This window comes from Lacerta agilis, chromosome W (genome assembly GCF_009819535.1).
Source record: "Lacerta agilis isolate rLacAgi1 chromosome W, rLacAgi1.pri, whole genome shotgun sequence".
NCBI lineage: Eukaryota > Metazoa > Chordata > Lepidosauria > Squamata > Lacertidae > Lacerta > Lacerta agilis.
In genome coordinates, this window is record NC_046330.1 from 216,763 (window position 1) to 360,941 (window position 144,179).

Consider the following 144,179-nt stretch of genomic DNA (forward strand, 5'->3'; position numbering starts at 1 on the left):
TTTGTTGGTGTTAGACATTCCCTTCTATAAGAGAGAGCTATGTCCTATGTTCTCTGTTACCTCTCTCTTAAATTCCTCCAATACAAAAAGGAAAAAAGAAAAAAGAAAAAGAAGAAAGAGGAAAAAGGAAAAGGGGAGAAAGAAGAAAGAGATAAAAATTAAAAGAAAACAAGAGAAAAGGGGAACAAAGAAAAAGAATAAAAGTAAAAGTGAAAAAATAAGACGAATAAAAGAGGAAAAAGGAGGAAAGGAGGGAAAAAAGAGAAAAAAAGGCTAACAAAGAAGAGAAATAACATACAAGATGAAAAGAAAAAAAGAAAAAAAACACAAGCAGGAGGGGGAAAAAAGAAGAGAAATAGGAGAAGAGATAAAGGGAGAAAGGAGCGAATATGTTGTCTATTCCCCCTTTCTCCCCCCTCCCCCTCTTTAAAGATCAGGAGGAAAGTAATAATGTAATTTCCACCCAGTACAGAGAACTGACGGATTCAAATCAGTATCCAATTGTTTGCTCCTTACAATTTGTATCTCTCAATTTTCTCACCAGCCCAGCCTAGTAGCTACAAAGTACATACATATACCTTATACACACTATATGAACATCTACAGGTATGTACTCTCATCCTTAGCCACCAGATGGCAGCACTATGTCTCTTTAGCTTTAACCAGGAAATAAACCCCCGAAGTCTTTCTCGAAGATAAAGGTAGAGTTTGTTACAATGACTTAACACGCCATCTTGTCTTCACTCCCACTCCTTACACCCCCATGTCCGGAGGTTCCAGATATTTGAGATAGTCTTTTTCAGCAGTTCTGGTTGAGTTTCGTATTATGAGGACCCTTTATATTATCAGAACCATTTCAAAGGGCATTCTTTTCGTTACAGTTACTGGTGGCCCATAAGTACTTATCTTCCTTTTCCTTCCTTTTTTCTTCTTTCCCTTAGGGCCATTACAGTCTCGTATTTCAAACTTCAAACCTTACCCTTCACGCAGGGTCTTGGAGCGGAACACGTCTCCTCTTTACAAATCTCGCATTGCTCTTCTAGTTTGCCACAAAATATCACAGTTCAGTTACAGCGATAAATCACCATGATCTTTAAGCGTACAAGGTCATTATCCTGCCAGCAACAACTCCTTTTTTCCAAAAGAACAGCCTCAAACCTCAGGGCAGAAAACGCTGAATACTTTTGGGTTGACCCCCCCTTAACTTACCTTGTTCTTCCTCCAGCCAAAGTTATTCGGCATGCCTTCCAGCTTCCCCACTCCAACCGCCAGGAAGGCACCCACCCTGGGGTGCAGAGAGAGCACTCGCCTCAAAATCTCTAGCCCCACACGGGCTTATTCTTCGTTTCTCCTCCAGCCCCCATGGGGCTGGATACACTATATTTTTTAATATGCTAGTTGCGATAATTTTATGTCCATTAAAATTGTCCATAGTTATATTTTTTGATTGTTGGAAACACTTCAAACCAACCTTAGTACACCTTGGAGCCCGGCACGCTTCCTTCAGCGCACGTACCTCTCCTGTACGTTCTCCTTGCTGCCGTCTCCTGTGCTATTCAGCAGAGTTATCTTCTCTTATCTTCTCTCACGCAGCGGGGTTGTGTATGCCAGCATATTACAGACAACAGAGTCCGGCTTCTTTCTAATCTAGAAGCTTTATTTTACAAGGCATAAATCATTACATTCCGGGAGAGTCGCAAGCCATGTTGGTGGCTTCTCCCTTCTCTCCGTTCTCCGGACACAGAAACAGAAAGTATCACATTACACAGTACAACAGTACACAGAGCATCCGGTGACGCTCTTCCTCCTGTGGGTGGGACAACCTGGTTGAGCTTGTTAACTCTAAAAGCTCCAAACCTCTACAACTTTCAATCTGGAAAAGTAAAAAGAAGTGCTAATGTAGCAAATGTAGCATTTTTTTTTCAATTTTTCCGAAAATTTCTGGAAATTTTACATCTCTAATCCAGTGATCAATGCCTCTTTAAGAGATGGGGTAGTCCCTGCCTGTTTGAAGGAGGCAGTGGTAAAACCACTCCTTATGAAACCTCCCCTGGATTTTGGAAACCTAGAATCATAGAATAGAATCATAGAATCATAGAGTTGGAAGAGACGACAAGGGCCATCCAGTCCAACCCCCTGCCAAGCAGGAAACACCATCAAAGCATTCCTGACAGATGGCTGTCAAGCCTCCGCTTAAAGACCTCCAAAGAAGGAGACTCCACCACATTCCTTGGCAGCAAATTCCACTGTCGGACAGCTCTTACTGTCAGGAAGTTCTTCCTAATGTTTAGGTGGAATCTTCTTTCTTGTAGTTTGAATCCATTGCCCCGTGTCCGCTTCTCTGGAGCAGCAGAAAACAACCTTTCACCCTCCTCTATATGACATCCTTTGATATATTTGAACATGGCTATCATATCACCCCTTAACCTTCTCTTCTCCAGGCTAAACATACCCAGCTCCCTAAGCCGTTCCTCATAAGGCATCGTTTCCAGGCCTTTGACCATTTTGGTTGCCCTCCTCTGGACACATTCCAGCTTGTCAGTATCCTTCTTGAACTGTGGTGCCCAGAACTGGACACAGTATTCCAGGTGAGGTCTGACCAGAGCGGAATACAGTGGTACTATTACTTCCCTTGATCTAGATGCTATACTCCTATTGATGCAGCCCAGAATTGCATTGGCTTTTTTAGCTGCTGCATCACACTGTTGACTCATGTCAAGTTTATGGTCTACCAAGACTCCTAGATCCTTTTCACATGTACTGCTCTCAAGCTAGGTGTCACCCATCCTGTATTTGTGCCTTTCATTTTTTTTTTTTTTTGCCCAAGTGTAGTACTTTACATTTATCCCTGTTAAAATTCATCTTGTTTGCTTTGGCCCAGTTCTCTAATCTGTTAAGGTCATTTTGAATTGTGATCCTGTCCTCAGGGGCATTAGCCACCCCTCCCAATTTGGTGTCATCTGCAAACTTGATCAGGATGCTCTCAAGCCCATCATCCAAGTCATTGATAAAGATGTTGACCTAACTAACTACCAGCCACTTGCTAATCTCCCTGTCCTGGGCAAGGTTCTGGAGTGAGTGGTCGCAGACCAGATCCAGATGCTTTTGGAAGAAACTGATTTTCTGGATCCATTTCTTTCTTTTTTTATCAGAATAATTTTTATTCGGTTTTACAAATTTAAAATTACAGTGGTACCTCGGAAGTCAAATGGAATCTGTTCTGGAAGTCTGTTTGACTTTCAAAACATTCAGAAACCAAGGTGCAGCTTCCGATTCTCTGCAGGAAGCTCCTGCAGACAATTGGAAGCCGCGGAAGCCCAGTCGGACGTTCAGGTTCCAAAGAACGTTTGCAAACCAGAACAGTCACTTCTGGGTTTGCGGTGTTCGGGAGCCAAAGTGTTTGACTTGCGGTTCAGGATCCAAGATACGACTGTATAATCATACCACATCAAATCCACAGTTACAGTAAGAGATTCCTCCGAATCTCTTGACTTCTCGCCTTCCTGTCCATGGGTTCTGTTGTTACCCTTTTTCTGCTGCATATTTTTCTTATAAACCAAGTTTTTTTAATAACTCTTTTATATCCATAGTTCTCGTTACATTACAAGTGTTATTACAATCCTGCTAGTGTTTTCAGCTGCTTACAGTGGTCTTCTAGGTAAATTAAAATTTTCCCCCATTCCTTATTAAAGTTCTGGTCTTCCTGGTTTCTGAGCTTCCTGGTCAATTTTGCGATTCTAGCATAGTCCAACAAGTTATTTGCCATTCTTCTCTGGTAGGGACTTTATCTTCATTCCATCTCTGGGCTAACAGTATACGCACAGCTGTCATCGCATACATAAAAAGTATTTTCGGCTCCCTTGGAATTTCAGCACCCAGAATTCCTAATAAAAAAGCCTCTGGTTTTTTTAATAAAAGTTATTTTAAACATTTTTTAATTCATTATATATCATTTCCCATAATTATTATTAGACAAAAGGTGCCTTCTTTTTCTTTGCATTTCCAGCAGATATTTGTACCTGTCTTATACATTTCTGCTAAGTTACAAGGAGTTAAGTACCAACGGTACATCATTTTTATATAATTTTCTTTCAGCGTACAGCATGTAGAAAATTTCAGATCTAACTACCAGCCAGTTGCTAACCTCACTTTCCTAAGCAAGGTTCCGGAGCGAGTGGTTGTAGACCAGATCCAGGTGCTTTTGGAAGAAACTGATTTTCTGGATCCATTTCAATTGGGGTTTAGGCCCGGCTTTGGCACAGAAACTGGTTTGGTCGCCCTGTATGATGACCTCTGTCAAGAGAAAGACAAGGGAAATATGTCCCTGTTAATTCTTCTCAACCTCTCAGCTGCTTTTGATACCATCGACCATGGTATCCTTCTGGAATGACTCTCTGAACTAGGGGTGGGTGGCACTGCTCTGCGGTGGTTCCGGTCCTACTTGGATGGTCATTCCCAGAGGGTGTTGCTTGGGGAGTGCTTCTCAGCCCCTTGGAACCTTCAATGTGGGGTTCCACAGGGCTCAATCCTATCCCCTATGTTGTTTAACATCTACATGAAACCGCTGGGTGGGGTTATATGGAGGTTTGGAATACATTGTCAGCAGTATTGTCAGGAGTCCAGGTTCCCAGCTTGATAACACAGTGTTGTTGTTGTTCAGTCGTTCAGTCGTGTCCGACTCTTCGTGACCCCATGGACCAGAGCACGCCAGGCACCCCTATCCTCCACTGCCTCCCGCAGTTTGGCCAAACTCATGCCAGTCGCTTCGAGAACACTGTCCAACCATCTCATCCTCTGTCGTTTATTGCAAAAACAAACAGATCGCTCCAGACGGCTCTAATGCAGATGACCCTTCTGAAGACTCCTTCCGATGTCTACAGAATAAATTGAACCATTGCCCCTTGCGTCTCTTGTTTTGCTTCCTATCTAGCAGCCCTCCCATTCACCGACTCTTCAGACTTATTGGATTAGCTCCAGCCTCTTCCTGTTCTAACAGACTGTCTCCTTGTCTGCTCGCACCTATTTGATCTTCCGGAGAGCTTTGGCTGTGTTCCAGCCTGCTCTCAGTCATTCCCTTGGCAACTGGGATTCCAATGCCCATGGAAGTTGCGCTGGGCACTGGCCACTGCTCAGCCTGCAGCAGATCTTTCCCCCCCCCCCAAAGAATTTATTGGATTTTAATAACAAAAGTACACAAAACACAAATACATACACTACAAAAACCACATAAAATACACACAAAGAAAACACTTAATTACTCATCCTTATCCTCTTTCCAATCCTAAGATTGGGACTTCCTCACATCCTCTCTTCTGCGTTCATTTCTAATCTTCTTTAGTAACTTTGTAACACTGTAAAATCTACTTTCTTATGTCTAATCTTAATCTTACAATTATAATCCAGATATCTTAAATCCTAAATCTTATTCATATCAAATAAAACATCAAATTCCACATCTCCACTTCTTTTATCCTCTCTCCACTTAACTTTGTTATGCGGTAGTCTATATTTCATCTGATTCCAATTTCAAATATATAAAAATCAACACATATTAACAAATACCTAAGTATTTCTTCCATCTCATAGTCCATTTTTTCCCTCTGGTGTCAGAGTACCGTGGTCAGCCTTTATAAAATCCCCATTGAATCATACTTTACCCCACCCCCCTCCTATCCATCATCACCCTTCCCTTTGCCTTTCCCATCCCCCACCGGTCTCCCTCCCCCACAATCGACCAGTCCAGTTTCTTGTTGCTTCATGTTCAGTTTTACTTCTATTATTTCCTTCAATTGTAGCTTCATCTCCTCCAGAATGTAGCATTCTTCCTGATAAGCAGTTGCAGCAACTTTATCACAAAGTATCTTCCCTCCACTCTCAGCTCCGTATTGCATTCTCCATGATTGTTGTTCTCGAGCCTCTGGGCTGCCACCCCAGGGGTTCTCTATACTGTCCAACCTGTAGGCTCCCCAACTCTCACGCCAGGGAAACCTTTCTTGTTTTCCACCTTTTGTGTCTTCCCCTTCAGAAAAATCCTCTGGATCAGCATTCATTCCATCATTACCATTGAGTGGGTATATAGAACAGTTATGCAAAGTAGCTCCAATCTGAGCAAATTTGTCTAAAACATTCTGTTGGAGTAGTTGCAGTTCAAACAATATTCTTTCCTGGAGTGATGTCATTGTTGAGTCTAAACTTCAAGGAGACCGTGGGATTTGAGTAAACAGGAAGTGGGGTCTCAGTATTTTTCCAGCTGCGCAATCCGGACCAAAACCGCCATTCCTTGCCTGACCCCGCCTCTTCAGCCAGGGGGATTAATGGTATCTTCCCTTTTAGTTTATAGTCCACAAGAAGAAATAAATCAAGCTCTCAGTCTGCCCCCCCCCCCCGAACAGGGGCTTTCTAAGGTTTCCAAAATCAGTTCTCCACTTAAAATAAACAGATCTTTCACAGCTACAGTTTCTAGGTGTTACTTTAAACTTGCCGCTGTCAGAGAGAGATGGACTTCCTTTTTGATCTCTCACTGTAAGCCAAATTTCAATAGAATTTGCAAATCAATCGTTCTCAGTACTTACAGAGTCCTTCTTTTGTAATCCAAATTAAGGAAATGCAAAGCGCTCGTCTCCGTCAGCCTCCGCCGCTTCGTGTCTTCAGGCAATTGGATAGGTCTACAGAGGCGTGCCAGAGCCCCGCTCGCTTAAGGAGACCTTACTAGGTCTCCTCAAGAGCAAGGAAAGCACTTCTGGCTCCCGCTAGACCCCAAGTCCTCAGGACGCTCTTCCTGAGGTTTAAACAGAGCCCACAGTGCGGTTGTGGTCACTCCTGGCCCAAAAACACCGGACCCCCCTCGGAGCTGAGAGAGGACCCAACTGAATCGGAATGGCGCTCCACCGGATTCCAATGCCCATGGAAGTTGCGCTGGGCACTGGCCACTGCTCAGCCTGCAGCAGATCTAACCCTTTCTGTTCTGCAGCTGACTGAGAAGTTCCACTCGGAGCTGGCTCATTCCTGACAAGTATGCTGTTGACACTAAGCTCTATTTCTCCTTTACATCTGCAGGTGAGGCAGTGGAAGTGCAGGACCAGTGTCTTGCCTCAGTAATGGACTAAATGAGAACCAACAAACTGAAACTCAATCCAGATAAGACTGAGGCACTGTTAGTGGGTGGTTCCCTAGACCAGATGAGTGGGAGATCTCCTGCTCTTGATGAGGTTACACTTCCTCTGAAGGAGCAGGTTCATAGCTTGGGGGTACTCCTGGATCCTTTGCTGTTGCTCAAGGCTCGGGTGGCCTCAGTGGCCCGGAGTGCCTTCCATCAGCTTCCACTCAGAAGTGGCGGCAGTTTCACCAGCTATATACCGCTGAGTGAAACCGACATCGTGGTCTGCTCCTCATACTGGTCCTGGGTGATATATCGATATATTGATATATCGCCCAGGCCTAGTGAATACCCCTGTGTGTATCTTTGGCTCTCCATCTGAGAGCAACTAGCTGACTTCGAAACTTAAGGGGACACTCTGATTTGCATCCAAGTTTTTTACATCAGCATGAGGGCTGAGTTCCACATACTCTTCAACCCTTCCAAAGGTTTAAACAGGTTCCTTGGTAATCATATTATTTCTTTGTTTTCACCTGTCACTGTACTTGTACCAATCTCTCCCTGTCCCTTTTACCCAGAAGAAGGTTCAGAAACCATGTGAGACAGTATGCTAATTTTTTGAGTATCACCTGTACATAAGTATGCCCCCCCTTATAACAGATTCATAGAGACTTCCGGCGGCGACGCCATTGCGGGAGGTCGTGGGTTGCCTCGGCTGCGAGGCAACCCAGTCCATCCCGGGGGTTGGAGCCCCGCTACCGCAAAGCGGGGCTCCGGTGGGGTGCGGGAAGAGCGTCCCGCACCCTGGGCTCCCCGGCTGTGCCCATTAGTGCTCCGAACCCTTCCCCCGCTCCCCCTGTAAAGGGGGAGCGGGGGTGAAGGGACGACGGAGCTGGGCTATAGGGGAAATGCCCCAACCGGGATGTAAATGCGGCGGTCGCCCCCGCGACGAGCGTCTAAGTTCTACCTGTCTTTAATGGAGCTAAAGAACCCGGTGGTCGTGAGTATTTGAAATGGATTGACTTTTATATTTTTTTGAACGATCCGGGGGGAAGAGGAAAGGAAGCCTGCCTCCCTCCCTTCGGGGGAAAAGAAAATAACCAGTTTAAGTGACTGCTGCTACAGTATTGGATACAAAGTGCTTGAAATTTTAAAAGTGAGACTGCTGAGATTTCCCTTTGGGGATTGAGTTTGCAGAAAATATCTCCGTTTAAAGTTTTGGTCTTTACACTCTGGCTTCAGAAAAATGGCGATGGAAAATTTGGACTGACGTGGGAAACAATTGAAACAAAGGGAGGAATATAGAGACAGGAACTGAAATTTGACACTCACCCCCTCCCCCAACATGCTGGACTTTGTGTTTGCACTTGTTATGAACTCTGGACTAACGGATGAAGAAAGGCTTACTGTCTTGAGGCTGGAACTGCTGAATCGGAAACTGAAAGTCTTGAGTGGGATAATAAATAAAAAAAATCTACTTTCCACAGAGGAGGCTTTCCAAAAGTTCTACACAATGGAAGGAAACCTGGGCAAAAAGCTAGAAGGGATGTTCGAAGGATGGATTGAGACGACTGGGCGACTCCGGAAAAAAGATCCGTTCTTTGGGGGTGGCAGTCCCGGAACGGTAAAATTTGCAATATCCAGACCCCGAGGTGTGAGCTCGGGGGCAAGGGACAAGGAATTAAGATATTTACAAGAAGAAGAAGAATGGTACAAAGAAGCGGAGGAGCCGAGAAAAGAGGAGTGGATCCTGAAGCTCGATGCAAGGTTTGCTGTGAACTCTGCCTGGATCTGTGGACATTTGGGAAAAGAAGATAATTAGAAGATTGGTTCCGGCGATAGACAGAGAAAGTCAATGGACAGAGGGGGTGTGGGGTGAAACATTAAATGTAAAACTCAAATGGTCTGTTATGGTACCTGAAATCGGAGGGTGAAGGTTGTTAGTTGTAAGTTTATTCTGAATAAGTAAGGAGATATTGAGATTTTATGTTAATAGCAGCATGATAAAGAATAGAAGAAATAAGTTTAGATTGTATGAGAATATTTTGTTAAGATTTATGATAGAATAAGATGATTAAGATATTACTTTTAATTTTTAATTGAAGTTAAATTTTTTAGAGAGAAGTTGTTAAAAAAGTAGATTATGTATTTAAAACCGAAGGTGAAAAAGCAGGGGAAGTCAACCGTCAAGATTCGGAAATAGAAATTTTTCTCTATGTATACAATCAAGAAGAAGAATCCTGGCAATATATGTATTTGTTTTATATTTGTAGGTGTGGGTTTGGGTGTGTGTTTTGTTATGAAAATGCCAATAAATTCTTCATAAAAAAAAAACATAACAGATTCATAGAATTGTAGAGCTGGAAAGGACCTCAAGGGTCATCTATGCAAACATGACTGTCCCGCCAAGGGGCAGGGTTCTTTTGGGATCTGGATCCAATGAACACACCAATGGAAGAAGAACAAATATACTTTTATTTCTAGATACAATCAGCAGCAGACAAATGTAGCATACCTGATAAAAGCCCAAGCACAATCTCCCCTTCTGCTGCTCGGGGCCCCAAAGGAGCGGCGAGAGAGACCCCTCACGCCAGGAAACCCACAGCACCTGGTGCCTGGTCTGTGGCGAAGCCCAATCGGTCCCCTCCATTCCTTCGTTTATATAGTTAACTTAATAGGTTTGATTGATTCCACCTGGCTATCAAGTACCATTCCCGACTGGTCAGGCACCTGGGTGTGGCTTGGCTAAGGTCATTGGCAGCTGAAGGTGTTCACAACTAATTGTATCTTCCTCACCAGCAACTTATTACAGCTGGACATCTTCCTTTCGGCATGTACCATAGATAAGCATTACTTTGCTAATTTCAAGACTGAGGATGGAAAAGGGAGGAGGATATGCCACCTGACTCCTCGTGATTACAAAGATCTTCCGCGAGTTTCCACTACAATGAGCCCTGTAAATATGACCATAAAACTTTCATTCCCCCCCCTTATTTGATTTAACACCATCAAAAATGAAGTAAAAGAAAATGCTCTGAGTGTACTTCATGTTTCAGATTGTTAACGGAAATCCGAGGGCTCACTTGGACAAAGAGATACTTAAGCCAAAGTGTCGGAGCAAAACAGCAACCAGTAGGCCTGGTCTTTATTGAGAAGAACTGCCGCAACAGGACCTCCACCTGCCACAGGGTGAAGCAAGATGGAAGACGCCGAACAGGAAGAGACCCCAACTTTTATTGATTACTAATCCCCCAAGTCCTGGACCATAAAGAAGGCTGATCGCCGAAGAATTGATGCTTTTGAATTATGGTGCTAGAGGAGACTCTTGAGAGTCCCATGGACTGAGTGCTCACTAGAAGGACAGATCCTGAAGTTGAGGCTCCAGTACTTTGGCCACCTCATGAGAAGAGAAGACTCCCTAGAAAAGACCCTGATGTTGGGAAAGATGGAGGGCACAAGGAGAAGGGGACGACAGAGGATGAGATGGTTGGACAGTGTTCTCGAAGCTACTAACATGAGTTTGGTCAAACTGCGAGAGGCAGTGAAGGATAGGCGTGCCTGGCGTGCTCTGGTCCATGGGGTCACGAAGAGTCGGACACGACTGAACGACTGAACAACAACAATCCCCCAAGTCACACCCCTAAACTACATCAGAACTACATCAGAAATTGGGAGGGTCAGAGGAGGTAACCTGAGAATTCTCACACCTGTGCCGCCCCTCCTTGAACCCCTCCCAGACACATATTTCTGCAAAACAAAAGAGTGTTTGTGGTTTCCTGCCCAGCCTGGGTAGGGCTAATGCAGGGCTAATGGCCATCCTTTGTCTTAGCCCGAGTTGAATCCATTTCCAGGTGGTGGGACTATTGTGAGCCAAATGTTTCATCGTCTGGCAGACTTGGGTGGGTACAACACCCTGGCAAGGTTCGCTGTGTACGTGCTGGTATGCTCAGGGGATTATGGCTGCCCGGTGAGCACACCAAGTTTCCCCCTTCAAAAGTCCTTTTAATATGGTGCAGAATAAAAGTGAAACTCTCCAGATCTGACATACGGTTGATTTTACATGTATTTTTAAAGATAAACACATAGGAACACTGAGCAGAAAATCCAATCACAAAGTTGCTACATTCTTGCTACATTTTGATGGGATTAGTCACGGTCAATTGAGTTCAGAAGTCTTTCATTAACACCTATGCAGGTCATTGATAAAGATTGTAGCGAGAGTAACAGCAGCTGTGCAGTACCAGTTTGGTCGCCACAAGGGGCTCTGTTCGCTAATACTGATTGGCCAGAAAGCAAAAGCTTATTTGAATGTGGAGTCTGGTCTGTTCAGCGAAGCACTAGGCGCGGGGGGGGGGGGGGGAGATGGCGGTTTTCAATGCCATTTTTTAATGTCAGGCACCCTTATTTACAGGGCCTTTTTGAGAAACGGTTAGGGGGACATGTGCAATTGTGTGCGTGTGCATGTGTGGTGTTTGTGTGACTTGTATGGGGAAATTCCTGCAACAAGATAAACACCCAATATTGGAACACAATTATTGAACTCATGTCCCTGCTAGTACAACTTATATTAAGTATTCGCACATCTAACTTTAAAATGTTTATGGATACTTTGACTCAGTTATGCTTTGAGTCCCATAAAAGGGGAGTTGGGCTGTCAATTCCAATCTGTTACCTCCAAGGATGTGGAAAGGCTGCTTGGACGAGTGAAACCGACCACCTGTCTCCTTGATCCTTGCCCATCCTGGCTAATAAAAGCAAGCTGGGACGGGCTGGGTGATGGGCTCTGCGGGGTGGTGAATGCTTCCCTCTGCGAGGGAGTCTTCCCAGACCCGCTGAAAGAGGCGGTCATTAAACCGCTTCTTAAAAAAACATCTTTAGACCCGGCCAATATGGCCAAATATTGCCCAGTCTCAAATCTACCATTCTTAGGCAAGGTGATTGAGCGGGTGGTTGTTGAACAACTCCAAGCACGCCTGGAGGATGCGGACCATATGGATCCCTTCCAATCGGGTTTCAGGCCTCATCATGAGACTGAAACTGCTTTGGTTGCGCTGGTCGATGACCTCCGGTGGGCTAGGGACAAAGGTGAGAGCTGTTTCCTAGTTCTGCTGGATCTCTCAGCAGCTTTTGACACCATTGACCATAACATCCTTCTGGACCGTCTACAGCAGGGGTGTCAAACTCAAATTCATCGGGGGCCGCATCAGCAGTTTGGTCACCCTCAAAGGGCCGGTTTTATCTGTAGGACTATGTGTCCACTCCGTGCACTACTTCAATCATTTTAACTCGGGGTGAAAGGAGAGCATGGTGGCACTGGTGTAAATCATGGCCCTTCTGATAGGACTAGCATACACAAACCCATTAATTAGTAAACAAGCACCATGCCTACTGAATAGTCACCATGTGAGAAGACCCAGGCACAAAGCAATCTGTTACATGCAGGAGGGAAGCTGAAGGGCATTTTCATAAGTGATGCTATACAAGCCTTTTAAACCACTTCTGAAACCGAATGTGAGACACAAGCTTTAAATCGGATGTACTTGTGGCTTTCCAAGGTGACACAGGTTTCACACTGCAAAAAATGGTCTCGGTTGAGTGTGAACCAGCAGAATTGGGGGTGCAAGGGAACCCACGTGTGTGTGTGTGTGTCTTATTGGTTTGCTTTATTATGTATGTTGTGCTTTTTCATGTCGTGAACTATCCTGAGATCCAAGGGCAGCAAACAAATTTAACAAATAACAATAACAACCATAACAACCCCAAACTTTTTCCTCAGGGCAAACCCCGTCGACGCCCAGTAAACTCGCTCCCCATGCAACATGCATAGCTGTCAACTCTTCCCTTTTTTAAAGGGAAATTCCCTTATTCCGAATAGGATTCCTCGCAAGAAAAGGGAAAAGTTGACAGCTATGAACATGTGCACCGTGCAGTGGTGTTGGGCGAGGGCAGGGCCGCCAGCAGTCTACCTCCCAAGGTGGTTGTGTTGAAGTTGAAGCAGCAGCAGCAAAAGCGCGCCATGGTGGGTGGACGAAAGAAAGAAGAGAGAGAAAAAAAGAAAGAAGGAAGGAGAGGAGAGGAGAGGAAAGGAAGGAAGGCAGCTTCTTGGATCCATCCGGTCTTCAGCTCCATCTCCCCGGCCCTCACTCACCTCGTCGCCCCACTTGAGCACGTCCTTGTGCCTCTCGCCCACCGCCCGGTAGATGTGCAGGAACTGGAGGATGCCATGTTTGCGCACGTGCTCCGCGTGGCGCTGTGTCTTCTCCCAGCTCAGTGGGAAGCCCTGCGACAGGAGCCCCATGGCCCCCCGAGGGAGCGGCGCAAGGGCGCACGGGGAAAGGGAGGAGAGCCGGCCAGCAACGCCAAGGAGAAAAGCTACCTTCAGGCGGTGGCGGCAGAAAAGAGGAGCAGGAAGGAGAAGGATCCTCCACCGGTGGCGAAACAGGAGGAGGAGATCGGCGCCGGCTGCTACTTCTCTCTTCCTCCCCGCCGCGGCGCCTCTTTCTCTGCAAGGCTCCCGGAGGGGAAACGCCTGTGCCGGCTGCAGACGGAACAAGAGAGGCCAGCTGCGCGGCTGTGTGTGTGTGTAGATGCAGGGAGGGGGTGGTGCTGGTGACCGTCCCGGCAGCAGTGGGGCACGTGATCAGGGGGAAGGAGGTTGCTCTGTGTGCGCGCGCCTGTGCGTTTGTGTTTGTGTGCGTGCAGTGAGCGTGCGCGCGCTCCCTCCCCGGTGCGGACGGGTGGGCGCCGGGAGGGAGGGAGGGAGGGAGGCGCGCGCGGGCCACATGACGATGTCTGGCGGGCCGGATTAGGCCCCCGGGCCTTGTGTTTGACATCCGTGGTCTACAGGGACTGGGAGCTGGGGGCACTGTTATACAGTGGTTCCGCTCCTTTCTCCGGGGCCGTGTCCAGAAAGTGTTGTTGGGGGATGAGTGTTCAGACCCCTGGGCTCTCACTTGTGGGGTGCCTCAGGGTTCCGTCCTCTCCCCCATGCTTTTTAATATCTATATGAAGCAGCTGGGAGAGATCATCAGGGGGTTTGAGCTGTGTGTCCATCTGTATGCGGATGACACCCAGCTCTACCTCTCTTTCAAATCAGAACCAGTGAAGGCAATGAAGGTCCTGTGTGAGTGCCTGGAGGCGGTTGGAGGATGGATGGCGGCTAACAGATTGAGGTTGAATCCTGACAAGACAGAAGTACTGTTTTTTTTGGGGGGGGACAGGGGGTGGGTGGGTGTGGGGGACTCCCTGGTCCTGAATGGGATAACTGTGCCCCTGAAGGACCAGGTGCGCAGTCTGGGTGTAATTGTGGATTCGCAGCTGTCCATGGAGGCGCAGGTTAATTCTGTGTCCAGGGCGGCTGTCTACCAGCTCCATCTGGTACGCAGGCTGAGACCCTCCCTGCCCGCAGACTGTCTCGCCAGAGTGGTGCATGCTCTAGTTATCTCCCGCTTGGACTACTGCAATGTGCTCTATGTGGGACTACCTTTGAAGGTGACCCGGAAACTACAACTAATCCAGAATGCGGCAGCTTGACTGGTGACTGGGAGTGGCCGCCGGGACCACATAACACCAGTCCTGAGAGATCTACATTGGCTCCCAGTACGTTTCCGAGCACAATTCAAAGTGTTGGTGCTGAGCTTTAAAGCCCTAAAAGGCCTTGGTCCTGTATACCTGAAGGAGCGTCTCCACCCCCATCGTTCTGCCCGGACACTGAGATCCAGCTCCAAGGGCCTTCTGGCAGTTCCCTCACTGCGAGAAGCAAAGCTACAGGGAACCAAGCAGAGGGCCTTCTCGGTAGTGGCGCCCGCCCTGTGGAATGCCCTCCCGTCAGAGGTCAAAGAGATAAGCAACTACCTGACATTTAGAAAATACCTGAAGGCAGCCCCGTTTAGGGAAGTTTTTAATCTGTGACATTTTAATGTATTTTAACATTTGTTGGAAGCCGGCCAGGGTGGCTGGGGAAGCCCAGCCAGATGGGCCGGGTACAAATAAATTATTATTATTATTATTATTATTATAGGCACGTCCCTATTTTCTGGTAATACACTTTTCTGGTAACAATACCTGTTAACTTCTCATCTTTAATAAAGGGTTCAGAACTAAAATTCATTTCGTTTCCCTAAAAAAACCACCCATCTTCTTCATGCTTCTGGAGTTTTTTCAAGAGCAGATTCTGCCTTCCTACCTTTGGACTGGCAATGGCGTGATAAAATAACGCAAAATCAAGCACTCAATGCATTTGGTTGTCGGTCTCCTTCCTCTCCCATTTTCCTCCACTGCAGTAAATGCAGGAGCCTTCAGCTTGCTTTTGTTGTGCTCCAGCTCCCTTTCTCTCCCCACTAATGGCACGAAGGCATGGGCATAGCTAACTTCGTTAAGTTTACTACGCGTGCTCAGAGCACTGTCGGGGGGAAGGGGGCGGGGCAAGTGAAAGAAGAGCGGTGCGCACGAGAGGTTGATACTCGCTCCTTTGTGACGTTTGTTCTAGCAAAGACTGGTCGCTAGACTATTGGGGGGAGGGGGGAGAAGAAGGGATAAAGGGCGAGGGGGGGGGAATGTGCGTGTGAGTTTGCGAGTGAGCAGGCCGCTCGCTCTCTCTCGCTCACCTGCAGTTTCCTAAGCTTAGCCTGTGATTAGTGCAGGCCTCGGACCTGGCGAACCCTGGAAAGCGGCAGTCAAGTCCTCTTTTCTCTACTCCTCCAGCTCGAGCAGGAGCCCGCCAAGCGAAGGTGAGGAGTGGGTGGGGGATGCTCAATCGCGGAAAGGGGATTGTTGAAAATTATAATTAATGGTTTTTTAAAGGGCGGATGTGTGGGAGGTGCCAGGCTGCATAGGCCCCAGAACAGGCCCCGACGCCTACCAGCACTCACGTAGCACACCACTTTTTAAATTTACTCCCCCGGCCCGCTTCGCATGTAAACCCGCTCGGGCTTTACAACCAGAGGGGCACGAGTGTGCGTTCGGCTTCTACTTCGCCGCGCGTTTCGACCCGGCGCTGTAGCTGTCCCCTAGAGGCTGCCAGAAAATGGCGGCAAACAAAATGGCGGCTGTCAGAATCAGCGGCAGAGATAACAGAGAAGCACAGCATGCAGAGGCCTTTTTCTTCCTCTACCTTATTCAACTTTTAGAAAACACACACCTCCCCCCGAAGTCTTCTAATAGCCAGTGGTTGTAGCGCCAGACAAACCTCGCTTCTGCGCCTCATAGTACTGTGGGATGTTAAAAACAAAATGGAAAGGGTGCCGGGGAAGAAGGAAGCGCCGGCGGTGCGGCTGTCAGGGGAGATGTCGGCTGAAAACTCCTTCCTCCCCCGACAGCCCCTTTTGCCTCCCACAGCTGATGGGAGCCTTCGTCATCATGTCTTATCTCAGATCGCGCGCGAGGCATCGCTGGCTCTTTGCCTTCCTCGGCCGTGCAACACTAGCTCTGGGAAGGATGGGTACAACCCCCACCCCCTTTTGCTCTACCCGCGCTCTAAAGAACCGCTTTATTGTTTGCCCGTCACGGGCGCTGATTGGAAGCGAGGGGAAGAGCAGCGGTGTGTGTGTATATAGGCATGCGGGTCTCTGCCTCATTCAAGCGCAAGGTTCCCCATCCCCTGTATTGAGTAGCCGCCACCTTGGAAGCCTTTGGAAAAAAGAATTTAGGTTTTGAGCCCCACGACTTGGTTTGGGAGAGCCCTTTCCAGCCAGAAACAGTCTATAATGTGTTGTCTGCTAAAGCAGCAAAGGATTTTGACAAAATATAAAATGAGTTGGTACAATGCATAAAGTACATAAATGTAGTATTATGGTACGTACTGATATGTAATGGATTTTCATAATCTATTAAGTTCTAAACAACCTGCAATTGGAAATGGATATTCAGAAGTGAATCACAGCTATTTCAAAATAATAATATACAAGAAAAGGCTGGAGCAATAATCTACCACCAGGTAACAAAAGACCACCTTGGGTTCTCTGTTCATAAACGTTCTTGTATATTATTATTTTGAAATAGCTGTGAAATGCATCTCTGGGTTATTTGTGGGGCATAGGAATTCGTTCATTCACATGGTCTGAGGGATAGTGGACCAGCCCTCAGCTGAAAAAGGTTGCTGACCCCTGCTCTAGAGGGACAGGGAAGAATGAAAACAGGAGCTTCCAGAATACTTTCGGGGTCAGAATTTAAAAAAGCAAAAAACCCCACAGCAACGCGTGGCCAGGCCAGCTAGTATTACATAAACTTCCATATAATACCGAATATAAGCCACACTTTTTTCCAAATTCCGATTGTGAAAAGTTTAAGTGCGGCTTATATTTGTGACCTTACGGTATCGTTGCTGAAACAGCTGCCCACGAGGGCCGGTGGGGATGTGGGACAATGGCGCCCACCCCATCTGTGTCTCCCAAGCCTCCCCTGAGCCGCTGTAAGGAAAGGGGAAGGGGGGAGGCTGCAGCAAAGTGGCACTGCTTCCCCCCCCCCCCCAGAATCAGCCCGGGAGCTCCCAAGCTTCCCCAGAGCAGCTGTAAGGAAGGGGGAAGAAGCTGCCCGGGAGCGTGGGGCAACGGCGCACAGGCTGCCCACCGCTCCCAAGCCTCCCTTGGGGAGGTAGTGCCACAAGGTGGTAGTGTTGGGAGGTGGGCACACTTAGAGCTCGGAATCAAGCGTCGGCCGCCCCCCGTTCAGGGCGGTAGTGCTAGGAGGCAGACGCGCAGCGCGCTCGGAACCAGGCGCCAGCTTGGGGAGTGGGGTGCCCATCGCCCCCCATCCCCTGTTCAGGGCAGTAATGCCGGGAGGCGGGCCGCACCCGCAAATAAGCTTTGAATTTTAAAGGTACAGCTTATTTGTGGGTGCGTCTTATATTCCGGCCAATACGAAGCTGGATCTGCTTCCCCACTCAGAGGTCTGAGTGGAATCTGCATGCAGAAGCCCTACTGAGTTCAACTAAACTTCTACTTTCCTGGGAGTAAGCCTCATTGAATTCAGTAGGGCTTGCTTGTGAGTAGACACACATTTGCTTGCACTGCCTACAGAAAAACACCCTCCCCATCATTCTCACATAGTACCCAAGGTCCCATTTTAGCATAAGTGTCAGGCTGCCAGGCAAGGCTTACCTTCCCCCTCTCCGTAGATAACAGCACAAAGTGAAAGCAGTCTTTTTTTTTTTATACAGAATTTATTAGCATTTTCATAATATAACACAAACCCAACCCCACACCTACAAATACAAAAACAAATACAAATACACATAATGTCAGGATTCTTCTTCTTATTTGTATATCTTACAAAAAAAAATTTTTTTTTCTACTTCTGAATCTTGACGTTTGACTTCCCCCGCCTTTTCACCTTCGGTTTTAAATCAATATACTATTTCCTTAACAACTTTTCTCTATAAAAAATTTTAACTTTACTTAAAAATAACACAATTATCTTGATCTTTTTATTATAACCTAAATCTTAACCAAATATTCTTATAACTAAACTTATTTCTTCTATCCTTTATCATGCTGCTTTTGACTTAAGATTCAATATCTCCTTACTTATTTAAAATAAACTTATAATTAACAGACTTCACACTCCGATTTCGGATACCATGGCAGACCATTTGGATTATACATTTAATACTTCAACCCACTCCCCCTCTGTCCATTGTCTTTTTCTGTCTTTCACCAGAACCGGATCTCCAATTGTCTTCTTCTGAGTGTCCACAGATCCAGGCATTCACAACAAACCTTGCATCGAGCTTCAGGGTGTTCATCACTTCCTTTCTGGGCTCCTCCGTACCTTTGTACCATACTTCTTCTTCTTGTAGAAATCTTAATTCCATGTCCCCTGCCCCCGAGCTCAAAGTGAAAGCAGTCTTTTGCAGCAATAGAGGGAGAGGGGGGCTTCCACCATTCTTCCACAGAGCAATACCCTTCAGTCTGGTTCCTGACATCACCCCTCCCTCTAAGACTCTCCTCCTCCCACCCCTCTTGTTTGGGTTTTTGGGGGTGTCTCGCATGAAACGTTTTTTTGCAAATCAGGCGCATGCACATGCTCCACATATTCCCACGAGCGCTCGGCTGGTCCATAACCCTTCCACCCAGTCAAGTACTGTAATTTGTTACGTCGCTATCGAGAGTCCAAAATCTGCTTGACTTCATAATCTTCTCCCTCCACTACAACAGGAGGGGGAGGAGTTTCCCTAGATGTCTGATACAGATGCACCAGCACCACTGGGGATAACATTGACCTGTGGAACACAGGGTGAATCTTCATAGATGAAGGTAATTGGAATCTGAAAGTCACAGGATTAATTTGGCCTGTCACCTCAAACGGACCCAACCTCTGATGATCTAATTTCTTACATCTGCCTCTTTGTGGTAGATCACGTGTTGACAACCATACCTGATTCCCAACTTTTATCTCCCTACCCTGTTGGCGGTGAGCATCTGCTGCCTTCTTATAGGCCTCTTTAGCATAGTTCAACCGTTCCTTCAGTAATTCCTGAATGGCTGCCAACTCCTCTAAAAATTCCTTCGCGGCAGGTACTGACAAGGTGTCGGTTGGGGACGGGTGAGGATGGTAACCGTAATTTGCAAAGAATGGGGTTTGTTGAGTTGAAACATGCAGGGCATTATTATATGCGGACTCCGCTAGAGGAAGCTTGGTTACCCAATTGTCCTGCTGGTAATTAACATAGCAACGTAAGTATTGCTGCAACGTTGTGTTCGTTCTCTCTGACTCTCCGTTCGTTTCTGGATGCCTGGCCGAGGAAAGGCTTATTTCCACTTTGAGCAACTGCAGGAGTTTTTTCCAGAACTGTGAGGTAAATTGGGTTCCGCGATCTGAAATCACTTGACGGGGAAATCCGTGCAATTTGAACACATGATCTACAAATAGCTGTGCTGTTTCTGGGGCTGTTGGGAGTCCTTTATGAGGCACGAAGTGGGCCATTTTGGGGTTAAAGTCCACCACCACCCAAATTCCTGTCTGCTGCTGCAACCTTGGTAGATCAGTTATAAAATCCATAGCAATGGTTTCCCAAGGCTTTTGAGGGGTAGGTAGCAGTTGTAGTAAGCCCAGTGGGGCTTCCTTGGGTCTCTTTGCCCATTGACATGTTTTACAAGCTCACACATATTCCTTTACATCTTCTCTTACCCTTGGTCACCAAAACTGTCTTGTCACATGGTATAACGTTTTGTACTGACCTACTGTAGGGTTGTCATGACATTGACACAGAACGGTGGCTCTAAGGTCCCCTGCTGGAACGTAGAGAGCCTCACCCATGTACAAAAGTCCTTTTTCTGAAAAACCCTCAGTATCATTATTATCTTCCTCCAATGCCCTCAATTTGTCTCTGGTGAAAGCATCCTCTCTTGTCTGCCGCTGAAAATCTGTTTCATCTCCCACTAATCCTGCAGCCAACTGCAACTGTTTCATTGTCAAGATATGCCTGTATACCACGACTGATTCTTCCTCCTGATGTTCAGGTTTCCTTGAAAGGGCGTCCACCCCTTGTCTGCTCCCGGCCACATACTTGACTCTGAAGTCGAACCTGTCAAAAAAAACCTGTGCCAACGAATTTGCCTCTGATTCAACTGTTTTACTGCCCGCCAACATTCCAAATTCCAATGGTCCATGTGCACTTCTACCTGGTGCAGAGCTCCCTCCAGGAAATGTCTCCACACTTCAAAGGCTTTCTTGATCGCCAAAAGTTCCTTCTCCCAAATCGTGTAGTTCTTCTCAGAAAGGTTCAGCTTTCTCGAGTGGAACATGCACGGCTGAAGGTTGCCCTCTATGTCCTCTTGTAGCAGCACCGCCGCTACTGCCCTATCTGAAGCGTCCGTCTCCACTATTAGTGGTTGATGAGGGTCTGCATGTGCCAGATACATCTCTGAAGAGAACATGGTTTTTAAATGTTGGAATGTCCATTGTGCATCATTTGTCCACCGGAAGGGGTTTTTTTTGCCCCTGAGGCAATCAGTGAGCGGTGCAGTCAGTCTTGAATAGGCAGGCACAAACTTACAATAATAGTTGGCGAACCCCAAGAATCTTTGTAAGTCCTTTGTCTTGGGTTCCTGCCACAACACCAAGCAGTATATACATCTCTTTTTTTATATAATATATTTATTTAAAAAAATTAAAAACAGAGAAAAAACAAATACACAAATATAACAACAACAAAAACATAAAAATATATCTTATACCTAATATTTATCCCTCACATTGTAGGTAGACTTCCTCCTGTCTCCTCTTCCCACATTCCTTGTCTATCATCTTTAGTAATTTCTAAACATCTTGCCAAATCTTATTTTCTATAAAAATTACCTAAATATTTAATCTTAACTATTTTACTTAACTCATACTCAACTATCTTAAACACTTAACCTTACTCTAAATCTACAGTCTAGCCTTACATTCCTAGTTATATCTAGTTATCAATAATTCAATTTAAAAAAAAATACAATTTAAATTTCTTCCAGTCTTCTTCCATCACGTCGTCCCTCTGGTCACGAAGTTTCCCGGTCATCTCTGCGAGCTCCATATAGTCCATCATTTTCACCTGTCATTCTTCAATCGTTGGTAATTCTTCTGTCTTCCAGTTTTTAGCTATCAAAATTCTAGCTGCTGTTGTGGCATACATAATAGAGTTCTATCACATTTAGGAATTTCTTGGCCTAGGATGCCCAGTAAAAAGGCTTCTGGTTTCTTTTTGAACGTGTTTTTCAAGACTTCATTTCATGATAAATCTTTTCCCAGAAGTCTTTTACCTTTGGGCACAACCACCACATATGGAAGAAAGTTCCTTCTGCTTGTTTACATTTCCAGCACTTATTACTTTGTCCATGATACACAAGCAGTATATACATCTCAAGGGGCTAGACTGATTATAAATAATGAACTGTCAGAACCTTTTGACATTTCTAAAGGGACAAGGCAGGGCTGCTCACTGTCGCCCCTTCTCTTCATAACAGTGTTAGAAACACATTTAAAAGCAATTAGGGAAGACCCAAAAATAGAAGGGATTAAACTCTGAAAAAGATCCTATAAGGTCAAGGCTTTTGCAGATGACCTGATAATTACCGTATTTTTTGCTCCATAAGACGCACTTTTTTCCTCCTAAAAAGTAAGGGGAAATACCTGTGCGTCTTATGGAGTGAATGGTGGTCCCTGGAGCTGAATTGCCCAGGGGCCAAAAGCAGATTGTGCTTTTTATTTTACAAAGAGAAAAGGGAGTGTTGAAAGGACCCGCTCAGCAGCTGATCAGCAGGAGATCGGGAGAGAGATAAGAGTTCCCGGCTCCCTTTCAGCCCCGCCCTCCTTTGTTGAATGTGCTGCAGAGGGAGGTTGTTTGTTTCCCCAGGACATGTGACTGGCTGATTAGATTATCTGTCTGAAAACAGTAGAAATGGCTCCCTTTCCTTAAGATTTTTCAGAAATGTGAGTTAAACCCCATAAAAATGGGGCTTTTCCTCTTTGCTTTTCCCCCTTTGCAAAAGGAGCTTTGCTTTTCCCCCTTTGCAAAAAAGCTGCAAAACCTTTAGCTGATCCACAAAACAAAAACAAAAAAAACCCCTAGGGCTTTTCCCTTTGCAAAAAAAGCTGCAAAACTTTTAGCTGATTCTCAAAAAAGGCCTTTTGCCTTTGCAAAAACAGCAGCAAAACCTTTAGCTGATCCTCCCCCCCAAAAAAAACCCAAACCCCAGGGCTTTTCCCTTTGCAAAAAAAGCTGCAAAACTTTTAGCTGATCCTCAAAAACAAAACAAAAAACAAAACAAAACAGGGCTTTTAGAGGAGGAAAACCAGAAAAATATTTTTTTTTTATTGTTTCCTCCTCTAAAAATGAGGTGCGCCCTATGGTCCGGAGCGTCCTATGGAGCGAAAAATACGGTACAACAAAAAACCCACCAGAAAGTATTTTAAAAATATTGGAGAAAATGAACAAATTTGGCCAATTATCCGGTTTCAAAATCAACAAAGAAAAAACAAAACTTATGGTGAAAAATTTCGACGTGCAAGAAAAAGTAGAGTTGGAAAAAGAGTCAGGATTAAAAGTTACGAACAAAGCCAGATACCTAGGAATTTGGATTACTATGAAAAATATCAAATCTTTATAAGGATAATTATATAAAGGCCTGGAATGGTATATATAAAAAAGAGCTAGAGAGCTGGAATAGATTAAAACTGTCATTATGGGGGAGAATCTCTACAATTAAAATGGTAGTCCTTCTGAAAATATTCCTTTTTCAAACCATTCCAGTTTAATGGACTTAGCTGTTTCAAAGAATGGCACAGGTATTTGGCTAGGTACATTTGGCAAGGTAAGAAACCCAGACTAAAAGTTAAATTATTAACAGATTTAAAAGAAAGAGGTGGCTTGGCTTTGCCAGACCTTAGGTTGTACAGCATGTTTTATATGGTTAAAGCAGGTATGTCCAAAGTCCGTTTCGGGTGGCAATTTATTTCCTGGGGTAAAAATCCTAAAAAATACCTCGACAATTTCCATCCTAAAAAAAGCTCAACAACTTTAACCCTAAAAAAAGTCAACTGGAAAGGATTGGATGATCTTAAAGAATGCTAATTTACTGGAAATAGAGGGATGGGACAATAAAGTAGGATGGAGGTGAGGAAAGAAAGAAGAGCTTTCCAGTTCTTTGTTTATCAGGCTGTGCATAATTAGCTGAGCTCTAAGTGGAAAGATACCAGTGAAGCTGAAAGAGTTTGCTTGTTTGTCTAAGGAGTTAATGTCATTTCTTATTGGTGAGGAGGGAGAGAGGAAACAAAGTTGGAGACACAGTGCCTGCAATATCTGTAAAGTATCTTCAGCTGAGCCCTGGGAAGCTGTTAAGTCTCTACCTTTTGTTCACCAGCATATTGCCTTGTTGAAGCACTTAACCACAATGTTATTTCAATACCGGTATTCAATGATACAGTGATTTATTACACAGCCCTACTACCTGGGTACTTATTTTTTGTGTTCAGTACAGTTGTACCTTAGCTGACGAATGCCTTGGCAGTCGAATGTTTTGGCTCCCAGTGTGAGAGCCAGTGTGGTGTAGTGGTTAAGAGCGGTAGACTCGTTATCTGGGGAACCGGGTTTGCGTCTCCACTCCTCCACATGCAGCTGCTGGGTGACCTTGGGCTAGTCACCCTTCTCTGAAGTCTCTCAGCCCCACTCACCTCACAGAGTGTTTGTTGTGGGGGAGGAAGGGAAAAGGAGAATGTGAGCCGCTTTGAGACTCCTTCCGGTAGTGAAAAGCGGGATATCAAATCCAAACTCTTCTTCTTCTTCTTCTCCCAAATGCTGCAAACCGAGAAGTGAGTGTTCCAGTTTGTGAACGTTCTTTTGGAAGCCGGATGTCCGGCAGGGCTGCTGCAGCTTCCGATTGGCTGCAGGAAGCTCCTGTAGCCAATTGGAAGCTGCACCTTGGAAGTCGAACGGACTTCTGGAATGGATTCCGTTCAGCTTCCATGGTACGACTCTATAAATAGCACTGTGTTAGGCTGCAACCTGAAATAGATTCGCTAAGGCATTTGCCTCCCTGAACACAGTGGGACTTATTTATCAGTAAACATGCTTAGAATACCAATGTAAATTGAAGTGTTACTCATTTATAAATGTTTGGAGGTTGGTTATGCTATTATTTGCAAATCCTGTCATCCAAATAGCAACTGAGTCTACTTTCTTATTCCTCAGCTGGTGTGCTGGTAGGTACATAGGAAGCCACCTTATACTGAGTCAGACCATTGTTCCTTTTAGCCAAATATTGTCTACACTGACTGGTAGCAGCTCTCCAGGATTTCAAACAGGGTTCTCTGCGCTCTACTAGGAGATGCTGGGGATGGATGCTGATATTTGCGCTTGTTGTGAAATCTAGTAATAAGATAATTTTACATGTGCTTGCTAAAGAGGCTTGCATTGAATTCTGTATTAAGTGCTAAAGCAGGCATCCCCAAACTTGGCCCTCCAGCTGTTTTGGAACTACAATTCCCATCATCCCTATTAGCTAGGGATGATGGGAGTTGTAGTCCCAAAACAGCTGGAGGGCCGAGTTTGGGGATGCCTGTGCTAAAGCATCATTCTAAGACATTTATCTTAGCTCAAGTAGTAATTTCTATATACTTTTCTTTTCAGAGTTTGTGAATAAGCATAGATGATTATGGATCCAGGTGGTGGAAGTCTTGGGTTGCAGACAGAGGAATGCAAAATGCCTCACACTATGATTATGCAGGATTTTGGTAAAACAACCTTTCATTTTTAACTCGTGCTTGTTAATCTTTTGCAGTGTATAATGAATAATCAATCTGTGGCATAGGTGCCAAACATGGCACAGGAAGTAGGCGTTTCTGGCACTCCTAAGCAGGAGTCTGAAGACTTGAAGGCCTGGCTGTAGCACAGGGGTTGGCTGGCATTCTTGACAACCTCTTCTGTGTTGCACTGCTGCTAACTTGCTTTAGTAGACCAGAGACATGAGGGACGTGTATGGACTGTAACACACACTAGAGTGGTGCTATCTTTACTAAAAGGCATTTCCGGGTCATTCCATGAAAACGAGGAAAAAACATTAATTTTTTTTTTTAAAAATAATTTTTTTACATATTACGTTTGTGTACACATATCAGATTGTTTTGGCAACAAAACAGATTATTCCCAGAATGCTTCATTCCAAGATGGCCACCACCTGAATGTAGCACATGTTGCAAATGAATTTGTTTTTGAAGTTAGACATACATTAAAGGTAAGATAAAATCTATTCAAACCATGTAAACAATTATTGTAATATGTATACTGAAAGCTTAAAATGTCATCTTTTGATTGCAAATAGTCTATATTGCTCCAATTACATTTTTCATTGGTATTGATTGATTTTAATTATTGATGATGAAGCTGTAACATGAGTTACCAAAACAAGTTATTTTTAGAATATCTTCCTGAATTGGAGCTTCAGAATTAAACTTTTCTGCATTTTCCTTCTAGGCAATAGATGCAATGTAATCATGTAAACATTATAATTTTATGTTAGTTTGTGCCCTACAAACACTGTCAAAATGTGTAACGTGAGTTACCGCAATTATGGTAACTCACGTTACAGTGCTCAAATTTTGCATTCTAATTGCTCTCTTCGGAAAATTACTTTTCGGAAAAATTACACCTGTGTGGCACAGGGTGAAATTCAAAGTGCCCACTGGAAACAAAACCAAGTAAGCTTGTTTACTTGTTCAGTGTGGTATAGTGGGAAGCACCACCCATTGGTTCTTGCTTCTGACAACCTAGATCATTCAAAGGAGACAGTGGTATGTAACATAGATTTCATTTTGCAGCAGATTCCTAAGAAGTTGACATAATTAATGTATGGTCTGATGGACCGAGCTCACAATTTAAGAACAAATATGTTGTGGCTGCAATTGCTGCTCTTGAAGAAAAGCACCACAAGAAAATAAGGTGGAACTACTTTGCTACATCGCATGGCAAAGGCCCAGTTGATGGCATAGGAGGGACCATTAAGCGTCAAGTTTGGAATGCAGTGAGAGCAAGAAAGCAAATAGTTTTCAATGCCACTCAGTTTGTCACCACAGCAACTAAAGTCTCTATGGTGAAAGTAGTGGAGATCACACCAGGCCAAATCGTTAAAAGAAACGCTACGCTGAATACAATGAATATTTTCAAAAGTGCACAGCCAGTGAAGGCCATATCAAAGATACACCATATTAAGATTCTGGAACACAAACCTATTTGCTCCATACTTTCTAAACATAGTGATGCAGTAACTAAGCAGACTTATGAAGTGGGAGTTCTACCTTCATTTAGTTCTAACCTTCCTACTGTTGCAAGTTCCTGCTGATATTAAGCTTGGATCTTGGGTAGACAGTGAGTTATGAAGGAAATGTTTTTCCAGGAACTGTGAAAGACATTAAAATTGTTGAAGAGCAGCAGGAGTACAAAGTTAGTGCTATGAAAAGAACTGGAAATTTCTGGACATGGCCCATGCCTGCTGATGAAATATTTTACATCTGATCTAAAGTCATTGGCGTAATTTCCCCACCTACTATGGTTAATTCAAGAGGCTATTATAGATTCTAAACTGTCTCTAACATTCATGTTTAAATAAATATTTGTCAAAATTTCCTAAGTGACAAGAAAATAATTATTTACCTTCATAAAATTCCAATGCATGAAATTATTATTTGAAAAGTAACGTGAGTTACCATATTATGTAATGTGAGTTACCATGAGAAAAGTTATTCAATTAATAGCCATTGAAATTTGAAATGCCTGACCACTATGCTATGAAAGGCAAGGTTTCTGTAATACTATTACCTAAAAAGTTTTTTTCTAAATTCCTCGTAAGGAAAAAGAAAAAAACGTGGGTACATAAAATTAAGCTGTCCAATTCATGTAACATGAGTTACCACACAAAAATAAATTTTATTTTTAATATTTTGAAATTAATATGAAAAAGGTAATAAGTTTTTATAATAACCAGGTATGTATTATATACACAATTATTTTATTCAAGATTGCTTCTCATTTACTATGTTTCGATATTACTTAATTGTTGTAATCATAAGTCAAATGTAACGCGAGTTACCATGGAATGACCCTTCTGTGCGCTGCTCTCGTTCGCCAGAAGCGGCTTAGTCATGCTGGCCACATGACCTGGAAGCTGTTTGCAGACAAACGACAGCTCCCTCGGCCTATAGAGCGAGTCTGGGGTCACTTTACCTTTATCTTTACCTTTACCTTTACCTTTAGCTTGCCAAAAGGATGCCCAAACCATTACAGTGGTGCCCCGCTAGACGAAAATAATTAGTTCTACGAGTTTTTCCGTAGAGCGAATTTTTCGTCTAGCGAAGCGGCAATGGAGCGCGGAGGTTTTTGCGCCAAAAAAAAAAAATCGTCTTGCAGGGCAGCCTTCCGCTAGATGAATGCCTTCGTCTAGCGAGGCATTCGTCTAGCGGGGCACCACTGTATTATTTATAATACTACTGTATTTAATTTTTGAAATAATGTAAACTTGAGTATTGGATGGCAATTGAGAGTTAAATTTTTGCTTTAATCAATCATATTCGGTATACTAGGAGAGCAATCCTATAGTAAGTTCCACTGGGATGAGCAGGTTAGGATCCAGCTGATTTTCATCTGAGTCAGGAGGTTCCCAACACAGGAAGAGATACAGTGGTACCTCTGGTTATGAACAGGATCCATTCCGGAGCCCCGTGACGTTATTAACTAGAAGCGCCGCGTCTGTGCAATTTGGCGCTTATGCGCGTGACATCACCGCGCGCTTCTGCACATGCGCAACGTGGCAAACACGGAAGTAACCTGTTCCGTTACTTCCGGGTTGCCGCAGTGCGTATCCCAAACATACGCATCCTGAAGCGTTTGTAACTAGAGGTATGACTATGTTATTGTATCTCTCCCAGCTCAGCCAGAACCTAGCTGAGCTGAGCTCAGCGGATCTGAAGATTATTTATTTACAATTAACTTATTTACTTAGTTACCAACCTTCTTCAAAAGATCTCAGGGTGGTTCATAAGATAAAAATACAAGATAAAAGCATAAATAGTTAAAACCAAACAACAAACAACAGCTCCCCTCCCACAAACACATTTAAAACGCTATGCAAAAGGGTATGACGGAAACAGGTATATGCACACTAATCTTCTGGCGTAACACAGCACGAAGAACAAGGCATTGTAGAGCTAATCTACGTATTTATTTCCACACCACATACAGACAAAGGAATCATTGCATCCTCTCTCTCCAACCCCGAGAGAACAGACAGGACAAAAGCAAAAGTACAGTTCTAGTTACAGGTAGGTAGCCGTGCTGGTCTGCCGTAGTCGAAACAAATTTTTTCCCCCTTCCAGTAGCACCTTAGAGACCAACTAAGTTGGTTAATGGTATGAGCTTTCGTGTGCATGCACACTTCTTCAGATATGTGGTATCTGAAGAAGTGTGCATGCATACGAAAGCTCATACCAATAACAAACTTAGTTGGTCTCTAAGGTGCTACTGGAAGGATTTTTTAAAAATTTTGTTTCAAAAGTAGTGTAACAGTACACATAGCGGAAGAGATAAGACTGTCTTCCATTCCCACACTCTTCCCAGACAGGCATGTGAATTACACCAATCACATCTACAGCATCAGAGGCATGAAATACTAACAAGAAATACGTGCCCTACTGTGCTCACTGAAACCTCAGTGCCTGCTGCCACCAAGTCTTGCTGCAGCTCTTTTGCAGTCACTCAAGGGTTTTTGCTCTTACCTTCTTGAGCCATTCTCTTGACTTAGCCATATTTCTAACATGCATCCAAATTTGACACCGCAACCCCCTAGCCAGCTCAGGTATTTCATGTGTTGCAGCTCAAGCACACCTGGTGCAACTAATGAAGCCCTTGATTCGTTGCATCAGGTGTGCTTGAGACAACACCTGTTGTATTTATGCTGTTGTGAGGGATTATATCCAGGGGAGTTGAATAATAGTGAGATTGGAGAAGCCAGTATAAGTTGCAATTTCAGCTGCATTTGGGGAAACCACTTGAAGCATCTGTTGTGTGGAGCTATTTCAATTACTTTTGTTTGATTTGCTCATTTCAAACAGCTGGAAGCCTGTAAATTTTGTTGATAAACCTGAATTGCAACTGTATGTATTCTGCCATCTGCTACCCCACAATTACCTTGGGGTGTTCCAAGTGCCCAGACCACGCTTCCTCAAACTCGACCCTCCAGATGTTTTTGGCCTACAAATCCCATGATCCCTAGCTAGCAGGACCAGTGGTCAGGGATGATGGGAATTGTAATCTCAAAACATCTGAAGGGACGAGTTTGAGGAAGCCTGGCCCAGACCATTTGGGCCTCAAATGTCACATTTCTATCACCGTTACCCTGGGAACTAGGCCTTTGGCAGTGCTGTTGACATTCCTTTCTCTATCTCACTTTCCTTGCCTCTCCTATCTCCCAGAAAGCTTCAAGGATATGTTTGGATTTACACTCCAATGTTAGCTAGAACATCATCCTTAATGACAGTTTGTGCCACTTTCAGGGTTAGATGGGGTTTCTTGTTTTTGGCCTCGAGAGCACAGGGGTTATAAAGCGTTATAAAATGTAGACGCACAGGAGCCATACATAAAAACTATTCAGTGATGTGTTCTATCTTTCTGAACGTTAAATGTCATTAATATTTGAAACATAATTAAATCAAAATATACACCCTGGGTCTCTGATTCTTATGTCATATTCATAGGATGTATTTCTTAGATGCTAATTGTTATGCTACAGCAATGCAACTATTAATGCTTTATCTCATTCACAATTGTTTCATAGTGGCTGGAATGGCTGGTACTGCTCACATTGATGGAGATCATATTGTTGTGTCAGTTCCTGAAGCTGTACTAGTTTCCAATTTTGTCACAGATGGGATCACCCTTGATCATGGCTTAGCCACTGAAGTTGTCCAAGGACCTGATATCATAACCGAAACTGATGTCACAGAAGGGGTGATAGTTCCTGAATCTGTATTGGAAGCTGATGTATCTATTGAAGAAGCACTAGATACCCGTGATCATGTTTTGACTTCAGATATAGTAGCAGAAACTGTTGGCGTTCCTGATCAGGTTTTTGTGGCTGATCTTGTTATGAGTCCTGATGGACATTTGGAACATGTGGTACAAGATTCTGTGTCAGGATCTGACTCTCCCACAATGGTTTCAGAAGAGGTTCTTGTAACCAATTCACATACAGAAACTGTGATTCAAACATCTGGCACTATTCCTGGTTCTACAGTTACTATAAAGACTGAAGATGAGGATGATGGCAAGAGCACATCAGAAGACTACTTAATGATATCTTGTAAGTTAAGTAAAGGTTTATACAACATTTGACTATTCAGACTAGAAGTGATCCAATGATGAGAGGTTATGAAATATAATTGGTTGTGAGTATGATGTATTTTCCCAGTAAAATTTTGGCAGAAATAGTGTTATGCCAGTCAAATAGTCAATACACCTTAAATGTGGTTTGTAGTAAGTTAGTGTACATAAATCCACTCATATCCCCTCACTTATGGAACACAGTTGGATCTAGCACAGGCTTCTATGGCCCAAAATGGAAGGGAAGGGATTTCTGCAAATTTTCCTTTCTCTGACATTCACGCACACTACATACTTCACTATTCCAAAGGGTTCCCCAACTCTCTCCAGCTGATTTTGGAGGGCTTGTAGGAGAGGAAAGAGTTGAGTTAGCTTCCTTCTGTCTCGGGAGACAATGGAGGAGTCGGGGGAAAAATGACACTACCCTACCTTCCACTAAAACACCTGCTAAATCAAAGAGCCTTCTGTCACACGTGGCTCTAATACAACCCATATAATGAGATTTTGTTTTCACAGTTAAAGAGGTCCATGGGAATGATGCATCAGTCTAGAGTATATACATTCTGGGAACCGTGGGAGCAGGACTTAACAATGGAAAATGTTATGAAAGAATCTCAAAAACACATGACATAGATTTTATTATTTCTTGAGCTTTTTAGCACACATTTCCAAATGGAGTACACTATTACACATTTTTAAAGGTTTTTTTCTTTAAATAAATATCTAGATTTTATAATGACCTGTTTCAGGAAATTAATGACAATACATCAATTGAAGCTCAGATACTCAATAAAAACAACAGACTCTTATGGGACCTTAAAGACTATCAAAGTTACTGTGACATGAGCTTTTGTGAAATACCTTTTACTTCATCAGATGTAGGAAGTGTTATCAGCTGCATGGGTCTCTCTCTCTCTCTGTGTGTGTGTGTGTTGGGTGTGGGTGAGAGAGGTATGTGTTATACATACACATATTATCTGGCTGCAACTCAGGATAACACTTCAAACATCTGATGAAGTGGACTGTAGTCCTGAAAAGCTTATACCATAAGAAATTTGTCCTTAAGGTGCTGTTGATTTTGCTGTAAGAGACTTGACACAAATAACATAAAATTCCTTTTGTTTTTGTTTTTCAGGTTTGTGATGTTCAAACACCCACAGTGGATTGCTAGCTCTTGATCCTTATGATGGCACGGCATGTACATTACTGATGATCCTATACTACCCACTACAGAACCAAACTGGAGCTGTCTTTTAGGGGTAAGGTAATATTCCACCACCACCACCACCTTCCAAAATTTATTATTTATTTTGTTTAACAGCATTTCTAACTGCTTAATATTTAAAATTGATAAGCGGTATACAGAAATGCAAACATTAAAATTGTATAATAAAATCAGAAAAATCTAGTAATATCAGGACCCGTTCTCATGCTTATTACAATATAAGCAATATATTGGGCAACTTTTTCTTGGTGCTATTCCATTTCCCCTAGCAAGTCTGCCTTAATTCTAGTAGAATTCCACCACCCCATTGATATCATTGTGACAGTCTTGAAGGGTAGTGGAGTTTGTAACTAGCAATGTGTAGAACATTGTTGCTCCTGCTGCAGATCACATGTTCAGAAATTATTCTGAGAGTCATAATACACCATCCACATCTGGCATGTTGGCCAGAGGTTACCTGGCCTGTAAAATGGCATTGCTTATTTTGCAAAAGTTATGAATTCATTCTTTTATTGTTTCCTATGAGATAGATACTAGGGAAGAGGGGTTCCCCCCCAAAAAAATAGCACAGCTGTAGAACTATGGCACATATCTCAATGGCTTCTAGGATGGGTGTGATATCACCAGCATAGTACATGCTATGACATCACATGAACTGGGAGCTGGCAATCTACAGTGAATCTGAACATCTCACACCTGGAAACAGCTAAGAAAGGTAAGTTGCTTTGTCATTTAGTCGTGTCCGACTCTTCATGACCCCATGGACCAGAGCACGCCAGGCACTCCTGTCTTCCACTGCCTCCCGCAGTTTGGTCAGGCTTATGTTGGTAGCTTCGAGAACACTGTCCAACCATCTCATCCTCTGTCATCCCCTTCTCCTTGTGCCCTCCATCTTTCCCAACATCAGGGAGTCTTCTCTTCTCATGAGGTGGCCAAAGTCTTGGAGCCTCAACTTCAGGATCTGTCCTTCCAGTGAGCACTCGGGGCTGATTTGCTTAAGAATGGATCGGTTTGATCTTCTTGCAGTCCATGGGACTCTCAAGAGTCTTAGCTGTCAACTTTCCCCTTATTTTTAAGGGAAATTCACTTATTCCGAATAGGATTCCTCACAAGAAAAGGGAAAAGTTGACAGCTATGTCAAGAGTCTCCTCCAGCACATTCAAAAGCATCAATTCTTTGGTGATCAGCCTTCTTTATGATCCAGCTCTCACTTCCATACATTACTACTGGGAAAACCATAGCTTTAACTATACGGACCTTTGTTGGCAAGGTGATGTCTCTGCTTTTTAAGATGCCGTCTAGGTTTGTCATTGCTTTTCTCCCAAGAAGCAGGTGTCTTAATTTTGTGACTGCTGTCACCATCTGCAGTGATCATGGAACCCAAGAAAGTAAAATCTCTCACTGCCTCCATTTCTTCCCCTTCTATTTGCCAGGAGGTGATGGGACCAGTGACCATGATCTTAGTTTTTTTGATGTTGAGCTTCAGACCATATTTTGCGCTCTCCTCTTTCACCCTCATTAAAAGGTCCTTTAATTCCTCCTCACTTTCTGCCATCAAGGTTGTGTCATCAGCATGTCTGAGGTTGTTGATATTTCTTCTGGCAATCTTAATTCCGGCTTGGGATTCATCCAGTCCAGCCTTTTGCATGATGAATTCTGCATGTAAGTTAAATAAGCAGGGAGACAATAAACAGCCTTGTCGTACTCCTTTCCCAATTTTGAATCAATCAGTTGTTGCATATCCAGTTCTAACTGTAGATTCTTGTCCCACATAGAGATTTCTCAGGAGACAGATGAGGTGATCAGACACTCCCATTTCTTTAAGAACTTGCCACTGTTTGCTGTGGGCAACACAGTCAAATGCTTTTGCGTAGTCAATGAAGCGGAAGTAGATGTTTTTCTGGAACTCTCTAGCTTTCTCCATAATCCAGCGCATGTTTGCAGTTTGGTAAGTTAGAGGTGGCAAATAGTCTTTCTTGATCTTTGGCAAACAGGCATTTCTGCAGCATTTATCTTCTAAATAATCTCTCCACAATTCATAGAATTGTAGAGTTGGAAAGGACCCTGAGGGTCATCTAGTCCAAACTCCAATGCAGGAATCTCTACTAGATCATACATGACAGATGGCCATCCAACCTCTGCTTTAAAAACTCCAAGGAAGGAGAGTCCACCACCTCACAAGGGAGTCTGTTCCACTGTTGAGCAACTCTTACTGTCAGAAAGTCAGAATCTCCTTTCTTGTAACTTGAATCCATTGGTTTGGGTCCTTGCCTCTGGAGCAGTGGCATCCTCCATGTGACAGCCCTTGAGATATTTGAAGATGGCTATCAGATCTCACCTCTGTCTCCTTTTTGCCAGACTAAATATACCTAACTCCTTCAAGGCTTGGCTTCCAGACACTTTATCATCTTGGTCGCACATTCCAGATGGTCAATACCCTACTTAGATTGTGGTGCCCAGAAATGGACACAGTATTACAGGTGTGGTCTGACCAAGGCAGACTAGAGTGGTACTATTACTTCCCTTGATTGGGATACTATACTACTTTGCGCTGAAAGCAACAATATAATATTGATAATTTGCATTTGCAGTAATTTGTTCAGTTTTTTCTCTGGACTTACTGTGTGGACCAGACCAGAAAGTAATAGGCCCACAACTATCCAAAAATCAGGTAAACTTTCTAGATACAGTGGTATCTCTGGTTAATAACTTAATTGGTTCCGGAGGTCCGTTCTTAACCTGAAACTGTTATTAACATGAGGTACCACTTTAGCCAATGGGGCCTCCCACTGCTGCTGCGCCGTCGCGCCATTTCTGTTCTCATCCTGAAGCAAAGTTCTTAACCCGAGGTTCTATTTCTGGGTTAGCAGAGTCTGTAATCTGAAGTGTCTGTAACCCGAGATACCACTGTACTCTAAATGACTGCCTAGAAGAGTTGGTGTTGGAATGAACTTTGGGGGGGGGGAGCAAATCTGCACTTAATCTTGAATGGTGCCCAGGATGTAAGTATTGAGCCAATTTGGAGCAGTGGCCATAGTGCTACTAAATTAAGTAAGCATGTAAATGGCCAGTTGCAAAAAAATTCCAACATGCTCACATTTGATTTCAAAATAGGATACTTCCATTAAAGGAGGAAACTGGTAAAAAGGAAGCTGAAAGCCAAAGTCAGCAGAGTCAAATCACTCCAAAACGCTTGTGAGTTGTTGAAAAACACAGTATTAGAAACTCAATTGGCGTTTATAGGGCAGTTCAGGCAAGGTACCATGAGGGCCCAGGAGACACCAGCATGGTTAATGAGCAATCAAAGAAGCGATTAGAGGAAAGGCAGCTTCCTTCTTTTGGGTCATTAGTGGAGTTCTGGCATGGAAACCAATGTTAGAAACATATGAAAGCTAGGAACTAAATGGCACCTTAAACCTTAGGTTATGGGTGCAACAACGGAATGTCTAGACATGCTTTTTTATAACGAGAATACAAGGCTGAAAATGAATCACATTGTCTACCCACCCCCCTAATATTCTTAAGAGGGTCTCTTCTCCAGTCTTCAGAAAGTAGCTGGAAGTGGGGAGGCAGAAAAAGTTCCTCCTTTCCTTCCACCTTGCAGATTTAATCTGAAATCTTAGGTGCTGTACTGCACCCAGAGCTCAGAAACTACTCGCTGTAATTAAAATTCCCTCGCGAAATGCGTCTAGAAAAAGGATGTCCAACAGGTAGATTATGATCTACCGGTAGATCACTGGACGTCTGTGGTAGATCACTGATAGATCACTGGCTCCCCTAAAAAAAGCTCGACATTTTTTTTGCCATGCACCCCACCCCCCAAAAACAGGGCTTTCCTCCTCCCTAAAGAAAGCTCAACAACTTGACCTGAACCCCCCTAAACAGTTTTTAACTGTGAGCAGATCACAGTTTCTTGGGAGTTAGCCACCCCCGTCTAGAACAATGGGAGTTTCAAACATTGATGGATACCTTCGTTTAGTACGTGCCCTACTGTGCTCACTGAAACCTCAGTGCCTGCTGCCACCAAGTCTTGCTGCAGCTCTTTTGCAGTCACTCAAGGGTTTTTCCCAGCCTGCCTTCTCAGAAATCTGGTTGCTGCTGCAGTTTGCTTCCTTTTTTTGCCCCATCCAGGTAGTGTAACCACCGTAACTTTGAACTTGGGAACTATGCTTCCAACGGTGTCTCTAGGAACATTCAGTGCCTTTGCTGTGTTCTTGTATCCTGCTCCTTGTTTGTGATGGGTGATGTTCTTTGCTCTTACCTTCTTGAGCCATTCTCTTGACTTAGCCATATTTCTAACATGCATCCAAATTTGACACCGCAACCCCCTAGCCAGCTCAGGTATTTCATGTGTTGCAGCTCAAGCACACCTGGTGCAACTAATGAAGCCCTTGATTCGTTGCATCAGGTGTGCTTGAGACAACACCTGTTGTATTTATGCTGTTGTGAGGGATTATATCCAGGGGAGTTGAATAATAGTGAGATTGGAGAAGCCAGTATAAGTTGCAATTTCAGCTGCATTTGGGGAAACCACTTGAAGCATCTGTTGTGTGGAGCTATTTCAATTGCTTGTGTTTGATTTGCTCATTGCAAACAGCTGGAAGTCTGTGAATTCTGATGATAAGCCTGATTTGCCATGGGGGTTGAATCATTTCAATTGCAGCTGTACATGTTGGCCTTATTGGGTTCTATTTAGGATAAATGAGTCATCTTGGATTAAAATAGTAACAGAATAAAGAAGACTTCAAACCATAATATCAGTTACTTCAGGCATTTCTTCAAAAAGTTATTCAATTAAAGGGTATCTGAAAAGATAGGCTTTTCTTTTAAAAATGTGTTCCAAAACAGTTTCAGCTTGTTTGAACCATCAGTGACTGACTTTGATCTGTATGGACAAGCTTTGGCTTGTTGTCCAGGGCTCAGTGATGAGTTGAGACAGTCTTACTTCAGCTCTGGTGTTGATCAGTTGGCATCGTTGTACTCCCGTTATTTTATTGTCATATTGGTGGGAATACACAAGTTAACTATTTTACTAAATTGTTACTGTGAATCTGACATGTACTAATATATTTTCACTAAAGACTTGCTGCAAAAGAAAAAAAAATGTGTTGCTGTAATTTTTTCAGTAAAATTGGTCACTAGAATCATTTGTTGACCCATCTAGTTGGGATGCATTTAAGATAGGTTAATGTCTTCCAAATGCTCTTGAAAAGCATTTGTTGTAAAGTATAAATAATGGAAGAATAAAAGTTTTAGACCCATTTGATGTGGGTTATTTTTTCAGATTTTTTTAATATGTATTTTGTTGTAATGTTCAAGAAATGAAGTATTAACAGGAATTATTTCAAAGTGTTAATTCCATCATGTAACTGCAAGCTATCACTCCACTTTGGAACACATTTTAAAAGGAAAAGCCTGACTAGAAATAATACATTTCTTTGGAAATGGTTAATATTATTATTTTAATCACTTTCAAAAATTTCAAATTATGTATCTTTAAAATTTAAAGTTAGTCAATCGTGTGCCATATATTAAAGCCTATGGGGTAAGATAAAACATTAAAATTTTAGATTTGAACTTTGTTTTGATCATTCAACAAGTGTACAAAATATTAAGAGAATTGGATGACATGAGGTAAAAAGCCGAATCACTTGATATGGAATGACTCCAATATAAAATGGTACAGTAAAAGTCCCTGGATCACTTGACATGGAATGACCGGAGAGTGTCAACAAGCATATAGATAGAGGTGATCCAGTTGACATAGTGTACTTGGACTTTCAAAAAGCTTTTGACAAAGTACCTCACTAAAGACTCCCGATTCTAGATTCATGTAGGTAGCTGTGTTGGTCTGACGTAGTCGAAATAAATTAAAAAATGAATTGTCCAGTAGCACCTTTGCTGGTCTCTAAGGTGCTACTGGACAATTTTTCATTTTTATTTATTTATAAAGACTCCTGAGTAAGCGTAGCAGTCAGGGAATTAGAGGAAATGTCCTCTTGTGGATCAGGAATTGGTTATGTTTTAGGAAGCAAAGGGTAGGAATAAATGTACAGTTCTCCAACTGTAAAGATGTAGACAGTTGAGTCCTTCAAGGACTGGTATTACAACTTGTGCTTTTTAACTTGTTCTTAAACTATCTAGAGTTAGGGGTGAGCAGGGAAGTGGCCAAGTTTGCTTATGATACAAAATCATTCAGGGCCATTAAAATAGAATGAGAGTGTGTTGAGCTCCCAAGTGAATGGGCAGTAAAATGGTGCATGTTGGGGGAAAAGTATTAATTTTACATATACACTCATGGGGTCTCAACTAGCATTGATGAACTGTAATAGATAGCTGAATGAAGATGTCAACTCAGTGTGTAGCAGCCACGAAAAAGGCAAATTCCATGCTAGGCATTGATAGAAAATAATTATAAACGCCAATATCATAATGTTTTTATATAAATCTATGGTGCAACTGCATTTGGAACAGTGTATATACAGTTCTGTTCACTTCACCTCAAAAAGGATATTGTAGAGTTTGAAAAGGTTCAGAAAAGGGCCACCAAAATGATCAAGGGGATGGAGTGACTCATCTATGAAAAAAATCTGCAGTGTTTGGGACTTTTTAGTTTAAAGAAAAGGCAAGTACGAAGTGACATGATAGAAGTTTATAAAAGTATGTATGGCATGCAGAGAGTGGCTAGAGAAAAGTTTTTCTCCCTTACATAACACTAGAATCTGTGAGCATCCAATCAAGCTAAATGTTACATGATTCATAACAGAGAAAAGAAAGTATGTTCGCACAGTGCATAAAATATGGAACTTGCTCTCCACCCAATCTCAAACCATATGAGGGAAGGGTGCTTTGGTGCTCAAATCCTGCTCCCTGGCTTCCCACAGGCATCTGGTTGGCCACTGTGACAATAGGATGTGGGACTAAATGGGCCATTGGCCTTAATCCAGCAGGCTCTTAGGTTCCTTAATGATAATTTTGGTGATGAGAGTTGTGGGATTAATAATGCATGAAACTGAAATTTCTTTATTTACTTCAAATGTATATAATTCTGATATTTACCATGTTTCCTTGTATTTGCCTGTTATTGGAAGAGTATTACATCTAGTTATATTTTATCCAATGGAAAGTATGGGTTGAATGAAAAATCTGAAGTGTGCAAAGTGTGTACATTGTATGCAACTAATACAAGTAATTAACATAGAAATCAAGCTACAGTGTGTTTCTATAGTGTTGTTTAAATTATTACACACACATAAACACACAAATGTAGCTTCCCTTGAAATATTTTTGCTTTGAAATTACAACAGTTGAAAAAACCCAAACACATTTGTCACATTTTTATTTGACTTTTTATTTCCAATATTTCCAGCATTCTTTCCTATGTATTTTCAGACATGTTCCTGTAAACATAAGGTGTAAAAAAATACTCTGCAGTGATAACTGTTTTGTAAACCACTTTATGAGGTCTACTTAAAAAGCAGTATATAAACACCTTAATAAAATGGAATAACTTGGAACCTCAATAACTACTTCAGAAAGAGTATGTTATTTTCTGATTGGCTGTGATAGCTGCTGAAAAAGAGTTGGGGTTTTTTTTTGCTATGCAACTGATTTCAGTAGAGCTTAACAGGGTAATAGTGACCAAGTCCACTCAGAAGTAAGTTCCACTGCATACATTGGGGCTTACTCCCAGGTAAGCATGTGTAGGTGTGTAGCCTAAATGTCTCCTTTGGTTACATCAGACTAAATCCATGCAAGTATTCCACATTTTAAAGCAGTATATATGGAAAAGAAATTTTAGCACCACTACCTACTGTATGAACTCTAGACAGCAAGTATTGTCTAAACTACACCTTACAGTTACACATTTAAATATTACTAATATAGATTGTATTAGGGCTGGGTGATGTCAGCTTTTCAACATCGCAATGTATCACCAGCCAAAGATTTGCGATACGACTATACATTGCAATGTTGAAAAGGAAGGGATGCAACAGACACACACAGCAAGCTGGGAGAGGGTAAGGACAAGCACTGTTTCCCTGGTTTGCATCCCTCACTAACCTCCCCAGTGCTACAGTCCCTTCCCCTCAGGGCAGCCTATTTCCGGAGGAGCAGATTTCTCCTCTGGGCTCTGGTGTGCTCCCGCTCAAATTCACCGCTCCTTCACCCCCCGCCTGATTCTCTATGTTCCTTCACCCATCAACCCCCCAATTTCAAGCATCCTTCACCCCCTGCCTGATGCTCCATGATCCTCCACCCACCCACCACCACCCCGATTTCAAGCATCCTTCACCTATCCACCCAATCTCAAGCCCAGGCCGGGGGCTCTTGTTCCTCCTGCCAGGCGCTGGGAGCGGAGGGACTCGGGAGCAGTGGTGGTTTTACTCGTGGTATACCGCCTGGTGAAGCCTCCACCGTGCTCTGGCCCTCATTTCGCCCAGGCCTAGATTTGATATTAAACTACATTCTAGATAGAAGGTGCAATTACTATATTCAATTAAAATACCCTATGCATTGCACACATTTTGTCACTGGATTCAAACTTGTCTATTCAAGTTTTAATTTTGTTGTGTGGTATACACCTCTGAATCCTGGATGATGATTTTAGGATACTAGTTCATTATTATATCACTTAATTTAAAATGCTGCCTTTCAGACAAGAGACTGAACAATTTTTAACATGAGTTTTTTATATATATAAAAAAGGTAAGATATACCTCATGCACTTTTATGTGCTACAATAATACTGTTACAAATATTTTACCTGAGGGTACTATTTTTATCTTTCCTGGGGTTCCTCTTTAACATAACATGCAGTTATGTTAAAATAAGCACTACTATGATAGATAGGATAAGTGGGCAAGAAATGGTGGAGAATATAATTACACTTGACCACTGAAATACTTGAGTTACTATCTATGAAGGAATGAGGGCCATAAACTTAATGACCCGTGGAGTTGCGTTGGTTAGAGCTGTAACTAACCAGATTTACGGTCAAGCTTCGCGATTTATGGCGCCCAGCACTCTTCTTCTGTGTGTCTTCGGCCACTTCAGCAGAGTATAGTCACAGCAAGAATTGTGGCAGTCTGTGTGTATTTGTCACAATAAATTGCAGGACACTGCTTCTTCTATTTCTAAGAAGCTTTATTCAAGCAAAACAAAATCTTGACCAGGAGAAGCTAGCTGCATTGCTACTTCTCTTCACACGGTCAAAAGCAAAAATAACTCCACCTCACTCTAACTCAAAACCAACTCCCACTCCCAACAAACGCACAAAGACAGAGAGCTCATAAATAGAGGCGTCACACCCAGCGTAAGAACACATATCCTGTGGATTGTTAACCCTTTGTTAAACAGAATCCCAATACTACCATCAACTTAGTGACTTAACATCTCATCTCATGCAATGCTTGTGCACTGAAGCTTACACAGGCTGGGTGCAGTAGGAGAACAGATACAGGTAGATCTCTTACTTGAGGGTTATGTTCCTGGCTATCACACATCTAAGCAAAATTGTGCAGAACCAGAACAACCCCTGGAATGGCCCTGCACAACCATCTACCTTTCTAAAGACTGTGCTGAGTGGGCATTGTCAAGAAGGAGGGGAGGAGTTGACAGCGGACTGCTTGCAGCTGTCTGGGAGAAATGCAAGCCTCTTCGTTGCTGACTGCATGCTAACTCATGCTGTACTTCTCTACTTTGGGCAGGCGTGTTCATGACATTAGCATTTCTGTTTCTTATCTTAAACAAGATAAATGAAAAGTATAAAAAGCAAATCAAAGCTTGTATGGTACTTCCTGTTAACTTGGTTACATTTCTTTATTAGTGACATACCAAAATGATGTATGAATAGCCTCTGTTATCACTATATAAGAATAAGTTAAGTTTTTGTAATTTTGTTTTTACTTTGTCCTGTGCATTTAGCATTTCTAGAACCTTGAAACACATTCTTTGTCTTATGGTATACATTTATATCTTTATTGTTTGTAAAGATCCTTCTTCTTGCCCTCCCAGAATTGTTTTTGGTGACTAAAATTAAGCCAATGCATGAGAGTTTGCCGAAGTGGGCTGTTATGCATCAAATAGGATTTTTCAACCAGAATCTTGAAAGAAGGAAACAAAAGAAATATTCAGTAGGTCAATGCACTTCTGCTGTATGCCAAGTTGTCATTTGCTTGTCATCTTTTTGTTCTGACAAAATTAGTACACATCTTCTGACTGCTGCATTGAGTAATTGCTTCACTGTTTATGCGTTTAGTAACTGCTATGCTGTTTATGAATAGTCTGAAATTCTTAGATTTTCCATCCACAAGCATTTAAACATTGCTTTTTAGCACTGATACTGTCCATAGACTTGTTGTTACCTTTTTATCCCTCTGCAACGTAGGTAGGCTATAGTTAACATTATGCAGATCTGTGTAATTAAATTTTAAAATAAAAATATATGCTTTACATTTCAAAGAAAAAGGGCTATTACAGAAGAAGAAAACATTATTGTTCTAATCCAGGTTCAGGCTCTCTGCTAAGTGAGTAGTTAAGGTAGGGTTTCCATATGTCCAGATTTTCCCAGACACTACCGCTATTTCAGGGGTAAAATTTCAGTCCGAGGGGATTTTTAGAATTTGCAAAAATGTCTGTGTTTTTTTTAAAAAAAGAAGAGAAAGGCAGCACCCAAATTAAATATGGCAACCATGAAGTTGCCCCTACAAGAGAAAACTCTGGTTCCCTCTTGGGAAGCTTGGCAATGGCTGGCTCCCCTCCAGCAGGGTGCAGGTACTCTAGTGACTCAGTTCCTAAGTACGGCCATGGGCCCCGAGCAAGCAGTCTGCTTCAGGGCCCCTCCAGGAAGCCAGACACTGTGTTTAATGTATCAAATTGTGGCAGGTCACATGAGGCCCTGGAGAAGGGGTTGAGCAGCACCATGGCAGTAGCCACTGAGAGTAGACGAAGCAAGGCAGTGAGAGGCTGGCGGTGGCTGCGTTGGAGACCCAGTGGAGGGAAGGGAAGATGAGCAAGGCTGAGGCAGTGGTTCCCTCCGGATTGGACTCCCAATTTTCCCCCTCCTTCCTTCTTTTCCTCCCCCCCTTTTCCACCCCTATCGCGCAGTTTACACGACCCAGAACCCCTACATTATTCCCTGCTTTCGTTCTGCATGATAGCGTGGCGATAATATACCTCTCCTGATTTTTGTGGTGTCTTTTTCTCTTTGGTTGAAATCATGCGTCTATTCTATTTTTTTTTATTCTCTTGCATGTGGCAAAGGTGAAAGATCATCTGATCCAGTGGTCTGCTAGTTAATTCTTGTTGTTTGTGACTGAGGGAGCATCAGAAAGGTGTGGAAGATAGAGGGGTATGTGTGTGCGTGGATATATATTTGTATATTACACACACACAGAGAGTTTTTAAAATTGCAATTTGTAGTTAAAAGTAGAAGTCAGCAAATGTGTCCTCTTTTTTTGCTCTTCAAAATATGGCAGCCCTAATTAAGGAGTTATTAACTATAATTTTTCTGCAGTGGTGGCACTATCCTTCCTACCTGCATATATTGGAGGGGATCTCTAAAAGGCATAATGTAGCCCAGTGTTTCTCAACCTTTTCCCGACCATGGCCCCCTTCCGACTTTGTTACCTTCCTGTGGGCCCCCTGTCCTACTGGTTGAAAGGTAGCTATTTAAATGTTTTGTTTGTACATAGAACATGTTTTATAATTTATACAAAATACAATTACATAAAAAACGTATTTCTCGATCAATGTGACCCTTGTGCTTGATGACCACAAACAAGCTTTTTTTCATCCGGTTCTATTGCTGTGAGGGATAACTGAAGATCACCTCTGTCCATTATGTTAAGGCGAATCCATGTTAGGCTGAGTAAATAATTCACACAACTGAAACCTCATTCTTCCAACTACAGAGTAGGAAATGACATGAAAAACAATTTTGCTTTATCCCAAAGGTATGCAAACTTTTAAGATATTGTACTCTTTATCCCAAAATGGTGTTTTCTTGACTGAAAGTTACTTTGGCTGCTATGTCACTCTGTGCTTCAACTACCCAGGCCGAAATATCCATGTCCAGTAGATCATGCAAACAAACTTCCTTATCATTATAAAGCTGCTTCAAATGATTCACATACATAATTATTTCATCATCTTTCAATTCATCACTAACTGCTGCCAAAGAGGAAAACTGCAAATTCTCGACATCCAATTGGTGGTATACAGCTTGACTTTTCCAAGAAACCCTGTAATAATCTCCTTGCTTGAAAAAGGTCACAATTCCAGAGACATTTCTACTAAGACCAGAGACATTTCTACTAAGTATAGTAGATAAAGAAATACCAAACAAATTAAGAGAAGTTTTCCTGTATGCAACTGCAGCGGCTCGAATACTAGTGGCAAAAGGCTGGAAAGATCAGGAAGTACCAAAAATTTCAGACTGGCAAAGTAAACTACAAGAATTTGTTGAGATGGCCCTTTTAACTAACAATCTTAGAGGAGATACCAAGCAAAAATTTGTGGGGGAAATGGGATATATATAGGAGATATGTGCAAAAATATAATAATGATTTTGCTACCATGCCAGCTTTTGCGTGATAAAGGAAGGTTAAAGAGTTGGGAAAAATTATGGAGGTATAACATTCTAAGAATGTATTGGAGAGTATATGTACGAAGGTCTACTGTTTTGAAAACATTCAACATTAAGAAAAGTAGATGCAAAGGGATTTGACAGGAAGTCAGATTTGAGAAATAAGCGAAGTTTTTTTTCTTTTTTTCTTATTGTATTTTCTTCACTCCATGCGACACGGGACTAATTAAGAAATGTGAGATCAAAATACAAACAAAACAATATTGTATGTAATTTCATTTTGTAATTTTATTTGTCAATGGTTGGATCAAGATCTTTTTCTTTGTAAAACAAAATTATTTAATAAAAATTTATATGCAAAAGAGAGAGAGAGGTCACAATTCCTGCCCTGTAGTTGTTTGTTCAACAAACTGAGCTTTTTAAAGACATCAAACAGGTAAAATATATCACATTTAACAGAGGTCATATTTTCTTGCCTCTGAAAAATGTCACAACTTAGTCCCACAAAGCAACAAAACGACAGCCAACAGACTTCTGTATGCAATAATAAGCATGTGAAGTCTTTGTCATTTTCCTCACAAAGCTGTCGAAACAGACACTCTGTCATGCAAATATCTAACATAAGTATTGCTGTGTTATCTGGTAAACACGATTCATCAATTTGCAAAGCAAACTTCTGAACTTTTAACTACGAGACTAGTTGGTTTTCAACATCTTCTGCCATTTTGTCAATATGCCTCGACACTGATGTATTGCTCAAAGGGATGGATTTGATTGCCCTATAGTGTGCGGCTGTCAATTTGAATATATCATAAGATGCAATTAAACCTTTTGTCATTTAAAACAGATTTCTGAACAAACATTTTCTTCAATGTAGGTCTAGTTTCAAATTTATCTTTCAACACTCAAAAATATGCTAGCGGTTTATCCTTCTTGTCTTTATGAGAAGTTTCAAAATGCTTCTGCAACTTACATGGACCCATACTTTCATTGAAAAGTGTAGTCATACACATTGTGATGGCCTGGGACTCGGGCTCAGGCTTGGACTCGGAACCGGAAGAAGCTCAGTCCGCACCGGATCCTCTGCCGCGGACATCAGCTGAACCTAGTCTGGGGCCTGATCCTGAAGAGCCTCAGTCTGCTCAGATCCCCTTGCAACAAGCACCAGCTGGGCCGAGTCAGGGGCCTGAGCCTGTCCTGGCTCCAGGTGCTGAGAATACCTCATTGCCGACAGCTGGTCCGCTACCGGCTGGGTCAGGAGAGGCTCAGGCGGCCCCTGGGTCCAGTAACCCTCCGGCGTCTCCCGAGCTGCAGAGACTGGGCTGAGAGGAGGAGAGACCTGAGTACTTGCAGGAGGAGTGCTCGCCTTCAGGCAAGGCAGGGTGGTAAGTCATCGGGGGATTGGGACCGGCTGTTACCTCATCAGAGATCAAAGGTGGTCAGACCCCATCCCAGGTTGCGGGAGCAACATTGCTGCTCGCCAGATCCTGCCTGTGTTCCTGTCCTTGCCTAGCTTCCTGTCCTGCACCCTGCCTCAGCTTCATCAGACTGACCCCTTGTTGATTCCTTGGACTTTGGACTGGACCTGGACCTCACCTCTTGGATTACCCTTGGACCAACACAGTTTGCTCCCACCGCACCCACACTCCCCCATTTCTGGGGTGCGTTCAGCATAAACCAGAAGCCATGGCTGACCAGGTGGCTGCGCTAGTGGCATTGGCTCAGGACAACCAAACCATGGCCAATGCCATCTAGCAGCTAAACGATACTGTCACGTCGCTACAACATCGTTTGGACTCCTTACAGGCTCCTGGTGCCAATGCTCCAACTCCTGGCAAGTACCCGGTGGCCCTGCCAGAGAAATTTGATGGGTGGTCGCCCCTTTTGACAGACTATACCAGGTTTTGCAATCACGTGGAAACAGCGTTTGCCAACCCTCAGAAGTAGTCAAGCCAATCGGGCGATCTGGCGGTTGAGACAGGGCAAGTCCACAGTGGCCACCTGCTCCACGGAGTTCCGGCTGTTGGCTCAGGACCTGTCCTGGAACGACTCCGTGCTTCGGGACCAGTTTCTTGAGGAGCTCTCGGACGAGGTACTGGACCAATTGGCCACGTTAGATCGCCCTGCCACATTGGATACCCTCATTCAACGGAGCCTGCAGATAGACGACCGTTTGGAGGACCATCGCCAGGCCCGTGGCTGTGGGTGCCTCATGTTCCCAGCTCCAGCCTTCCCCTGCGGGTCCCCGGCAGCAGCAGAGTCGACGGAGGAGCTGATGCAGTTTGGGGCAGCGCAGCCTCGCCTCTCCCTTGCAGAAAAGACTGCGTCGGGAGGGGAACCTGTCTCTACTGCGGGGGGAGTGGACACTACACCCAGGCCTGTCCCAAAAAAGCACTCACCGCAGGGAAACCAACGACCCCAGTAGCTGTAGGCCCAAGCTACTGGGGAACGCAAACACTGCCTAGTGGGCCTACACTGGTTGAACTACGCCACCTTATTGTTCCAGTACGTATTCTCTCCCCCGGGCGGATCTTGGATCCTCACCCATGCCTTGGTAGACTCAGGGGCTACCCACTCATACATGGACTCCACCTTTGCCGCCCAACACCAAGTACCACTCCAGCCTAAAGCAGACCTCATGCAGGTGGAGGCAGTCGACGGTCGGCTGCTGCGCTCAGGCGCTGTTACCCAGGAGACCCAGCCCTTGGTCCTGTGCTTCCAGCAGCACCATGAGACTCGAACTCTGGACATTGCCACGATGCCCCGGTTTCCCTTGGTGCTGGGAATGGACTGGCTGGAGCTGTACAATGTACAGATCGACTGGATCCGCCAGATGGTGAGCTTCCCGGACCCATGTCCACATGTTGGGCCTAAAGTGATGGCGGCTGCCCCCATGGGGGAGGCTACCCTGGCACTTCTGACCATCTACCAAGACTACCAGGATATTTTCGAAGAAAAGGGCAGATTGGCTTCCTCCCCATAGGCCCTTCGATTGTGGTATTGACCTGCAGCCCGGGGCTCCTCTACCGGTAAGTCGTCTGTACTCCCTGACAGAACCAGAGTGCGAAGCCCTGCAGGACTTCCTTAGTAAGAACCTGGAGCCCGGGTTCATTCGGTCCTCTGCTTCACCCACCGCTGCGCCAGTGCTGCCCAGTGCAGGGAGCTTTGTCTCCGTCACGATTACCGGGACCTAAATAAGATCCCCATCCCAGACCGGTATCCCTTGCCCCTCATTACGGAGCTGCTGGAACGGGTGCAGGGGGCAAGGATGTTTACCAAGCTGGACCTCCGGGGGGCCTATAACCTGATCTGGATTCGTGCCGGGGACGAATGGAAGACTGCATTCAGGACTAGTTATGGGCAGTTCGAGTATTTGGTCATGCCATTCGGGTTGTGCAACGCACCCGCCGTGTTCCAACGGTACATCAACCACGTGTTCCAGGACTTGCTAGATAAGTATGCGGTGGTGTACCTTGACGACATCCTGATCGACTCTAGCAACCCAGCTCACCACAAGGGACATGTCCGGTCCATGCTGCAGCGCTTGCGGGAGCACCGCCTGTACGCAAAGCTCATCAAGTATGAGTTTCATCAGCAGTCAGTGGACTTCCTCGGACACCGGCACTCCCCCGACAGGGTACAGATGGACCCTGGGAAGGTGCCCACTGTCTGAGAGTGGGTGGCCCCTCGGAATCGCAAGGACCTGCAGCGTTCCTCAGGTTCACAAATTATTACCGGTCATTTATTACAGGCTATGCCCATTGTACTATCCCATTAACCCGCCTGCTGAACCCGAAGACGCCCTTCGCCTGGGACACAGAGGCCGAGGTGGTGTTTCAGGGGTTGAAGGCCTGCTTCCAGAAGGCACTGATTCTGCAGCATCCTGATCCCTCTCGTCCTTTTGTGGTTGAGACCGACGCTTCTAGTAAGGCTCTTGGTGCCATCTTGTCCCAGCAGCACAGTCCTGACGCACCACTGTTACCCTGCACCTTCTATTCTCGCCAGCTCCTACCAGTGGCGCGCAACTACACTGTGTGGGAGCAGGAACTGCTGGCCATTAAGGTGGCTTTCGAGGTTTAGCGTCATCACCTTGAAGGTGCACGACACCTGGTGGAAGTAAGGACCAAACACCGGAACTTGGAGTACCTCCAGACCACCTGTAAGCTGAACCAGTGGCAGATCCGGTGGGCGCTGTTCTTCTCCCGGTTGCAGTTCTGGATCCACTAAATCCCTAGCTCCCAAAATCAGGAGGCGGATACGCTGTTCCGGAAACCAGAGGATGTTGCGGAGATGGTGCAGCAGGTGGCCCCAACAACGATAGTCTCACCAGCAGCATTCCTGGCCATTCAGGAGACTGAGTCGCTGCTGAACGGGGTACGGAAGCAGCAACGGGTTGACACATGGGCTCAGGAACATATTCAGGAATTGGCCAGTGGATTGTGCCCTCAATACCCAGAACTGGTTGTGCACCAGGGTCTGCTGATGCACTGTGGTCGGTTGTACATCCCACCGGGGCCTTTGCGGGCCGAGGTGCTCCGGATGTCACACGCCGCCGCGGCATCTGGCCACTTCGGGAGGTATTGGACCACCCACCTAGTCAGCCGGGAATTCTGGTGGCCCTGCTTGAAAGCCAACATGGCACGGTACATTGGGGGTTGCGACGTCTGCCGGCGAGCCAAGGGATCAACCGGGAGACCTGTGGGGCTGCTACAGCCACTGCCAGTCCAGCCTCATCCGTGACACACGGTTTCCTTGGATTTCATGGTGGACCTACCCCCGTCTCGTCAGTGTACCTGCCTCCTGGTATTCACGGACCACTTCACTAAGATGGTGCACAGCGACCCGTCCCCGTCTGTACCCTCAGCCGAGGAGACTGTGCGACTATACCTGCAACACATCTTCTGCTTACATGGCCTACCGGAACGCTTGGTCTCCGACCATGGTGCCCAGTTCACCTCCCGCTTCTGGCACGCTCTACATCAGGCTCTCGGGACGGAGATCTGTCTTATCTTTGGCCTACCATCCGCAGACCGATGGACAGACGAAACGGGCAAACGTGGTGTTAAAGCAGTATCTCCGGTGCTACTGCAGCTTCCACCAGGACGATTGGGTCGACCACCTGGTGTTGGCCGAGTTGGCGTACAACAACGCAGTGCACGCTTCCATCCACCAGACCTCGTTCCAGGCCCACTATGGGTACCACCCGCAGTTGTTCCCAAGCGTGCTGCCGGCATCCGCAGTTCCCGCAGTGACAGACTGGCTGCAAGAGGTCTAATCCCAGCAGCAGCTTCTGACAGAGTAACTGTGCCAGGCCAAGGACACGTATAAGGCCCAGGCTGACCACCACCATCAGGAGGGGCCAGAACTCCATGTCGGCGATTGGGTGTGGCTCTCCACCCGGCACCTGCACCCCTCACGAAAGCTGAATGCTCGGTTTGCCGGCCCGTTCACCATCACACGCTCAAGGTTCACCGGATGAGTTTCACCCACACCGTCCAAGACCACAGCCGGTGTTGGTGTAGGGGGTGCCAAAATATGAGGTAGAGCATATCCTCTATTCCCGGTACTGCAGGGGGAAGCTTCAGTATCTCATCGACTGCTCTTGGGAACCGGCGGGTAACGTCCATGCACCCAACTGCCTCTGGGCCTTCCACGCTGCTTACCCTGACAAGCCAGGGCCAGACCCTCGGCCGGGGGGGGGCTTGGGAGGGGGGATGGTGTGATGGCCTGGGACTCAGGCTCAGACTTGGACTCGGAACCGGAAGAAGCTCAGTCCGCACCGGATCCTCTGCCACAGACACCAGCTGAACCTAGTCTGGGGCCTGATCCTGAAGAGCCTGTCTGCTCAGGCTCCCCTGCAACAAGCACAGCTGGGCCGAGTCAGGGGGCTGAGCTTGTCCTGGCTCCAGGTGCTGAGTATACCTCATTGCCAACAGCTGGTTCACTACCGGCTGGGTCAGGAGAGGCTGAGGCGGCCCCTGGGTCCAGTGGTCCTCCGGCGTCTCCCGAGCTGCGAGACTCAGGGCTGAGAGGAGGAGAGACCTGAGTACTCTCAGGAGGAGTGCTCGCCTTCAGGCAAGGCAGGGTGGTGAGTCATCGGGGGATTGGGACTGGCCATTACTTTGTCAGAGATAAAAGGTGGTCAGACCCCGCCCCAGGTTGCGGGAGCAACATTGCTGCTTGCGTTCCTGTTCCTGACCTTGCCTAGTTTCCTGTCCTGCACCCTGCCTCAGCTTCATCGGACTGACCCTTCGTTGACTCCTTAGACTTTGGACCGGACCTGGACCTCGCCTCTTGGATTACCCTTGGACCAGCACACATATCAAAAACATAGGTATTGTGTGGTCTTGTGGTGATAGAATAAATCTGTAGCCAAGATACTTGACTGATACAGATGCAGACTAATTTTACCTATGTTCCCAACTACAAAATAAAATCACTTATCAGAAATAAAACAGCGTTAGAACATCTGAACAAAGGCAAATGAAAAATTATGTCTGATCCCAATTGATCTTTACAAGGAGAAGCAACTGAAAACAGCAACTGCGAAAGGAATGGTAAACAGCAGCTAAAAATACCTGAAGATTACATGGAGTACTCTTGTATACATCAAAATACAGTACCTCCTTTCACAGCAATACTTACATGAAGAAACAGCACCCTACACACTAACACTGTTGCAGCCACACATCTTGCCCATGACAAATGAGATGTGTTTGCATTGGTGGAAGTGGGAGGGAGAAGGAAGTGGAAGGGACATTGCCGCAGGTTCCGCGTGGCGATCCATCCACCGGGAAGCAGGGTCACTTCTCTGTTCACTCTACTTCTGTTTTCTTTTATTGACAAAACAAAATAAAATAAAAAATTCTTTCCAGTAGCACCTTAGAGACCAACTAAGTTTGTTCTTGGTATGAGCTTTCGTGTGCATGCACACTTCTTCAGATACACTGAAACGGAAGTCACCAGACCCTTAAATATAGTGAGGGAGTGGGAAGGGGTATTACTCAGAAGCGTGGTGGGAATGGGTGATCAGTTGGTCTGCATGCACACGAAAGCTCATACCAAGAACAAACTTAGTTGGTCTCTAAGGTGCTACTGGAAAGAATTTTTTATTTTATTTTGTTTTGACTATGGCAGACCAACACGGCTACCCACCTGTTTCTTTTATTGGTCACTTTTCTGTTTTCTTTTATTGGTCACTTTTTTCCTTTTGTTTTCTTTTATCAGTCATTTCTGTTTTCTTCACTTCTCACTTCTGTCGCTCCCTAGTCTCATGCTGTGCCCCCCCCATTTATGTGATTTTCACCTGTGGCCCCCTTGGAATATCCTGGGGGGCCCAGGAGGCCATATGGCCCCCAGTTGAGCAACACCAATGTAGCCTTTTCTCTAAATGTTAATCTATTTGATTATTGTACACTTCTGTGAGCTAGCAGAAGAAAAAGGCTCCCATTATGCTTTATGCCAATTTCCCCCAACCTTGGGTCCAGATGTTAGATGCTCAGTAGAGCATGAGGCTCTTAAGCCGATGGGCCTGTCCTTGCCGCTGCTTGTCCACCAGGTTTCTCTTATGCACAGCAACCCAGGCCATCTGGGCGGGGAGGAGGGGTTGCAGTGATTTTTAGGAAGTCATTAGTTTGTACCAGGCGTCCTATTGGGAAGACCCAGTTTTCTGAGTGCATGTTCTGGAAGTTGGGCAATAGGGGCAGTACAGGATTCCTTTTGGTGTACCAACCTCCCCGCTGCATCAAGGATTCCCTGCCCGAGCTGCTTCAGGTCGTGGCGGATATGCTCCTGGAGACACCTAGCTTGGTTGTCGTAGGGGATTTTAACATCCATGCCGACACGACCTTACAAGGGGCCGCTCGGGACTTCGTGGGAAGCATGGCCTCCATGGGGCTGTCCCTGAATAAGTCTGGTCCAACTCGTAGCCGCGGACATGCCTTAGACCTGGTGTTTACCTCTATGGATGTTGGTGATCTGACACTAAGTAAAAGTGAAACAAAAGAAGTGCCATGGTCAGATCACTTCCTGGTGCAACTGGACTTCTCTGCGACCCTTCCCCTCTGCAGGGAGGTGGGACTGATTCAGATGGTCCACCCCCGCTACTTAATGGATCCAATTGGCTTCCAGAGAGTGGTAGGGGATGTATTATCCCATGTTGATGGCCTTTCAGCTGATTCCCTGGTGGCCTGCTGGAATGCGGAGTTAACCAGGACTATTGACTGTCTGGCTCTGAAGCGTCCTCTCCGATTGCATGGAGCCCGGACAGCCCCGTGGTTTTCCCCGGAGCTGAGGGCGATGAAACAGTCGCTGAGACAGCTAGAGTGCTGGTGGTGGAAAACTCATTCTGAATCAGACCGGACACGGGCTAGAGCTCAACTTCGAGCCTACCAAGTGGCAATGGCAACAGCGAAGAGGACCTTCTTCGCTGTTTCTATTGCACCTGCAGAAAACAGTGGCAGGAGACTCTTTCCAGGTGGTTCGCAATCTAGCAGAACCACCTTCGTCACCAGGGTCTGGTAGGGACCCCAAGATCTCCTGCAATGCTTTTGCAAAGTTTTTTGCAGATAAAGTCGCTCAAATTCGGAAGGAGCAGGGCCGGGGCGGGAGAGTGGGAGCAGGGCCGGGGTGGGAGAGTGCTAGAGCCATTTGTATCCCTTCCAATCAGGGTTCAGGCCTCATCATGGGACTGAAACTGGCTTGGTCGCGCTGCTTGATTATCTCTGGCGGGCTAGGGACAAAGGTGAGAGCTGTTTCCTGGTTCTGCTGGATCTCTCTGCGGCCTTTGACACCATCGACCATAACATCCTTCTGGACCGTCTAGAGGGGTTGGGAGCTGGGGGCACTGTTATACAGTGGTTCCGCTCCTTCCTCCTGCATTGGCTCCCAGTACGTTTCCGAGCACAATTCAAAGTGTTGGTGTTGACCTTTAAAGCCCTAAACGGCCTTGGTCCTGTATACCTGAAGGAGCATCTCCACCCCCATCATTCAGCCAGTGCCGAGGGCCTTCTGGCGGTTCCCTCACCCTCCCATCAGGGGTCAGAGAGATAAACAACTACCTGTCATTTAGAAAATACCTGAAGGCAGCCCTGTTTAGGGAAGTTTTTAATTTGTGACTTTGTATTGTATTTGTTGGAGACCCAGCCAGATGGGCGGGGTATAAATAATAATAATAATAATAATAATAATAATAATAATAATAATAATAATAATAATAATAATAATAATAATAAATTATTATTATTATTATCATCATCATCTCATGGTCATGGATGGGTTCATATCCCAGGTTGGGCAAAACATTCCTGCATTGCAGGGGGTTGGACTAGATGGCCCTCATGGTACCTTCTGACTCTACAGTTTTATGATTCTGTCCCTGACCATTGGTTATGGTGGCTGCGGATGATGGATGTTGTAGGCCAACAACTTCTGGGGACCAACAGTTGGGGAAGGCTACTATATGCCATGGGGTTGCCCTTGCACACATGCAGGTTGCATAAGCAGGAGGGATGGATTTTTGTATCTCATATTTTAAAGCACCTTCCAGTCGGTCACAGAAGCTTAATTTTGCAGTGGTTAACAGTAGCAGTACTGATATATAATTATTTAAAATGTGCTTAGCATTTTAAATTCTATATAGTTGTGTTTAGTTCTGTTTTCAGTAGCTCCAGCAGTGTTCTGACTCATTCACAAACTTCTGAAATACAAGTTTCATCAGTGACACAAAATACTGCTACAGTTTTAGCAGGTATTGTTAAATAACATCCAACACAGGCAATATGAGCACACATAAAACAAATATGCATTGATATGTTTAAGTATTATATATTATTAGCATTATATATTAGTACATGTTGAATATAGTTTTCTTTAACTTGAGAAATTATATGTGAAAATTTCCTGGAAGAATTAATTGCTACAAAGGAGTTTGGCCTCTTGCTGACCAATTGCAGAGAGGTATCATCTTGGGCATTTAATTCCAAGTTCCAACAAAGTAAATTATGCTAAATTTTGTTTAATCAAAGCACTTGGACTTGATGATATTGCTGATTGTGTGAAAGGGTTGCTTGTGAGTTAAGAATTAAGCCCAGTATAGAAGTAATATTCTGAATCTCTTAAATAATAATTTTTTTTTGTATACAGTCTCTTACAATACTCAAGGCGGTTTACAAGCAGAAGAAACAAAAAAATGTACATCTTATAACAATCTAATGCAATACAAAAATGTGATAATAAAACAAAATTTAAAATAAGCAATCTACATCAAAAAGTAACATTCAACAATTAGAGTAGTATAAAATATCAACATATAAAAGTTAAACAGAAATCCACTCAACAGTTACAATAAATAATTTCTAAACTAATCAATAAAATAACAGCAAGCCACAGTACATAAAATACAATACAAATTGAGAAGCAAAGACTAGAGGGCAGAGCAAAGCAGGTGGAAGAAGGCCTTGCCTAATGGAGTCTCTCCCCTCATGGTTAAGAGATCAGGATCGGACTAATATCACACTTTCTTCCCTCCCTTCTCCTCCTCTTCCACTGTAAGGCTATCTAAGGTTAGGACTTGTATTGGCACCAACCTTAAGCATAGTTTACATTTAAACAAGATATAGGGTGATAGTGCTAGTCCTAGTTACAGGTGGGTAGCCGTGTTGGTCTGCCATAGTCGAAACAAAATAGAAAATTCTTTCCAGTAGCACTAAAGTGCTACCTTAGTAGGACTAAAGTGCTAGTCCTACTCATAGTAGACCCATTGAAGTGAATTGACATAACTAGCTTTGATTAGGACTTAGTTGAATACAACTCATACCGATCAATTCTCTAGTTAAGAAAAAAAAACTGCAGTCTTAACCATGGTTAAGTCTAGTTTGACATAAACTGTGCTGGCCCTGGGGGTTCATCCGTGAAGCAGGGTCCAGGAGTCCAACAGGGGGTCAGTCTGGCAGAGAGCAAGGCAGGAAGCAGGGCAGGAGCAGGCACGAGGACACAGGCAGGCACATGTTAGCAACTCTGTTGCTCATGCAACTTGGGGCTGGAGCTGGCCGGCCTTTATCTGCCCCAAGGCATAGGGCAGCCCCGATCCTCCGGTGACTCTCCTCTCCTTCTGGCCTGGAGGCGAGCACTCCTCCTGTAGGCACTTAGCTCTCTTCGCCTCTCTGTCCTGAGCCTCCGCAGCTCAGGAGAGGCTGGTGGGTTACTGGACCCAGGGGCAGCCTCAGCTTCCCCTGACCGGGCTGAGAGTGGGGCACCTGCAGGCAATGGGTCCTCCATCCCATCAGGAGCCAGAGCAGACTCAACTGATGCCTGCACCTGAGGATCCAGCACAGGTGAGGACCCTTCAGGCTCAAGCCCTAGCCCCGGCTCAGCTGGTTCTGGAGGTGGGGAATCCTGTGCAGGCTGGGATCCCTCAGGTTCAGCATCCGAGTCTGAATCCCAGGCCATCACATAAACTTAACTATGAGGAGGGGTAAGATGCAGGGATTGAATGTACCATCCTGCTCTCATCTATGAAATTCTAAGTGTTACATCTCTCCTGGTTCTTACAGGGTGACTCACTGACATTTTACACTGTTGTTCTGTTAACCTTTCATCTTTTGGAATGCTATACAGGCATTTCCCTACTTGCGTGTGAACAGCATGTGTGCTCCCGCTGACACACACACCAAAAAGGGGGTGGGCAGGAGAGGAACAGGGGAATCCCCACTCATGCACATCCTGGTGACGTGTGCAGCGGCCCAAAACGGAACCCCCACATAAGTGGGGATTCTCCTGTACCCTTCAAAGAAATTCTTATCTTAGCTGTGTTTGGTATTTTGAAGATCTTGCAAAGATAAATACATACAATTTCTTTTTAAAAAAAATTGGTAACATGAACAAACCTACTGTTTAATACTATATATTTGAAGGGGGAAGGGAAGAGTATCAATACAAAAACAAAATATCTTGACTTATTTAGTTTAATCAGACATTATAATGTAACAGAAATGTTTCTGCACTGCACTTTATCGTTTTTGATGCTGAAATTAACTACATTGATTTATTTTAACAGTAAAACAACAAAAACAAATCTTTTCATATATGAAATTTTCACAAAATAAACAAGAACAAGGTGATTGGTCTGTGCACCAGCTTTATATTACCAGTCATGTTAGCTTTTGGACAAATGAGCTAAGAACAATGGACCAACATTGCTAACACTTCTTGCTTCCTTCTAACTGGTTTTGTTTTGTTTTTATAGTGGATGATGTTGGGGAAAAGCTCGACCATATTGGAAACACACCATTAAAAATCAACAGTGAGGTTTCACATGAAAACCTATCTAAAGATGATGGTTTTGGTTCTGAAGTTATTAAAGTTTACATATTTAAAGCTGAAGCTGAGGATGATGTGGAAATAGGTATGTATCCCAGCTTCTGTTATTGCTAGTTTCTAGTGTTTTCAAAAATTATTTATTAAATTTATATACCACTCTTCATCCAAAGATCACAGGGAGGTTTACAAAGTAAAAGTCCAAAATGAAAACACAAAATATCTATCATCATCATCAGAACAACAAAAATCAATAACTCCTGTGTACAAGCACATGTAAAGGGCCATAGATTGTTTAATCAACCAAAGGCCTGATTATAGAAGAATGTTTTTGCTAGGTGCCTAAAAATAAGTGGTGAAGTAACCAGGCAAGCCTCTCTGGGAAGAGCAGTAATCTAGACCAGGCATAGGCAAACTCTGCCCTCCAGCTGTTTTGGGACTACAACACCCATCATTCCTAGCTAACAGGACCAGTGGTCAGGGATGATGGGAATTGTATTCCCAAAACAGCTGGAGGGCCAAGTTTGCCTATGCCTGATCTAAACCCTATCAAGATTAGGCCACCGCCAACAAACAGTGCCTCAGTCTTACCTGGATGAAGCTTCAGTTTGTTGGCTCTCATCCAGTTCATTCCTGAGGCAAGACAACATTCCAACACATCCATTTCCACACCTGCAGGTGTAAAGTAGAGTCGTGTGTCTTCAGCATATTGCTGACAACATATTCCAAAACTGGATGACCCCACTCAGCAGTTTCATGTACATGTTAAACAGCATGAGGGATAAAATCGAACCCTGAGGAACCCCACATTAAAGGCTTCACAGCTCTCCCCAAGCATCACCCTCTGGAAATGACCATCCAAGTAGGACTGGAAACACCACAAAGCAGGGTTGCCCATCCATCCTGCACACACCCAAACCAATGAGGACAAGTGACTGGAATTTTAGTTCTTTATTAGCAAAGCACTCGGTTACATCAGCTCCTAAGGATATGCACACTATTCCACACTAACTACCTGGCTAGGCAATCTACCTCTGCAGACAGGTGCTCTTGTCTTGGACAGTTTGAGCAACAGTATAGCCACTCCCCTTCCTGCTTTCTTAAACTTACTAGTCTGATGCTGTGCCTGCAAGTACCCAATGGCTTCTCCTGACTGGCAGCTCCAGCTGCTCCCGTTGCTTCAAGTCTCTCCATGAGCGTGGAGACAGTAAATTGGGGGGACAGAGGGGATTCCAAAGGCACAACTGTCTCTGGACCCATCACAGGCTCTTCAGCTTCTGATACTTCCTCCAGCTTCCCCACCTCCTTTCCCTTGGTCTGTGGCCACCTCTAGCTTCACCCTGGCAGCTGCCTCGGGTGGCACAGAATCCCCACAAATCACTGGCCTCTTCACCTGGATTTTCAACCTCACCTGACTCCTCTGCCCACACATTTTCCCAACTCTCATTTTCCTGCCCGTCCATGACACCAACTCAAGACAGCTGCTCCAGAAGGTAATTACTTAGATTTTCTGAATCCAGAGCAGGTTTCTTGAGGCATGGTTCAAGCAGGCAGGGACCACCCATTCTTGCAAGGAGGCATTAGTCACCTTCCTGGCGCAGCCAAATGTCCCTTCCCTGCTAGTTTCTATCAGCCAAGAGAGGCAAGGATCCAGAGCGTAAGTCATCACCCTGACTGATCCAAGCATGCTGTTGACGTCCTCAAACTGAAACTCATGCAACACAACAAGACTAGATAGTGCTCTGGACACCCCTTGAGATTCATTTGCTGTAACAGCAGAGTCAAAGTCCTAGCAGATCAAAGCAACTTCATCCTCAAAATGCTTTGCAAACAACTCACTGTGAGCTACCATTGGTTCTGCTTCCTCCTCTGGGCCATACTATTGAAGGCTGCACACTGCCTGGAAAAGCTCTGCCAGATGGCACAATGAGGATGTAAGGGAGGCAGCAAAGTATGCTTTCTTTGTTGTCTTCACTACCACTAAGTAGGCTTGATGATGAGCCCTCCCCAGTGTTTGATTGCATTCGTTTGGAGTTTTCCTCCACTTGTATTTAAGCCGTCTCCCAGCTTCAGCTCATTGCCCTGAGCTCTGGAGTATACCAGGGAGCCAAATGGGGTCCATGAAGTGGGAGAGCGTGCTCAGAGGCAATCAAGTCAATAGCCTGAGCCATTTGGATATTCCACAAGTCAGCCAGGGCTTCAACAGGGCTTGGCAGGGGGTTGGAATAGATGGCCCTTGTGGTCTCTTCCAACTCTATGATTCTATGACAGGAGTGCCAGTCATATCAGCATGGAAATCCAAGGCTGTCTGGAAGTCAATTGGATCCATCAGTCTCCAAAGGTAGAATGTCCTCATAGGGCCCCTGCCTCTGCAGAGGAGGAAAAGGTGCTGAAAGCCTAAATCTCAAAAGGAAGTGACCATGACAAGGAACTGATGTCAATATCCCCCACTCTTAGATCACTCTATTTTCTGAGGAAACAAGGTCTAGAGTGTGGCATGCCACATGCATTGGGCCGATAACATGTTGTGACAGCCCCATGGTCATCATGACAGCCATGAAGTCCTGAGCCACCCCAGAGTCCATTGCCTTGGCATGGATGTTGAAGTCCCCCAAAACCAGCAATCTGGGAGTCCTCAACACTACCTTTGAGATCAGCTGTGTCAGGGAGACTGCTGGGCAGCAAGGTGTTGTGCTAAACCAGCAGAATCCCTAATCTGTCCTGATTACCCAATGCCAGGAACAACCACTATTGCTCCCCACCCAACTGGACAGAGAGCCAGGAGAGAGAGAGAATTTCTGTAGACCACAGCAATTCCCGCTTCCTGATCCTCAAGTCTGCCCTGACACTACATTGAGTACCCAGGTGGGCACAGCTGGGTGCAACCAACTCCGTCCTGCTCACCCACTCAGGTCTCAATGATACAGACCAGACTCACCTGCCCATCCATAATCAGATCATGCATAAGGCAGATCTTATTCAGAGCCAACCTGGCATTCAACAGCAGCAGCCACAGATTTGAGAGCTGCCCGATAAGAAAACCACAATTTCCCCAGTTTGGAGGAGGGGTTGGCATATGGCACAGTTACTAACTGCCTGTGTCATGTGCCCCTTACCCGGCCTGTGCCACCTCCTACACCATACCTCCCCCTGCCCAGAACTACTATGATTGGGGGGGGGCCTTGCTCTCCCCAAGTCCCCTCCTCGCAGACATGTATTTCTCTTCCTCCTTCCCACACATTAACAGCAACAACAAAACCAAGCAAAACAAATCAAAAAAGTCAAGCATAGAAATAAACATTTTAAAACACAAACACGTGGGGCAAGGCAATGCTAAGGGGGTAGCCCTTACCCGTGCCCTCCACTGAAGTGGAACCCCCCAGGGCTGCTGTCTACATTGTGTAAAATGAATACTTCCTTGAAATGGTCTCCAGTTAAACCTCTTGTATTGTCAAAAACAATTCAATAACATAACTGCGCCTGTAGATTCCAGATAGCCTCAGTCAACCCCTGCTTCTTCCTCAGTTATCTCACTCCACTTTCAGAACTAACTTCTCTCCCCACGCCCTTGTAAAGGCTCCTCTAAGTTAGTTCATGCCGGCCATATGCCCAGGCCATGGCAATTTGTCATGCTACTTACAAAGTATAATACTGTCCCATCAAGCTAATTTTCCCCCTAGTGACTTTTGTTGTCTTCTTATTTCACCAAGCACACAGGAGAGAAATGAAACATCTTGTGGTTTCTGTTAAAATGTTATTAAATGAAAATTAATTATTCTCTTCAAGGTGGAACAGAAATTGTAACAGAGAGTTACAATAATGGGCATTCTGTAGCTGGAGTTCTAGAGCAAGGAGGTGTTGGCAGAGTACAGCGAGAGAAGATGCTTTATATGGCTGTTAAGGATTCCTCTCAGGAGGATGAAGATATTAGTAAGAATTATATTTTTGTGTTGCTAAGAGAGTAATCTTGTCATTTTTCTCTTCCCCCTACAATTACTATGAAAGTGAATGGATTTTATCCATATATTGATAACTGATCATTTTGTACTTCAAACGAGGATAGAGATCCTAACACACCCAATCTCCTCAAGCTATGTGCAAAGCCCATATTTAGAGGTCATAGCAAACTTAGTCATGATTGCCCTATTGTTTGCACTATATTGCCACATCACAGACTTGTGATTCAGTATGTAGATGGACAGTTGCCTAGCTGCTATTGGTAGCACACTTAAATCTGCACAGTGTGTATTGTTATTTATTTTATGTTTAAGTGAATGTCAGTAATGTTATGGCAGCTGGCATTCACATGGGGATGCTGACAATCCCCAGAGGCATTTTGTGAATGTCTGAAAATAACTAGATGTTTCTCCGTTTGTTAGACTTACGCCCATGAATGTAGATCATCAAAGTAGGTGACTGTCAACATTCACTTTTTCTTATTTATTTATGCCTTTTGGACGTTCTGAGGTGATTTTATGAACTACAGCACTATCAGGTTTAATGTCAACACGTTACCGTAACATAAAAATAAGGCATCCTATACATAGAGCACATATACATAAGCCCTTCATTAATTAATTTTACATTTTTTATTCATAGATTAGCAGTGAAATTCTGTACATGTCTACTCAAAAGACAATGTCTCATTGAGTTCAACAGGGTTTACTCCAAGGTAAGCAGGTAAACACTCTTTTAAGGAATAAGCCCCATGGAAGACAGTGAGACTTACATCAGAGTAAACACACACAGGATTGTACTTGTGATACATAAAAGCCAATAATTTCTCACTTGCAAATTGGTATTTTTTCTACAATGTGGTACAATTTTATTAGTGGGCAGAGCAATCCAAGGTGGGATGTAGAGTGATGTGGCAGACAATCTACCTCTTCATGCTGTCCAGGATGGGAAGTTGAAAAGGAGTAGGTTGTCTGAGAAACAAACCTTGCAGATCTTTGGGTTTTTATTAACCCCCCCCCACACACACACCAATTAAAGCCAATGAAGGAATCATTTCACCATTTTCAGCCTAGAATAGTTTCATGGGCCTAATCTTAGGGGCTTTTGAGGCACCCCTACCCCTTCCAAATGCCTCCAGCCAGAACTACAGGTCAGGATTGCACTGCATTGTTATTCAGTATTCAAAATTGGCTTATACATCTTAATAATATAAAGAAACATCACCAAACCCACTCTTTCGTTAGTGTTTGCTTTTTAAAAAAAATCTGTACTTTTTTGAAACAACAAATTAACGTCTAAGCCATGCACCGATGTGTGTTTTGTTCCTGGTTGAAATTTTACTATAGAGACAATGCCTCTAAGTTACTCATGTTCATTACTTTTAATAGGTCTACTCCAAGTATGACTTAGTTGGATAGTATTCATAGGCAAGCCACTCATTCCCTCAATCTGCAAAATTGAAAAAATGATATTACATAGCTGATGTAAAGATTACTTGGTTACGTATTTGAAGTTATTTGATCACTCCAAATGCTATAGAAATAGGTGTTGTTGTTACATTCTTAGAACTCTATGATGCAGCTATATTATGTTGTGAATAAATTCAAAAGAAGGTCATATTTAGGTCAATCTTGTGTGCTGAGGAACCACGATAAACTTGTCACACCTAATAAATAGCTTTGCAATGCAATTCTAAGCATTTTCATTTAGAAGTAGGTGTAGCCCTTGCATCACCAACCTCTGAACTGCAGCTTTCTCATGGTATGCACATTGATGCCACTGATGGGAGGCTAGGTGTGGCTGCGCCCCTCCCCGCTGGCTGCTTCTTAAAAGGAAACCTTTTAAGACAATTTCATGAATCTGGCATTCAGATTTTGGTTTTTCACAATTAGATTTATGTACTCTGGTAGTAGATAACTGTACTGAGTCAAATATGGATTAATTGAGCAAAGATGAAAAGTTGCATGGATAGTGTCATTAATTCCCATACCCTTTAAAACTGAATATAGGTTGTGCTGAAATAGCTGATGAAGTTTACATGGAGGTTATTGTTGGTGAAGAAGAAGCAACATCACTTTCCGACGCACAGCTTGAAGACTCCTGTGTGAATAAAACTTTTGTTCCTGTTGCGTGGGCTGCTGCTTATGGTAGGATGCTAGATTATATCTTAATCTTAGTGAGAGTCACTTCTCCACTCTTGCTTAATTTGCAGTGTTCCCATAGAGTTAATTGCATTAACCGGTCTCCAAATAATGTTTTACTATTTTGTGGACATTTTTGCTATTTTGTGGACATAAGAGAGCAATAAGACATGTTGTACCAAAGAGTATGAATTCATTTTAAAGCAGGGGTCAGCAAACTTTTTCAGCAGGGGGCCGGTCCACTGTCCCTCAGTCCTTGTGGGAGGCCAGACTATTTTTTGGGGGGGGGGGGGGAGAGAATGATTTTCGCCCGCCCACAAAGAGGCCTGAAGATGCTTCGCTTTTCCTGTCCCAGTTGTCATCCCAATAGCTGCAGTTGGGCTTCTCCCATGGCGGGGTAGGAGGATGTGTTGGCCGGCGAAGACAGAAGCAGCAGCCCTGGTGGAGGAGCCGCAGACAGAGGTAGGGGAACCGGGGTGTCGCTGGAGCTTTTACCCACCTGCTGCTGCTGCTGCTGCGTCCTGAGAGGCACAATGGAGAAGACAGAGCTGCCCGCCAACCTGCAAGCCGCGGCCGCGGCCACCGCAACAACCCACCTGAACGCCATGGGAGGAATGAAGGAGGGAGGGAGGCGGCGGCGGCGAAGAAAGTGCACAAGGAAGCGGTGCGGAAAAGGGGCGTGGAGAAGGAAGGAAGGGGGGACTGAGGGAGAGGGAGGAGGAGCAGAAGGAAAATGCAGCCGGCGTCACACGCCCCCTTCACAGCACCACCCTGTTGAGGTGGGCAGGCTGGCGAGCCAACTCCCGCTGTTGACGGCACCTGGTGTGGGACAAGATTGCTCCGTCCCCAAGGAGAAAAGTGCTGCCGGGAGAGGGAGAGGGAGAGGGAGAGGGAGAGGGAAAGAACACGTGCGCTGGCGATGCACGCAGCTATTCCTGGACTGTTTGCGGGCCGGATCTAGAAGGAAATTGGGCCTGATCCGGCCTGTGGATCTTAGTTTGCTGATCCATGTTTTAAAGGCTCCAGAATGCTTTCCATCTTTTCCAGTTCATATATGGGTTGAAGTAATACCTTCAAAATGATGTTTTGTAGTTTAATACTTACTGTTAGTAAGGGAGGTGCAAACTCTTGCTCAAAAAATGTGTTTTCAAGCACATAGTTGTATATTCTGTTTATAATTACATAAAGCTGCCAGCCCACTTACACTTGGACTCCAAGTACTCCTCCTCTGAGGCAACTCCTGTTCCACCTATTCTCTTTCCTCAGAAATAGTTGATCTCACCTGCTGAAATTAGAAAAGCATTTGAAACACATACCTGCAGAATAAAAGAAAAATTATATTTCATTTAAAAGAACCTCTGCTGCTAGATGGCAAATTCAGCTGCTGTTGCAAGTGTGATCAGGTCATATGCTATCTGACCAGTGTATAAAAGCAGGTGTCTACAAATACCATCACCACAGTTGCCATGGCTATTGTAGAAGAAGCTATTGTATTTTGCCCTTTTGTTCTTTTAACTGTTGGCATTTCTCATTTTAAGCAGCCAATATAGGCAGTGGCGGCTGCTGCTGTGTCTTCCATCCTGTCTCATGCCCTCATAAGTGGCTGACCAGAAGCACACAGCCTAATTTTTAAACTTCCTTTCTACTTCCCTCATTCCATTTAGTTCCTGCTTCCATATATACCCTTGTCTGTTCCTTTTCACTGGTATAAAGGCAGGGCTGGCTCAGGATGCTTGGCCACTTGAGGCAAAACTGAAAATGATGCTCTGCTGCCACAGCTCCCCACTGCCTGCTGGAGGTGGCCTGAGAGTAAAAGGAGGCTGGAGAGGGGTGGGCAGCGGCAGGCAGTGCATGATGGTAGGAATGGGTAGCATGTTGTGCTCAGTGGTGGTGGCCAACAAGTGCAGGAGGCGGCGAGCAGCGCACTCCTTGGAGGCCAGATCTACCATCCCTCCCAGCTGTCCGCAACCTACTGTTTGAGGTGATGGCCTCACTGTGGCTCTTGGGCAGGCTGTCCCTGATCAAGTGTTATAGTGCAGGGTAGAGAGATGGTTGGTCAAATAATCTCTCTCTCTCTCTCTCTCTCTCTCTCTCTCTCTCTCACACACACACACACACACATGGGCAATAGCTCAATGGTAGAGCACATACATTGCTTTTAGAAGGTCTCTGGTTCAATCCACAGCATTTCCATTTAGTAAGGTTCTCAGGTAAAGATGCTGAAAAAGACAATTGTCTAAAATCTTGGCAAGCTACTGTCATCAACAGAACTGGAATAAATGGACAAATGGTCAGACTCAGTGTAGGTCCAATCTTATTCATTCATATGAGGCTTGTTGTTGCTGAATGCTATGACAGTACTGTTAATGCTGTGACCTCTGCTTATGTGGCAAGTGTTATTTTTTAAAAATAGTTTCACACAAACATTTAAAGGCTAACCTTTTCCCCTAGGAGATGATAGAAGACTTCCCCGGAGGTATGAAGACTGTCAAACACCAGGTGAGTAGATGAAGACTTGCTTATATATCTAGTATTGCAAAGCAGTCCTTAACTACATTTAGGCTTCATTGGCAATTTAATAAGAATCAGCACATGAATGTTAGAATAGCAGATAAATTAAATGTAAAAGAACATTACAGTATGATATTAATCAGTTATTTGGGTAGGGCTGTCCATAGCTGCAGCCATTGTTACCACAGCTGTGACATTACCAAAATAAACCCTCTTCACCTCTTCTGAACTTGGCACCTCTGCTTCATTTGGGTGAAAGTCTCTATCAAGAAGCTAAAGGAAGTAGGAAGGCAATTGGGAAGGGAAACTACCGTATTTTTCGGTCCATAAGGCGCTCCGGACCACTAGACGCACCTGTTTTTTAAGGGGGAAAAACCAGGGAAAAATATTTTCCTGGTTTTCCTCCTCTAAATGGCAGGGAGGGGGGCACTGGAGGGGGAGCCCCTTCTCCCTTCACAGTGGCTCATCCCCGCTTGCTTTAAGGGGACATGGGGATGCGGCGGGGGATGGGGGGAGGCAGCAGGAAGCGAAGGGGATGTTGCTGGATCGTGCCAGCACCTGGCACGACCCAGCACCTGACATGATCCAGCAACATCCCCGTCGCTTCCTGCTGCCTCCCCCCATCTCCCGCCGCATTCGGCAGGAGGTGGGGGGAGGCAGCGGAGATGTTGCTGGATCGTGCCCAGCACCTCCGTTCGCCGAAAGAAGCTTCTTTTGGCGAACGGAGGTGCTGACACGATCCAGCAACACCCCCTTCGCTTCCTGCTGCCTCCCCCCACCCCCCGCCGTGTTCAGCTGCCTCTCCCACTGAATGCGGCGGGGGATGCCGCGGGAGCGAAGCCTTCACTCCATAAGGCGCACAGGGATTTTCCCTTACTTTTTAGGAGGGAAAAAGTGTGTCTTATGGAGCGTAAAATACGGTAAGTTGGAGCAGAGAGCTGTGCATCAGGTTCTTTGATGGGACAATTTTTGTGCCTTTCTCCCCTAACAGTTCTGGAACCAGTGAATCTTTCATTATAGGAGTACTTTTGGACATGTTTACTTAAGCGTGTTTACTCAAAAATAAGTCCCACTGAGTTCATTGGGGGTTATTTCAAGTAATGTGCATATGGTTGCAGCCTGAATCGGCTCCAGAATGGCTTATGTAAGATGAATAGAAACAAAAGCAAATAATTGCTTTCTATGTGTTATATTAAACAATGTATGTAGCTATTTCCAGAGAGTGCTTCTAGCATCTTATTACGAAGCAGAATCTCATTGTCTCACTCTCAGTGCAAACACAATTGCAGCGGTTGGTTCTTTTGCTAAACAGCTTAACAGTTGGTTCTTTCGCTAAACAGTTCTATGAAAACCTATCCGTGGGGGTGGGGAGCAACCTGGTACGTCTTGTATTAAATGCCAATGTTTCTGGATTATATTTCTGATAGAATGCTACAAGGGAGTATAGTCAAAGGCACAGGTTATAAAATTATCTTCCTTTCTAAGATGTTTCTCAAAAAGCCTATGTCTAGACCTGTTGAGTGCTCTGACTTGTGCTGTTTTTATTACCTCCCGTGGGTATCCTTTAGAGAAAAATTCTGATGCCATGTTTTCACTGTCTGATACAATCATTAAGAGAAGTGGAGTTACGCTTGACCCTTAAAAATTGGCTGTAGGGTAAATTCTTCTTGAGATGTAATGGGTGAAAGGATTTATAGTGGAGATCTGATGGTTTATCAAGTTTCTTAAAGGACCGGACTGCTAATTTATTCATCTTATCACGATACACTATGGTATCTAGAAAAGTTACCTGTTGACTGTGGTAATGAAAGGTATATTTAATGTTAGGATCAATATTATTAATCCAAGTGAAAAAAATTGAATGTTGCCTGCAGTTCTAAAAACAAACAAAAAAAAAGATCATCCACAAACCTCTTAAACAGCAGAATCTCTTCAAAAAGAGGGTTGGCTATACGATTCATAATGAAATCTTCTTCAATCTTACCCATAAAGAGGTTCGCTATGCTGAGGGCGCATGCGCTCCCCATCGCAACTCCCTTAATCTGTAGAAAGAAGTCCTCTTGAAACTTAAAAAATATGCTCAAAAATAAGGTCAATAAGCTCCATAAGGAAAAATGTGGGTGGTTGTTGGTGTTCCCTGGCTAAGAATATGCTTTCAACAATGTAACGGGCTTGTTCTAAAGGTATATTTGTATATAGGGAAGTAACGTCCATTGAAACTAGAATTGCTGATGTTGGGATATACATTCCCTCAACTTTCTCAATAAAGTCACTAGTATCATGCAAATAAGACTGTAATTTAATGACATGGGGATTTAAGAAGGAGTCTATAAATTTCGACAAGGGTTCCAAAAGTGAACCAGAGCCTGGTACTATTGGTCGGCCAGCTGGGGGGGAAACCTGTTTTATGGATCTTAGGCAATATATAGAATAGTGGAACCCGAGGATTCTGATTCAAGAGATAAGTTTTCAAAATTAGCTCCTACTGTACAAGGAAGCTACTTGCAACATTGTGATGCGTATCTGGTCTTTCATATCAGGACCCAACTTGGATGCAAGATTAGAAAGCAAAAATGGTAATGCAACACAATACCTGCAAATCTGTGATAGCATTAGCACAAACAGACTTCTTAAACAGAAAGCCAAAAAAAGAAGGAGAGGGGAAGCAAGGCAGTGGCAAACAGGTAAAATTACTTTCTTGGCTAAAATTTACCTACTTACCTGTAGCTTTTAACATTATTAAATTAGAATAAAAAGAGTAGTTATTGCCACATTCTTACATCATTAGGCAGGTGGTTGTTTTTTTAAGAGAAAACTACAATAAGATTTTGTCCAATTTTCTCTTATTTTATTAGCTGCACTGTCAGAAGAGTATTTCCTGACTTACTTATACTGCAATTTCATGTAGTATTCATGTAGTAGCTAAGTTCTTGTTACATTAACATACTAGGAGGGACATGGGTTGGAAATGGCAAAAAGATAATTTATAAGATACTGTTCTTTGGTGTGTTGCATTGTGGGTTTGTACACATAAAACAGCCAGCAGAAATTGTTATTTGAAATCTTTTATCAATCAGCAAGAGGAAAAGAATCCCCACCCAGGTTCATTTTGTTTGCAGAATTTATATAGAAATAAGACTATGATGTAGTCCTTGTGGGACATTGTCACCTTCACAGCAGCAGAGAATGTTCTCATAATTCAGCCACTTACCATTTACAGTTTTCTGTCTGAAAACAAAAATAAAAAAGTATTGGGGAATAAAAAATTCCAAAGAAAATGGCTGAATTTTGCAGTAGAGGTCCTTTTTTATTCCAGCCAGTGTGAAATACTGGAGTAAAAGTTTTCAAACAAAAACTATCCAGGAAAACTGATATAAATACAGTACACATACCATGTGTGTGTGTTTCCAAACACCAGGGGGCATAAAATATCCCATATTTGGAAGCTTTTTGTTCCTGCTAACTTTAAAGTGTTGGGGTAAAAATGTCCCGTGCCATTTTTCAAACAAAAACTGATTCATGGAAGCCTGACACCATATGTTTTTTTTAACTACCCTGAGGTACATTGGAACTTGGCTTGGGATAGTAAATTGTCTCCCAAAGCAATCTATGTAAAATTGTTGTTTTCTGGTATTGGATGAGGAGTTGTTAGCCAAAATACCAGTGACAAGTGTTTTGAACTTGTCACACTAGAAAGTTGCTAAGTTGCTAAACTGAAAAGACTGTAAAAGGAAGGTCCGACCTTGTATGCCTCTTCTTTGAGGCTGCATAAAGATTTGCAGTGTTAGAGTAGAGATTTTGGAGAGAGTAAAAAGGAGGCATTCCAATAATGTGCTGAAACTGGATCCACAGGATCCAACCCCCTCCCACTGCACTGACATGTCCCCAGAATTGGGGGGAAACTCTACCAACCGTGTAGCTGGCATTGTTTATTTCCCTCCATTTGGAATACAGTGGAACCTTGGTTGTCGAACGCTTCGGAAGTCGAACGTTTAGGCTTTTTAACGCCGACAACCCGGAAGTGAATGCTTCCGTTTTCGAACGCGCCTCGGAAGTCAAACGGTTTCTGAGGTGCGTTTCTCCATTTTTAAAATGGATTTTGCTGACCTCCCATTGTGCCTCGGTTGTCGAACGTTTCGGAAGTCAAACGGTCTTCCAGAACGGATTACGTTCGGCAACCAAGGTTCCACTGTAAATGGGAGGGTAACTTTTTTAAAGAAATAAAAAACGAGAACAGGAAAGGAAAATGTTTAAAAAGGCAAAATGCAGCCCTGCCCCCCTCCACGCTTTTTGCCCTGGTGGCCTGAACCTGGTGGGTGATAGGAAAAGTTGTTAATCTGCCTTTAGCTCACTCCACTCCCACTATTGGATTGCTCTGCTCAATATTTTTTATAATTGTGTTGTGTTTTGACTGATGTCAGAATTATTCTTTTTCTTACAATATATTTCATGATATTTTCTGTTTATTTAAAACAGCTGTTATAATAGGTCCTGATGGACAGCCCTTAACTGTCTACCCTTGTCATATATGTGGAAAAAAATTTAAATCCAGGGGATTCTTGAAAAGGCATATGAAAAACCACCCAGATCACATGATTAAGAAGAAGTACCAATGCACAGATTGTGATTTTACAACTAACAAGAAAGTAAGCTTTCATAATCATTTGGAAAGCCATAAGCTTATCAACAGAGTTGACAAAACACACGAATTCACAGAGTACACCAGGCAATACAGCGAAGCAAGCCCACTGAGTTCGAATAAATTGATCTTAAGAGATAAGGAACCTAAATTGCACAAGTGCAAATATTGTGACTATGAGACTGCAGAGCAAGGACTGCTTAATAGACATCTGCTTGCGGTCCACAGCAAGAACTTCCCTCATGTTTGTGTTGAGTGTGGAAAAGGTTTCCGCCATCCTTCTGAGCTCAAAAAGCATATGAGGACCCACACAGGGGAGAAGCCTTACCAGTGCCAGCATTGTGTCTTCCGTTGTGCTGATCAGTCCAATTTGAAGACACACATCAAAACCAAGCATGGTACTGACCTGCCCTTTAAGTGTGAACATTGTCCACAGATGTTCACAGATGAGAAAGAACTCCAGCAGCACACAGAGTTGTTTCAAGGACATAAGACTCATCTGTGCCCACATTGTGACCACAAGAGCACCAACTCGAGTGACCTGAAACGACACATAATATCTGTTCACACAAAGGACTTTCCTCACAAATGTGAGGTGTGTGAAAAAGGTTTCCACCGTCCATCAGAGCTCAAAAAGCACAGTGAAACACATAAAGGTAAAAAGATACATCAATGTAGGCACTGTAACTTTAAGACTTCAGATCCTTTTGTACTTAGTGGGCATATCCTCTCAGTTCACACTAAGGACCTGCCTTTCAAATGCAAAAGATGCAAGAGAGGATTTAGGCAACACACTGAACTGAAGAAGCATATGAAGACCCACAGTGGAAGAAAAGTCTATCAATGCCACTATTGTGAGTATAGCACTACAGATGCATCAGGCTTCAAGCGGCATGTCATATCAATACACACAAAAGACTATCCGCACAGGTGTGAGTATTGCAAAAAGGGATTCCGTAGACCATCAGAGAAAAAGCAGCATATAATGAGGCATCACAAAGAGGCCCTAATATAATATATGAGCTGTAGAAGAAAGCAGTTTAGAAACTGTGATATTATAATTGGGGAACAAAATTCTCATGAACTGTTTCTCCTCTTTTCAAAGTTTGATATTAAATCATAACTTTACATTATATGTATTATAAGTTTTAAATTATTAGGGTTTGACTGGGGATCTCATAGCTCTATGATAGTTGCTCATCAGAACCTAAAGAACACTGTAAAATTCAGAGAGATGAACGTTTGAAAAGTTGTAGAAAGAGACTGAATGTATTCTGTTTCAAGTACAGTGGTACCTCGGGTTACAGACGCTTCAGGTTACAGACTCCGTTAACCCAGAAATAGTACCTCGGGTTAAGAACTTTGCTTCAGGATGAGAACAGAAATTGTGTAGTGGCGATGCGGCAGCGGGAGGCCCCATTAGCTAAAGTGGTACCTCAGGTTAAGAACAGTTTCAGGTTAATAATAATAATAATAATAATAATAATAATAATAAATTTTTATTTATACCCCGCCCTTCCCAGCCAAAAACCGGGCTCAGGGTGGCTAACACTAATTAAAATCACAGCAAAAACATAAAAACAATCAATTTAAAATGCAGATTATTATTATTATTTTTTTAAACAGAATTTATTAGCATTTTCATAATATAACACAAACCCAACCCCACACCTACAAATACAAAAACAAATACAAATACACATAATGTCAGGATTCTTCTTCTTATTTGTATACCTCACAAAAAAAATTTCTACTTCTGAATCTTGACGTTTGACTTCCCCCGCCTTTTCTCCTTCGGTTTTAAATCAATATACTATTTCCTTAACAACTTTTCTCTATAAAAAAATTTAACTTTACTTAAAAATAACACAATTATCTCGATCTTTCTATTATAACCTAAATCATAACCAAATATTCTTATAACTAAACTTATTTCTTCTATCCTTTATCATGCTGCTTTTGACTTAAGATTCAATATCTCCTTACTTATTTAAAATAAACTTATAATTAACAGACTTCACACTCCGATTTCGGATACCATGACAGACCATTTGGATTATACATTTAATACTTCAACCCACTCCCCCTCTGTCCATTGTCTTTTCCTGTCTTTCACCAGAACCGGATCTCCAATTGTCTTCTTCTGGGTGTCCACAGATCCAGGCAGCATTCACAACAAACCTTGCATCGAGCTTCAGGGTGTTCATCACTTCCTTTCTGGGCTGCTCCGTTTCTTTGTGCCATACTTCTTCTTCTTGTAGAAATCTTAATTCCATGTCCCTTGCCCCCGAGCTGCCACCTCGGAGTCTGGATATTATAAATTTTCCCGTTCCAGGGCTGCCACCCCCAGAAATCGGTTCCTTTTCCCGGAGTTGCCCAGCCATTTCGAACCATCCTTCAAGCACCCCTCCCAGCTCTTTGCCAAGGTTTGTTTTTTTTTTTTTTATATAAGAATTTATTGACATTTTTACTTATAACAACATACAACCTTAACCACACCTACATTTATACACATACAAAACAAATACAATTATACATCTAATACAAAAAATTGCCATGATTTTTCTTCTTAATTAGACATCTCAAAAAAAAAAATTTCTTTTTCCAATCTTGACAGTTGACTTCCCCTGCCTTTTCACCTTCGAGTTTATATCCATAATCTACTTTTTAACCTCTTCATTTAAAAAATTAAACTTAATTATATATATAAAGTAAAACATTCCTCTTAATCTTCATCTTAATCTTAATCGTCTTAATCTATAAACTTAAACCGCTTAAATTGACTTTATTTATACTACATCCTCATAGATCCTCACAGATCATCCTCATCAAATCTATCTCTTCTATCCTTTAAACTGCTGCTAATAACATAAAAACTTGAAATATCTCCTTTCATGTTCAAACAAATCATAAAACAGACTATTGTTGACAGTGTTCACCCTCCGATTTCAAAATACCATAACAGATTGCTTCAGATTTTACTTAGTACTTCACCCCACACCCCCTCTGTCCATTCTTCTTCTCCTGATGGCATCAACACTGAACTTCCATGCAGCTTCCCTCTCCAAACGTCCACAGATCCAGGCACAGTCCAAAACTCTCCTTGCCACGAGCTCCGAGGTATCCATCTCTTCCTCTCTCAGCTTCTCCGGTTCTTTGTAACATTCCTTTTCTTCTTGTAAATACCTTAATTCTCTGTCCCTGGCCCCCGAGCTCACACCCCGGGGACTGGATATAGCAAATCTTGACATCGCCTTGGGGCTGCCACCCCCAAAGAGCGAATTTCTTCTCCGAAGTAGCTCACTCATTTCTTTCCATCTTTCCATCCACCCTCTCAGCTCTTTGGCAAGACTCTCTTCCAAAGTGTCAAAAGTTTTGTAAGCCTCCTCTGTGGGCAGTTGGTTCCATTTCAGACCCCCACACAAGACTTTGACTTTTCTACAAAGTAATTCCACATTCAGGGCAGTGAGCCTTTGTTCATCTGTTAGTCCAGAGTTCAATACCAGTTCAAGGACGAAACCCAACATACTGGCAGAGGAGGAGGAAGTGGGTATCATATTTCTTCTCCTGTCTCTTTGTTCGTCGCCATTTTCCTAAGCTGGAGCGCAAACACCGCAACTTTAAGTGGAGATATTTTCCGCTAGCTAACTTCCCAAGAAAAAAGTTTGCCAGTCTCATGTGTCGATTTTAAATACTTTATAACCAGTTCTGTGGCAGCAATCCCTCAAATTGGTTAATTTCTTAGGCTCGAAGGGAGGGAGGCAGGCTGCCTTTCTCCTTCCCCCCGGATCGTTCCAAAAACGCGATTTCTGCCAAGATTATTTACTCACGACCACCGGGTTCCTTTAGCTCCATTCTTCACAGGTAGAACTTAGACGCTCACCGCGGGCTTTGCCGCCGCATTTGCATCCCGGTTGGGGCATGTCCCCGTAAGCCCGGCTCCGTTGTCCCTTCACCCCCACTCCCCCTTTACAGGGGGGGCAAGGGAAGGGTTCGGAGCCTCCGCGGGCGCAGCCGGGGAGCCCAGGGTGCGGGACGCTCTTCCCGCACCCCAACCGGAGCCGCGCGCTGCGGTAGCGCGGCTCCTAACCCCCGGGATGGACAAGGCGCTTCGGACCCGAAGCAGCCTTCGACCACCCGGCGATGGCGTCGCCGCCGGAAGCCCTTTGCCAAGGTTTGATTCCATTGTATAAAACTTTTGGAAAGCCTCCTCTGTGGAAAGTAGGTCCTTTTTATTTATAATTCCACTCAAAACTTGTAGTTTCCGATTAAGCAGTTCCAGCTTCAAGACAGTGAGCATTTCCTCATCCTTTAAACCAGAGTTCAATACCAGTGCAAACACAAAGTCCAGCATTTTAGAAGGGAGGGTGAGTATCAAGTTTCAGTTCCTGTCTCTTCCTTCCTTTGTTTCAATTTTTTCCCACGACAGTCCAAGTCGTCGCCATTTCTCCGAAGCCGGAGTATAAAGACCAAAACTTCAAATGGAGATATTTTTTCCCCAGTTAACCCCCGAAGGGAAATCTCAGCAGTCTCAGTTTTCAAATTCCAAATACTTTCTATCAATTGTTGTAGCAGCAGTCACTTAAACGGTTAATTTCTTTCATCTCCCGAAGGGAAGGAGGCGGGCTGCCTTTCTTCTTTCCCCCAGATCGTTCCAAGAATACAAAGAGTCAATCAGATACTCACAGCCACTGGGTTCTTATCAGCTCGTTAAAGACAGGTAGAACTTAGACGCTCATCACAGGCTTTGTCGCCGCATTTACATCCCGGTTGGGGCATGTCCCCTATAGCCCGGCTCCGTCGTCCCTTCACCCCCACTCCCCCTTTACAGGGGGAGCGGGGGAAGGGTTCGGAGCCACAACGGGCACAGCCGGGGAGCCCAGGGTGCGGGACGCTCTTCCCGCACCCCAACCGGAGCCCCGCTATGCGGTGGCAGGGCTCCTAACCCCCGGGATGGACTGGGTGCTTCGCAGCCGAAGCAGCCCACGACCACCCGCAATGGCGTTGCCGCCGGAAGTCTAAAATGCAGATTAAAATACAAATTCAAAATTCAAAATTAAAACTGCAGTCTCATTTTCAAATAGCCCACCAATAAAAGAATGAAACATAAGTATCAAACAGAAACCAACCCAAAGGCCAAGTGGAACAGCTCCGTCTTGCAGGCCCTGCGGAAAGATGCCAAATCCCGCAGGGCCCTGGTCTCTTGTGATAGACTGTTCCACCAAGTTGGGGCCAATACTGAGAAGGCCCTGGCCCTAGTTGAGGCCAACCTAGCATCTTTGTTGCTCGGGACCTCCAAAAGATTATTATTTGAGGACCTTAAGGTCCTACACGGGACATACCAGGAGAGGCGGTCCCTTAGGTATGAGGGTCCTAAGCCGCATAGGGCTTTAAAGGTCAAAACCAGCACCTTAAACCTGACCCTGTACTCCACCGGGAGCCAGTGCAGCTGGTAGAGCACTGGATGAATGAATGCGGCAAAGACCTGGTAAGGAGCCTCGCCGTGGCATTCTGCACCCACTGGAGTTTCTGGGTCAGCTTCAGGGGCAGCCCCGCGTAGAGCGAGTTACAATAATCAAGTCTGGAGGTGACCGTCACACTGTGGCCAGATCAGGGCGAGAGAGGTAGAGGGCCAACTGCTTAATATGGCGGAGATGGAAAAATGCCACCTTTGCTGTGGCTGCAACCTGCGCCTCCATGGAAAGAGAGGTGTCGAAGGTAACACCCAAACTCTTGACAGAAGGCGCTGGCAGTAATTGGGCCCCCGCAAGAGATGAGAGTTGGCCTCCCAATCCCATGTTGTCCCGACCCAGCCAGAGGACCTCTGTCTTCGAAGGGTTTAACTTCAACCGGCTCCCACGCATCCATGCAGCCACAGCCTCCAAGCACCTGGTCAGTGTGTCCGGGACCGAGTCAGGGCGGCCGTCCATCAACAGATAAAGCTGGGTGTCATCAGCATATTGATGACAGCCCAGCCCGAAACTCCGGACAATCTGGGCAAGAGGGCGCATAAAGATATTAAAAAGTGTCGGGGAAAGGATTGTGCCCTGCGGAACTCCACACCCCAAGGAGTATCACGGTGACAACTCCCTCCCTAGCGCCACTCTCTGTCCCCGACCTGAGATAAAGGAGCGCAGCCATCGTCGGACTGTGCCCTGAATCCCCACGTCGGCAATGCGGTGGTCCAAAAGATTGTGGTCGACCATATCGAAGGCTGCTGACAAATCTGAAAGAATCAGCAGGCCCGAACCGCCTCAATCCAGCTGTCTACGGAAATCGTCTATTAGCGCAACCAAAGCTGTCTCGGTCCCATAACCAGGGCGGAAGCCGGACTGAAATGGATCCAGAGCCAATGTTTCATCCAGAAATCCACTAAGCTGTTCAGCAACCGCTCTCTCAATTACCTTACCCAGGTACGGAAGATTCGAAACTGGGCGGTAATTGGATAATCTAAAGGATCTAAGGATGTTTTCTTTAAGAGCGGATGCACCACTGCCTCCTTCAGTTCCCGTGGGAAAGTCCCCGTGCCAAGGGACAAGTTGATGATCTCACCCAGGGGGGCCCGTACCTCGTCTGGACATGCTCTAATTAGCCAGGATGGGCATGGGTCAAGGGGGCAAGTGGTGGGCCTTCCAGCTCGGAGGAATCTGTCTACATCGGCAGGGAGTATCCAATCAAAGTGGTCCAATACTGGACCCGAGGACAGTCGAGGGGCCTCCAGTTCTGTTATTGTATCCAAATTGGCAGGGAGGTCACGGCGGAGCAGCAAGACTTTCTCCGCAAAAAAGCTCGCAAATGCCTCACAGCTATGAGTCCAATTCGTATTTAAATTTGGTTGTTCCTCTAGGGTTGTTAGAGACCTAATTATTCTAAAGAGTTGCGCTGGGCGAGAACTAGCAGATGCAATGGAAGCTGAGAAGTAAGACTTCTTTGCCGCTTTCATTGCCATCTCATAGGTTTTCGTAAGCGTCCTATAAGATGTTCTTGAGGCTCCGTCGCGAGCACGCTGCCATACTCGCTCTAGCCGTCTGAGCTCCCACTTCATTTTCCGGAGCTACTCAGTAAACCAAGGGGTCCGGTTTCGGCGGGGTCGCAGAGGGCGCTTAGGTGCAATCTCATCAATTGCCATCAAGAGTCGGTTATTCCAGTCTTCGACAAGGTCATCTAATGAGTCGCGGGGGGGGGGGGGGGGACAGGGTCCCGCAAAGCCTGACAGAATCTATTTGGATCCATCAGCCTTCGCGGGCGAGCCAAAATAGTCTCGCCACCCGAGCAGGGGAGGAGCGGGAAGTCAATCTCGGCTCTCAGAGCATAGTGTTCAGACCATGGCACTTCCACAGAGGGGAGCATGATCACATCTATGCCAGCACCAAAGATCAAATCCAGTGTGTGGCCTGCTTGATGTGTGGGGCCCAAAACAATCTGGGAGAGCCCTAGTGTCGCCATGGAGGTCACTAGGTCCAGAGCCTGTGAGGAGGGAGTGTCATCGGCATGGACGTTGAAGTCTCCCAAGACCAGTAGGTTTGGGAACTCCAAGGCCCAGCCCGCCACCACCACCAGAAGAACGGACCTCCAGAACGAATTAAGTTCTTAACCCGATGTACCACTGTATTATACATAATTAAGCTAAAGAAAATATTTTAAGTCAATTATGTTAGCCCTTTATCAAAAATGCAATTTAAATCCTTAATGAAAATCAGGGATGGAGTTCTTTAAAAATGTTTGTTAAGGCAAATCTACCATTATGCATTTTTTGAACAGTGACACTATATAGAAGTAAGTACTTTGTCATTACATTTTTTAATTGTGCTGGAAAATAGTATTCAGGAATTAAGTAAAATTTTGAGATCTTTTTTCATTTTTAAAGCAAACACACATTTCATCAGGAAACATTGTTTCTGTTATTTATTTAAGTTCAATGAGCAATATTTAAATGTTTTCCCCAGAGCTGCTAGCCCATTTTATTGTAGGATGTGATATTAAAAATACAACATTGTTTTTGAGCTCAAAAGGTATCGTTTGGTGCTAGGGTTAAAGATGTGTATGTATATAATTTCCCTTTTTACGTGAAAAATGCAGTTGAATGTTCATTATGCCACATATAACAAAAAGTACCTTTTGACCAACATAATTATTATAAAATTATTATTATTTTTAAAAAGGAAAACAAATAGACAGATGCAGCTGTTGGTGCTAAGGTTCCACACTTCTTTTTCTTGCTCCCTTATTATATCCCCTAAAAAATAATAAACAAAATGAATATCAATACTGCAGTAGTTAGAAATACCTAGAGAATTTTATGGGGCAATGTTCCTGGCAAGGTAGGACTACTGTGGTGTTTCCTTGCTAATAAAAAAATGTTTCAGTATAGAAATGAAAGTTGCACCTTTTAATCAATTCATATGAAACATATAACATATTATAAACATGCATTTTCAATCTGTAATAAAGTTATATATGCAGTAGTTAACCAGGACATTATGCTACCGCTAGAGTTTGGAGGTGGATCTTCAGTTTACAGTGTATACATTTGAAATATGCATCCCTTTAAACAATGCTTTGTGTTAGCATGGTGCAAATTAAAATGGCACTTAGTATAACAAGCTGGTCTAGGGCAATTTAATAACTAAAAACTTCATAAATGTTATGCATATAATGTGTACTTTAAAAAAACTTTTAAGTTGCTTCATGTTTGCACACATCTGTTCACATGATAAATTGTAACTACTTCATGCTACTATATTATGGCTTTGTGTTTCAGAAAATATTCATACTTCGTTTTTCCATCAAATGAGAATCAGTTCCTTGAAAACCAATTTCTTTTATATTTCTAAACTTCAGAAAGTTAAGTTTGGGAAACCTTAGAAAACTACTTGTGTTTTATGTGGCTGTAAAAAAAATTATGTACACGCTGTAAAATAAGATTGTCACTGTTATGCAAGATTATTATTTTAAAATGTGTTACTCATTGTAATGAGCATACAATAAAATGCATCTCTTGCACTTCAGGCATGCATTGCTCACTCATCATTTATTTCATAATTTAATTATGTGATTGCCTGGTCATTATTTTTGAGAACTTACTGTAAATTGCAATCACAGTAAGTAAAGAGGAGAAATAATTGTGTCTTTAATTTTTCTCAGTTAAATGCGCAGAAACATAACTTCCATTTAGAGAAAAAGGTTTGTAGAATGACTTTTTCCATTTAACTGGTCATGTGTGATTGCCTGGCATTTAAAAATTGTGTTCATATTCAGCATTTACTTCTTCTGTGTTCTATTCAGTGAACCAATATTAGTCATTTGCAGTAGTTCAATGAGAGTTGGAACAGTAACATTTAAAGTAGACAAAAAGTATATGTAGTCTGGTTGAAATTCATTTTAAGGTTCAGGAGATTTAGCATCTACTTTCAGTGTGGGGCACGTATAGTACAGGACCTTAGTTTCCTATTCTGTGGTCCAATCCCCAAGCTGCATATGTGGTGAATGGTGGTGCTTTAATGCTTCTGGGTGAGCAGGTAACAGGGAGTGGTTGAGATGCTGCCCGAATTCCAATGGTGGTGGGCAGGCAAGGGCACAGTGGTAGTGGTCCGGAGGCTGACCAACATTGGGGGCGGAGGCTTAGTTGTTTGATCTCAATTACTTGTTCCAGCCCTTTCGCTCAACCATAAGTTATTGGTAGAACATCTGCTGAGCCCCCTGGTCTGGTGCTGCTGTTGCTGAATGCCACATCAGTCCATACTCATCCACGACTTGATTGTGGGTGAGCAGGTTGATCTGGCTTGCATTTCCGAGACTTCGGTGAGCAGGCTGGGTGGGCCTGACTTTACCCAGCTGTGCCCACCTGGGTTTTCAGTACTGTACCAGGCTAGACAAGGGGTTTGAGGCAGGTGACATAAACTTAGAGCAGGGCTTCCCAAACTTGGGTCTCCAGCTGTTTTTGGACTACAACTCCAATAATAATAATAATAATAATAATAATAATAATAAACTTTTATTTATATCCCACCCTCCCTGGCTGAAGTCAGGCTCAGGGCGGCTAACATCAGATATATAGCATTAGTATAAAATCAAACAATAATTAAATTACCTCCTAAAAACAGGTCAAAATCAAACTAAAGTCTAATTAGATGGCTTTCCGCAGGGTTAGGGTTGGGAACAATAAGTGCTCATTGGCCCAACTGTTTATGCTGATCTTATATGGGCCTGTGAGAATGCTGGGAGGCTTCTTTCATATTAGTTCTTATACAAAAATAAAATGGGAATCAGGCTGAGCCCTGACCAAAGGCCTGGCAGAACAACTCCGTCTTGCAGGCCCTGCGGAAAGATGTCAAATCCCGCAGGGCCCTAATCTCTTGTGGGAGAGCATTCCACCAGGCCGGGGCCAAGGCCGAAAAGGCCCTGGCCCTGGTCGTGGCCAGCCTAATCTTTCTTGAGGCCCGGGATCTCCAAGGTGTTATTATTTGCAGACCGTAAGGTCCTCCGTGTGGCATACCAGGAAAGGCGGTGCTGTAGGTATGAGGGTCCTAGGCCATATAGGGCTTTAAAGGTTAAAGCCAGCACCTTAAACCTGATCCTATACTCCACCGGGAGCCAGTGCAGCTGGTGTAGCACTGGATGAATGTGATCCCACAGCGAAGACCCCGTAAGGAGTCTCGCCACGGCATTCTGCACCCACTGGAGTTTCTGGGTCAATTTCAATGGCAGCCCCAGGTAGAGTGAGTTACAATAATCAAGGCTGGAGGTGACCGTCGCATGGATCACAGTGGTGAGATCAGGGCGAGAGAGGTAAGGGACCAACTGCTTAGCACGGCGGAGATGGAAAAATGCCACCTTTGTTGTAGCTGCAACCTGCGCCTCCCTAGAAAGGGAGGCGTCGAGGATTACACCCAAACTCTTGACAGAAGGTGCTGGCACTAATTGCGCCCCCGCAAGAGATGGGAGTTCGCCCCCCACCCCATATCATCCCGACCCAGCTAGAGGACCTCTGCCTTCGAAGGATTTAGCTTCAACTGGCTTGCACGCAACCATCCAGCCACAGCTTCCAAACATCTGACCAGTGTGTCTGGGGCCGAGTCAGGTTGGCCGTCCATCAGCAGATAGAGTTGGGTGTCATCAGCGTACTGATGGCAGCCCAGACCAAAGCTCCGGACAAGCTGGGTGAGGGGGCGCATAAAGATATTAAAAAGCATCGGGGAGAGAATTGCGCCCTGCAGCACTCCACACACCCAGGAGTGGTGCGACGACAGCTCCTCCCCTAATGCCACCCACTGTCCCTGACCAGAAAGGAAAGAGCGCAGCCATTGTAAGACTGTGCCCTGAATCCCCACGGTGGCAAGGTGGTGGTCCAAAAGTTTGTGATCGACCATGTCGAAGGCTGCTGACAGGTCTAAAAGGATAAGCAGCCCCGACCCGCCTCAACCCAGCTGCCTACGGAGATCATCTGTTAGGATGCCAAAGCCGTCTCAGTCCCATGACCAGAGTGAAAGCCGGACTGGAATGGATCCAAGGCCGATGTTTCATCCAGAAATCCACCAAGCTGTTCAGCAACCACTCTCTCAGTCACCGTACCCAGATAAGGAAGATTCGAAACTGGGCGGTAATTGGATAGATCTAAAGGATCTAATGATGTTTCCAATGGACAAATTAATGATTTCACCCAGGGGGGTCCGCACCTCGTCTGGACATGCTCTAATCATCCAGGACGGGCACAGGTCAAGAGGGCAAGTGGTGGGCTTTCCAGCTTGGAGGAGTCTGTCCACATTGGCTGGGAGTATCCAATCAAAGTGGTCCAATACTGGACCCGAAGACAGTCGAGGGGCCTCCAGTTCTGTTATTGTACAAGTTGGCAGGGAGGTCACGGTGGAGCAACAAGACTTTCTCTGTGAAAAAGCTCGCAAATGTCTCACAACTGTGTGTCAAATTCATATTTAAATTTGGCCATCCCTCTAGGGACGTTAGAGACCCAATTATACTAAAAAGTTGCGCTGGGAGAGAGCTAGTGGATGCAATGGAGACTGAGAAGTAAGTCTTGGTAGCCTTCACTGCCATCTCATAGGCTTTCATAAGCGTCCTATAGGATGTTCTTGATGCTCTGTCGCGGGCACCCCTCCATACTTGCTCTAGCTGTCTGAGGTCCCGCTTCATTTTCCGGAGCTCCTCGGTGAACCAGGGGGTCCAGTTTCTGTGGGGTCACAGAGGGCATCTAGGTGCAATCTCATTGATGGCCGCCAATAGCTGGGTATTCCAACCCTCAACAAGCTTGCCCAATGAGCCGCCAGGAGGAGCAGGGTCCCGCAAGGCCTGACTGAATTTATCAGGGTCCATCATCCCTAGCTAACAGGACCAGTGGTCAGGGATGGTGGGAATTGTAGTCCAAAAACAGCTGGAGACCCAAGTTCGGTAAAGCCTGACTTGGATGGTCTGCATCTGGTGTTGCACCAGAGACAGGTATTGGATGCTGCTAGTCTACCAACCACCCTGCTTCTCAACAGCATCCCTGATCCCTGGTCCAGAGTGTGATTAACTCTTCACTGCTTGAGGTGGTGGTTGCAAATACCCATTTTGGAGGAAAGGTGGTGGAGAGGGCTGTGGTGCAGAGCTGTAAACATTCTTGGAGGACACAGATTATTTAGATCCATTCCAATCTGGGTTCATGCTTCGCTACGGCACTCTGTTGTCCTTGGTCACCCTGATGGATTACATCTTCAGAGGGACAGGGTGAGTGTAACCTTGCTCCTGCTTTTTGATCACTCATCGACTTTTGATACCATCAACCACAGTATCCTCCTGGACTGGCTCTGGGGAATTGATTTGATATAATATTTATATTCCACTTTTCCAACAACAAATGTTGAGTTCAAAGCAACTCACAGTAATTACAATAGCATTAAAATCGACTGTTTCAATCAATGTTCTTCCTCAGCTGATAATAATACCAAATAGAATCAATTACATTCAAATACAATAAATGACATGATATACCTAAACATTTCATAAATGGTTATTACACAATAAGAGATACATTACCAAGTAAAACGTCCAAAAGGGTACACAGGATACATATGGTTCAGCTTTCACTAATCAGTGTAATAGGCTGACACTGTTAGCTAAGACATGGTTGCATTATAAAGACCACCAGCAGGTGAATGAAATAACATAAAATTTAAAGGTACAGCATCCAATATACAGAAATGAGAATACAGACAACAGCCACATTGACATGCAAATTAAAAAAACAATTTAGGTGTAATTCAGTGTTTAATCCCCCCCCCCCCCCCCGGATATAGGGATTTAAATAGGAAAATCAACCTAGCTTCTTGCTGATGTAACAGTTTGACATAATCACTCATACCGTGTTTTTTTTCTGAATGACCCATAGGACTGTATAGAGTAAGTCTATCAGAATGGTTATGCTTCACAAAGTGATCCACCAAAGGTGCCTCCATAACTTTGTTAGTAATATGGGAGCAGTGCTCTCCTATACGGGTACCAACAAGCCGTCCAAGACCATCAGTCAATATGGATCTACGTGGTGTAGATACTCCTCTGCTGCGAACATCTCATTGAGCCTCTCGAATGTGCACTGTGCCTCCTCTGTCCAGGCAAACAGCTTCTTACCCTTCAAGCAGTCCATGAGGGGTGCAGTGAGTTGCGAGTAGCTGGGCACGAACTTCCAGTAATAGTTAGCGAAGCCCAAGAACCTCTGCAGATCCTTCTTTGTCTTGGGCTACTGCCACTCCAACACCGCCTTCACCTTCGCAGGATCCATGTATACTCGGTCAGGCGACACTCTATATCCCAAAAACTCTACTTCTCTCACATGGAACTGGCACTTCTCCAACTTGGCGAAGAGCCTGTGCACCCGCAGTCGTCGCAACACCTCCTTTACATGTTGCACGTGCTCATCAGGGCTCTCCGAGTAGATCAAAATACGTTGAGCTAAGCTAGCACATTACAGTCCAGCAAGTCTGCCAAAACATGGTTGATGAAGGCCTGGAAGGTGGCAGTGCCTGACTGCAGCCCAAACGGCAATATTAGGTACTCAAAAGTCCCATATCTGGTATTGAAGGCCGTCTTCCACTAGTTACCTTTCCTCACACATATCAGATTGTAGGCCCCCCCTCAGGTCCAGTTTGGTGAAAATTTTCGCTGATCTCAAGCTCTAGCAGATCCCCAATACGTGGCAAGGGGTATTGGCTGGGAATCATGAGTTGGTTGGTCTTCCTGTAGTTCACGGCGAGCCTTTTCTCCAGGGTGTCCTTATTTACAAGGAAGATGGGGGCTCCTGCTGGTGCCTTCGTTCGCAAGAACTCCCTCAGCTCGGCTAATTCTGCCTCCAACGTGGCGTAGAGACGACTGGTGGGTATTTGGGCCCCTGGCACCAGGTCTATTTTGCAGTCATACGGTTGGTGTGGAGGTAACCTATCTGCCTCCTCCTCGCAGAACACGTCCCTGAAGGCCCTATACTGCGGGGGTATGGAACTCTCTTCTCCTGTGAGTTTCCCTCCTACCTCTGCCCCTTTCACTCCCACCTTTCTAGGTGTTTTGCACCCCAAACAATTCACTTGGCAATAGGCTGATATAAACGTTAAGGACCTTTGACCCCCAGGCCACTACGGGGTCGTGTTTTGTGAGCCACGTCATGCCCAGGACTAGGGGATAAGTAGCTAGCTTGATGATGTGAAACCTCGTTTCATTGTGCCCTGCCACCTCCACCCCTAACGGCTGTGTGGTTTGGACCACCTCCCCCACTAGGGGCCGACCATCAATCGTCTGGACCTCTACTGGGGAGTCTAACTGCTGGGTCTCGAGGCTGTGTTGCTTCACGAAATCTTTATCTACAAAATCTAGGGAGGCCCCCTGAGTCCACCAACCCCGGCACTTGCACCCTCCAACCATCTGGGAGTTGTAGCGTCACTGGCAGAACTATCCCAGGAATGGCTGGCTCCATTTGAGGCCCCTCTACTGGGTCCCCTCCCAGCCTCTGGCCTCCCTGGAGAGCTGGGATCGGCCGTTTTCCAACTGTGCTGCTTGGGATTTGGGCTTCTCCGAACTGGCCCCTGACAAGGACCCCCCTGTCTTCCTATCGGGACTCTGTCTAGCCAAACGCCCCTGCCTCCCACACACAAAGCAACTACGTGTCTCCCTACGCCGCTGATTTAGGATTCTTGCTCTATGCTTGCAGTCATGGGATTGTTTTATGTCACATGATGGTGTATGTTTTCATTCCACATAGTGGGAAGTGACGGAGACAGGATGTTTTGTCTTACTGTGTTCCATGATGTGGGACTATTGTCCTTTGTTTTTTCTCTTTGCTGTTTGATGAGAAAGAGGAAGGAGCTGAGTCAGAACGCGCTGAGTGTGTTATATGTAAATAAAGTAGTTTAGCCAAAATGCTGAGCTATTGAGTCTGTTATGTGAACTGCCAACACTCTGCAGGTTTCGTAAGCATGCTAATACCTCTTGGTATCAGTTGCTGTGATGTTTGGGCTGGAGAAAGCTTTTGAAGCTTCTGAACGACCGACCAGAAGGGGGAGAACATGCCAGTCAGGCATGTGTCTCTATCGGAGTCCTACACGTGAGTAGGACGATCCTAACATGGTTATGGGCCCAGGGATCAGGGCCACAGACCCAGTGCCAACAGAGGAAGGACCGGGGGCTTTTTTTCTCCTGGTTGGAGCCTCTCGGTACCGGTGTGAAGCAAGCCTTTTCAGAGACGGAAGAGAAAAAGCAACTGCATGGAGACTGTGAGTACAGCGAGAGCCTAAAAATGAAAGTAAAGACAGGCTGGACTGTTTTGTGCCGATGCCAGCAGCTCGCACACAGAAGAAGGCAAGAGTCCTTCGAAGTTCTTGCCAGGCACTAATCGGCTGGCAGAAGCAGCAGACCGCTTGATTTATAGTGGCCGTCTGATAAGGACTGAAAAGGTAGCTCCAGCTTGAACTAAGCTGCGGAATGGACCTTTTTGAAGGGGTAAAAGTCCCAGTCCCTGAGTTACATAGAGGGAATGCAAGCCTTTGCCAAGAATGCAGCCCTTGATTTATGTGCTACAAAGGGAGGACATTTCCCGATGCTTCTGATTCATTCCCTGAGAAGAGAAAGGGGGGTATGGGGAGCGGCAGAAAGTGAAAGCTGGAGTCGTGCCACGGCAAGGCTTTGCCAGGACAATAGCTGTATGTGAAGTATCAGCTATTGGGGAGGGAGTAAGTTCCCCGGTGCTGTGTAGCAGCAGACAAGGCAAAAAGCCTGAGAAGAATGTGGGAGTTGTTTTGCTCCTGAAACTGCAAAAGCAATTTGAGACACAGGCTTTGTCTGATGCCAGACAGTGTGTGTGTTCAGCAGGAATTAAAGCTGCGTCACACCATGGACACTTCAAGATGGCAGGGGGTGCTGAGCAGACTGCCAGAAGTTACACCCCGGGGAAAGCTGATACAGTATCCCAGACGACCGTGCAGGTTTGTGTTCCTGAAATCGAAAGCTCCACAGAAGGGAGGCGCACGAGGGGGGTGTTTCCTGTTCAGGGGGAGAAATCTCCAAAGCAGGAGGAGCAAGGGGAGTTGACTGCCACATCATCCCAACCATCACTGCAACCAGCAGGTGGCACTGCTGTGTTTGAAGCAGTGGAAAGTTTTTCCTGTGAGAAGTTTGGACAGAGTCCAAAAGCCAGCAAGGTTTGCAGCATTTCCCACAGGTAACAGGAAGCAAGGCCAGAGATGCAGGGCTGCAGTGCAGATATGGTGACCGGCTGTTCCAGTGCAGGATGTGTGCATGGGTCTTCCAGATTGCTGATGTCTGACACGAAGATGTGTTCAGGACAAAGCAAAAGGGGAAGGCGATATGGGTATCTCACAGAGGCACCCTATTGGTAATGGAGATTCTGATGTCTGGATTCAGAAGCAACAGAGCGATATGTCATGTGACAAAGACACATGAGAGCAGAAGCAGCAAAGCAGGCTGGGAAGTGCTGGGACTGCACAATCATTCGGGCCTACTATAGTTATTCAGGCCTAACTGCTAACTGTTGAGTCACTCTGACATGTGACTCATTTTCCTTATAAGTAGCAGCCATTTTCTCTCTGTGTTCTCAGTAAGATTTCAGTCAGAGTCAGTCTGCCTCAGTTGTGAGCAGAGTCAGTATGTAATCTCAGTCAAACTGTTTGGAACCATGTTGTTTATGAAGAAGTTTACTTTAAGTCAGTAGAGCTCTTATTCTTTCTCTGAAAAACTCTGCATTATTAATTTACGCTGCGTTACAGGTTATGGTGCCCAGTGTTTTATGGATGGTGAATTGCTAAAGCTGGAGAATCAGGGTGCTGTCGGTGAGGAGCATCTCTTGAAAGCATGAGGCAAGATTTATCGATGGCATATGTAACAACCCGTCTACAAGAGGAATCTGAAAAGCGCATGGAAAAGCTGAGTGAGAAGGCCAACTGGGGGAGTTTGAGTCGCCCTGCTAACCAGAGACCCAGATTCTCAGGAGGAGATGGGACTGAAGAACGCTCCACGGATCATGCCATGTTGGCGAAGAAATGCTTTTGGTATGGCAAGTTCGGACACATGAAGAAAGATTGCTGTGTGAAAATCCCAGGAAGAGCGAGCGATCCAAGTGAGACAGAAAAGCGGATGCATTTCATCTTGGCTGCCACAAGAAAAGAAAAGAATTTTTTTCCAGACAGCTACATTTTGGACTCTGGCTCTGCCAGAATCATAATGAACAGCCCTGACTGCTTTACAACACTCAGCAAATTGCCAAAAGACAAGGACAGCATTTGTCTTGCTGATGGGCAGCATTGCCCAATCTCAGGTATAGGTACGTGTTATTTGCCATGCCTAGATGCAGAATTGAGGGATGTATTGTTTGTTGAAGAACTAGAATTTTCTTTATTGTCAATTTCATGCCTTACAAATGTTGGTTTTGAATTTATTTTTGAGGGTGTTGAGTGTTTTATTAAGAAGCAGGGCAAGGTAATTGCTTCTACAAAAATGGTGGATGGCTTGTACTCTACAACATTCTCCGCCCAGTGATGCGGTCACAGAGAGGCCTAAAGCTGGAAAAAAATGATGTGTTAATAACTGAACAAGATAGGTGGGAACAGGTTCATGCCAATCCTAGTATTTTAATTCCTCTCTCAGTACAGCCACAGGAGCCTCTCAGGCAGCCAGCTGCTGAGGAAAGGCTAGAAAGTGGGGGAAATCCTTAGAGAGTATATATGAGGGAATAGAGGACCCTAAATGGTGGGAAATTATTAAAGCCAAGGGCTACTACATAGTCAATGACATGTATAGAGGAGGTTCCTTAAAGTCACTGCAGGAAGTAACAGAGAATATAGGTAACCAATACTGGCTAAAAATTGGAGGACTATACAACAAAATTTTCAAAGCCCAAGAGAAAGGAAATACGAACTTAGAAGAGCCAATAGAGGAACTATATAAACAAATGGAAAAAAACTAAACAAGGAATGATAGGCAAAATCTATAGGAGAATGATTTCAAATAGGAAACAGACAACCCTACTTGTTCAAACGTTATGGAGCAAGGAAGAACAAATTAGTGAATCAAAGATAGTAAGGATAATGAAGGAAATAAGCGAAATTAAAGTAAACAAATTCAGAGAACTCGAACTAATTTTTTTTCCCAAAAATGGTACAGAACTCCGGCCCAGCTAGCCAATATGGTACCAGGGCTCAACCCAAACTGCTGGCGCTGCGAACGGGCCAGGGGCTGGTTTTCCCATATGTACTGGGATTGCCCAGAGGCAAGGAGATTCTGGAATAAAATTCTTAAGATCATTAATGAAGTTTTTAAAGTGAAGTTATCTATAGACTTTAACCTTATGACAATGGGATTACTTGGAAATATAGCCATAGAGAAAGGGGACCAGTTTACATTCAAAGCCATTGATTCTAGCAGGAAAGGCAAGAATAGCGCTGGGGTGGAAGGATAGAAAAAAATGTACAGAAGAGGTCTGGTCTAACTATCTTTTTGATTTTATCCAATCGGATATCGTTGCAGTCACGACACAGGAAACATCATGGAAGGTCAAGGCTATGATGATCAAGACCAGATGGAAGCTCTAATTTCAATGGATAATAACAACCGGAAAAAAGACATTCCGTGGAAATTAATGACTCTGTGCCCGTGGCTGAGGTCTACTGTTTGAACCCTTGCAATGGACCATGGGTGGGGAGGGGGGTGGGAAGGAAAAAAGGGAAAAACTGTACGGGAAATTCAATACTTGACGGAGATTATACAATGAATGTAAAAATTATTGTACAATAATAATTAAATAATTAAAAAGAAAAAGAAAGTGGGGGGAAATTGCCCTCAGACACTGACACTTTGCAAAGTGCCACAAGCAGTGAATCAGAGGAACAACAAAATGATGAACTGGAGGAGCAACAAGAGAAGGAAAGCACATGGACTACCAAGGGTATTCCCCCTGATAAATTGACTTTTGGTGCAATAAAAGTGTGTCATGTTAATTATACAGAGCCACAGGACTTTGCTCAAGTTCTGAAACTACCTTCTGAGGAACAAACCCAGTGGTTTGATGCCATGAAAGAAGAGTTGGGATCATTCAAATAAAATTAGGTTTACACACTAGCCAAATTGCCACCAGGTGAAAAGTTAATTTCTAGCAGGTGGGTCTTTAAAAGGAAGACTCAGGTGTCTGGTGACACACGTTTTAAAGCTAGACTGGTAGCAAAAGGTTTTGCACAAAAGCCAGGAATTCACTATGATGAGCTTTTTGCGCCCACTGCCAAGGCAGAATCAGTGAGGCTTGTTTTGTCTGTTGCAGCTGGCAAGAAATTGGAAGTGAGTCAATATGATATTGTTGTTGTCGTTCAGTCGTGTCCGACTCTTCGTGACCCCATGGACCAGAGCATGCCAGGCACGCCTATCCTTCACTGCCTCTCGCAGTTTGGCCAAACTCATGTTAGTAGCTTCGAGAACACTGTCCCACCATCTCGTCCTCTGTCGTCCCCTTCTCCTTGTGCCCTCCATCTTTCCCAACATCAGGGTATTTTCTAGGGAGTCTTTTCTTCTCATGAGGTAGCCAAAGTACTGGAGCCTCAACTTCAGGATCTGTCCTTCTAGTGAGCACTCAGGGCTGATTTCTTTGAGAATGGATAGGTTTGATCTTCTTGCAGTCCATGGGACTCTCAAGAGTCTCCTCCAGCACCATAATTCAAAAGCATCAATTCTTCGTCGCTCAGCCTTCTTGATGGTCCAGCTCTCACTTCCGTACATTACTACTGGGAAAACCAAAGCTTTAACTATACGGACCTTTGTTGGCATGGTGATGTCTTTGCTTTTTAAGATGCTGTCTAGGTTTGTCATTGCTTTTCTCCCAAGAAGCAGGTGTCTTCTAATTTCATGACTGCTGTCACCATCTGCAGTGATCATGGAACCCAAGAAAGTGAAATCTCTCACTGCCTACATTTCTTCCCCTTCTATTTGCCAGGAGGTGATGGGACCAGTGGCCATGTTCTTAGTTTTTTTGATGTTGAGCTTCAGTCCATATTTTACGCTCTCCTCTTTCACCCTCATTAAAAGGTTCTTTAATTCCTCCTCACTTTCTGCCATCAAGGTAGTATCATCAGCATATCTGAGGTTGTTGATATTTTTTCCGGCAATCTTAATTCCGGTTTGGGATTCATCCAGTCCAGCCTTTCGCATGATGAATTCTGCATATAAGTTAAATAAGCAGGGAGACAATATACAGCCTTATCGTACTCCTTTCCCAATTTTGAACCAATCAGTTATTCCATATCCAGTTCTAAATGTAGCTTCTTGTCCCACATAGAGATTTCTCAGGAGACAAATGAGGTGATCCGGCACTCCCATTTCTTTAAGAACTTGCCATAGTTTGCTGTGGTCGACATAGTCAAATGCTTTTGCATAGTCAATGAAGCAGAAGTAAATGTTTTTCTGGAACTCTCCAGCTTTCTCCATAATCCAGCGCATGTTTGCAATTTGGTCTCTGGTTCCTCTGCCCCTTCAAAATCCAGCTTGCACTTCTGGGAGTTCTCGGTCCACATACTGCTTAAGCCTGCCTTGTAGAATTTTAAGCATAACCTTGCTAGCGTGTGAAATGAGTGCAATTGTGCGGTAGTTGGAGCATTCTTTGGCACTGGGATGTAGACTGATCTTCTCCAATCCTCTGGCCACTGCTGAGTTTTCCAAACTTGCTGGCATATTGAGTGTAGCACCTTAACAGCATCATCTTTTAGGATTTTAAATAGTTCAGCTGGAATATCATCACTTCCACTGGCCTTGTTGTTAGCAAGGCTTTCTAAGGCCCATTTGACTTCACTCTCCAGGATGTCTGGCTCAAGGTCAGCAACCACATTACCTGGGGCGTATGAGACCTCCATATCTTTCTGGTATAATTCCTCTGTGTATTCTTGCCACCTCTTCTTGATGTCTTCTGCTTCTGTTAGGTCCTTTCCACTTTTGTCCTTAATTGTGGTAATCTTTGTACGAAATGTTCCTTTCATATCTCCAATTTTCTTGAACAAATCTCTGGTTTTTCCCATTCTGTTATTTTCCTCTATTTTTTTGCATTGCTCGTTTAGAAAGGCCCTCTTGTCTCTCCTTGCTATTCTTTGGAAATCTGCATTCAATTTCCTGTATCTTTCACGATCTCCCTCGCATTTTGCTTGTCTTCTCTCCCCCGCTATTTGTAAGGCCTCATTGGACAGCCACTTTGCTTTCTTGCATTTCTTTTTCATTGGGATGGTTTTTGTTGCTGTCTCCTGTTGGGAATGTAATGTAACGTTGGGAAAATGCCCTGGGGTGCCCCTGCAGCCCCCATACTCTGAGCGTCCTCCGGTATGCGCAGCTCTGGAAAAGGCATTCCCCTTCTTCTCCAGTGTGCTTCAACGACATATATCAACTGATAAATGCACACTAATCTCCTGGCGTAACACAGCAAGAAGAGGTGGGTAGCCGTGTTGGTCTGCCATAGTTGAAACAAAATAGAAAATTCTTTCCAGTAGCACCTTAGAGACCAACTGAGTTTGCTCTTGGTATGAGCTTTCATGTGCATGCACACGAAAGCTCATACCAAGAACAAACTCAGTTGGTCTCTAAGGTGCTACTGGAAAGAATTTTCTGTTTTGTTACAGCAAGAAGAACGAGACATTGTAGAGCTAATCTACGTATTTATTTACACACTATGTACAGACAAAGGAATCATTGCGTCCTTTCTCTCCAGCTCTAAGAGAACAGACAGGGCAAAAGCAAAAGTACAGTGTACATTGCGGAAGAGATAAAACTGTCTTCCATTCTTACACTCTTCCCAGACAAGCATGTGAATTACACCAATCACATCTGCAGCAGTGGAGGCATGAAATACTAACATTGACAACCTAAACCTCAACAGGAAGTGATCTGACCATGACAAGAGACTGATGTCAATGTACCCCACCTTCAAATCACACTCTTCCTGCCCACTGGGGAAAACAAGGTCCAGAATGTGGCCTGCTATGTGCATTGGGCCAGTGACGTGTTGGGACAACCCCATGGTTGTCATGGCAGCCATGAAGTCCCAGAGCCAGCTGCTTTGGCATGGATGTTGAAGTCTTCCAGAACCAGCAGTCTGGGAGTCCTCAACATCGCCTCCGAGACCAGCTTTGTCAGCTCAGGCAGGGAGACTGCTGGGCAGTGAGGCAGGAGGTAAACAGCAGAATCCCTAATCTGTTCCGATTGTCCAACGCCAGGAACACACTCTAGATTCCTCCCAACTTGACAGAGAGCCTGGAGATAGAGAATCTCTATACAGTAGACCACAGCAATCCCCCCCCCCAACCTTCAATTCTGCTGCACTGAGTACCCAGGTGGGCACAGGTGGGTGAGACCAACTCCACCCTTTTCACCCACCCAGGTTTCAGTGATACATGCCAGATCAGCCTCCTCATCCATAATCAGATCATGGATGAGGGAGATTCTATTCTGGGCCAACCTGGCATTCAAAACCAGCAGTCACAGACCCGAGGGCTGGCTGATATGACAACCATAATTCTCTAGGTTGGAGGATGGGTTGGTACACAGTACAGTCACTAACTGCCTGTGCTGTGTGTCCCTTACCCGGTCTTAGGTGGTGTCTCCTGATCTCGATGTAATGGTTGTCCATGGAACTGGCACTTAGACATGTGCTTTGCCTCACCACTGAGAGCAGAGGGGAGGAAGAATGATATCATGAGAGCACCTGCACAACCTGGCATTGAGCCCTTTCTTTTTTTTCATATCATTTTTATTAGTTTTACAATAATACTTTCCATTGCAATATCTCCTCTTATATTATACATGTTGGCTTTTTAGGGCCCTGACTTCCTTCAAACCTTCCTTATGCTTTTCTATCTTTCATTCAAATTTCTGCATTTTCACTATTTAACCATTGTTTTAAAATCAAAAATGTTGAAACATCATACATTCTTATTCTTATCTGCAGTGGTTTTTGTACCTTTCCTTACAAAGCTTCTTGCAATCCTACCAACGTATTTGATTGAATACAATTGTCTTTTAAATAATTTACAAATTTGTTTTTTTTTTTATAAGATTTTTATTATTTTCAATTAAAACAAAAGAAAAACATAACATAAACACCAACATTAACACCATAAAAGCACACTACATAAACACAATCAAACAATAACAATAAAAAGAAAAAGAAACTTATACAAACCTTAAGCTAACACTAATCTTCATACTTTCCTTGTTTCTATCTTCTCTATTTAGGGGCTTCCCCCATTCCCTCCACTGTCTTCAAAATCATATATATCTTCTAGGTAGCTTTATATCTTGTTCAATTGACATTTGCCCATTTTAATATTCTTAACTTTACTTAATCAAATACCTAATTGACTATAAATCTTATCCTAGCATCATATCTTAACATATTTTTAGTAAATAAGTCATTCGCACAAAAAATTTCCTCTTAACAGTTTTATCTAACATAAACCTACTAAAGCCGATTCTATTTAATTCTGCTCAAATATTCAATTTAACTGATTTAACTAAATATTCTTTAAATTTTTTCCAATCCTGTGACACCATCTCCTCCCTCTGGTCCCGGATTCTGGCGGTCAGTTCTGCGAGTTCCATATACTCCATCATCTTCATCTGCCATTCTTCCACCGTTGGTATCTCTTCACCTTTCCATGTTCTTGCCAATAAGATTCTGGCTGCTGTTGTGGCATACATAAAAAACACTCTATCCTGACTGGGTATCTCTTCATTGGTTATGCTCAGAAGAAATGCCTCTGGTTTCTTACAAAAGGTAACTTTCATTACCTTCTTAAGCTCGTTATAAATCTTATCCCAGAAAGCATTTACCGCTGGGCACAACCACCACATATGAAAAAAGGTACCTTTCGCATGTTTACATTTCCAACATACATCTGACATTTTGGTATTCATCTTAGCTATCTTAACTGGTGTCAAATACCATCTATAAACCATTTTCATTATGTTTTCTCTTAAACTATGACAAGCAGTAAATTTGATACCTTTCTGCCACAATCTCTCCCAGTCATCCATCATAATATTATGTCCTACATCTTTCGCCCAATCTATCATTGGCGATTTAACCAGTTCATCTTTCGTATGCCACTCTAGCAAAAGATTATACATTTTGGAGAGGTTCTTAAAGTTCGATTCTATCAGTTCTGTTTCCAGTTTTGATTTTTCTACTTGAAAACCAACTTTTTTGTCCATTTTAAATGTTTCATACACCTGGTGATATTGCAGCCAATCGGGGACCTGACTTTTCACTTGGTCATAGCTTTTTAACTTAAATGAGTCCCCTTCCTGCTGCAATATGTCCATATATCTTAGCCAACTTGCAGACATGTTCGGTCTCTTATAGGCCTTGGCCTCCACTGGAGAAATCCATCTAGGAGTCTTTCTCTCCAAAAGGTCTTTATATCTAGTCCAGACCTGATACAAGGATTTTCTAACTATATGAGTCTTAAAAGTTCTGTGAATTTTAACCTTGTCATACCAAAGGTATGCATGCCAACCAAACATATTATCGTGTCCTTCCAAGTCCAACACATCCACATTCTCTAATTTGAACCAGTCCTTTAACCAGCAAAAGGCCGCTGCTTCAAAATAAAGTCTTAAATCCGGCAGGGCAAAGCCTCCTCTCTCTTTAGAGTCTGTTAGGATCTTAAACTTGATTCTAGGCTTTTTGCCCTGCCATATAAACTTCGATAGGTCCTTTTGCCATTTCTTAAAGCAATCCAGTTTATCCAGAATTGGTATGGCTTGGAATAAGAACAGCATCCTTGGTAGGACATTCATTTTAACCACTGCTATTCTTCCCATTAACGACAGTTTAAGTCTTGTCCAAATTTCCATATCTTTTTTTATCTCCGTCCACAGTTTTTCATAGTTGTCCTTGTACAGGTTCAAATTCTTAGTTGTGAGATTGATACCTAGGTATTTTACAGTTTTAACAAAATTGAGGCCTGTGGCTTCTTGTATTCTTTGAGTCTGTTCTGCACTCAAATTTTTACCTAAAACTTTGGTTTTCTGCTTATTTAATTTGAAGCCAGCTACAAGTCCAAATTGTTCAATTAATTCCAAGGCTCTGGGGACACTGCTTTCCTAAATAATTTACAAATTTGGTCCAGTCCTTGATGAACCTTTGGTTTGATGAACCGTCAGTTTACATTTAGACTATTTATTTTAGCACAGTAAATAAAGTTTACACTTGGGAATTCAAATGGCACACTGTACACTGCCATCAAGGTAGGGATGTTATACATAAAAAAGCTAGGTTTTGAACACTGCATTACATAATTATATTTTTCTTGCCCAGACTACTTACAAATTCTAGGTCATTAAGTTTCTAACATCCATAAAAACATAGCTTTCTTACTAAAATGCAAGAATTAAAAAAGTAGTGTCTAAACAAGACAAACAAAACAAACTGGAATGAAAATTTACAAGTCACATCTAAAATCGGGTTTTTTTGTTTGGGCCTTCATATTCTTCTCTCCCTCTCCCATAAGCTGCTGGAGTTCCAGGCCCCATTCCTCTAGGGCCCTCTCCCTCTCCCATAAGCTGCTGGAGTTCCAGGCCCCATTCCTCTAGGGCCCTGGCCACCTACAGGCCCTGCACCTCCCTGCCCAAATTGCTCTGGGCGCATATCGCTTCCCATCATGGAGCCACTCATAGATGCTTGTCCAACTCCAGGACTGGTTTCATGGATGTCAGGGAACTGTCCCCGGCTCAGCACAGGGTGGTGCAAGGGCTTTCAGGATGCTACAGAGAGCCTCAGCAACACCTGAGAAGCAGCACTTCCTCTTCCAGCGGGAGCAGCAGCGATGCCTCAAGTGGGGAAGGGGAGGCGCTTCAGGGAACTGGCAGCCAAGGCTCTGGGGATTTTAGAGAGACCTCACACCCTGCTGGCGCAGAGGGAGGCACGCCACTTCCATCCCCCCAATTGCGCAGAGGGGTGCCACGTAGGGAAAGAAGGAGGGGATTTTGTATCCCTAGACTCTTATGCTGGGGGAGAAACCAGAAAGGAGCAGTCCCGGATTCTGCTGATGGATGAGACAGACGTGATTTGTTAGCTCTGCACTGTAAATAGTTTTGCACAATAAAACCATTAAAAAGAAGCTACGGAGTTCGGCTGGTCACTCATGAGCAATTAACTGAGGTCCTTACAGCAATCCAGGAGTCTATGAAGTTGTTCATGAGGGAATTCCTGTGCTTGGGGAAGCGCCACGATGAGTAAGCCAGGGTCGGAGCAGGGAGCGTCCGGCAGGGGAGCATCGGGTGGTGGCCAACAAGGCGAAGCAGCTCAGCAAATAGCTGCGCTGACACAGAGGGCACAGGAATTGGAAGCTCACGCAGAGATGCTCACCGCAAGGCTGGAAGAACACAGGATGCGTGATCAGGAAGGGCGGACAGCACCCCTCGGAAGAAGGCTAGCTACGCTGGTGACCAAATTTGGCGGGAACCCTTTAGAGTATCTGTGGTTTAAGACTGAGATTAAGTACGCTCTGGACTTACAGAAGTATGACTTTACTCATGATCGGGAGTGTGTAGCCTTTGTGGTAGCTCACCTGGAGGCGGGAGCCAGGGAGTGGGCGCGCCCTTTGATTGCAGCGGGCAACAACGCGCTGCAGGACTTAGCCAAGTTTTTTGAAGCAATGGATGCAATGTTTACGAGCGAGGTGCAAGGGGACATCATGCAACAGGAGCTGCTGAGCCTCAAACAGGGGTCTCTGACGGTGCGCTCTTATTGGTCGCGGTTCACGATGCTGATTCATAAATTGGGATGGGATTTGTTGTCAGAGCCTGTGCAAGCGCTATTCAAAAATGGCTTGAACCCCAAGGTGAAAGACGAGCTGCCGCATGGTCCGAGGATGACCTTGCGAAGGCAGCTTTGGCAATAGGCATTCGACAGGAAGCGCGCTTTCGAGAGAGGAGAGCTTTCAAGGGGGAGCGTTTCCAAGGCAACCGCATTCCAGAGCAAGTAGTTGGCTCAACGCCCAGAATACCAGCACCCGAACCGATGGAAATTAGGGGGGGCACCCGCGCAGGACTTTCAAAATGCGGCAGCTCCCAAGAAAGTGGAGGGAAAAATCTGGAAAAGCACCAAGAACTGTTTCCTGTGCAACCAGCTGGACCATTTCGTCAAGGCTTGTCCACAACACAAGAGCTGGCAAGGCATGACCAGCACAGCCGTCCAGGAAGTGGCGGAGGAGGTCAAGGTGCAGGGAAATGAAGGGGCCTGGCTGCAGAAGGAGGGGGCAAGCAGGCAGGCAGGCCAGTAGAGGTGCCCCGGCCAGCTGCCCCCAAGGCAAATATAGTAGTCACGGTGGTGCTAGAGCTCCCTAATGGTTACCCTGTGGAAGTGCAGGGCTTGGTGGACTCAGGAGCAAGTGCAAACTTTTTCAGTAAGGACTTTGCCTTGGAGCACCAACTGCACTTGATTCCTTTGGACTTTCCCCTGCAAGTGACCATGATCGATGGGAGGAAGTTGCTGGGGGGGGGGGAGATTACGCATCAAACCCCTCCCATGCGCATGAGCATATCGGGACATTCTGAGATGATTGCTTTCAATGTAACCACGCTGGCAGGACCCCCACTCATACTGGGCATGAGTTGGCTGAATCAACATGACCCGGTGGTGTCCTGGCATCAAAGGTCGCTCACTTTCAGATCTGCCCATTGTGTGGAGCACTGTCTGGGGGCAGGGCAGGCTGTAAGACGGGGAGCAACGGCAGCTGGGGTCCATTTGCAGGTCCAGACGCAGGTGCCTGCTGCTTACGCAGATTTCGCAGAGTTGTTCAGTGAAAGGGAGGTGGACAAATTGCCACCGCACTGGCTGTATGACTGTCAGATCAACTTGATACCGGGGGCCAAGTTACCCACGGGCAAGTTGTACTCCGTGTCGGATCAGGAGATGCAGGACCTTAAGGAATTTATTGACAAGAACCTCCAGAGGGGGTTCATACGTGAGTCAAAGGCAGTGGGGGGAAGTCCCCTGTTCCTCGTGGATAAAAAACACAAAACAGCGCCGCCTGGTTGTGGATTATAGAATCGTCAATTCCCTGACGGAACCTATCAGCTTTCCCATGCCACGCATCGACGATTTATTGACGAGGGTGAGGAAGGGCAAAATCTTCACCAAACTGACTTCCGGCTGGCGACGCCATAGCGGGTGGTCGGGGCTGCTTCGGCTGCGAGGCGCCCGATCCATCCCGGGGGTTAGGAGCCGCGCTACCGCAGCGCGCGGCTCCGGTTGGGGTGCGGGAAGAGCGTCCCGCACCCTGGGCTCCCCGGCTGTGCCCGCGGAGGCTCCGAACCCTTCCCCTACCCCCCTGTAAAGGGGGAGTGGGGGTGAAGGGACAACGGAGCCGGGCTTACGGGGATATGCCCCAACCGGGATGCAAATGCGGCGGCAAAGCCCGCGGTGAGCGTCCAAGTTCTACCTGTGAAGAATGGAGCTAAAGGAACCCGGTGGTCGTGAGTAAATAATCTTGGCAGAAATCGTGTTTTTGGAACGATCCGGGGGGAAGGAGAAAGGCAGCCTGCCTCCCTCCCTTCGAGCCTAAGAAATTAACCAACTTGAGGGATTGCTGCCACAGAACTGGTTATAAAGTATCTAAAATCGATACATGAGACTGGCAAACTTTTTTCTTGGGAAGCTAACTAGTGGAAAATATCTCTATTTAAAGTTGCGGTGTTTGCGCTCCAGCTTAGGAAAATGGCGACGAACAAAGAGACAGGAGAAGAAATATGATACCCACTTCCTCCTCCTCTGCCAGTATGCTGGGTTTCGTCCTTGAACTGGTATTGAACTCTGGACTAACAGATGAACAAAGGCTCACTGCCTTGAAGGTGGAACTAATTTACAGAAAAGTTAAAGTCTTGTGTGGGGGTCTGAAATGGAACCAACTGCCCACAGAGGAGGCTAACAAACTTTTGACACTTTGGAAGGAAATCTTGTCAAAGAGCTGAGAGGATGGATGGAAAGATGGGAAGAAATGAATGAGCTACTTCGGAGAAGAAATTCGCTTGTTGGGGGTGGCAGCCCCAAGGCGATGTCAAGATTTGCTATATCCAGTCCCCGAGGTGTGAGCTCGGGGGCCAGGGACAGAGAATTAAGGTATTTACAAGAAGAAAAGGAATGTTACAAAGAACCGGAGAAGCTGAGAGAGGGAGAGTTGGATACCTCGGAGCTCGTGGCAAGGAGAGTGTTGGACTGTGCCTGGATCTGTGGACGTTGGGAGAGGGAAGTTGCATGGAAGTTCAGTGCTGATGCCATCAGGAGAAGAAGAATGGACAGAGGGGGTGTGGGGTGAAGTACTAAGTAAAATCTAAAGCAATCTGTTATGGTATTTTGAAATCGGAGGGTGAACACTGTCAACAATAGTTTGTTTTATTATTTGTTTGAATATGAAAAGAGATATTTCAAGTTTTTATGTTATTAGCAGCAGTTCAAAGGATAGAAGAGATAGATTTGATGAGGATGATTTGTGAGGATCTATGAGGATGTAGTATAAATGAAGTCATTTTAAGTGGTTTAAGTTTACAGATTAAGACGATTAAGACTAAGATGAAGATTAAGATGAATGTGTTACTCTATATATATAATTAAGTTTAATTTTTTTTAAATGAAGAGGTTAAGAGGTTAAGAAGTAGATTATGGATACAAACTCGAAGGTGAAAAGGCAGGGGAAGTCAACTGTCAAGATTGGAAAAAGAAATTTTTTTTTTGCAGATGTTTAATTAAGAAGAAAAATCATGGCAATCTTTGTATAAGATGTGTAATTGTATTTGTTCTGTTTGTGTATAAATGTAGGTGTGGTTAAGGTTGTATGTTGTTATAAGTAAAAATGTCAATAAATTCTTATAAAAAAAAAACAAAATCTTCACCAAACTGGACCTGCGAGGTGCTTACAACCTGATTCGGGTCCGCGAGGGGGACGAGTGAAAGACGACCATGTTCACGCCACTGGGTGCATTCAAATATCTCGTTATGCCTTTCGGATTACAAGCGGGGAGTCCTTGTTTCCAGGCCTTCATGCACCACGTGTTGGGACCCCTACTGTATCGGAACTGCGTCTGCTTCCTGGACGACATATTGATCTATTCTGAGAAGGAGGAGGAGCATGTGAAACACATCAGGGAGGTGCTGGAGAAGCTAAGGGAGCACCAGTTGTATGTCAAGCTGGAGAAATGTCAGTTCCATGCCAAGGAAGTGGACTTCCTTGGGTATAGCTTGACAGATAAGGGGCTCGCCATGGACCAGGAGAAGGTGAAGGTGGTGCTGGAATGGAGGAGCCCCAAGACGAAGAAAGATGTGCAGAGGTTCTTGTGTTTCAGCAATTTCTATCGCAAGTTCATCAAAAACTTCTCGCAGGTAACAGCACCAATAACGGACTGCTTAAGTGGTAAGAAGTTTCAGTGGACACAGGAGGCGCAGGTGGCATTTGAGAACTTGAAGAAGGTTTTTGCATCAGAGGAACAGCTGATACACGTGGACCCGTGCTCCCTGATACGAGTAGAGACGGACGCATCGGACTGAGCCATCGGGGTGGCGTTATTGCAGCAGAACTCCGAAAAGGAATGGAGACCTTGTGCTTTCTTCTCTAGGAAGCTCAACAAGTAAGAAAGAAACTATATGGTGTGGGACAAGGAGCTTCTTGCCATTTACGCAGCCTTCAAACAGTGGAGGCACTTTCTGGTGGGGGGCGCGCCAGCAAATCCAGGTGTGCACCGATCACAAGAACCTGGAATACTGGCGCACTGCGAGGGTTCTCAATCAGAGGCAAATCAGGTGGGCGGAGTTTTTTGTGGGGTTTCATTTTCAGATTCAATACGTTCCAGGTGAGCAGAATATGAGAGCAGATGCGCTATCCCGCAAGCCGGAATATCTGGAGGAGGAGAGGGTGCCCGAGACCAGGCATGTGTTCTCGCAGGACCAGTGGGCTTGCGGAGGGACTATGGCAGTTGGAGCAGACCTGCTCAGACTTACCGGGGAAGATGACTTTGCTTGAGAGAAATTCAAGGACATCCAGGATGGCAAGGGAGGGGAGGCTGGTTTTGTGGGAAAGGGTGGGTTGTTGTTCCACAAGGGGGCGCTCTATATTCCGGGGGAGGAGTTGCGGGCCCAAGTCCTCTGGCAACTGTACGACAATCCCACGGCCGGCCATTTCGGACAACACAAGACCATGCAGCTGGTGACAAGGGACTTTTGGTGGCCCAGGGTTCGAGAAGACGTCAGGAAATATGTACAGGGGTGTGAGATGTGTCAAAGAGCGAAGAGGGATAGGATAGCACCAGTGGGGTTGTTGGAACCTTTGCCCACCCCGGGGAGGCCTTGGGAGGTGGTCTCTATAGATTTCATGACCGATCTGCCGAAGGCGCAAGGGAAAACAGCCGTGTTGGTAGTAGTGGACTTATTTACCAAAATGTGTCATTTCGTGGCTTGTCCATGAGCGGTCTTGGCTGAAGAGACGGCCAAACTATTTCTGGATCATGTGTTCAGGCTGCATGGACTGCCATTGAAGGTTATCTCTGATCGTGGGAGGCAGTTCACCTCACGCTTTTGGCGCAAGCTCATGAGTTTGTTGCAGGTGGAGGTGAGTCTGTCCACGGCCAGACATCTGCAAACCAATGGACAGGCAGAAAGGGCCAATTCGGTTTTGCAGCAGTACTTGCGCTGCTACGTCAACCAGAGGCAAAATGATTGGGTTGACAAATTAGTGCTGGCGGAATTTGCTTACAATAATGCAGAACACGTAACTACCGGGATGAGTCCCTTTAAGGCCAATTACGGGTTGCACCCCAGAACTTTCCCAGGGCGGGAGGAGGAGATACTGAGCATACCCGCGGCAGAGGAAATGGCAGGGAAAATGGCAAGGATACACCAGCAACTCAGGGACACCCTGGAAAGGGCCAAGGAGGTGTATAAGAGGGGAGCAGGTCGAGTTGGGGAGGTCATCAAGGTGGGGGATAAGGTGTGGTTATCATCACAGGGGTTACCACTCAGGGGAAGATGCAACAAATTGGAGCACAGGAAATTGGGACCCTTCGAGGTTTTGCAGCAGGTGAACCCAGTGGTGTTCAAACTCAAGCTGCCGGACACCATGAGAATACACCGAGTGTTTCATAGGTCTCTGTTGTCCATATACAGAGGGGGGAGTCGCTTTCATAGGGAAGAGCAGGAGGAACATCGGCCGCCTAGGGTGGTAGAAGGGGAGTTCCACAATGAGGCAACAGAGATTCTGGATGTCAGGTGGCGTGGAGGGGAACTGGAGTATTTGGTAGCTTGGGAGGGGGAGCCAGCCTCTGAAAATGTGTGGGTGCCAGCAAGCACTATCACTGAGCAGTATTTGGTGGAGGAGTTTCACACACTGTTTCCACACAAGCCCAAACCTCTCAGCAGGGCGTGGGAGGGGTTGTTTGATACCGCCGATGAGGATGAAGCAGATTTTTTGGGTTTCTGGTCCCAGGATGAGTTGGAGGAAGACTCTGAGGAGGAGGTTGACTGGTCGTTTTCTGAACTTTCTCCGGTGCCGGAGGGCCAGGGGGATTGGGAGGCCATGTTTGATTCCACGAACGATGAGGAGAGGGACTTCATGGGCTTCCCACCATCTCCACTTGACCCCAGGGATTGGGAAGAGGGTTTTGATCCCACGCAGGGAGCAGAGGCTTCCTTTAGGTGGAGCACAGCTTACCCGCAAGGCCTGGGTCCTCAGGGGAGGAGGGGGGCTTTGAGGGGGGTGGATGTCAGGGAACTGTCCCCGGCTCGGCGCAGGGTGGTGCAAGGGCTTTCAGGATGCTACAGAGAGCCTCAGCAACACCTGAGAAGCAGCACTTCCTCTTCCAGCGGGAGCAGCAGCAATGCCTCAAGTGGGGAAGGGGAAGAGGTTCAGGGAACTGGCAGCGAAGGCTCTGGGGATTTTAGAGAGACCTCACACTCTGCTGGCGCAGAGGGAGGCACGCCACTTCTGTCCCCCCAATTGCACAGAGGGGTGCCACGTAGGGAAAGAAGGAGGGGGTTTCATATCCCTAGACTCTTATGCTGGGGGAGAAACTGGAAAGAGGCACTCCTGGATTCTGCTGATGGATGAGACAGATGTGATTTGTTAGCTCTGCACTGTAAATAGTTTTGCACAATAAAACCATTAAAAAGAAGCTACGGAGTTCGGCTGGTCACTCATGAGCAATTAACTGAGGACCTTACAATAGCCAAGGCCAGTACCACCTCCTAAAGGTGGGAATTTCTGAGCAGCTGTACCATAAGGATCCCCCATGTTCATTGTGCTGGTACCTCCCATTCTCATGTCCCTGTCCCTAGGGTCCATGTAACCCATTCTACTGTAACTTTCTCCTCTCTGTCTTGTCATTTGTTCTTCCATCTCACGTTGGCGGATCATCATCTCTTCTTCCCGACTATGGCACTCTTCTTCCTGTCTCAGCTGGATTTCTTTGCGTTTTTGCATCTCTTGATCGTGAAGTTCTTCCATACGCCTCAGTTCTTCTTGTCGCCTCATGAGATCTTGGCGCAAAAGATTTGCCTGATGCTCATAGTATGCACCTTCCATTTCACTTTCCAGTTTGTCCTTGGCATCTTTCATGTTTTTCTCCACCTGATCTCTTTGTTGTTTCTCCATTTCATCCAAAGACTCCCATCGCTGAGAGTATTCATATTCGAAACTTCCAGGCTGTGCAAACCGTGGAGGAGTCTCTCCTTTAGATACACTGGATTTTTCTCAGCCAGCTTTTCTGGAAGACCATCTTCATCATCCAACTATTCAAGGGGCTCCACAATAACAGGTCTTGGAGTAGTAGTCAAAAGAAAGACACTTTCAGAGCAACGTTCAAATGCTTTCTGAGCTGCTGGCTTAGATGCAAATTCAACAATGCCCTTTCTTGTTGATCTGCCACGATCATCTACAATCGCAATAGCTCTTTCGATTGGGCCAAACTGAGAAAATGCTTCCTCCAGCAATTTATTGGATACATATGGGCAAAGATTGTGCACAGAAAGAGCAGCAGCGTGGGTGGCAAAACGCACACGAAGCTGCCGTCCTCTCATGGGAGTATCATCAAGTTCAGCCTTTGCAATTTCAGCCAGAGCTCGAGATTCCAGTTTAATAAAGCCAAAGCCTTTTCCTTTGTTGATAAAGACTTCACCAGGTACACCATATATAGAAAATAACCTCTTAAATTCCTCCTCCTTTATATCAGCAGGCAAGTTCCCAACAAAGAGACGACAGCGCTGTGTGTAGGTCTTCTCTCCAGGCCCTCTCAGAAGCGACAAATTGGCTTTAAAGCCCTCAGCATCAGACATTTTCTCCTTGCTGGCCCCCAGCTGTTGCTGCTGCTACTGAGAGTGCTGGTGCTGTTGCTGCAAAGGGTGCTGGTGCTGGTGTTGATGCTGGCCTTGTCCTCCACGCCTCTAGCCACCACCACGGTGCTGTCTGGGCCCTCCGCCCTTGAGGCATCCTCGTTGGGGGCCTCCCAGCCCGTCCTTTAAGCCACTTTGCCCTCCGTTGCCTCCAGAGGACTTTGGCTGGGTAGGCCCCCCTGGACCAGACTTTGGCTGGGTGGCGCCGACTGCTGCTGAGACAGTGGCTGATCCCCACCTCGGCCGCTGCTCTGGAGCCCCGCGAAGGCAGCAGGGGCGGAAGCCAAGTTCGGAGTGGGGGCGGAGGAAGAGACTGGAGGTGCTTGGCCGACCTGGTTCTGGATGGGCCCCACAGAAGGTGACAAGGGTGCTGGGCTGGAGGAAACGGAGATGGATGCCACGGAGGAAGGAGGAGTGGAGGCCGAGCTGGGTGGCTTGGCAGGCTCCGGCTTTGGGGGGCCTCCAAGACCACCACCAATGTGGTGGTGGCCCCCGCGGGATTAGCCCATCCCGCCTGCCATGCTGGGCAGCGGCGAACAGAAGTCATGGTTCCCTGTGAGGCTGCCTCGGCCTCCACCACCCCTGCACTGGTGGAAGCCGCCTCCGGAAACGGTCTCTCAACATGGCAAAAATGGTGGCAGTTGGGGTGGTATCATACAGCAACACGACTCTTTTCTCCTCCTCGGAGTCCAACCAAGATCAAAATGGCGACAGGCGCTGAGGTAAAAACGGCCAGATTCTTTCTGTCATTTTGGCCAGTTCCACATACTCCATTAGCTTCAGTTGCCACTCTTCCTTTGTCAGTAATTCCTCTTGTTTCCACTTCTGTGCTAATAAAATTCTTGCTGCCATTGTTGCGTATAGGAAAAGCTTAATATCTTGTCTGTTAATTTCTGTACCTAAAATTCCCAGTAGAAATGCTTCTGGTTTTTTTAACATATGTATATTTCAACATTTTCTTAATCTCATTATATATCATATCCCAGAAGCCTTTCACTTTCTTACATTCCCACCACATATGATAAAAGGTACCTTCTTTTTCTTTACATTTCCAACATTTGTTATTTACCTTATAAAGTTTGGCTAGTTTCACCGGTGTATTATTGCTAGATTGTGAAAGAGAGTGCTCCACAATCTGTAGTGTTTACCAGGGTCCGGCAGTGTGTCACAGCAGAGCACTTAACTCTGTACTCTCCACAAATATACCATCTATATATCATTTTCATCACATTTTCTCTTAAAGCATTACACGCTGTAAATTTTATTCCATAATTTTTCCCAATCTTCTAACTGTATACTATAACCAAAATCTTTAGCCCAATGAATCATTACCGACTTTACCTCTTCTTCCTTCAAATGCACAAATTATCTTCTCATCTGTCCTCCCAGTTGAACGACATGGCCCAGGGAGAGAGAGAAAAATAGGGGAAGTGAACACCTGGCTTCGCAAATGGTGCCAGGAGGAATGGTTTGGATTCTTAGATCACGGTCTGAAGTTTCTTGAAGATGGACTTCTGGCAAGTGATGGGCTGCACCTCACAAGGGTTGGGAGGAATGTTTTCGCCAACAATCTCAAAAACCTTATCAGGAGGGCTTTAAACTGAGTTATGTGGGGGAGGGAGACAGTGGTCCTGAAGGTAGGAGTCTATCAAGTGCTGAATATGATCATCCAAATGTCAAGGACCAAATGGAGCAAACAGCACGCAGACCTAGTGGTGGGAAGAAAAAATCCTTAAATAAGAGACATGGGGAAATGCTCAATGGTCTTCAGTGTCTGTATACTAATGCACAGAGCATGGGAAATAAACAAGATGAACTTGAGCTCTTGGTACAGCAAACTAAATACGACATAATAGGCATCACTGAAACCTGGTGGGATGAGTCTCATGATTGGAATGTAGTAATAGAGGGATACAATCTATTTAAGAGAAATAGACCAAACAGGAAAGGAGGAGGAGTGGCGTTATATGTAAGGGATGTGTATACCTGTGAAGAGATCCAGGATTTAAAACTTCAAAGCCAAACTAAGAGTATTTGGGTCAAAATTAAGGGAGAGAAAAATAACAGTGATCTCATTGTCGGAGTTTACTACAGATCCCCAAGCCAAACTGAGGACACAGATGATGCTTTCCTGGAACAGATGACCAAGTACTCAAAAGGAAGTGAGATAGTAGTAATGGGGGATTTCAACTATCCTGATATTTGTTGGATGTCAAACTCAGCCAAGAGCACAAGGTCAAACAGATTCCTCACTGGCCTTGCAGACAATTTCATTGTCCAGAAAGTGGGAGAAGCAACAAGAGGATCAGCCATTTTAGATCTGGTCTTAGCCAATAGTGATGACTTGGTAAGTGGGGTAGAAGTGGCAGGATCATTAGGTGGGAGTGATCATGCTCTTCTGGAGTTTATTATACAGCGGAAAGGAGCAACCAAGCATACTAAGACTCAAATTCTAGACTTCAGGAAAGCCGACTTCAGAAAATTTAGGGAAACGCTGGATGTGATCCCATGGTCAGTAATACTAAAAGGGAAGGGAGTCCATGATGGATGGGAGTTTGTTAAAAGGGAGATATTAAAAGCACAACTTCAAGCAGTACCAATGAGACGAAAACATGGAAGGTGCCTAAAGAAGCCAGGGTGGCTATCTAAAGAACTTTTAACTGATTTAACATTTAAAAGGGATATGTACAAAAAATGGGAAAAGGGGGAAAGCACCAGAGAGGAATTCAAACAAATAGCCAGCACGTGTAGAGACAAAGTCAGAAAAGCTAAAGCACAGAATGAACTCAGGCTTGCTAGAGAGGTTAAAAGCAATAAAAAGGGCTTTTATGGGTATGTCTGTAGCAAAAGGAAGAACAAGGAAACAGTGGGGTCACTTAGAGGAGAAGATGGTGAAATGCAAACAGGAGACAGAGAAAGGGCAGAACTCCTCAATGCCTTCTTTGCCTCACTCTTCTCCAAAAAAGAAAACAATGCCCAACCTGAAGAATATGGAGCAGATGATTCAGCAGGGGAAACACAGCCCAGAATAAGTAAGGAGGTAGTACAATAATACTTGGCTAGTTTAGAGATGTATTCAAGTCTCCAGGGCAGAGAACTGGCAGAAATCTTTGAGAATTCCTGGAGAACAGGCGAAGTGCCAGCAGACTGGAGGAGGGCAAATGTTGTCCCTATTTTCAAAAAGGGGGAAAGAGAAGACCCAAACAATTACCGCCCAGTCAGCCTGACATAAATACCAGGAAAGATTCTAGAGCAGATCATTAAGCAAACGGTCTGTGAGCACCTAGAAAGGAATGTTGTGATCACTAAAAGTCATTATGGGTTTCTGAAAAATAAGTCATGTCAGACCAATCTGATCTCATTTTTTGACAGAATTACAAGCCTGGTAGATGAAGGGAACGCTGTGGATGTAGCCTATATTGATTTTAGCAAGGCCTTTGACAAGGTGCCCCATGATATTCTTGTAAAGAAGCTGGTAAAATGCGGACTAGACAATGCTACCATTCAGTGGATTTGTAACTGGCTGGCTGACCGAACCCAAAGGGTGCTCATGAATGGCTCCTCTTCATCCTGGAGAGAAGTGACTAGTGGGGTGCCACAGGGTTCTGTCTTGGGCCCAGTCTTATTCAACATCTTTATCAATGATTTGGATGATGGGCTTGAGGGCATCCTGATCAAGTTTCCAGATGACACCAAATTGGGAGGGGTGGCTAATACCCCAGAGGACAGGATCACACTTCAAAATGACCTTAACAGATTGGAGAACTGGGCCAAAGCAAACAAGATGAATTTTAACATGGATAAATGTAAAGTACTACACTTGGGCAAAAAAAATGAAAGGCACAAATACAGGATGGGTGACACCTGACTTGAGAGCAGTACATGTGAAAAGGATCTAGGAGTCTTGGTTGACCATCAACTTGACATAAATCAACAGTGTGATGCAGCAGCTAAAAAAGCCAATGCAATTCTGGGCTGCATCAATAGGAGTATAGCATCTAGATCAAGGGAAGTAATAGTACCACTGTATTCCGCTCTGGTCAGACCTCACCTGGAATACTGTGTCCAGTTCTGGGCACCACAGTTCAAGAAGGATACTGACAAGCTGGAACGTGTCCAGAGGAGGGCAACCAAAATGGTCAAAGGCCTGGAAACGATGCCTTATGAGGAACGACTTAGGGAGCTGGGTATGTTTAGCCTGGAGAAGCGAAGGTTAAGGGGTGATATGATAGCCATGTTCAAATATATAAAAGGATGTCATATAGAGGAGGGAGAAAGGTTGTTTTCTGCTGCTCCAGAGAAGTGGACACGGAGCAATGGATTCAAACTACAAGAAAGAAGATTTCACCTAAACATTAGGAAGAACTTCCTGACAGTAAGAGCTGTTTGACAGTGGAATTTGCTGCCAAGGAGTGTGGTGGAGTCTCCTTCTTTGGAGGTCTTTAAGCGGAGGCTTGACAGCCATCTGTCAGGAATGCTTTGATGGTGTTTCCTGCTTGGCAGGGGGTTGGACTGGATGGCCCTTGTGGTCTCTTCCAACTCTAGTATTCTATGATTCTATGTCCATTCTAGGAATGTTGTATTTGACTGCTATATGTTTCACATTCCACAGATATGACCCTCTTGTTCCCTTCCAACTCTACAAGAGCCCTTGTGGACTCTTCCAACTCTATGATTCTATGAAATGCCATTCCAACAAGATTTTATACATTTTTGACAATATTTTATACTTATAATTCAATATTTCAATTTCAAATTTTGATTTGATATTTCCAAATCCATTTTTCTTCAGATCATCCTTAAACATCTCATTAATTTGGTAGTAATGCAGCCAATCACTAACAAATCCTTTCACCTCTTCGTATGGTTTTAATTTCCATTTGTTACCATCATTTTTGAGTAACATTTCATATGTTACCCAGTTTTTGCTCATATTTATTTTCTTAACACACATAGCTTCTAAAGGTGATAACCACCAAGGTGTTATCCTTTCTAATAGGTTTTTATACCTATCCCATACTTCATAGAGAGACTTTCGGAATATGTGGTTTCCAAATCCTTAGTGTACCTTCGTTTTATCATACCATAAATACGCGTGCCACCCAAATCTATTAACATGACCTTCTAAATCTAATAAATCTGTTTTTTCCAGTAACATCCATTCCTTTAACCAACAGAGGCAGGCTGCTTCATAATACAACTTCAAGTATGGCAGGGCAAAACCACCTCTTCCTTTACAATCTGTTAACAATTTAAATTTGATTCTCGGTTTCTTCCCCTGCCAGATATATCTTGAAATTATTTTTTGCCAATCTTTGAATATACCTACCCGGTTGATTATTGGAATTGATTGAAACAAAAACAACATCTTTGGTAGCCCATTCATTTTAATTACAGATATCCTTCCCAGGAGTGATAGTTTCATTCTTCCCCACACTTCCAGGTCTCTCCTTATTTTATTCCATACCAATGTATAATTGTCTTGAAACAAGTTTATATTCTTTGAGGTTAATCAAATTCCCAAATATTTAATTGTTTAACCACTTGTATGCTAGTTGGTTGTTGCATCTTATCTACCACTAACATTTTTGTCTTTTTTCTATTTAATTTAAAACCTGCTACTTGTCCAAATTCTTCAATTTCCTCTAATGCTTTCTTAGCACTGACTAACGGTTCTTCTGTTGTTAATACCAAGTCATCGGCAAAGGCTTTAACTTTATGTTCCTTTATTCCGACTGCAATTCCTTTAGCTTCTGTTTTCCTTATCGTCACCAGGAGGACTTCGAGTACCGATATGAATAGTAGTGGAGACAGTGGACACCCTTGTCTTGTACCTTTGCTAATTTCAATATTTTCATTTAAAACATTATTCACTATAAGTTTCGCCTTTTGATCAGAGTATATCGCTTTTATACTTCTTATAAACCATTGTCCTAAGTCCATTAACTCCAATTTTTTATCATAAATTCCCAAAATATGTTATCAAAGGCTTTTTCTGCATCCATAAAAATCAATGCTGCTTGCTTTTCATTCCTGGCCGTCAGATATTCAATAATATTTGCAACATTTCTTATATTGTCCTTCATCTGTCTGCCTGGAAGAAAGCCTGCTTGGTCTTCATGAATTACTTCATTTAGAATATTCTTCAACCTATTTGCAAGGATACTAGCACATATTTTATAATCATTGTTTAATAATGAAATTGGCCTATAATTTTTAACTTGTAGAAGATCTGAGTCTGGTTTAGGTTTTAATGTGATATATGCCTTTTTCCATGTCTCCATGTTCTCCTTTTCTTAATATATTATTCATTACTTCTTTCAAAGGTACAAGTAGGGTGTAACTCAGTTTTTTGTAGTATTTTGCAGTAAATCCATCCGGTCCTGGTGCCTTCCCACTTTTTAAATTTTTAATTGCTTTCAGAATTTCTTCTCCTATTGGTTCATTCAGTTGGTCTTTCTTCTCTGTACCTCTCTCTCTTTTTAAATATTCTTCAGTTTTTCCTGTGTTTTCCTTTCCAGCTTTTTTATACAACTGTCTAAAATTTACAAAACCTTTTCTTATCTCTTTCGGGTTTTCTATTTCTCTTTCTTCAATTTTAATTTTGTTAAAACAAAATAAAAAATAAAAATCCTTTTTAAAAAAATCATATTTATTGATTTTCCAATATATATCTCCAATTACCAATCAAATTAAAATCCAAATTAATTATACAATTCCCAATTAAAACAATTCCAATTATACCATTTTTTAAATAATTTTTGTACTTCCCATGTCTCGGACTCCGGAGCGATTTTAACATCTCTTTCAGTTGCATTCACAGTCCAATACTTTCACAGCCTCTGATATATGCCAGCAAGCAGACACGATTATAATAAATATTGTCTCTGTATGGATAAAGTCACTCTCATTCCAAATGCCACATTGATTTAATATTTCTATTTTTTTCTTCTCTCTCAATTTTCTCTTTATGCTATTCTGTTGTATAAAAAACCTCTCATCACTGCCTTACTCGCATCCCATATTATACTTTTTTTGTTTCTTGATTTCTATTAATTACAAAATAGTCAGAGTCTTCTTGGCTTTCTCTTCTATCTCTTGGGATCATCAAGCAAATTTTCATTTAGTCTCCATCGAAAAGTTTTGTCTTCTATTCCCTTTATTTCACATATTATTCAATTATGATCTGACAATGTCTTTGGTTGAATCTCTATTTTAGTGACTCTGGGTGCTAATTCACTGGAAATCAAAACAGTCGGCATTAAGCCCTTTCAGTGCCTATAAAGACATTGGCCTAAGGAGATGAGTTTAGTCCCAGAAGATGCACTGAAGAGCTGAGGAACCAGAGGGAAAGGAACAGAATAATCGTCTTTTACCACCTGGGTATGTGACCCGCCTACTAGCCTGAAGTGTAGGAGCAGTCTCTTAGCGGTTGGCAGGACATGCCATTGTGGGAGGGCTGGGCAACAGAGCTCCATCCTGCCAGGGAGGAGGAAGAGAAGGAAGAAGAGGAGGTGGGCTTTTAAAATTGTATTATCATTGTCACCATTGTAGTTATTATGATTGTTATTCCATGCCGAGCCCACTCCCTGGCTGCCATCGCGCTCCTCAAAGAAGAAGAAACAGAAGAAGAGGCTGTCTTGTACATGGCGGTGGGAGCAGCTGCTGTTGCTGCAAGACCCTGTGAGTGGGCTGCTCCTCCCGCCCCAAACCCTACCAGATCCACGGGGTGGTCGCCGGTCAGGGTTCCATGCCCGCGCGGCTGTCTGTGGAGACACAGCGCTGCCCACGCGGGTCACACGACTCTCCTGCCAGGCATTCCCGGGCCTTCCGTCCACTCCACGAGGTGGGCCGTCTTCCCCTGATTCTCCTCCTTGGGCCTTGTTCTCTCCAGCGGCAGCGCAGCGATCAGGGGGCGGTTGGGTCGTTCATTCGTTGGATGGTTCGGTCGGGGGTACGTTCGAGAGGGCTCCATCTCGCCTGTTGGTGCGGCCACTGTCCGTCCGACAGCTCCCTCCATCCCCCCACCCCGTTCCATCCAACTGTGACCTTAGATCAGATGTGGCAACCCGCAGAATTTAAGCATATTAGTCAGGGAAGAAAAAGAAACTAACCAGGATTCCCTCAGTAACTGCAAGTGAACAGGGAAGAGTCCAGCGCTGAATCCCCGCCCTGCGGTGGCAGAGGTGCAGCAAGGCGGGTGCGGTGGGTGTGGCCCGCCCCGGTTGCCATCCCTGAGGGGGGTGACATTGCTGCGCTCATGCCTGGTGTCGCACCCCCGGGAGGTTGCAGTGCCTGGCCACGCACCCCTGCACCCCCAGGAGGCTCACGGTGGGCGGCTGCGCACCCCCGCACCCCCAGGAGGCTCGCCTCGCCCCCCATGACATTCGCCCCGCCCCTGGGATGCTAGCCCCACCCCCTGGTGCATGCCACTCTGTCTCTGCATGGTGGGGCACAGGAAATGTGGCATACAGAAGACCCACTCCCCGGAGCCGCTCCGATGGGGGGCACAAGTTCTTCTGATCGAGGCACAGCCTGTGAACAGTGTGAGGCCAGTAGAGGCCACCAGCACACCAGCACACTCGGGTTGCTCGGAAATGCAGCCCAAAGCAGGTGGTAAACTCCATCTAAGGCTAAATACAGGCTCGGGACTGATAGTCAACAAGTACCATAAGGGAAAGTTGGAAATAACTTTGAAGAGAGAGTTCAAGAGGGTGTGAAACCATTGAGAGGTAAATGGGTGGGGTTCGCGCAGTCCGCCCGGAGGATTCAACCTGGCCGGGCCGGCCAGCCAGCTTGGGCCGGCAGATCCCCTCCCTCCCCGAGCCCCCTCTCAGGGAGGGGGGCTCTGGAAGAGTGCTACCTCTCGCCCCTGGCGCACCACATGTTTGTGGGGAACTTGGTGCTAAATCATTCATAGATGACCTGTTTCATATGTAGCAGACCAGCTCCTTTGCTGCGATCTATTGAAAGTCATCCCTCGACACAAGCTTTTGTCTGGCTGGCTGGTGAGCCAGCGGGCACCGGTTGCGTCCATCCCTCCACCCTCCGGTCCTGCGTGTGTGGGCCCTGGGCTGCCAGTGGAGGTGTTCCTTGTGCAAGGATGTCCCTGGCCATCGTTGTCGGGCCTCGGTCCAGGTAGACCAGCAGAGCCAGGGCCTGCGTAAAGGGTGAAAGACAGGCCTCCCGCCTGCAGCCTGCAGCATGCCCTGCCCCTCTATATGGCTAGACTGGGCTGGCCGCCCCCCTTTGGTGTCCATGGGTAGACTGGGAGTCATTCTGGGGTGTGGAATGAGTGAACTCATGGAGTGAGTGAGGTGGGCGGGCTTGGGCTCCCTTCCTGCAGGTAAACTGGGCCGACTCGCGCAACATGGTTCCTTCCCGGCTGGCCAGCAGGTAGACTGGGTGGGCGTTGAGGCCCTTGGTTCCCCGCGATGTTCCTCTGGTTCACACACTCCTAACTGGAGGATGGGTGCCAGGAACGATCTATCGCTGCCCAATTGCATGGGTAGAATGGCACGACTGGGGATTCGTGAAACCTCCTGCCGGAGAGAAATTGCTGCTGGCTGCCGGCAGGGACTTCCAAGATGCTGCTGTACCAGGGCACCGGCTGCCAAGCGACGACACACTGTCACGAGATCAGGTCAGCATGCACACGGAGATTTCTGGTGACAGGGCTTTCAGGATCCTCGGAAGAACAGCAAACGACCCAACCGCACTCCCCGGTGAGTGTGGACCCATGGCGCGTTGCTGGCGCAGTGTCCAACACAGTTCCTTTCGAGAAGTGGCGAGCAGCCTCGTCCGATCCCACCGGCCTTTGGTTCTCTGCCGGGAGAGGAGCAGCGAGGTGGGGGAGCAGCTGGCGGCGGGCTGCAACCCTGGTTCTGGGACCTGAGAACCCTCGAGTCGCCCCTGTGCTCCTGTGGCCGCGGCAGTGTTTCCCAGGGACTCACGGGTGTGAGGGTGGGGACTGCCCTGCGGTGGGACATGTTGGATTTCTATTCCTCTCACTGTGCAGATATGTAGGATTGTCTGTGTTATGCATTCCAGCACCGATTGTTGGAATCACGGGAGCGGATGCTTACTATACTGTTTCCTTTTGTTTTTGCTTTCACTTCTGACTTCTCTCCGAGGAAGACGAGAGAGAGGAGACAAAATAAAATCAAATATCTTGATTACGGTCAAAGAACAGAAAACAGATAATAACAATCCATAATCAGATATAGCATTAAAGGTTGAATTGTATAACAAAAGTACAATCCAATTCATAGAATTGATACTTACTTTTAGACTTAAAATTAAGATTAAATTTTAAAATTTTTAGATTAATGGATCTTTACCACCTATTAACATTCCTTCTAAAGGTAAGGCTCAAGTCTCAGTCACTGTTCTTTGCTGACCTCACTATTCGTCTTACTCTTGTCGCAATATAGCAAAATTTTGCAACAATCCTAGTGGTCTCCAAATCTTTTATCTGCTAGGAGGTGTCTGGTGTAAGCTTCCTCAGAGTGGCCGGGCAATTTCCCCAGCAACAGTTCTATCAGTTCTTTCCTTGAGTCACGATACAATGGGCAGTATAAAAGAACGTGCCCTATGGCTTCTATGAGAGGAGACATGTTTTCTTTTGTTCTGCCTTATGCTTAATAAAGTAGCTTTAGTGCTTAAAACCTCAGCCTAGCTCTGACTGTGTTTATCTCTTCTGGACTCTGAATATGTGCTCAGTGTCTCCAAGACAAGGGTCATTATAAATCGTTGGGGAAGGTGGTTTGGAACTCCCTAGAGCTGCACGCTGCATGATGATGGGAGAGACAGGCTGGAAACGTTCCTGTCATTTGCCTGGGGGTCGTCCTCGCCCCTGGCCGACCCGACAGGATGGATTCCACGTTTTGTCACTTGCCAACTGGCCCCAATGGTCACGTCGGAGAGGGCCCTCCGTGGGCCGGCCTGCCAACTGACGTTCAGGCGGAGCAGATGCCTCCACGTCCCCGCAGCTGTCCAGCATTCCATTGCCCTCCGTAGTAACCCTTTCCAGACGCTATGCCCGCCCCGAGGAGTCGCCACGTCTCGCTCCATCCAGGTGTGGGCGAGCCGTGCTGACAGCTCCCCACGCCTGCCACCACCCGACGTTGGGGTGGGGTTCAGGGGCCTGCTGAGCCAGAGATGATTGCGCAGCTGCTGAGTGCCTGCTGTCCCCTTAGCATCCGCGTCCTCCCGGCGCCTGCTCATCTCCGCAGGTGCATCCTTCTCTTGTTCCCCTGGCTGCGTGCTGCCTCCACAGCAAAGCCAGCCTCCACAGCAGAGGCAGCCTCCCGTCTAGCATGTCACGGGCCTCCATGGCCATTCCCCATGTGGGGAGCCAGGGTGGCTCTGCGCTCGCTCGCGCGCCCATCCGCCTGCAGGGTTGCGGCCCTGGGGCGCAGCCCAGCAACACCGACCATGATGATGACCCACTCATCAGTTGCTTTCAGCTACCTCGTTGATCCTGCCAGTAGCATATGCTTGTCTCAAAGATTAATCCATGCATGTCTAAGTGCACACTGGCGTTACGGTGAAACTGTGAATGGCTCATTAAATTAGTTATGGTTCCTTTGGTCGCTCCTACTGTTCCTTGGATAACTGTGTGGCAAAGAAGAGTCAGTGATGGCTGAACCTAGGGTGGGGTCAAGTTTCCAAGATCATCTCTTCACACTTATGATTTTGATAGATGACACTCAAACTTCAGAGGCGGCTGCAGATGCCAAAGGAACTGTGAGCCTCTGTCAAATGGGATCAAGTGGAAATCAAAAGGAGATGCCCTCTCAGAGCCCCCTTGAACACGCATGGAGAGGGAGAGGAGGCAGTGATGTGCAGGGGAGATATCACTCATGGATATTGATAGGAAGGAGCAGCCAGAGATCAGCTGCAATGGAGGAAGGCGGCAGCATTGGAGAAACAGCAATAGAAAGAAATGCCTTTTTCAGCCTTCTTAGAATCATAGAATTGTAGAGTTGGAAGGGACTCCAAGGGTCATCTAGTCCAACCCCTCCCATAACAGAGGCAAAGTGGGACCTTCCAGACAGGGGCTTCCAATCACAAATTCACAAGTGAGTCATTGGCAAAAGGGCTCTGTAAAACAAGCAAGCAAAAACATCCTGTCAGAATTTCCCCAGAGAATGATTAGAATGTTAAATTTCCCCAGAGAATTGATGAGAATGTTAAAATGGCGGCAGAAATGACTGGGAAGTTAAACGAATTGGTGGTGAAAAATCTTGAAATAGCAAAGTCAGTACAAGAGTTAAAAGGGAAAACAATAAGTTTAGAAGAGGGCGTAAGGAAACTACAGAAGGAGAATAGAGCAAAAAAGGGGAGAAATAGACAAAGTTAAGAAAGCGATAACAGATATGAAAGAGACTCATGAGGCAGTTCTGGATGCAATTTCGATGATCAAAATGCATAGAAGAGAAAAGACATTGAGGTTCCGATCTATCCCGGAGGAAGCAGATGAAACAACAGAGGTGAAAATAGCAAAAGAATTAGCTAAATGGATTGGTATTGAGGAGTCGGAAATGAGAAGTAAGATTGAGAGAGCTTTTAGAGTTAGATCTAGAATAGCTAGAGAGAATAACTGGCCTGGGGATTGCCAGGTTACATTTGTGAACATGGAAATAAGGGATCAAATCTTACAGAAAAAAGAAACTTAGAATACAAGAGACAGATATAATTGTACATAAGATTGTCCCATCCAGACTTTTGAGGAAAAGAGACAAATATAAACCCCTGGTGGAGGCCTTGAGTAGGAAATCAATTGTGCACAGATGGGAGTTCCCGGAATGAATTTTCTTTTTCTTTAAGGGATAGAGGAGAAGATTCACCACGTGGGCAGAAGCCGACAAATTTTGGAGAATTTATAGAGATGAGCTAGGAAGGAAGAAACCAAGATAAAATACAAAACCGTGTATAACATTGGATAGAAATGTATTAATATGGAACTAAACTGACAATATCATCATACAAAAAGCATTCATAGATATTTCCTCAGAGGCAAAGCCTATATATGCTTTAAAACATCAAAGTGCAATATACAAAGTGCAATATACAAAGTGAAATATAATGTTAAAGATGGTTATGCAAAAGTCTATAAGACGCATGGGTCCATCCTCCCAATGTTGGAGAAGGTTACACAAAGTCACTCAAACATGTGGGTATGTCCTCCCGAACTAAACTGACAATATCATCATACAAAAAGCATTCATAGATATTTCCTCAGAGGCAAAAGGAAGGAAGAAACAGCTGGAGGGAGGGACGGACGATTCTAAAAAATCACCAGAGGAGGACGAGCTGTAATTTCTTGAAATATTGAAACTATTCCTGTTTGACATTAATAAAGGAAAAAAAGGGGGGGGAGTTGAACGATTGTGAAATAAAGTAAATAAATGGACCTAAAGATTATTACTTGGAATATAAACGGTTTAAATGAAAAAAAGAAAAGAAACAAGGTGGAACACATACTTAGTAAACAGAGATTAGACCTGATTTGTTTGCAAGAAACACATGTCACAAAACAACATGCTAGAATTCTATCTAACAAAAAATTGGGAATAGACTTTGTGTCCTCTGATAAATCCAAATAGAATGGAGTGGTAATATATGCAAAGCCATATCTGGAACCAAAACTGATATATAAAGATTCACAAGGGAGGGTTGTCGTGATAGAAATATTAGTCCAAGGGGAGAGAATCAAGGTCATTGGCTTCTATGCACCAAATGAAAAAAAAGAGTGAATTTTATCAAAAGTTAGGGAAAGAGTTGGGGGAGTGTATTGGTGAAAAAATCATACTATTAGGAGATCAAAATGGAGTAGTAAATTCTGATTTGGACAGATCTAAGAAGACCAGACCGCCAAAAGAAAGCAAATAAAATTACCAATATCTTTCTTTCAATTAATAGATCTTTTAAATGTAGAAGACACGTGCAGAATCCAGAACCCGTTAAAAAGAGATTATACTTACTTTTCATACCCAAATAATTTGGCAGGAAGAATTGATGCTATTTGGCTAACAAAAGATTTGACAGTAAAAATTGGCAAATCCGAAATCCAACCTAAGACTTTATCTGACCATAATGCGGTACAAATAACATTAAATTGGGGGAAAAGAAAAGGGATAAGATGGAAGCTAAATGAATCATTAATGAAGGACGATAAATATGAGATAAAGCTAAAAAGACTCTAAAGGAATTTTTTGAATTAAATTTAAACAAAGGTACCGATCCAAAAATTGTCTGGGACACCAGTAAAGCAGTCCTTAGAGGATTTTTCATTCAACAAAGTTCAATCCCAAAAAAGCAAAAGGAAAAGAAGCAAGAAGTGGTAGAGAAGATTAAGAAAAGGTAACTGGATCTCTATGCGGAACCTACAAACACAGAGATTAAGAGAGATATAAACATTCCGCAATCCCAATATAAAATGTTGCTAAACGAAGAAATGGAGTGGAAATTAAGATCTTTGAAACAAAAAACTTTTGAACAGGCTAATAAAGTGGGAAAAATATTAGCTTGGCAATTAAAGAAGAGAGAGACAGAAAGGTTTATAAATAGAGTGGAATATGAGGGGGAAACAATAGTTAACCCTAGAAAAATTGAAAAACGATTGTCCAATTTTAAAGTGAACTGTATAGAGAAGGGAAAAAATCATAGAATCATAGAGTTGGAAGAGACCAGTCCAACCCCCTGCCAAGCAGGAAACACCATCAAAGCATTCCTGACAGATGGCTGTCAAGTCTCTGCTTAAAGACCTCCAAAGAAGGAGACTCCACCACACTCCTTGGTAGCAAAAGAGACAACACAAGAGATAAATGACTATTTGAAACAGAACTGCCTTCCGAAAATCACCAAAGAACAAAGAGCTGCGTTAAATGCGCCTATCGCAATGTATGAAATTCAAAAAGCCATCAAGGAAGTTAAGACAGGAAAGGCACCAAGACCGGATGGTCTACCAGCGATATATTATAAAAGATTCGAGGACATATTAGTTGATCCACTAAAAAATATCATGAATAACATTATGATAGATGGCACAATGCCTGACTCCTGGAAAGGCAGCCTGATTGCTCTGATCCCAAAACAAGGATCAGATCATCAAAATATTAGTAATTAAAGACCAATTGCACTCTTGAATAACGATTACAAACTTTATGCAAGTATACTGGCTGAAAGATCTAAAAGGGTTTTACAGACGATAATACATAACAATCAAGTGGGTTTTTTACCTGGGAGGCACATACAAAGTAACACAAGAAACATAATCAATTTAATAGAATATCTTAATATAAAAACAGAGAAGAAGGCAGCCTTTATGCCCGTGGACGCAGAAAAAGCCTTCGATAGAGTATCGTGGAAATTTATGAAAGGAGTCTTACACCACATGGAATTTGGAGAGCAATATATAAAGGGAATTGAAGCGATATACTCAAAACAAACAGCAAAAATTATTATAAATGGAAACATATCTCAAGAGTGCCAGATTAGCAAAGGAGTTAGGCAAGGATGCCCGCTGTCCCCTCTAATTTTTATACTAACTTTGGAGATGCTGTGTAAACAAATTTGTGAACATAAAGACATAAGGGGAATAAAATTGGGAGAGAGAAGTTATAAATTGCGGGCCTTTGCGGATGATCTTATTATAACTACAGAACAACCGGGGGGAAAGCATAAGCAAGGCCCTAGAAATAATATACAAGTTTGGTGAAGTTTCTGGATTTAGACTGAATTTCGATAAGACTAAATTGTTAGTTAAAAATTTAACATTGGCCGAAAAAGAAGAACTTGAAAAAACAACGCAAATTAAAATCTATCCAAAAATTAAGTACCTAGGACTATGGATAACATCAAAAAATATCAATTTATATAATGATAACTACTCCAAATGCTAGAATGAGATCAAAAAACAACTAGAGATTTGGAATAGATTAAATCTATCATTTTTAGGCCGCATTTCGGTAATCAAAATGAATGTTCTGCCGAAGCTGCTTTTTCTGTTTCAAACATTGCCAATTATAGAAAAGACTAGTGATATTGATAAGTGGCAAAAAGAAATTTCAAAATTTGTATGGAGCGGTAAAAGACCTAGAGTGAAGCACAAGATATTAATTGATACTGTAGATAGAGGTGGGTATGGTCTTCCGGATTTGAAGCTTTATTACGAAGCCTCTTGTTTACTCTGGCTGAAGGAATGGTTAAAAATTACCTTTTCAGCAGGTTAGATTATTTCCAAATTAATGAAGTCTATAAGCAAGACAAACAGGTGGCCTTCGAAACAGAGCCCTCTAGATTTGAAAAGGAATTGATAAATAGTAAAACTAAGTTAATTTCTGGATGAATTTCATCACAATTATAACGACTAAAGGCTTGACATCTCTCGCTTTGCATGCCATGAGTCTATTTCATATGTTAGTTTCACCTTTTAAGTTGAATTCCTGAAATAAATGTACTTTTCCACGGTATTCTAATTTTTTGAGTATCACCTGTATGTATGGTTTTTATTTATTTCTTTTTTCTTTTTCTTTTTCCAAGATACAAATAATAAGACATAGACAAGATAATGTGGGGTGTTAAATTTTATTTAGTAACATTATATAATGACAGTTGGATTATGATTTTTTTTCAAACAAAATGAATCAATAAAAATTAAATAAATAAATAAAAAATAATTTCCCCAGAAAATATCATTCTGGTGGCAGCGGTGGTGGCGGTGAGGGAGAATACGGGCTGTGATTTTTATGCTAGCAATGCCCTGTGGGCACTGCAAAAACCTGACATGCACAAGGAACCTGCATCTCATAATAAAACACCCTCACCTGGAAGTCTCCTATGGTGCTTCTCCATAATGCCAGTTGCAGGAGGGGGGGGGGGGGCTTCTGCTGGGCTCCGTCTTGCTTGAGAGGCATCTGGGTGGGCCCTGTGAGAAGGAGACCAAACAGCTGGAGTTGGGGGGCCCCCTTGGGCCTGGTCCAGCTGCTCTTCGGATGCTCTTGACAGTCTCAGGAGGACAGATGTGGAGCTGGGCCATGCCGTCATTTTCAGGCAATGGTGAAAGGAAGTGCCATATCCTAGTGCCGCCCTCAAAGGCAGAGATGCCAGCGGAGGTGCTCTTGCACTGAGCATTTTCTGTCTTTTTTGTATATAATTTTTACTAAATTTTCTGTTTTACAATTTAAAATACTCATTTTTACATCCTTAAAATAACAATGACTTCCCTTCTTCTCTTTCCACGGTTCATTTTGCATGTCATAAATCCCTGCATAAGAAATTATACCATTCAGTATTCCATTATTACATCCATCATAACTTATTTACACTGTTGAATTTATCTTAATGCTGCCAGTGTTTTCAGCTGTACACAGTTATTTCCCATATATTCAATAAACATTTTCCAATCTTCTCTAAACATATTTTCTTCTTGCTCTCTTATTCTATATTGTTATGGGAATGAAGAAGGAGGAGAAACACCACATGAGATAAAAGAATATTTAGGCCAAGACAAACTGCCAAAAATCTCAAAAGAACAAAATAAAATTTTAAATGATCAAATTACATCTTTTGAAGACCAACAGGCAATTAAGAAATCCAAACTAGGGAAAACACTGGGTCCTGACGGACTTCCGGCAATTTATTATAAGAAATTAGAAGAGGTAATATATTGGAGAATGGTAATATGCCAGAATCCTGGAAGGGAAGTTTTATTACACTAATTCCAAAACAGGGAACAGACCAGCTGTCTATAGCCAACTATAGGCCTATTTCGTTATTAAATAACGATTATAAGCTCTACACTTATATCCTAGCCGAAAGAATGAAAAAAGTCCTACAAACAATAATCCATAAAGATCAGGCTGGCTTTCTCCCCGGCCGCCTTATGCAGAGTAACATTAGGAATATTATTAATATTTTGGAATATTTGGAGTTGCGAATCGATAAACCATAAATTTTAATGGCAGTCGATGTGGAGAAAGCGTTTGATAACGTTTCCTGGAAATTCATGATGGCCTTGTTGCGACATATGGAGTTTGGTGAATCACTTTGTAAAGGAATTCAAGCTATTTATACCAAACAGAGGGCAAAAATTATAGTAAACGGGAATATATCAGAAGAGTGCGAAATTAATAAGGGTACTAGACAGGGGTGCCCACTTTCCCTGCTTCCATCTTGGTTATGGAAGTGTTGAATAGAATAATTAGAGATGAAAAGAATATTAAGGGCATAACCTTGGGGAGCAATACCTACAAATTATGGGCATTCGTGGATGACCTCATTATTATATCTGAAAACCATAAAGAGAGTTTAATGAAAATATTGGAAATAATTGATAAGTTTGGAAAGGTCGTGGGATTTAAGCTGAACATAAAAAAACTAAATTCATGGCCAAAAATCTCACCTGAGAAGAAAAAGAAGAAATTGAAAAAGTAACAAAGCTTAAAATATGTCAAAAGATCAAATACCTGGGAATTTGGATATCCAATAAAAATATAAATCTCTATGAAGATAATTACACCAAAGCATGGGCTGAGATTAAAAAGAACATGGTAAACTGGAGTAAATTGAGAATATCCTTTTGGGGGCACGTTTCAGCGGTGAAACTAAATATTTTGCCTAAAATGCTGTTTCTGTTTCAATCTATCCCCGTTATAGGGAAAACAAATTGTATCGAAAACTGGCAGAAGGAAATATCTAAATTTATCTGGTCCAAGATAGACCAAGAATTAAACATACACTTCTTATAGATCGTAGAGAAAGAGGGGGTTTTGGGCTGCCTGATTTAAAATTATACTATGAAGCAGCGTGCTTCTCCTGGATAAAGAAGTGGTGCCAGCTTAAAAATAATGACCTCTTGGATTTAGAAGGGCATGACAACCGTTTGAGTTGGCATGCATATCTAAACTACGACAAAGCAAGAGTGCATAAAGGCTTTACTGATCATATAATCAGAAATGCATTGTTCAAGGTCTGGGAAAGACACAGAGCGCTATTGGAACCAAAAACACCCAAGTGGATTTCCCCAGTAGAAGCAAAGGCTGTAAATAGGAGAAATAGGAAAGGAAGCTGGCCAATATATAATTTATGACTGGTAGAGGAAGATAATCAATTAAGGCTTAGGAAATATGAAGAGGTTAAAGATCAACTTTCAGGCTGGCTTGATTACCACCAACTACATGAAACCTTCAAACAAGATAAGAAAAAAGGATTCCCTAATGAACCTTCTAAATTTGAAACAGAAATATTAAATAATAACAAGATAATATCTAGAATGTACCAAATCCGCCTTGAGTGGAAAGTAAAGGAGGAGGAGGTTAAGGAATTCATGATTAAATGGGCACAAGACATCGGCCACCCTATAATGCTAAGTGAGTGGGAAAAACTTTGGAAATCTGCAATGAAGTTTACAGCATGTTATAATATTAAAGAAAATATACTTAAGATGCAGTATAGATGGTACCTGACTCCATCAAAGCTTTCCAAAATGTATAAAAATATTGCTAATAACTGTTGCCGATGTGGGGAAAGCAATGGAGACATGTACCACATGTGGTGTTCGTGCAAAAAGATAAGAGAATTCTGGAACCTTGTATATGAGGAACTTAAAAAGCTTTTCGGGTTAAATTTCCTTAAAAAGCCAGAAGCTTTCCTTCTAAGTATTATAGGTAAAGATATTCCGGGGAAAGTAAGAGATATATTTCTATATGCCACAGCAGCAGCACGAACCCTGACAGCAATGAACTGGAAGGGGGAAAATATCCCAACGATAAAGGACTGGCAAAATAAGCTACAGGAATATGCAGAAATGGATCAGTTAACGAATATCTTAAGAGGAAATACGAGACAAGCTTTTGTGTTAAAATGGGAAAAATACAGAAAATATCTACAAGGCAATACCAATTGTATAAAGTCTATGGTGGCCTTTGAGTGACCCTGGAGTTTCAAAATTTGAAGGCAACAAGTCAAGATTAAGCTCTGTTCCAAGAATGTATTAGAAAGGTTATAAAGGAGAAGCTAACAATGTTGAGTACATTCGCAAGTAGAAAAGAATTGTTCATTAGGGAATGATAGGAAGTCTAAATATTTGTCTGTTTGTTTTGGTATTTGGTTGAGTAGAGGTGGTCTTTTCTGTTTTGTTTTGTTTTGTTTTGTTTTTGTTTGTTTTTGTTTTTTGTGGTTTTATTTTTGTGAGAGTGAGTGCTTTTAGGGTTAAAAGCTTTGCTGTGCGTCCTGCAATCACAGAAGCACGTTGCACAACTTTCGGGAACTGTGTCTCTGTGTAATGTGATATTTGTAACGGACTACGCAGTTATTCAGTCCTCTTCCGGCTCGAGCCAGGATGGGAGTGTTTTCTCCTGGCTGGCAGCCCTTAAACTTTAAAGTCAATAAATCTTGTTAATTAGCATGGACTCGCTTTGATTTATTGAGAAGAGATAAACACAGATGCTAGCCTTCGCTTCATCGCTGATAAAAAAAGCCACTCTGCTGATGATAGGAAAAAAGGACGTTTTGCAGAAACGCAGCTTGAAGAGTACTGGGCTGTTGGAATGTGACGCAGTATGAAGAACACTGTGGCTACGCAGTAACTTTTAAACATTGCGTGGCTCTGAGCATACTGCTTTGTTAACTTGAGAGTTAACTACTGTCAGGGAGGTTCCCCCCCCCCCCGGAACGACAGGAAAGTTTTAGAACGTATAGAGAAGTTTCTCCTCTTCTCAGTAGCAGTGATACTGGCTCGAATTCCTCGAATTCCAGCGAGGGTGAAGGAAGGGGGGAAAAACCGAGAGCACAGATTCACAGCGGCAGCTTAGAGCTGAGAACTGGGGCAGAGGTCAAAGTCTTTCCTTGGCTGACAGGAGAAGGGGAGGGGGACGAAGGAGCTGGAAATTTCCCAGGATGCTTTGCTGGAAGGGGAATAGGAGGAGCCCAGTGCGGGCATCTGATTTGAAATGAACAGACGTGTTTTAGCTTGGCTCTTGTAAATAGCTTGCTCAATAAATTAGCTTAGTTCTTTTGAAGCTGCCTGCCTCCGGAGCGTTCTTTCTCATGAGCATCAATCAAGCCTTGCCTGACAACTACGAACAATTTTATCTTTGGTTTTTTTGAGAAGTTGCTGAAACATAAAACATAGATACACAAATTGTACTTTTATACCTGTTTTAAAATTGTTAATTGGTATTTTATGTTTGCTGTTTGCTGTTAAGTTTTGCAATAAAGTGAAAGTATATATATATATGTATATATATATATAGTTACGGGAATGATGGGGGTGGGGATGACGACAACACATCTTTAAAGTTCTTAAATGTTACAAATATTATGCCTGAATGTATCCTTTTGACTTCACAGCTCAAGGAAGAAATCTAGCTTTAAAAATCATATAAAATCAACTCCTTTGCCAGTTTCATCCATTCCAACGCTATTTTGCCCTTGGAAAAAGGACTCTTTTCCCTGCCACCTCCCCAAGCGTGAAGACATGTATACACACCTCCTACCCCAGGAAATGCCCAGAGGTGACAATTGCTGGGCTCATTGTTAGCCAAGCGAAGCCAAATCTCATCACCTGACTTGCTCCAGGCTCCTTACATGCAAAGCAAGTTCTATTGTACTTAGGTTGGATAGCCCTTCAATCAAGGGACTCTCCTCTGCAAAATAAGACACACACACAAGGCCAGATATGTTATATTATTGGGGTTCAACTGAGAGCAGAGAGGACCCAGAGGAAATGTCAGAGGCTGCTCATCATTCTGTTCCGGCCTCTGGGCCTCCTGGTACCATCCGTGGCTGGGCTTGATGACCTGGGTAAGGCTTGGCACCCCGGGAGGATGGGGGGGACCAGACCCCCCTCCAGAGACAGACCCCCTTTCCCAGGACAGGAGGAGAGCAGAGCCTCCAGAAGGGAAACACTTTTAAATAGCTGAATGTTTCAGATACTTGTTCTTAACAGTTACTACCAATAATTTTATTGTTTAATTCATTTTGTAAACCTCTTTGAGGTTGTTGTTGTTGTTGTTTGTTTACAATCAAGCAGTGTATAATTTTTATGAAATAAATAAACTCAAAAATAGAGGCCCAGTCCTAGGCTTTTGAATTTAAATAGGGACAAATGTAAGGTTCTACACTTAGGCAGAAATAACCAGCTGCACCAATATAAGATGGGGAATACCTGGCCAGTAATGCATGTGAAAAGGATCTAGTGGTCTTAGTGCACCACAAACTTAACATCAGTCTACAGTATAATAATAATAATAATAATAATAATAATAATAATAATAATAATAATAATAATAATAATAATAATAATAATTTTATTATTTATACCCCACCCATCTGGCCGGGTCCCCCCAGCCACTCTGGGCGGCTTCCAACAAATATTAAAATACATTAAAATATCACAGATTAAAAACTTCCCTAAACAGGGCTGCCTTCAGGTATTTTCTGAATGTCAAGTAGTTGCTTATCTCTTTGACCTCTGATGGGAGGGCGTTCCACAGGGCGGGCGCCACTACCGAGAAGGCCCTCTGCCTGGTTCCCTGTAGTTTTGCTTCTCGCAGTGAGGGAACCGCCAGAAGGCCCTCGGCACTGGATCTCAGTGTCTGAGCTGAATGATGGGGGTGGAGACGCTCCTTCAGGTATACAGGACCAAGGACGTTTAGGGCTTTAAAAGTCAGCACCAGCACTTTGAATTGTGCTCGGAAACATACTGGGAGCCAATGTAGATCTCTCAGGACCGGTGTTATGTGGTCCCAGTGGCCACTCCCAGTCACCAGTCTAGCTGCCACATTCTGGATTAACTGCAGTTTCCGGGTCACCTTCAAAGGTAGCCCCACGTAGAGCGCATTGCAGTAGTCCAAGTGGGAGATAACCAGAGCATGCACCACTCGGGTGAGACAGTCCGCGGGCAGGTAGGGTCTCAGCCTGCATACCAGATGGAGCTGGTAGACAGCCGCCCTGGACATAGAATTAACTTGCGCCTCCATGGACAGCTGTGAGTCCAAAATGACTCCCAGGCTGCGCACCTGCTCCTTCAGGGGCACAGTTACCCCATTCAGGACCAGGGAATCCTCCACACCTGCCCACCTCCTGTCCCCCCAAAACATTACTTCTGTCTTGTCAGGATTCAACCTCAATATGTTAGCCGCCATCCATCCTCTAACCGCCTCCAGGCACTCACACAGGACCTTCACTGCCTTCACTGGTTCTGATTTGAAAGAGAGGTAGAGCTGGGTATCATCCGCATACTGATGAATACCCAGCAGCAGCAAAGAAGGTGAATGCTATTCTAGGCGGCATCAACAGAAGTCTAGTGTCCAGATGTAGGGAAGTCATAGTACCACTCTATTCTTCCTTGGGCAGACCACACCTGGAATACTGTGTTCAGTTCTGGGCACTGCAGTTTAAGAAGGATGTTGACAATGTTAAAGAATGCAAGGGTGGCTGCTGCATTTTGCAACAGGGAATTTCATTAGCGCAAGCAGTTTCTGAGTTCTGGGCACAGTACTGCGCCTGATTTCAGCTTAAAACTGCAGACTGGAAAGAAAGGAGGACCTTTTTCTGCCTCGTAACTTCCAGCCACTGTCTGAAGACTGGAGAATAGACTGGAAAAGAGACTGTCTTCAGAATATTAGGGGGGTGGGCAGGGGAAGGACTAGGCCAGGGATGCCGATCATGATCTACTGGTCAATCCCTGTGAGGATCGCCCCGCCCCGCCCCGCTCTCCATTTACAAACCAAGTTTACAAACCGAGGCTGTTTTCCCCCCAGCAATCCTTCGCTGAGTTACTGTTTCTCTTCGACCCCAAAATAATGCAGACTTCCGGTGTGAGTGCCATCTCCAGCGGTTGGGAGCTGTCTCGGCTCCGAGACAGCTCCGGTTTCCCTGGGGGTTAGGAGTCCCGCAACCGCGCTGCGGGCTCCGGTAAGCCACGGGAAGGGAGTCCCGTGGCCCAGGGTCTCTAGCGGGTCCCGCGGTGCCGACTCGTTCTCAGGCTTCCCTTGTAAAAGGGAGGCATGAGTGAACGGGCTCCGGCATGGGGCTGTAGAGACCGTCCCCAACCGGGGAGATGAAGCGGCGTCCAGCCGCTGGAGATTGAGCGCTCCGCTTTTCCTCGATCTGGACTTTAAAAAGGAATCTGTAAGTACAGATTTTAATTGTGATCTAAAATACTTTAATTAGGCTTACAGGAGAGAGATTTAAAATGAGGAAGTCCGTCTCTCCCTTTTGTGGCAAGATCAAAGTAACACCGGATTAGGCTGTTGTTATTTAAGACTGGCTTGAAGTTCTAGGCTGATTCTGATTTTGGACTTAAGAAACCCCTGTGGGGGGCAAGACTGAGAATTCTGATTTATTTCTTCCGATGGTTGGTGATTTACAGAGAGAGAAAGTTAACCCTCTGATTTAGGGGGAAATGGCGGCTGGGATCTGAGCAGTGGAGATGGAAAAGTACTGAAACTTTGTTATTTTCTGCCTACTCCTGCTTGTTTGTTTCCCACGGTCCTTCCAGACCCAACAATGACTCCAGTGCAGAGGAAAATACTGTGGGAATTACAACTTTTGCAACAGAATGTCATTGATAAGTTTGCCCAGATTCAAAGTACTTTGAAGAATTGTACTGATGAACTGCTCCAAGAAATAACTGGAGAGAACTATATTCCAGAAATTTCATCTGAAGAAGAAGAGAATCAAGGACAATATGAAGAGAAGTTTCCTGGGTGTGAGAGGCCGGAAACTGGTAACCAACACAGTATAACGGGTTTCTGGGGTGGCAGCTCAGAAACTTTGGAACAACTCTGGGAAGTTCAGTTTGATTTGGAGAGTGAAGAAAAGATATTTGGTGACAATGCTTTGGATTATATGTATCAAGGAAAATGTGACATTCTGGATGAAGAAGGGAACTGCACTACTTTGGGAGAAGAAGAACTTGGACTGGGAAAATGTTGGGGGGAAGCCTGGGGTGAGGTTGTAACGGGAGGGGGGAAGATGGCGAGGAGGGGGTGGGGTAAAGTGATTTAAGAGATCTATTAGGAATGCTGACCATGGTACTCCGACCTCAGAGGGGGGGAAAGGACCTTGAGAATGGAAGAAATACTTAGGTCTTGGTTAAAATGTGTTGAATATTTTTTTTTTCTTTTGACGTTGGAATCAGAAATAATAAGAGCAACAGTTATACTGAGTTAAGAGAAGAAAGGCTATAAGAAGTGACGATTTGAAATGTGATGGTTTACTTGACTAGAATAAGTTGTATGATTTAAGATATATAGATTATAATGATAAGAGATTAAGAATAATGGTGAATGAATATTAAAATAGTTACAAAGTTACTAAAGTAAATTCGAACTGAACGCAGAAGAGAGAACGGAGGAAGTCCCCCGACTAAGATTTGAAATAAGGTTATAATAATAATTAATTGGTGTGTTCCGGTGTTCCTGTGGTGTTAGGTATGTATCAGTTTTATTTGATTGTCATTTGTATTTTGTAGTGTGTTTGTATTTTATGTAGTTTGTATGCTTTTTTACTTGTTGTTTTGTGTGGAAATACCAATAAATTCTTTTTTTAAAAATGCAAAAACATCACAGCCCCCTCCCCCCAAAAGCAAATAAATTTATGTCTCCTAACCCCCTAAAAATGGGGCTTTCCCCCTCCCCCCCAAAAAGCTCAACAAGTTCAACCTGAACCCCTAAAAAACAGGGATAGATCACTGCCAGTTTTTAATTTTGTGAGTAGATTGCAGTCTCTTGGAAGTTGGCCACCCCTGGACTAGACCATGTGAAAAATGAGCATAAAATTTTAGCTGCAGTTCATTCATTTTCAGCTTTGTAGTCTTCTTATAAAAAAGCATGCCTAGACATTCTGTTGTTGCACCCATAACCTAGGTTTAAGGTGCCATTTAGCTCCTAGCTTTTAAAATCTGAGGTCCCTCTGCTCAGAAGCTCCTGGGAAGCTCCTGATGACAGAGCAAGACTGAAGCAGATTCCTTTTTTCCCAGCTGGGTTTTGCTCTTCTGCTCCACCTCCCCGACTCCCACTGACCCCCATCACCGTCATGCTAGCCTTGGGGCCACCTCAGATGGTGGTTCAGACAGTGCTCAGGAGGGGCTGGCCGGGAGCCAGAGGCGTAGCAAGGTAATGTGGTACCTGGTGCGGAATTTTTTTTTGCCAACCCCCCCCCCCACCCCCGTGGAAATCCAACAAATGGTTGATTTTATAGAAATATTTGAAGGTTTCCCACAGTATTGAAGGATGTGGTGACCAAAATGTAGTTTTCCTATTTTAGCATAAGGCATACATTTAGATGAAGCTTGGTATTGTATAAGTTTGTATCTTTCTCAATGTATATTTTACAATGTATAATTCTTACTCTGAACTGAGTAGTGCTGCCAAAAAGGGTCTCTCTCTCTCTCTCTCTCTCTCTCTCTCTCTCTCTCCCTCTCTCTTACAAAGGGGGCCTCTCAGTGCAAGATCTAAATGCAGCTAAGTAAGAGGCCTCTGGCATTCCAAAGATGCTTTCCTAAGAGGCTTTTCTCTCCCCCTTCCCTTAAAGACCCCATTAGAGTTCTCTCTGAGTGTCTTGCCCTGCTAAGCACTTCAGATAGTGAGGAAGGCCCCAAGTTATCAAAACACAGGAAGGGAAACAGGATAGATAGCCTGCTAGGAAGGCAGACGACCCTGGGAGAAAGAACTCCTTATCGCAGGTTGATGCATTACCCAGCTAAAAGCATAGACAAAATATAGGAATTAAAGAGGCCCTTTTCAAGGATTCTAAAACTACCGTACCAGGGAAGGAGGTTTCCCGTGTCAACATGTATAGACAATGCATGTATGATGAGCTGCAGACCAAGGTCCCTAGACAGCATGTTTATGATGAGCAGCAGACCAAGGTCCCCCTATATTCCTGTATACGATAACCCTTGACCCCACTTGCGTGCACCCACTTTCAGGTTAGATTCCTGGGATGGGGAGGTGAGCTGGAAAAACTGTATAAGAACTGCTGGAAAACTGACTAGGTTTGTACTTGCTTGGGTGTTTGAACACCGCAAGTGCCTCTGCATGCAGAATAAATCTTTCTCTCTCTGAAGCCAGAACCCTCGTGTCTCTTGACTGCTTCCGTCTTTTCTCGCCAGGCGCAACCTGAGGAACCCTGGGGAGCAAATAAGGCTCCATAACGTGGGGCTCGTGTCCAGGATCCCTTCATTGTTCCCCGGGACTGAGAACAGGAAGTTCGAGGCGTCGCCACACAGCGAAAAGGCTCTCCGGTCCAGCGTTCGCTGGCCCCAAATCGCGCTTCCTGCCTGTTCGTGGGAAGGGACTGGTTCACCCCAGCTGTGGAGCCGAACCGCGCCGCGGCGACGGGAGAAAGAGACAGCGGCCGCAGGGGAAGTGAAGCATGATCTGCAGAAGACAGGTGAGCAGCTCCACAAGCAAGGGGGGAGCGCGGGACTTGATTGATCCCGCAACGGCAGTGAGCAGTAAAAGTGCCGCCGTTAAACCGGTAGTGAGCAAGTGACATTGCCACCGGTGCCCGGCAGTGAGCAGTAATGCCGCCGGGGGCCAGCAGAGAACAGAGGGTGCTGCTGGCTTTGGGAAAAAGGGAGGGGGGGGAGATTTTACTTTGTGCATGGTGAATGGTGTATGGAGACACTCCAGTGAATGGTGCTGAGTGAATGAGATGCGGGGATTTAGAGTCCCTAAGCGAAGCGACGTGTGGCCCTTTTCGGTGGGGTTCTTAGCGAGGCGACTCTGTCTAAGCCACCGACTGGGTGCGAAGAAAGGTGTGTGAACGTACAAACGCTAGGTGGAAGGAGTGTCCTGGGGCAATGGGGGGGGGAATCAGCAAGCCGACTCCATTGCAATGTTTTCTGGACAATTGGAAGGAAGCCACGAAGGGGGTAGATTGGGGCTTCCAATTGAAGAAGGAGAGACTCCGCACTTTGTGCGAAGTTGAGTGGCCAAACCAAAAGACAGGGTTGCCCAGCGAGGGATCTTTAGAGGAAGATTTAGTCAACCTCCTATGGCGCAATATCATTAATAATAGTACACTCACGGACCAGTTACCGTATATTTCTACTTGGAAGACTAGCGTAGATAAAAATCCCCCATGGCTTAGAAGACACAGAGAAATACCTCCCCAAGCTAAACTATGCACAGTACGCAAGCAAGTAGAACAGCCAGCAGCTAAGCCAGCCAAGCCCCCAGTTTTGCAAGCCCCAGAAGAGGAGGAGGGAATGTTTTGGCCCCCTCCACCCTCCTATGTGCCAACAGCGCCACCGCCACCGGGGCCAGAGGCGGGAGCAGGGGGAGGCATTCATCCGCCCCCTGCCAAGCTGGTTGAGGGAGCAAGGGGAGGACACCCATCATCCCCCGCCAAGGCGGAAGAGTCCGAAGAGGATGATGATATTGACCTTAATAATGAAGAATTTAGAAACAAGTTAGATAGGGAGGAACAATGGACAGAGGAACGGTTGCAAGCGGTAACCCGGTGTATAGAACCATACAAGGACAAAGTAGACGTGTCTACCTGGACTTTGAAGGTGGCGGAATGTAAGGATGGACAATGGAAGAGAAAGCAGAAATATTTGAGAGCAGCATTTGACGCGGCAGCCAAGCATTGGGAGGTGGATCATCATTGGGAGCTGGAATTAGGGAAGGCAGCCGCTATATCGCCTGTATGGTCTCAAGCCACCATACTAGGTGTATGATCCCCCGGGAGCACCCAACGCGGGCGGTGTTGTGGTGCGTACGTTAACATGCAACACGTGCCGTTCACTAGTACCGACGTGTGCAATTGGAAGAATCAGAATCCTTCTTTTGAAGAGGACCCAGCAAAAATAATTAAGCTATTTGATGGGGTGTTTAAAACCTACCAGTCTACTTAAGATTTAGTGTCAGGAGTATAACGTATTCCTGGACACAGCAGAGTTAACCGCAGACTTTTCTGGAAGCTTCTGGCTGTTGTGTAATTAACTGGACAGCACAACGCAGGAACTCAGCAACTCACTTGGATAACTATATACAGTATTTATTGAAGCAACTAGTATCCATAAGTTACTATTTACAGACTTTACAAAATAAAAGAAACAAAACATAAAATCTTTCCTCTCTGTCTCTCTCTCTACACTGACCACTTTCTCCACACTAACACTACCACACAAGCTCTCACACAGAGGTCACTCTTTAGGAACTCATTGACCAATCACAGGTCGTTGCTAAGGGTCTAGAGCAGTGTTTTTCAACCTTTTTTAGGCAAAGGCACACTTGTTTCATGAAAAAAATCACGAGGCACACCACCATTAGAAAATGTTAAAAAATTTAACTCTGTGCCTATATTGACTATATATAAAGTAATTTTCCCATGGCACACCAGGCAACATCTCGCGGCACACTAGTGTGCCGCGGAACAGTGGTTGAAAAACACTGGTCTAGAGAAAGAGCAGATCTGGGCTTTCTGCCAACTGGTAATTGCTTGAAGATAGACAGCTGAATTTCTGCACGTAGGCAATTTGAAATCTCTAACACCCCCTCACAGCTGTTTATCGAAGCAATTAACTCCTGTGCATATACAGAGTTCTTTTAACTCACTTCATCAAGTAGACCCAAACTTTTACACATTTGTTTGTTCTTCACTTTGTTCAATGGCTTTGTTAACACATCTGCAACATTCTGATCACTTGGTACATAGATACACGAAATTAAATTGTTCTGTACACTGCATCTTACATTCTGGTATTTCACTGATACATGTTTTGAACGTGACTTAAAACTTTCAGTATTACTCAATGCAATGCACGCTTGATTGTCAATGCAAACTTGTATTGGCTTTTCACAGTTTACATTCAGATCTGTTAACAATTGCTTGAAATACGTCAACTCAGAACATAACTCACTTAACGACGCAAATTCTGATTCTGTCAAAGAAACACTCACTATACTCTGTTTTCTTGACTTCCAGCCAATTAAAGCTCCTCCAAACATAATAACCAAACCTGTAACAGATTTTCTATCCGGCAAATTTCCTCAATCACTATCTGAATAACAATGTAACAGTTCATCTCCTGCAGAACTAAGTTTTAACACATGGCCAATTGTTTGTTTCAAATACCTTAGCAAAAATTTCACTGCTTTCCAGGCATTAAGCGATGGCTTAGATACCTGCCTGCTAAGTATTCCTACTGTGTAACTTATGTCGGGTCTCGACCACTGACTCAGAAACATTAAACTTCCAATTGTTGACTGATATAATTCTGGATGTTCAAACATAGGACTTTCATCTGTGTGTAAGGACTTAATAAATCCCATTTCCATTGGAATAGCAGATCCTTTACAGTCTTGCATATTATAAGTTGCCAGAAGCTGTTTAATTTTGCTCTGCTGACTGATTAAACAACTCCCATCCTTTGCTCAGCACACTTCCAGACCTAGATAAGACTTAATTGAACCAAGATCTTTCACTTTAAACTTTTTGGATAGTTGTGCAGCAAAGTGTGAAACCTTTGAGGCTTTATCATTATATTACACACAATGTTTGTACTAGATGAATAATGATTTGGAGGCACTCCTTTGTTTTCTCGCTGTGACCTCCTAGGAGTAAAAGTTTCCTCTGTTTCATTTCCCCCCTCAGACGTTCGCCCCCCTTGCTGTTGCTTAGAAACAGGTGACGACTGATCTGCCTCTTGCTTCGGAGATAACAACTCAGGACTTTTCTCCCCCACAGTTTCTGAACTCTGAGTCTCTTTTTTACTGTCAAACCTCTGGGAAGAATCAAACCAAACCTCTGTGTTTGCATGCAATTTCTCCCAGCCAATGTGCTCACAAAATTTGGCATTTCTAGATATCACAATTCCATTAGCTCCTTCAGCAAATCTATAACCCTTCGAAAACTCCTGGTAGCCTACAAAAATTAACTGCTTAGACTTCTCATCTGTTTTGGAATTTGTACCCACGCTTTGGAACCAAATAGATGTAGATGATCTATTTTAGGTTTCTTTCCAAACAATTTGAAATAAGGAGTAGTACCAATAGTCTGATGGAACAGTCTATTCTGAATATAACAAGAAGTTAACATGCTTTCTGCCCAATAAGACATAGGTAACCCAGCATCCTCCAACATTGAGTGCATCATGTCCTGTAACGATCTATTCTTGCGTTCTGCAATCCCATTCTCCTCTGGACTAAAAACATTACTTTTCCGATGCCCAATACCACGTTTCTGCAACCAATCTCTGAAAGCATTAGACATGAATTCACCTCCACGATCGCTCTGAATTCTTTTCACCTTGACAGAAAAAACCTCTCCACTGATGCTACCCTGCTTTTAACTTTGGTAAAAACATCTCCCTTGTGTTTCATGGGATAGGCCCAAGAAAAACGTGTTGCATCGTCCACAATTGTTAGAGAAAAATGCGCTCCGCCCCTGCTTACAGCAAATATACCGATTACATCCATATGGACAAGCTGTAGTGGCGAGTTTGACTTTCTTACATACATTGCAGTCCAAATACTTATTGCAAATCTCTAGCTTGCATCCATCAGCTAACTCAGGCATTTTAAAAACACTTTTCCATCCAGCATGGCCTAGCTTCCTATGTAGTAAATGCAAACAGTTGTTATGCATAGCTTTGTTATTTAACACAGGTTGAGAATTACTGACCACTGCTGCAGTTGAAGAACCAGCTTTAAGTTTGAACAAACCATCTTCTGGCTTAGCAGTGCCAAGAATCTCACCATTCTTTTTGATAATACAGCTGTTGTTTTCAAAATGAACCTTAAACCCAGCTTTAAGTAAACAATCAACTGACATCAAATTGCTTCTTAGTGATGGTACATACAGCACATTCTCCAGGTACTCACGCAGACAAGGAACATATACAGAACCCCCTGAATGTACCTCAGACGTTCTCCCATCAGCTAAAGCTACCTGACTGCTTTGTGTTTGGCCCTTAGAAACAAAAACTTTCTCTGAATTCACGATGTGTCTAGAAGCTCCTGAATCTACAACCCAGACAGTCTGTTTCTCATCAGCACACTTAACCACGGCAGTCACAAGTTGCGCTGACTTGGTGCGTTTGAAGAATTTCTTCTGTCTCTGCTGCTGCTCCTGTCGCTGCTGCTGCTTTTGTCGCTGCTGCTGCTTGGCCGCCTCCGGACACCCTTTTCTCAGATGCCGCGTTGACCCACAGCGATAGCACTGACACACAGCATAAACGGACTCTTCACCAGACGCCGGACATGGACGTTGTTGTTGCTTCCCTTCTGGAACGCTGCTTGCATTCTTTACAAGCCGACTGCTTGCCGAAGCCTCTGAAACTAACGACCTGTCCTCCCGCTTCTGCCATTCTTCCAGCAAACGCCCAGTTACGTATTGAACAGTCAAATCTGCCTCGCTCATCGCTTCAAATGTCATGACTAGATTGTCCCAGCTTTCAGGAAGAGAGCTCAAAATTATAGACACTTTCTCCTGCTGGTCTAATACACAGTCTCTTTCTTGAAGCGCTACAAACTTCATCTGCAAACTGTGCAAATGATTTTGCATTGTAACTCCAGGCTGCAACATAGCTTTGTACAACGCCTTGCGAAGAAACAGTTTGGAACATGCTGTTTCACGCACATGAAGGTCTTTCAACGCCTTCCACACGCCTTTTGCTGACTTAATCCCTCTCACATGCGGTAAATGAGAGTCTTCCAGCCCCAAAACTATGGTGGCCCTTGCTCTTTGGTCTCTGTCCTGCTCTTCCTCATCAGGCTTTGCAGGTGGTTTATTTACTGCCTGCCAGAGATGCTCCCTCTGTAGCACAGCCTGCATACGCTCAGACCAAAGCAAGTAGTTGTGGTCATTCAGACGCTCAAACGCCATCAGAAACGGTTGAGAAGCCATCTGAGAGCAATGTTTCCTAACAACCCAGGAACCAGCTACTCACAGCTTCCGAGAGAGAACACAGGAATCCACAGCATCCAGCACTGACACGCTGCAGCTGTTGTCTGTCTTGTGCAGTTCCACACGTCCACAGCTTCACCAGCTCCAGCCAATCACCAGCCACAAACTGGAACTGCCATAACCTCTTAAGATTTAGTGTCAGGAGTATAACATATTCCTGGACACAGCAGAGTTAACCGCAGACTTTTCTGGAAGCTTCTGGCTGTTGTGTAATTAACTGGACAGCACAACGCAGGAACTCAGCAACTCACTTGGATAACTATATACAGTATTTATTGAAGCAACTAGTATCCATAAGTTACTATGTACAGACTTTACAAATAAAAGAAACAAAACATAAAATCTTTCCTCTCTGTCTCTCTCTCTACACTGACCACTTACGCCACACTAACCTAACACTAACACCAAACACACAAGCTCTCACACAGAGCTCACTCTTTAGGAACTCATTGACCAATCACAGGTCGTTGCTAAGAGTCTAGAGAAAGAGCAGATCTGGGCTTTCTGCCAACTGGTAATTGCTTGAAGATAGACAGGTGAATTTCTGCATGTAGGCAATTTGAAATCTCTAACAGTACCAACGTGTGCAATTGGAAGAATCAGAATCCTTCTTTTGAAGAGGACCCAGCAAAAATAATTAAGCTATTTGATGGGGTGTTTAAAACCTACCAGTCTACTTATGACGATGTGCGCCACCTCATGGATGCTATGCTGTCCACTGAGGAGATACGGAAGGTACATAGAGGAGCAAGGGAATATTTGGGGAAAGTGCGCCACCTAGATGAACCAGGAATTGAAGCAGCCTACCCCAAAGAGACCCCAAATTGGAATTATAATACTGAAACTGACCTGAAGAAGCTAAAGGAATACCAAGAGGCCGTATTGGAAGGCATGAAGAAAGCAGCCAAGAAACCCATCAATTACTCTAAAATTGCAGAAATAACCCAAAAGGCTGACGAACCGCCTGGTGTGTTTCTGGATAGGCTGAGAGATGCTTACCGCAGGCATACCACCGTAAATCCTGATGCTGCTGCCCAGGAAATAGTTATTAAAACAACATTTGTGGCACAGGCAGCCCCCGACATTAGGAGAAAAATTCAGAAGCGAGAAAGCTTCTTGGGACATACTCTGGAGTGGATGTTAAACCTTGCACAGACAGCCTACAATCAGCGGAAAGAAGAGGCTCAGAAGCAGAAGGAAAAATATCAGGCCAAAAAGCTTATGGCGCTTAGGGCCGGCTACCAGCCAGAAGGATCAAAGCAGCCAGAAGGAAAAAGGGGAAACCCTGGACCTACTGCAGGAGCCCGCGGAAGAGGCAGGGGATGCAGCATAGGATGTAATCAGTGCGCTTTCTGCATGCAGGAGGGCCACTGAAAAAGGGATTGCCCCCAGGCCTTGCCTCATGCCCCAGCCCCGAATGATCGTCAAGCCCCACCATGGGCATCAATGCTCCGACCGCAAGGTCAGCCGTGGGCTCCAGGGAATCAAGGTAGAGGACGAGGACATGGGCAGGGACCTGCCTGGACCCCACCCCAGCAGCCTGAAGCCTACGGAGCCATGGCCCTGAGAGGAGAGGAAGATAATTATTAGGATAGACCGGGCCCAATGAAAGTCGGTTCCCGTGAGCCCACGGTCAGAGTAATAACAGGGAACCAAATCATTCCTTTTATGGTGGACACTGGAGCAGCTTACTCGGTGGTACCAAACCCCGTTGCCAAGACAAACAACGAATCCATCAGTATTGTTGGGGCTACTGGACAGACACAACGGGTGCCGGTTCTTAACCCCGTAATATGCAAGTTAGGAGGGACCATGGTGCAACATAAATTTATTTATGTACCCGATTGTCCCATCCCATTAATGGGGAGAGACTTATTGAGACTAAATTACAGGCACAAATTACCTTCCAACCGACAGGAGATGTCACTATGTCCAAGGCTGTGCAAACTGAAAAGCTATCTGGAGAGCTGATAGTTGAAACCCCTTTGAGGGAACATTGGCGCCTCATGATGGTACAGGAGAAATGAGACCCCATTCCTCAATGTATCCTGGATAGTGTAAATCCTGAGATATGGGCCGAAGACAATCCACCGGGGATGGCTAGAAACATCCCTCCAATAATTGTGAAGCCCAAGCCATTCGCCAATCCGTTTTCTGCCAGACAGTATCGCATCCCCCGACAAGCGGCGGAAGGAGTATGGGTCCATCTTAAGAGACTGATCCAAAACGGGATCCTGAAACCCTGCCAATCACAATGGAACAGCCCTTTGCTCCCGGTGAAGAAGGAAGGGGGAGGGTACCACCCTGTGCAAGACCTTAGGCTCGTGAACCAGGCCATAGAGACTCTTTTCCTAAATGTGCCCAACCCTTACACCCTCCTGAGTTTAATCCCACCAGGAGCAACTCGTTTCACTGTATTAGACTTGAAGGATGCCTTTTTCTGCTGCAGGCTAGCCCCTAAGAGCCAGCATTTATTCGCATTTCAGTGGACGGACCCTGATACAGGCACCAAAACACAGTACACATGGATGAGACTCCTGCAGGGATTTAAGAATTCTCCTACGCTTTTCGGGGTAGCCCTAGCCACTGACCTAGCCAGCTTCCCCACGTCCTCTGAACGCGTGTTACTTCAATATGTTGATGACCTCCTTCTTGGTTGTGTGGACGAAGACACGTGTCTACAGGCAACCAAAGAACTTTTGAATCATCCAGCAGCAGCAGGCTACAGTGTATCAAAGGCTGAAGCTCAAATTTGCCAACCAGTTGTAAAGTACCTTGGATTTGATATTTCACACCAACGGCGCTCCCTACGGGACGAACGAAAGCAAGCAATCATCCAAATTCCGGAACCAAGAAATAGGAAGGAACTACGTGGATTTCTAGGTTCAGCAGGATTTTGCAGGGTGTGGATACCGAATTACAGCGCCATTGCTCAACCACTGCATAATTCCACCCGTGGAATGGAAAGGGACCCTTTTGTGTGGGGACCTGAACAACAGCAAGCATTCCTGAAGCTTAAAGAGGTACTGCTACAAGCCCCAGCGCTAGGAATTCCTAACCCAGAAAAGCCGTTTACCTTGTATGTAGATGAAGAACAAGGCACAGCTAAAGGGGTCCTATGTTAGAAACTGGGCAGTTGGCAGCAACCTATAGCCTACTTATCTGAAAGGCTGACTGTTTCAGAGCAAGGACTGCCCCCATGCATGCGAGCTGTGGTAGCCGTGGCCACCATACTTACAAAGGCTGACAAATTCACCTTAGGGCAGGAAACCACGTGCGTTACTCCTCATGCTGTACCAGCTCTTTTGGACATGAAAGGAACTTATTTTCTATCCCATGACTGTATACAAGTAATGGATGAAGTGTACTCCAGCAGACCTGACCTGAAGGATGAAGCAGACCCCAGGTGGCCATCCTGGTTCGTGGATGGTAGCAGCTTCATGGAGGATGGACAGCGGAAGGCAGGATACGCCATAGTGGCCTTAGAAGAAGAAACCATTTAAGCTCTGCCACTTCCACCTGGGCCATCAGCTCAATTAGCTGAAATAATAGCCCTGACATGTGCCCTGCAGCTAGCTGAAGGCATGGACATCAATATCTACACAGATTCAAAGTACGCTTTTCTCACCTTGCATGCTCATGGGATCCTTTGGAAAGAGCGAGGCATGCTTACATCAAGAGACAACCAGGTGCAGCACCCCCAGGCCTTATTGGATCTACTATACTGTCATACACTGCTATGGGCATCGAACTGGCCCCAGCGATACAGCAAGGGGTAATCGCCTAGCCGATAAAATAGCCAAGCAAGCAGCGAGGCAGCTGGCACCCGTGTTCTTCATGGGACCCCTAATACCAGAGAACATCGTGGATACCAGCCTCAAACCACCTTATGCGATTCAGGAGCGAATGACAACTGACACTGAGAAGCTGGTTGTCACTGATGAAAGATGGTACCTGACACCAGACAACAGATTGTGGGTACCGGAATCCTTGGGGCCTCAGGTCGTGCGACGGTACCATGATTCATGCCACCTAGGACCGGATGCCCTAGCCAAGCTGTTATTATATATCGAAGTTGTACCGGTTAGCCTCACAAGCCTCAAGGAGTTGCATCCTATGTCAGAAAAATAATCAGAGGACGGGACCTTTGCCTCCAACTGGAATCCAGCATCGCGGAACAGCGCCCATGGAAGATATAGAAGTAGATTTTACAGCAATGACTAAGTGTGGACTATATCATTATATACTGGTTGCTGTCTGCTCGTACACGGGCTGGGTGGAGGCGTGGCCCACCAAATCGGAAAAGGCATCCGAGGTGACAAGGTGTTTGTTGAAGGAAATTGTCCCTCTGTATGGCCTGCCCAGAACGATAGGGTCTGACAATGGCCCAGCATTCGTGCATAAAGTTTTGCAGGAATTGGTAATCACCTTGCAAATAGACTGGAAGTTACATTCAGCTTATAGGCCACAGAGCTCAGGAAAAGTGGAGCGCATGAACAAGACCTTAAAAAATCAGCTAGCAAAACTCACTCAAGTAACAGGGAGTAACTGGGTTGCCATGTTACCCCTCGCTCTTTTGCGTATACGCAGCATACCACACAAAAATACCCATTTGTCTCCATTTGAGTTGATGTTCGGTAGACCTGTGCCCTATGTTCGTATGATATCCCCAATAGAGAGTCAGGATATGGATATTGAGTATTATGTGCAGTCACTCTCCCGAGTTTTTTCTTCATTGAACAGGTGGACCCAGGCTCAGACCCCCTGTGTCTTGGTCGAGCCCCTACATCCCTTTGAGCCAGGTGATGAGGTGTGGATAAAGGACTGGGCCCAGACTCCGCTGCAGCCTCGTTGGAGGGGGCCTCACAACGTTTTGCTGTCCACACCTACTGCTGTTAAAGTCACCAGCATCACCCCGTGGGTCCACCATACTCATGTGAAGAGGGCTGTATCCGAGTGGATTGCGACTCCTGATCCTCAGCAGCCCCTCCGGCTCACCATTTCCCGACGTCCTCCAGATAACCACAGCCCAGCTGACCCCACCTTCCAGAGATTGACATCCCAGCCCACGGAGGAAGAAGAAGACCAGGAGGAAGACATCTCCGATGCAGTTGTAGCAGTGGATGGGAGGGGCGCCCGCCGGCAGCGTCCCCAACGTAGGAACTCGCTGTCCTGATAACCTTCGAAAGCCCATTGTCCTAGCTGTTTTGGCCCCAGATCCTATAGACATTATATCGCCTTGTCCTGAGCCTGTGCAGGGACGAGTATATTCATGTGGGTGTATAGAAGTGTGTGAAGAAGGACATTTTCCCTTTGGTTACGTTGTAAGAAGGGGACACCAGGGAAGAACCCATCCCAGGGGAGTAGTGGGAAAACTTGTAAAGGTTATAGGTCACGATAGCCATAGGTGGCTAAAAAACAAAGAGGCGGAAGAAATTATTGAGTACGAATACCTGTGGGCACTTCAGCTGTGACACAATTCTGTCCATGGGAGGATCTATCCCCCTGGAAGTCATTGCCAGACCTCGAATTCAGGCACGGGAAGGAACAATTGTCACAGTACTAATAGAAGCAAAAAGCCCAGTCCCTTACAGCATTTACTGGAGGGGTAGAACCCATCACGTCTTCTTGTGCAATAGAACAGGCTTTAACTTTGAATTTCAGCCCGACTGGCCTCCACTATTCCTCTGGGTCTGACCCCTAGGCCCTAAAAGATTTTTTTTTCTACTGAGACTGGTTTCGGCCATGTTGGTACCCTTGGCAGTAGTAGTTCTGGCCCTGATGCTCCCCTCAGCAATTTGTGCCCCCACGCAGCTTAAGGTGATTGTACAGTTAATGAAAGAATGGGGTGCCCAGACCAATTACAACAAATGGATGCAAATGGCAGAAATGGTGGCTCATTCAGCTAACCGAACAAACTGCTCGGTCTGCACTCTGGGACCTGTGGATGCGCTAAGCGGAATGCCTTTCCTCCTGGTGCCCTGGAATGAGACCACTTTAAGTAGCCCAGTATTTGGCTTTAATTCCCAGAATCCCCATTTG

General features: G+C 44.6%; 2 protein-coding genes across 14 annotated transcripts; one reads left to right on the top strand and one right to left on the bottom strand.

Moving 5' to 3' along the window:
* Positions 1 to 15,658: 15,658 nt before the first annotated feature.
* Positions 15,659 to 79,323, top strand: LOC117039784 (zinc finger protein 711-like). Of its 13 annotated transcripts, none has more exons than XM_033136968.1 (9): positions 15,659 to 15,825; positions 25,202 to 25,303; positions 30,394 to 30,918; positions 56,997 to 57,155; positions 60,854 to 60,997; positions 63,034 to 63,171; positions 65,617 to 65,664; positions 68,217 to 68,360; positions 70,153 to 71,638. In XM_033136968.1, the coding sequence occupies exons 2-9, from the start codon at positions 25,219 to 25,221 to the stop codon at positions 71,328 to 71,330; spliced, it is 2,421 nt and encodes an 806-aa protein (XP_032992859.1). In that variant the 5' UTR covers positions 15,659 to 15,825; positions 25,202 to 25,218; the 3' UTR covers positions 71,331 to 71,638. The 13 variants fall into 13 exon arrangements, with proteins under 13 accessions (XP_032992859.1, XP_032992860.1, XP_032992870.1 ...); XM_033136969.1 differs by having other exon boundaries at positions 65,620 to 65,664; XM_033136979.1 differs by lacking the exons at positions 68,217 to 68,360; positions 70,153 to 71,638 and adding an exon at positions 79,077 to 79,323.
* A 17,042-nt stretch (positions 79,324 to 96,365) lies between these two features.
* Positions 96,366 to 105,147, bottom strand: LOC117039799 (splicing factor, proline- and glutamine-rich-like). The gene is given in 3 exon segments (XM_033136998.1): positions 96,366 to 96,535; positions 104,040 to 104,543; positions 104,546 to 105,147. Coding segments are annotated over 3 exon segments (1,275 nt in total). The 5' UTR covers position 105,147.
* Between the last annotated feature and the right edge of the window lie 39,032 nt (positions 105,148 to 144,179).

What these genes read in the sequence shown, in the direction of transcription:
- LOC117039784 (XM_033136968.1), top strand. Translation starts at nt 25,219, where the DNA reads ATGATTATGGATCCAGGTGGTGGAAGTCTTGGGTTGCAGACAGAGGAA. An exon ending in AGACTACTTAATGATATCTT is followed by an intron (nt 30,919 to 56,996) that starts GTAAGTTAAGTA and finishes TTGTTTTTATAG; the next exon opens with TGGATGATGTTGGGGAAAAG. An exon ending in TCAGGAGGATGAAGATATTA is followed by an intron (nt 60,998 to 63,033) that starts GTAAGAATTATA and finishes AACTGAATATAG; the next exon opens with GTTGTGCTGAAATAGCTGAT.